The sequence below is a fragment of the Rhipicephalus microplus genome, chromosome 2, assembly GCF_043290135.1.
Source record: "Rhipicephalus microplus isolate Deutch F79 chromosome 2, USDA_Rmic, whole genome shotgun sequence".
Classification (NCBI taxonomy): domain Eukaryota; kingdom Metazoa; phylum Arthropoda; class Arachnida; order Ixodida; family Ixodidae; genus Rhipicephalus; species Rhipicephalus microplus.
The window spans coordinates 96,692,050-96,836,228 of record NC_134701.1 but is presented as its reverse complement, the minus strand read 5'-3'; the positions used below and the strand labels follow the sequence as shown (position 1 = coordinate 96,836,228).

General features: G+C 47.0%; 1 protein-coding gene across 5 annotated transcripts; it reads left to right on the top strand.

Moving 5' to 3' along the window:
* Positions 1 to 65,278: 65,278 nt before the first annotated feature.
* On the top strand, positions 65,279 to 117,373 carry LOC142796330 (R.appendiculatus Kunitz/BPTI-like protein). 5 transcript variants are annotated; one of them, XM_075886691.1, is made up of 5 exons: positions 65,279 to 65,388; positions 67,916 to 68,045; positions 111,380 to 111,439; positions 112,092 to 112,130; positions 117,070 to 117,373. In XM_075886691.1, exons 2-5 carry the CDS (start codon positions 67,925 to 67,927, stop codon positions 117,219 to 117,221), a joined length of 372 nt encoding a protein of 123 aa, XP_075742806.1. In that variant the 5' UTR covers positions 65,279 to 65,388; positions 67,916 to 67,924; the 3' UTR covers positions 117,222 to 117,373. The 5 variants fall into 5 exon arrangements, 4 of the variants coding, with proteins under 4 accessions (XP_075742806.1, XP_075742805.1, XP_075742804.1 ...); XM_075886690.1 differs by lacking the exon at positions 65,279 to 65,388 and adding an exon at positions 65,556 to 65,742; XM_075886689.1 differs by lacking the exon at positions 65,279 to 65,388 and adding an exon at positions 65,750 to 65,958.
* Positions 117,374 to 144,179: the final 26,806 nt, after the last annotated feature.

Genomic DNA, 144,179 nt, shown 5'->3' with positions numbered 1-144,179 from the left:
GGCCCTTGAGTCTTCTCATGCCGTCTCAGCACCGCCTGTTTCACCAGTACATTTTAACAGTGAATTTGCGGCTTTGTCACAGACGGTTAATGAACTGAGATTAAAAAGTGATGATCTTGAAAATCGCATTAGACGCAACAATTTAATCTTGCATGGTTTGAAAGAAGAGGACGACGAAAATAGTGACAGTCGCCGGGCTAGGGTATCACAAGTATTCAGTGATACCTTGCTCATAGACTGTCCTCCCATTGAACGTTGTCATAGGCTAGGGCGGTCCTGAGTCAACCATGTTCGGCCCGTCATTGTGAGGCTTCTAGACTTCAGCGATAAAATAAAAGTGATGAAGAACGTCTCAAAGTTCAAAGGATCCGACTGCTATGTTACGGAGGATTATTCCCAAAGTGTGCGCTCTGTCCGGAGAAAGCTCAGGGGTGCTTCTGCTTCATTTCGTGACAGCGGGTCTAAAGTACGTTTGCGCCTAAATAAACGTTTTATTGATGACATTCAGTACACCTTAGTTGCAACTTCTAACACGCTTGTTAAAGTACCTTCCCGTAGATCTTCACGTCACCCTGCTCCCACCGCTGAATCTACATCTCCTCCCCGACTACCCCAATATTCATGTAATGACCTAATAATTTTGAATGTCAATGCAAGAAGTCTACTGAATAAATTTCCTAGCTTTGTCTCTCTGGTATCCACGTTTTCCCCGCACATAGTAGGTGTAACTGAATCTTGGCTACATGAAGGCGTTTACGACTCCGAGATAACTCCACCCGCGTACGCCCTAGTTCGCTGTGATCGACGGAGCGGCAAAGGCGGGGGAGTTGCTTTGCTCTTACGGTCGGACTTGACGTTCTCTGTTTTGCCTGTGCCTCTAGATGTTGAATCAGTATGGTGCAAGCTTTACTTAAACAAGCATCATCTCATGGTTGGTGTCTGCTACCGCCCACCTGGCACCTCCGTCGATCATATACGCAATCTCAATAGTTATATTTATAACTACAATATTGGTTCATCTAATATTATCTGTATGGGTGGTTTCAATGCACCCGGAATTCATTGGCCTTCTCTGACACCTTTCGGTCGACAACCTGGCCTCGGCCGAGAGCTAATCAATTTTTCGTTGTCGCATGACTTGATGCAGTTGGTTAGTGATGCAAATCGACTGGACGCACTTCTCGACCAAATGTTTGTAAGCTCTAACATTGCGGAAGCTCGATTTATATGTGAAACTACCGAAGGTATATCGGATCGTAAGGTGGTCATCGTGACCCTGTCTTATCCTGTGTTTAAAACCTTGTATTTGTTCACAACATTCACGGATTTTAATCGTGCTAACGATACTTCGATCTTGGATGGCCTTGCTGATGCTTTTTCTTGTAAAACATTGTAAAATCGTGCATTCATCGCTTTGTTCCAAAAAATAACTAAAAAAACGAATAAGAAACTTCCTTGGATAAATAGAGATATTCTTCACCTATCTCGTCGTGTACGCAGGCTGAGGCGTAGAATGAACCTTGATATACCTAATAGCACGAATAGGTTCCTGAAAGCTAAAAAACAGCTCGCCGCAATGATGGCTTCTGCAAAGGATTTTTTCTTTGGCACACAATTACACTCTTTACACAAAAATAATCCTCGCAAATTCTGGACATCAGTTCTGCCTAGTAGCTGCCCTTCCTTCTCATTCTTGATTAACGGTGAAACTATTACTGATGACCAGAAAATCTCCCATGCGTTTAATACTTACTTCCACTCTGTATTTTTCGTCGATAATCATGTTGCCCCTGCCTTTAACTCCCTTTCCGATATAGGCTCAAATACTGATGTAACTATCAGTCATGCTGGTGTGTTGAATCTTATTCTGAATCTCGACGCAAAAAAGGGAGTCAGTCCCGATGGTATTCCAAACTCTTTTTTATTTCGGTATGCGTTATGGACATTTCGTTACCTTACCATCTTATTTCAGAAGTGTTTATTCTTGGGTGTTTTTCCTAGTGCCTGGAAACTGGCCAAGGTTCGGCCGATTTATAAGTCTGGTGATAAGCAGCTTTTGCCAAACTATCGTCCCATCTCACTGACACCACATTCCGGCAAGCTGTTGGAGCACATAATTTATAAACATATAATCGACTTTCTTGAGACTAACAACGTCTTACCTAATCTGCAGCATGGCTTTCGTAGGGGATTCAGCACTTTAACCCAATTGACAGAATTTACCCATGACATTTCTGCAAGTCTTGACTGCGGCCACCAGGTCGACGTAATATTCATTGATTTCGCAAAAGCTTTCGACACTGTTTCGCATTCTAAGTTGCTCAAAAAACTCGGTGCCATCCTAAAAAATTTCCGTCTAGTAGACCTAATTGCCAATTTTCTGTTTAATCGCTCTCAATACGTTAGCTTTAACTCTGGCAATTCATCTCAAATCAAAGTCGCATCAGGGGTACCACAAGGGTCCGTTCTTGGTCCTTTATTATTTTTGATTTTTATTAATGACTTACCTCAATCTATTACCTGTAAATTACGTCTCTACGCCGATGACTGCGTTCTATATAACACCATTAACTCCGTTCAAGATCACGATCTTCTCAATGATTCGTTTAGTGCATTTTGCTCTTGGTGTGACACATGGCAAATGAATATCAATTTCCGTAAAACTGCCTCGATGTCGTTTACTATCAAAACGCAGACTTCCGTTTTCAACTACTCTTTCAATGACCTAATGCTCCAAAGGGTTTCAGATTATAAATACCTTGGCGTGATTTTCACCACTAACCTCTCCTGGTCTAAACATATCAATTCAATCTGCACAAAATCTCTTTAAAAAACTAGGCTACCTAAGACGTACCCTCAGAACTTCCCCACATGAAACTAAACTACTATTGTACAAAACACTAATTCGTCCAGTTCTTTATTATGCCTCTATCGTTTGGTTTCCGTACAAAAAAAGAGAAATAAAACAAATTGAATCTGTGCAAAAAAAGCAATCCGTTTCATTTGTCGACGCTATGACCACCATTTTTCGCCTACATCCGCCATTACTACTTTAAATCTAACCTCACTCTCTACTCGACGCGATATCGAGTCGTTCAAATTCTTGCATGCCATCGTTCACTCAGTTAACCGTCTCTCCGATAACAGCTATCTTACGCATGCTATGCAAACCGTTACTCGAAGTAATCATGCCCTAAACCTCGCCCCTTTTCACGCACACACCAATCTATTCAAATTTAGCTTTTTTTCTAGAACAATAGATCAATGGAATTTACTGCCGGGCGAGATTAGGAGTGCATCGATAAATCAGTTCCTGCCTTCTCTTGGAATTCGTATCTAACCAATAGTTCCTTGCTTTGTCCTGTTAATATGTACGCCCCGCAGTGCCCATGCATTGGATGTTTATTGTTGTAATGAATGGAATTGCCATGTATATTGTATTTTGTTCGTGTGTTGTATTGTAGTGTGTTCCCAGAAGTGGTACTTTTGTAATTCACTGCTCTGTTTTTTTCCACTCCTGCTATAGCCCTTAATAGGCTGCAGTATGTGAATAAAAAAAAGATCTTGTTGTGATGGAGTTTATAGTAAAGTTGATTTTTTTAATGATCGTTTCAGTACCAGACACAGACTCATAGCCCTAAGGTTTTCCTGCATTTCGTCGCAAAAAAATTACGTGGATTTCAAGTTTTTTTCTAATTTAGCATAATTTGCAAACGAGCCAACTTTCCCGACTAAGCTAAACCTCGGAAACTTAATTTCAGAACTATTGAGAAGGTCGTCGCTATTTGTAGCACAATCCAAGATATCCACAAGGATATGCTTAAAGTGGAAATGGTAAATCTGTAATATATAGTCGATTTGGAGTTACCTCTAACAAATGTAGCAGCGTGTGAGTTCAAGCAGGAAAAGTTCTTATCAAGCGTCCATTCCCACAAACGTCTTCCACATACATCAGATCTGAAGCCCCAAGATAGAACCCAGGCAAGCCAAGTTCCCACAGCAGATGCAGATGATGACCACTCATGATGATGGACATGTGTGAAGAAAGTAGATGTGTTTAATGAATGCCCACAGTACATATACATATTTGAATATATATATATATATATATATATATATATATATATATATATATATATATATATATATATACTTTGGTTACTTTGACAAAGGCTGGTCGACCAGCCGAAACGTCGGTCAGAAAATACCGAACAAAACCAACGTGCATCGTACTTTATTTTCCCTTATATATATATATATATATATATATATATATATATATAAGGGATTATAGGAAGTATCACGCAGGCTCTGATAGTATAGAAAAAGGAGTAATTCACACACAACGAACGTTTCAGCACAGTTTAGTCCGACGTTTCGACCGTGGGACCGGCCTTCGTCTGGGAAATCCCAGACGAAGGCCGGTCCCACGGTCGAAACGTCGGACTAAACTGTGCTGAAACGTTCGTTGTGTGTGAATTACTCCTTTTTCTATACTATCAGAGCCTGCGTGATACTTCCTATAATCCCTTCTTATATATATATATATATATATATATATATATATGTGTGTGTGTGTGTGTGTGTGTGTGTGTGTGTGTGTGTGTGTGTGTGTGTGTGTGTGTGTGTGTGTGTGTGTGTGTGTGTGTGTGTGTGTGTGTGTGTGTGTGTGTGTGTAAGGCCTATATGCAGAAGAATAACTTCGGTCGCCGCAAGGTTATAAGTATAAAAGTAGATGCGCTTTCACATAACTTGTTTATTCAGCCGATGTTTCGACGGGAGTCCCGTCTTTTTCAAGGCATAATACTATTTACACATTTGCGTGCCTTATTATAGGTTCTCGAGACAGGAGGGAAAGGGACAGGGAAAAAATGTTAACGTAAAAAAGAAAACGAAAAAAAGAAAAAAGGAAGGCAGAAACGTTTGAAAGAAGCAAGAGGGGCATGGCAGGATTGGGAAGGAACAGGAACTCAACAAAGGCGAACGTAAACGAGCTATGCCATGTTTGTCAACAGCACCTCCCAAGCACCCACCCTTCCCCCAAGTGGACATTTTGACCACCGTTTCTCTTTCACCCTATGGTGCAATCCGCTGGCAACTTGCCCTCTTTTGAAGTTTACAAATTGGTGGGAGAGCTTAAGCGCTTCAAGTGCCACTTGGTGGAGTTGGAAGATATGAAAGAGCCGCTGATTGTGGCGCCGCTATCAATATTCATTATATGCATTGGCTCCTGTCAAAGGAAAGAAAAAAAGGCAAGAAGAAAGAAAAAGGAGAAAAAAGAAAAAGGTGGAACTTGTACAACATCCAGGACCACTTATCTGTGCGTTCCGGCATTGCTTGAAGTGGCAAACCATTTCTATATTGTCAGATGTATACGCTAAAGGATTTGTCAGGGGGTAATGTTAATGTTGTAATGGGAGGCCAGGGGCAAAGTACTGATCAAAGAGGGGCGTTTGCGTCTTTTAGTGATCGTAATGCTGACAGAGTACCTGGGTGTTCATTTATTCCGATTTTTATCATTTTGAATTTGTAGATAAAGTAACATTCCCGCTGTTCCCACTCTCTGATTGTTCGAAAATTGCTTTCAAATAGTGTAACTCTGATGTCATCAAAGCTGTGGTTTTTTTATTGTACTGTGTTTTGAAAGTGGAATGCCTGGCATGAAATGTACATATGCCCGATGGTTGTTTAATATAATTCTAAACGGTGTCGAGGCGGCGGAGGGCAAAAGAGAAGCGAGCGGCCCCGCAAACAACCGCTACCACTTCTACAGGCCAGCAGATCCTGTCGGGACCCCCATCACGGAGTACGTGACTGCCATCACGCGTACCTCAGCTGTCGACACCGCCTGCGAGGTACACCAAGAAAAAGGCGACAAAGGTTAGTCCGGGCCAACAACGACGGCCAGCTGTACCACAATCAACAGCAACCAGTGGCCAGAATCAACCATCCCCCAGCAGCAAAAATCAACAGTCGACATTAGTCAAGAGCAACCAGCAACCAGCAGCCACCAACAGCAGTCGCCTACAGGCCAGCTCGTCACGGGAGGCACTACGACTTGGAGCTCAAACCCAAACCAAGTACGACCTTTGGGTACCTTGCGGTTTTACTCGGCGCGTCTGTGCAAAGTGACATACTGGCTGTGCGAATGGGCAAACACCGTCCGCTTCAGAGAAACTATGCCACAAAGCCTAAATTATTGCAATCAATTATTGCGCATATCTGAGGCACCAAAATAACACGTAAATGTTCTGTATGTTCGTCTTTTACTAGAAAAACACATACATTAGTAATTCTAAGGACCGTAGCGTTAATCACGCTACACTGACTATGCAACGCTTGTTTTTCTTTGAAATATCTTGGTAAATATTTTACAACGTCATGTCATAGCTGCGGTGAGCTCCGGCGTAAGACACTATCATGTTAAAACAACAATATATATTGAGCGTGGCAGCTCGAGTCTATAGCCACCAGTGATGACGTTAAGCCTACGGGAGCGCTGTCTCTTATCGGACGCATTTTGTAACATGCGGCCGAGTCATGCCGGCTGCGGCAGTTTGTGCGCAGTGGAGATCTTCAATTTTCTACTTCTGGCTACCCGCGGTTGACCAGAGCGAGCCAGAGTGCACTCGACCACTTGGGCTGCTCTGTTCCCACTGCGGCGCACTTCCGGTTGGCGTTCGTTTTTCTCGGGTTGGACGTCCTGACGACCCGCGGGGAGCCCGAGGGTCACCAGACGCTTCCGGGACAATTTATTCGTCGAAGCTTTCTGGAAGGTTTTGAGCAGGTTTCGGGCTAGCAGGCGCCGAAAAGGTACGATGCGCGCTCGGTGCCATCTTTGTGAGGACTCGATGGATTGTAATGTGGGCGCTTGAGGACTGCGCCTTCGCTTGTCATTACGCGTGGCGTTATCTTCTAAAGCCTGTTACGCCTTGCGAGATGAGGCGATTACGAGTGGTGGCGAGTGTTTGAAGCTACTGTTCATCGCATTTGTTATGTTTCCCGTGAAGCTTCTTCCTGTGAACAACGCGGTGAACTGTTGCATGTTGACTGCGCCGTGCACATGCCTTAAAAGTAATGTACTACACGTTCGTACGCACACGTGGAGACAACGTTGGAGTTACGTTTTTTTGTAGTAGTCGTTCGTGGAGCCGCGCCTGTTTTCTGTGCAGTTAGCTAGGACGATTGTGGTCAAACTAGCACGCTCCGTCGTTTGTTTCCGCGAGTGAACCTCTCCGAACTTGGCTACTCGATCGATCTTTGATGGTGATGGAAGGTCATAGATCGTTACTGTTGTCTTCCAGTGTGTGACGCTCGCTGGTCGCGAACGACATGCTAGCGCACTTCGATATGAGCTACGATGCAAGAAAAAAAAACACAGATGGATTCAGAAATGTATACATCTTTTTCGTTGGCTACTTCATTGTCGCCTATGTCTTTTTTCACCTCTTCGTAACAATGCCGTACAGTATGTATGCTTATGACCAATCAGGTGGAATCAAAGCTAATATACATATAAGGTCCGCTAAGTACTGGAAAACAGGCCCAGGCTAGTCCCAAAACTGCTCCGAAACGTGTCCTGGAAACGTTTACTTTAGATACGATGGGCACTCGTGGTACCGATACCTATATGTATGTATAAACTTGAGGCAAAAACGTAGGTTGGGCGCGATAGCTGATCCTCAAGCTCTTTTAAATGCGAAGCATTTCTTTGTAAACTTCGACGACTTCTTTGACCGTATCTATATATCTTCTATATATCTATCTATCTAACTAAATATATATATATATATATATATATATATATATATCATCGCCCCGCCGCGGTGGTCTAGTGGCTAAGGTACTCGGCTGCTGACCCGCAGGTCGCGGGTTCAAATCCCGGCTGTGGCGGCTGCATTTCCGATGGAGGCGGAAATGTCGAGGCCCGTGTGCTCAGATTTGGGTGCACGTTAAAGAACCCCAGGTGGTATATATATATATATATATATATATATATATATATATATATATATATATATATATATATTGTAACCGGGTTTATTTGGAGCGCAGAACGCAGAAAGCGAAGCAGTCAGCAGCGTCCTGCCAAGCACAGCAAGCACGAGCTTATGCTGATGGCGATGCCCCCTGATGCGCCGAGAAATGCCGCTGAAGCTCCTCTTCTTCACTACTATATATGTATATATATATATATATATATATATATATATATCTGTCCATCTATCTATCTACGGCATTTAGCTTTCCTGGCCGTTTCGACAATGTTATCGATACGAAACTTGGTATGACATAACATGAAAAGCTTGATTGATTATTGGAGGTTAGTGAAGCAAGGACGAGTGCTGGCCAAAGAGCGCCATAGAAGACGTAATGAGCTGTTAGGTGGTGGATGATATTCTAGTGGTCGAAGTAGAGTGGCTGTAAAGCTGCCTTAAAAGCTTCGTTAAATGCACGTTGTGTATATGCAATAAGATCGTCGTGAAACATATCAAACAGTTATAAAAGGTATGAGAATGTGATGAAAACGTTAGTGTCGGGTTATCAGAAGCAGTCTGTTTCTGGCACTTTTGGGTTCAAGGGTCAGGAGGCGTCTGTTGTACGAGTTCTATATCACAGCACCAGTCTCTGGAAAGAGGCAGTGCTACAAATCTGAGCGCCAGATAAATTGCAACAGTCCAGTGCCAAGTATATACTGTGTAGCGAAGCCTCCAAACTCTGAAATGGGTCGAACTTTTGAGTACCTCCTAGTGGGGCTACCCAACAAGGACGGCGCTCGCGCGGAGAGCCCGTGCTTGGCTGTGACTGTCGCCATTGTATATTCTCGCTGGTTGCCGGCTGATAAACGCCTTAACAATTTGGTGGAGAGTGCTGCGATCCCCGTCTATGCCTTTGGAGCTACGATCACGTACCCTGCCATCTACTATGTACCACGACGCTTCTCAGCAAACGCCTCCTCCAATGCCACCCCCTTGATCCGGTGTCCCCAGAATCCGCGATCCACCCATCTTCACTGGCGCTGATGGCACTGACGTGGAGGACTGGCCCGCCATTTACGAGCGCGTGAGCGTCCCCAACAGATGGGACGAGGACTGCAAGCTCACCAACATGGTATTCCACCTTACGGGTGTTGCCAGTTTGTGGTACAACAACCACGCGTCCGATTTCGCCACCTGGTCTGATTTTAAGACCGCAATCATCAACGTCTTTGGCCGCCCTGCGGTTCGCAAGCTGCAAGCCGAGCAGCGCTTACGTGAACGTGCTCAGGTGGCTGGTGAGTCATTCACCAGCTGTATTGAAGACGTTCTGGACCTATGCAACAAATCTAATCCCACCATGTTTGAGTCTGACAAGATCCGAAACATCACGAAAGGCATTGACGATGATGCCTTCACAATGCTGCTCGCCAAAAACCCCGGCACAGTGGCTGAGGTCATCACACTGTGCCAGCGCTACGAGGAGCTCCGCCGGCAGCGTTCGATGACCCGATGCTCCCCACCACAAGCTGCAAAGCTTGCTGGCTTGGAGGGCAGTTGTGACCAAGTGGCGTTGATGGCAGACCTAAAGTCCTTCATCCGTGAGGAAATCGCACGTCAGTTCTCGCTCCTGCCCTTTGGCCACCAACCGACTGTTCAACAATCGCCTACCACCCTTCTCCCTCCCATTCGTCAAACTATTGATCAGAAAATAGCGGAGGTAATGCCTGCGTACCACCCCCCACAGCCTCCGGCTCCTGCGCCCCTGAGTTACGCGCAAGTGGTCGCCAGGCCGCCCCAAGTCGTTCCAGCACCCACCCCTCTGACTTACGCCGAAGCTGCCGCTCGACCTCTATCCTTTGCAGCGGGTCAAAGGGCGCACGTCCTTTGCAGCGGGTGTGCCCGCTGCGTATGTTGACGTAACCCCTCAGCGTCAGCTTCAGCCCACCATGCAGCCACCGTTCCGTCCATCGGCCTTTGCGACATGGGTGAGATCTACCCCAGTGAACAGATGGCGCACACCCACAACCGGCCCATCTGCTTTGCCTGCGGTTACACCGGTCACGTGGCCCGTTATTGCCATCGCGTACAACCGGCTCCGATTTCTTCACCTGTTGCTGGCCAACTCAGCCGTCCTTATCGCGAAGAACCACCGTCTATGCCACCTCGATCTCGCGCAGGTCCATCTCGAAGATCGCCGTCTCCACGACGTCGTTCCCTGTCCCCCATGCGGCCAAGTGCGGCTGCTCATGAGCGGGAAAACTAGTCGTCGCAGTCCCCGAGGCAAGGACTGCGACGCTATCGCAATGTGAAAGCCCTCATAGCAGCCCCTCGAATGTCATTGACGTGCTTGTGGACGGTATTTGTGCATCGGCTCTTATTGACACTGGACCTGCAGTATCAGTTATGGACGAAAACTTCTGCCGCTTACTTCAAAAAGTGACGACGCCACTTTCTAGGTTATCTCTCCGTACTGCAAGTTTCCACCGTACTCATCCTACAGCAGGGTGCACAGCTCGCGTTGTCATCCAGGACGTTCTGTATGTCGCCCAGTTTATCATCATTCCGGCATGCTCTCATGACGTCATCCTGGGATGGGACTTTCTCTCCCGCCATGACGCCGTCATCCATGGTGCCGTCGCCGAAATTGAGCTCTCACCCTTCTCGCATTTGACGCCAGAAGACAGTCCCTCGACACTGAGCAAGATTCTAACGAAAGACGATACAACAGTGCATCCGAAATCGATGACGGCTGTGTCTGTCTACTGCGCCTGTCTCTCCGACACCATTGCACTTGTTTCACCATCTGACCGCGCTTGCAGCAAGAAAAGGCTGCTAGTACCTTTCGCGACCGTGCAGGTCAACCAGGGCACCGCTGCTATTTTTGTAACCAACCCGTCCCCGTACGCTGTTACCTTGCTTCGAGGGGAATGTCTCGGCAGAGTGAAACCAGTAGACGACGCACAAGTCCTGGACATACCCGATGACACGCGCGGTCCCAGGTCGTGTACCATCCATGCTGTTTCCACTTCTGGTTCGTCATCTGCTGATGTATTTTGCCCCTCCATCGCTGACAACCTTACGGCAGTACAGCGTTCCCAACTTCTGGACCTGTTGCCTGAATATCGTTCTTCTTTCGATGTCGGGTGAAGTTCTCTCGGTCGCACGTCCGTTGTTACGCATCGCATCGACACTGCTGCCCATCCACCTTTACGGCAACGTCCATATCGCGTGTCGCCTGCTGAACGTCGAATAATTAATCATCAGGCTGACGATATGCTACGACGCGACGTTATTCGGCCCTCGGACAGTCCATGGGCGTCTCTTGTTGTTCTTGTTGCGAAGAAAGACGGTTATGTGCGGTTCTGTGTGGACTACAGATGGCTCAATCGGATCACTCGCAAGGATGTTTATCCACTGCCACGCATCGATGAGGTGATTGACAGCCTTCATGGAGCCGATTTTTTTTCTTCTCTCGATCTGCGCTCGGGGTACTGGCAAGTATCCATTGCTGACGACGCTCGACCAAAGACCGCCTTCGTCACGCCAGACGGCTTGTACGAGTTCAACGTCATGCCGTTTGGTCTATGTAGTGCAGCTGCGACCTCTGAGCGCATGATGGACGCCGTTCTGCGCAACTTTAAATGGTACTCGTGCTTGTGTTACCTCAGCGACGTTATTGTCTTTGCTCCGGATTTCTCCACGCATCTCCAACGTCTGAAAGAAGTTTTCACACGTGTGAGCAATGCCGGCTTGCAACTAAATCTCAAAAAGTGCCGTTTTGCGAAACGGCAACTCACCATACTGGGGTACGTCGTGTCCAAAGACGGCATTCTTCCTGATCCTGCCAAGCTTCAGGCCGTGGCCTAATTTCGCAAACGTGCATCTGTCAAAGAACTGCGTAGTTTCGTGGGCTTGTGCTTTGCCACAATCATATCACCGCTGACGAAGCTCCTTGGAAGTAACGGGCCCTTCAATTCGTGGTCATCCGAGTGCGACGGCGTGTTCGCGAAGCTCCGCCATTTGTTGACGTCGCCTCCAATTCTACGCCACTACGACCCTACAGCCCCAACGGAGGTGCACACGGACGCCAGCGGTGTAGGCCTCGGCACTGTCCTGGCGCAGCGAAAACCCGGATTCCTTGAATATGTCGTAGCATATGCAAGCCGTACGCTCACGAGAGCCGAGACAAACTACACTGTCACGGAGAAAGAGTGCAGGGCGATTGTCTGAGCTCTTACAAAGTTTCGACCTTATTTGTATGGTCGCCCATTCGATGTCGTCAACGACCATCATGCACTATGCTGTCTTTCATCATTGAAGGATCCCTCAGGCCGTCTCGCCCGTTGGGCTCTTCGCTTACAAGACTACGACATCCGTGTGCTGTACCGCAACGGACGCCAGAATGCTGACGCTGATGCCCTCTCACGCTCCCCTCTACCTCAAGACGTCGTGCCCTGCTCAGTAACCTCAATTGCTGTATCTGCCATCAATGTTGACATCCTCGCTACCGAACAGCGAAAGGATAATTGGATCACCCCACTGATCCACTTGCTCTCTGATCCGTCCGCAACACCGTCCCCCCGTGCCTTGCGTCGTCGAGCTCACCACTTGGCCATTCGTGACGGCCTCCTACACAGACGCAGTTACGACTCTGATGGCCGGCAGTGGTTACTCGTCATACCCCGCAGTCTGCGGTTGGAGATATGTGAATCTTTCCATTCTGATCCGCAATGTGCGCACTCTGGGGTATTCAAAACTTACCACCGCATTCGACAACGCTACTTCTGGCGCGGGATGTACCGCTATGTGCAGCAGTTCGTTCGCTCTTGCCTCACTTGCCAACGCCGGAAACCGTAAGCCCACATGTCGCACGCCGGTCTGCAACCGTTACCTTGCCCTAACCGTCCCTTTGGGCGCGTAAGTATTGATTTGTATGAACCACTTCCTCTGACATCGGCTGGTAACCGCTGGGTCTTCATTGCCGTTGACCATTTAACGCGATACGCCGAAACCGCTGCTCTCCCTGCAGCTACTGCGCGCGATGTTGCGTCCTTCCTGCTGCATCGATTCATACTGCGCCAAGGACCACCCCAAGAGCTTCTCAGTGATCGAGGCCGTGTCTTTTTGTCGGAAGTCGTGGAAGCCATTCTGACGGAGTGCCATTCTGTCCACTGCAAAACTACTGCTCACCACCCACAGACGAATGACCTCACCGAACGCTTCAACCGCACCCTCGGTGTCACACAGGTGCCGTTAATTAGGGAGGCGATCGCCGGGCTAATTCCAAGGGTCGATGTATCGGCCCCCCGAATCGCACCACGAAAGCGTGGACAACTAATAAGTGGTCCTTTTTGGCGCGCCAGCGGACGCCGCCTGTGGCCCAAAGAACAAGTCAGAGCCGAGAGTTGATAAACAACACAAAATTATATTCTCAATAATGGCAGATCAAAAAACAATACACGAGTATGCACACTCCACAATAGTTGCATACAATATGTCACCAATCAAACAACGTACTACACAGTACAATCGGCCACACTCGAAACAACGGACACAGACAAAAATACGCACTACAATGCAGTCGCACGCATTGCACAACCAAGACACTTAAAGACTAAAGAGATAGGAAACCTATTCAGTCCAAAGTTCTTGGAACAAAAGTCTGGATGATACTCTTCCGAGAATCACTCACTGAAAGTCCAGCGTTGTTGTCGTTCCGCGGCCCCCGAAGTTTCTCTTCCAGGAAACCTCACGTCTTCAATAGGCCACTCTCCAAGCTTCAAACTTCTTCGCCGGAAACACGTCGGCTTCACACACGCAGCTGTTGCCACGCGTCTTCGCTCGATAGCGCTAAACACACACTCTTGCCTGTAGCCCGAGTCGTCACCCCTCATGGGGAAATCATCTTCTTCTCCTGCTTTGTCTCCACGGACAAAACCTTCGCCGACTACACGGCGGAATCCCTACGCGCTCTGGCGCTAACTTCCATCTTCTCCTGATCTCTCACCTCGGCTGCTCGATTAAATACCCTCCGCGCGAGATTCCAGAAAATTTTCGTCATTTCGTCGGCGCGATACGCAGCGAAGGCTGGGGAGGGGGTGAGACGGTTCGAATGCTGTCCGCGACAGATGACTCAACCCGGCTTCAACCACGCCCCTTTCCATCTAGAAAATTCGAGTGCTTGCTCGGCCGCCGCGGTGGGGTGAGGAGGTTCGTCGGCGAGCCTACTCTTCCGAGAGGGGAGGGTCGCGTGCCCGGGGAATCTTTAGATGTTTGTTTTCTCTTTTTTTTTCTTTATCGTTGTCCTCGCGGCTCCACTCCGGCGTTTCGTCGCGAGAATTAGGCGGTGCGCCCTTTTGGAGCGCTCGTTCTGTGACACTGCCCCCCATTTTAGGAATATTATCTCATACTATTCAAAACCACACAAACGAGCGCGAACAGTCACCACACACTCCGAAAGACTGTAACATAGTCCGTCGCTCTTGGCACGTCACATTCACAATATATCAATCAATACAATTGTACATTGCAATTCAATTCCACAACACATGAAATATAGCCATAGGTACATGAATGCAACACTCCATCACATATTCCAAACAATACAAATGTGCAAAGTTCTCTCATTACAACAATTATACAATACTATACATCACATCACCGTAACAAACATTTTGACTCGCTCGACATACAGTTGTGACACAGGACAACAACAACATTACCTTAACATATAGCACTGTCACACACATTCCGGTTTGACCCCAGCACTTATCCTGTGTATTTCGACCAGCGCTTGCGCCCTTTCTTGCGGTGCTCGCTTGATCTCTTCCTATTGCTTTTGCTCGTTTTGTTCCGGCGAGCCCCTTCCAACGACGGTATCTGAGGCGACGTCTCGGCCATCGTTGTCACTTCCTACACTGCTAACGGGTCATGACGCTCAACCGATCGTGCTCGGTTATTCACCCGCTTGTTCACGTCCCGACATTTGGCCTGGCTGGCCAACTCCGTCACCTTTTTACTGTCGGTCGGTTGAGGTCATGCCGACGTAAGTCCAGCTGCCCGGCCCGTGAACTCATCCAACACGATAATCTTTTCATTCACTGTCTCTTGTACCGCGGCTTCACCTTGGGCTCTAGTGAGATCCGTCACGGGCTGCTCCTCCACTGTATCTCACTGTCGCGGGGTTGGCGAGGGCTCTATCTTCGGGTCTTCTCCCAAACATTCCGGATTATTCGGTCCTCGCGCCCCGTCGATGTTTCCGATGACAATGTCGTACAGGGGGGTCGTCATGCATAAAGCAGTAACCTTCGCGCTGAAGTACGGGGTTTCAACCTCAATTTCTGCTTCAGGAAGCATCCGAACCCTACGGTCAATGAGGCAAACCGGTTTCGTTGTGCCTGTTAACTCACTTTCCCATACCAAATTTCTCCGCACGATAACCGTGCAGCTACCGGTATCTCTTAGCACCGTAATTTTTTTGTCCGCAACTTTTCCAGGCAGCGTTGGCATTCCCTTCGAAACACCGGTTGGCTGTTTTGTCATTACAGCACCTACAATAGGGATTTTCTCCCCATTTTTCAACTCTACGAATCCATCTGTGACGGCATTATTTCCAGATTTTGGTGCCGCTTGCACACAGGATACCTGGTGAGTTTGACTCGCTCCGTTTCGACATGCTCCTGCTTTGTGCCCAGTCTGACCACACTTAAAACATTTTACTACCGCACGGCTCGTAAAGATCGTTCGACAGTTTTTCGCGCGATGACCCACTCGGTTACACAGAAAACAACGCGGAATGCTCTCCGGTGCACGCTGCTTTTCTTCGGGAGCCGATTTCCTCGAATCGTCGGGACAATCGTTCTTGACCTTGGCCGAATTAGTGCCACCATGCGCTTCCAAGAATTGATCAGCTAATTCAAGCATGTCCTCAAGTGACTTAGCTTTCCTCTCTTTCAAGTACAGCGACAGGCTTGGGTGGCAACTAGCAAGAAATTGTTCTCTAATTACGAGCTCTCTAAGCTCATCGTACTCCTGCGCTGTCCCTGAAAGTTCAATCCATCTGTCGAAATAATGGCAAAGTCGGGCGGCATACTGTGTAGCCGTCTCACCATCAGCTGGCTTTCCTGTCCGAAATCTGTCCCGTAATCCTTCCACAGTAAATCTAAATCGCTTCAGAAAAGCAGTTTTCACCTTTGCATAGTTGGCTGCATCGGTCGCCGTCAGCCTACCGTACACACTGAGCGCTTCACCACTCAAGCAAGTACTCAAAGCAGTGGCCCATTGATGTTCCGGCCAATTCTGGCTCCTCGCAATCATCTCAAATCTGTGAAGGTACGCGTCAAGGTCGTCCTTCCTTTCATCAAACGCTACGAGCAGCTTGCTTGGGTTCAAGCGGAAGCCATGATCTTCCCGTTTGCTGCTTTCAACTCTAGCTTGGATGGTAGTTTCACTTCGCTGTTGCAAACGGAGCCGCTCGAGTTCCATCTCGTGCTGCCGCTGCCGTTCCCTTTCCTCTCTTTCTTCTTTCAGCTGTCGCTCCTTTGCCTCGCTTTCTTCCTTCAGCTGTCGCTCCTTTGCTTCTCTTTCTTCTCTCGCCCTTTCAGCTGCCAACTTTTAGCTCTCAAGCTCCAACTTCAATTGCGGCTCTCTTTCTTCCTTCAGCTGTCGCTCCTTTGCTTCTCTCTCTTCCCTCGCCCTTTCAGCAGCCAGCCTCTCTCGTCCCAACTCAGCTGCTTTTTCTTCCTTGGCTCTCTCTTTTTCTCCTTTTTCCTTTTGGGTGACCAACTTCCGTAGTTCGGCGCCAGAAAGACCCATCTTCTCACCAAGAGCGACTAACTTTTCGAGATCCATTGTGCCTCGCAAATAAAACCTTGCCGCGTGCAAAAAGTATCTGCCTAAATCAGTCTATCGGAACACTCCACTGCACTCGTTGACGAGAACACAGAGCAACACACAAAATTGTTCCGATAGCATTATCAACAACTCGAGGCTCTTTCTCACTACTTTGGACACACTGTGCACTAAAAGGTCCTCGTCGCGGATGCCAGATTAATTGTCACACAGGTCCCGTTAATTGGGGAGGCGATCGCCGGGCTAATTCCAAGGGTCGATGTATCGGCCCCCCGAATCGCACCACGAAAGCGTGGACAACTAATAAGTGGTCCTTTTTGGCGCGCCAGCGGACGCCGCCGGTGGCCCAAAGAACAAGTCAGAGCCGAGAGTTGATAAACAACACAAAATTATATTCTCAATAATGGCAGATCAAAAAACAATGCACGAGTATGCACACTCCCCAATAGTTGCATACAATATGTCACCAATCAAACAACGTACTACACAGTACAATCAGCCACACTCGAAACAACGGACACAGACAACAATACGCACTACAATGCTGTCGCATGCATTCAACAACCAAGACACTTAAAGACTAAAGAGATAGGAAACCTATTCAGTCCAAAGTTCTTGGAACAAAAGTCTGGATGATACTCTTCCGAGAATCACTCACTCAAAGTCCAGCGTGGTTGTCGTTCCGTGGCCCCCGAAGTTTCTCTTCCAGGAAACCTCACGTCTTCAATAGGCCACTCTCCAAGCTTCAAACTTCTTCGCCGGAAACACGTCGGCTTCACACACGCAGCTGTTGCCACGCGTCTTCGCTCGATAGCGGTAAGCACACACTCTTGCCTGTAGCCCGAGTCGTCACCCCTCAGGTGGAAATCATCTTCTTCTGCTTTGTCTCTACGGACAAAACCTTCGCCGACTACACGGCGGAATCCCTACGCGCTCTGGCGCTAACTTCCGTCTTCTCCTGATCTCTCACCTCGGCTGCTCGATTAAATACCCTCCGCGCGTGATTCCAGAAAGTTCTCGTCATTTTGTCGGCACGATACGCAGCGAAGGCTGGGGAGGGGGTGAGACGGTTCGAATGCTGTCCGCGACAGATGACTCAACCCGGCTTCAACCACGCCCCTTTTCATCATGAAAATTTGAGTGCTTGCTCGGCCGCTGTGGTGGGGTGAGGAGGTTCGTCGGCGAGCCTACGCTTCCGAGAGGGGAGGGTCGCGCGCCCGGGGAATCTTTAGATGTTTGTTTTCTCTTTTTTATCGTTGTTCTGGCGGTTCCACTCCGGCGTTTCGTCGCGAGAATTTGGCGGCGCACCCTTTTGGAGTGCTCGTTCTGTGACACTCGGCGACATGCTTTCTATGTACGTCACTGCCAACCACACTTATTGGGATAATATACTGCACTTCGTCACCTACGCCTACAACACCGCCCCTCAGAGCACGACTGGTTTTTCACCTCTCTACTTGCTCTACGGAAGGCACCCGTCGCACACCATGGACACGATACTCCCGTACACTGCGCATCCATCTGAGTGTACACCTATTTTCGAGACAGCCAGGCTTGCTGAAGAGTGTCGCGAGCTTGCCAAGATTTTTACGACGCAATAGCAAGAGCGGCAGAAGAGTATTCGTGATGGCTCCACCTCTTCTGAGCACACGTTCCTTCCTGGTGCGCTTGTATGGCTCTCGATCCCGACCTTTGTAGCTGACCTCTCTTCCCAACTACGTCCCAAATACGAAGGCCCCTACCATGTCATCGAGCTCACCTCACCCATCAACTATCTGATCGAACCCGTTGAACAATCTTCCGACATGCGGCGCCGTGGGTGAGACATCGTCAACGTGGAGCGCCTGAAGGCTTATTATGACCCGCTCATAGTAACAAGCTGTTAGGTCGCCAGGCGGCTCCCTTATCGACCCCGGGGTAATTATAGTGAAGCCTCCGAACTCTGAAATGGGTCGAGAGTACCTCCTAGTGGAGCTGCCCCGCAAGGACGCCGCTCGCCCTGAGAGCCCGTGCTTGGCTGTGACTGTCGCCATTGTATATTCTCGCTCGCTGCCGGCTGATAAACGACTTAACAACTGCAATACTTGTTTGGCATTGAAAAGTGGTTCTATGCCAAGGAGCATTTGTGGATCAAGGGGAATGTGTTGTGTGTGAAGCGCAGGGAAGTGTTTCTTTCATAGAGCTTCCAGTTCATGGCATTCCATCAAGACATGAAATACCGTTAGGGGCTTGTCGCATTTATCGCAAATAGGCGATTCACTGTCGGTCAACAAAAAACAGTGTGTGCAGCACGTAGACCTATTCTAAGGTGACAAAAAATGACCTCAGTACGCCGTACTTTGCTTAATAGCGGCCACTTTTTGAGCTGGGGCTTTATGGCGTGGAGCTTATTGAACGTTTTACTGTCCCACAGGCGTTTCCAGTAGCCTCTAAGCTTTCTGCAGAAGAAATATCTCATGCCTAAGACTGGTACGGCTCCTAACGAAATCGTAGGTTTTTGATCCGCCGATACTGCACTTTGGTCTCCAGCCATGTTTCCCTTGATGCCTTCATGGCCGGGCAACCAACATTATGCTACATGCTGCTTAGATATAAGCACCAAACACAAGAAAAAATAGAACTCATTCAAGACAAGATTTTGTTTTGAAAAAATGTGAAAGAGATTGCACAACACCTAAAGAATCGGTAATTACAACGGCTTTCTGTACATTTCTGTGTTTTATATCTTTATTGGCTGATAGCACAGCGTATGCCTCAGCTGTAAATATACTCGTTTTAGTGTGGAGAACATCCGATTCAGAAAAGTACGGTCAAAGTGCTGTATAGGCTAATCCAGTATATGACTTCGATGCATCCGTGTAGTATTCCACGCATGAGTATTTAGCCTGAAGTTCTCGAAAGTACATTTGAATATGTACCTCTGGAGTATGCTTCAAGATTTTCATAAACGATGGGTCACAATCGACTAGTTGCCAATGCCATGGCGGTAGAATTCTTTCCGGTGGCATTGAACGATGTTCTAAAAGTAGGACATTCATTTCTTCAGCAAGGCCTAACACGTGTAGCGAGAACAGCTCTTTAACCGTGGGTAAGTTGTGGAAAAAATGAAAGCGATGATGTGTCAATTATGATGGAGTATTAGGGGTGTTCTGACATAGAGCTGACTTCCAGGAAGTATGTAAAACTGGTGTATTTCCTGTGTAGCTGATTGACAACTTATTTGAATTTGCATATAGGTTCTATGCTGGATTTGTTCTAAAAGCACCGGACGCTAGGCGAATACCCAGATGGTAAACAGGGTCTAACATCTTGAAGGCAGTTGGTGTGGCAGAATTGTAAACTATAGCTCTGTACAAGAAGCCTACATTCCTGGACAAGTAGCCTACATAACAGAAGACTGCGGCGCATCGTCCCTCAGTGTGGCAGCAGTGTTTGCGGCTTGTGTGCGCTCCACTCACCCCGTTCTTCCTACCCAGGTCACTGAGATTGGCAAGGCACGTGCGACCAGCTTCCAGTGGACGCAAGCCTATGGCGCATGACCGGCCCACTGCATCACCGTCGAATCATATCATCGCCGGCTGCCCTGCCCTTTCCTGGACAAGAAGCCTACATAACAGAAGACTGCGGCGCATCGTCCCTCAGTGTGGCAGCAGTGTTTGCGGCTTGTGTGCGCTCCACTCACCCCGTTCTTCCTACCCAGGTTGGTGAATTGAACTAGCATTCTGTTGAACTAGCTTCTTTTGCCATAAACACTGCTGCCCTCAGGTTGTTTGTGATAGTCCTTAGACATGACGAACGCTGAGCTGGCGAAAGAAATCGAAGTGTTTCGAGTTGAAATGGCCGAGATGCGCGAAAGTATGAAGTTACTGAATGAGATCTGTGAAGGCGCGAAGAAGGAAAACAAAAATTTGATCAAAGAAAACAAGTCCCTGAAGGTTAAAAACAAGGAGTTGGCTAAACGCCTCAGCGAACGTGAACAGTATTCACGCTCTAACAACGTTGAAATAAGAGGTGTACCCGTCCGAAAGGATGAGAACTGCCTTCAGATCGTGCAGAAAATCGGGAACAAAGCAAAATGCCCTGTCGCGGCAGCGGACATTTACATCGTTCATCGTGTCCCTGTCAAGAAAGGAATACCACACATAATTGCTCGATTCTGTACGAGAGCCAAGGGGGCCGAATTCTGTGAAAAAGCACGGAAGGCATGTTTAAACACTTCCAACATTGGATTTCAATCTCAAAAAGACAAGCCCATTTTTATCAACGACCACCTCACTCCAGAAAAAAAAAAACGACTGTTCGCGCAGGCTCTGACCCTAAAGAAAGAAAAAACTGGAAGTACCTCTGGACAGACAACGGTATTATCAAGGCTAGGAAAACCAACAACAGTAAAGTGCACCGCATCGCTGACACGGATGACCTAACAATCATATCGTAGGCATGCCGACTGATTAAGGAACACTTTTGGTTTCATTATGGCTTCTAATATGCTCTCTTGTGCTGAAGCAAAACATCTTCTTGAGCAAACACCCGCATTCTCGCACGTGCATTTTAACACTCGTAGCCTTCGAGGGCATTAGGACGACCTTGTAGCCTTCCTTTCTATTGTCGAACACTCATTTTTCGTAATTTGCCTATCATAAACGTGGCTGTCGGCATACGATGGACATCTGTATGGTTTGCCAGGCTATGAATCCGAATATAGTCACTGTGTCACAAATCGTGGTGGCGGATCTGCAGTCCTAATAACTTCATCAATACCATACAAACGCCGTCAGGATCTGTTTTTTGACAACATTATTTGTGGGTCTGTTTGGCTTGAAGTAGAATCTTCTGCTCTGCCATTGAAGAATCGTCATTCAGTCATTGCATCCATCTACCGTTCTCCCTCATCCTCTAATTCCGAGTTTTGCGTGCAGCTTGAAGGAATCTTTGCTACTCTAACCCTGGAAAACAAAAACATTATTATTTGCGGTAACGTAAACATAAATATCCAGGATACTAACACTCCAGTTTGCTTGAAATATGTTCGCTGTTTTCTTAGTTTTGGCCTACAATCTCTTATTCACTCCCCGACTAGATGTGATATGAATGGGTCTAACACATTAATCGACCATGTACTGTCGAATATCTTTGCTGATTCGAAGTCCGGGGTTATTGACTATTTATTCACCGACCACCATTCTGTATTTTTCAGTCTTGATGCCTGTATTCCCATAAAAAATAAGCATAATACCAAGACAGTATTCAACTCAGCGGAATTTGTTGAGATAGTGCGTAATGCTGACTGGGACTTTGTTGCACAAGAAGAATGTGGCGAGGAAGCGTTTAATGAATTTTCGGCAAAAATAAGTGCATTCATTGCAGAATGCACAACCACAAGTACCGTCATACATTGGTTTCGCACACCTCGAAACCCATGGATAACTTCTGGTCTCTTGCATTCCATATCTAAAAAGGAAAACATGCGAACAAAATTAAAATCTCAGCCTTCAAACAGCTCTCTAAAAACGCACTTAAAAAGATATTCAAATCTACTTTCCATGCTGCTCAAGAGGGCCAAACGCGAGTATTATGAAAAACAAATAGATAAGAACGGTAATGATACCAGGAAAAACTGGCAGTTAATAAAAAAATTTTTCAACAGCAGCGAGACCACATGCTTATCAAAAATAACGGTTGATGAACGTTCCCTTACCGAGCCACTCGATATCGCTAATGCTTTCAGTGATACTTTTGCATCAAATTCCCCCGATTTACTAGTTGACCTTCATTTTACCATTCTATCTCGTTCACCTCAGTCTTTTTACTTACGTCCTACATCTGCAGACGAAGTCTTTCAAATCATGTCATCTCTTAAAACCAAAGGGCCAGGCTTAGATTCCATTCACCCGTCTAAGATAAAGCTCGTGGCACGTGAACTGTCTCCTATTTTAGCTGAAATAATTAACAAATTGTTCAAAGCAGGTGCATTTCCTGATGCTTTAAAGGTAGGAAAGATAACACCTGTTTTCAAAAAGGGCGATCGTTTGTCAGCTAATAATTACCGTCCGATTTGTGTACTTCCTTTCTTTAGCAAACTAATCGAAAAGCTTTTTTACTTGCGTTTGATGTGTTATCTGCTTAAATTTAACCTACTCTCTCCCCACCAATTTGGTTTTCGACCTGGCTACTCGACAGAGCTCACCTTGCTCAGCTTTACTGACCGAATTAAAGAAGCCATACACGATGGATTACTTACTGGGGCAGTTTTTATTGACCTCACGAAGGCTTTCGACACAATTAACCACCGGATCCTTCTGTGTAACCTTGAATCTTTCGGAATTGTGGGTCCCGCTTTGCAGTTCATTCGCAATTACTTAACAAATCGCTCACAGGTAGTTTGGAAATCGCTCACAGGTAGTCAATGGCCTGGAATGCCTCTTAACAAGAAACCCCGAGGATGCCGTTTCCGTCGGCCGCTCGCTTCTGCGTCTGGCAACACCGGGCTACTACAAGTGAGGGGCGTCAACATCGCCTACAAATAGCGGCACCAGACTCGAGCGCCTTGGGGCACGCCACCGCAACGACAGTGGTCACGAAAATGCCCTTCTTAATGCAGGTTTTTGTCCTGTTGTTCGCACCATTGCTCCGTCTTGGCTTCCTGGGTAACCACCCGTTCCTAGACTATTACCAAAGTGCGCCCGTCACGATTCAGTCGCTGGCCTGGAATGCCTCTTCACAAGAAACCCCGAGGATGCCGTTTCCGTCGGTCGCTCGCTTCTGCGTCTGGAAACACCGGGCTACTACAAGTGAGGGGCGTCAACATCGCCTACAAATAGCGGCACCAGACTCGAGCGCCTTGGGGCACGCCACCGCAACGACAGTGGTCACGAAAATGCCCTTCTTAATGCAGGTCAGTTACCTTCCAAACGCGGCCTGCGTGCGTTCTGGAAATCGCTGTCTTCTTGCGGTGTCGTGCCCCACTTGTGTTATTGGTACATGTAGGTTACTGTGTGAAATGTTGTGGTCTTTTTGTAACAATGCTCAGGCGGTAAATATGCTCCTATTGTTGTCGGGTGACGTTGAACTAAACCCAGGACCTGTTTAACCACCGTCAATGGAAACCATTGCAAATGCAATATCCCGCATAGAAGCATCTCAAACCTCGGTCCTGACAGAACTTTCACTAATCCGAACATCCCAGTCTAGCATTGAGGCGCTCGTGACCACCCTCTCGACTCGTGTTGACACCCTAGAAAAAATTGTGCAGTCGACTCAGTCTAACAAAACAGGTCTGAAAGCAGACGTGAAGGACAGTTTTGCCAAACTTTCTGCGGAAATCAGGATTCTTACAGATAAGTGTGATGATGCTGAAAATCGCCTACGTCGTTCTAACCTGCTTTTTTGTGGTATCCCAGACACAAAAGGCGCGTCTTGGATTCAGTCCCAGGCAAAAGTGATAAAATTTTGCTCTGAAAATCTCGGTATCTCCATACCAGAGGACAACTTGGAGCGTGCAGATCGGCTTGGTCGATATCAGCAAAACAAAAGTAGACCTATCATAGTAAAATATGCAAGATTTAAAGATAAATCAAAAATTCTTGCAGTTGCGTCCAAGCTCAAGGGCACGACTTTTTCCATTCACGAAGACTACTCAGCTAGAGTTCGACAGGCACGAAGGAAACTATATGACCATGGCATGCTGAGCGGCAAACCCTTCAAGCTACGCTTTGACAAGTTACCACTTAAAATAAAGCAATTTTCGTACCATGCAGAATCGAATAGCGTTGTTGAATTGCAGTCGTAGCAGTCATTTCTATATCTCAGGCATGCGCGTCGCCCACTTCCCCCCCACCTTGCCTCGCCCCTATGAATGATCCCGTTTGTCAATGTATGGCAGTCTTAATCGCTAATGTGCGTAGTTACCTGCCTAAGATAGACGCTGTTGAATCCCTTCTGAATGACAACAACACTGACGTTGCAATATTTACGGAATCTTGGCTTCAGCACAGATTGCTGACCACGAGCTATTACAAGATGGCCAAGCGTACGCAGTTCACCGGCTTGACAGGGTGGGGCGGAGGGGGGGGCGGAATATTGATTCTTGTTAAAGAAAGTGTTCCTTCTTATGTCATCAAAATGAACTGTCAACACGAAATTTTTTGTGCGAACATCTCACTTGCTTCGAAAATGACTGTGATTATTGCTTGTTACCGCGCTCCTAATTGTGATGCCTCCTTCATTTATGAACTAAATACAGTCCAAGTACATCTTTACTCTCGTTTTCCTTTTGCTTATTTCATGCTCTGTGGTGATTTTAATTTTCCAGATATTAACTGCACAAATTTTGAGTCAGATAACCGCCAGTCCAAAGATTTTCTTGAAATGACCCTGACGTTTAACCTTACTCAGTTGGTAATACACCAACCCGTGGGGCAAATATCTTAGACCTCGCACTTGTTTCCAACCCTGATACAGTTAAATCGGTATCATCTGTTGAAGGTCTAAGTGACCACAATTTAGTGCTATTTAACCTAAGCATCCCACGTCCTGTACGACAGCGCTCAATAAAACACATCAGGGATTACAACAAAGCCAATTTCACAAAAATAAACTCAGAATTAAGTGAGTTCCTTGATTACTTCCGTCGGTCTGCTTCACTTCGTTCAGTAGACGATGATTGGCTGTTATTTAAGAATAAGTTAACATCGCTTGTAGAGTTACATGTACCCCTTGTACGCATTCGCGGTGACCTGGGAAAACCCTGGTTTTCGAACACACTAAAGAGGTTCTTAGAGAAAAAAAAGCGTCTTTACCGCGATGCGAAGCAATCGGTAATTTCCTCAAAGTGGGAAAAGTATTTTACGAGTCTGCGTCAATATACTTCTGCTTTGAGGCAATCCAAAAAGAAGTTCTTCCACCACGACTTGAAGACCATTATGCGTGTCAACCCTAAAAAATTCTGGAAAATCCTCACACCTAGTAAAAGCTCCAATAACATTTCTTTGAGTTACCCTGATGGTTCCAATGTGCCATTTGATGAGCGATGAGATGTAATCAACTCGTATTTTTCATCTGTTTTCACTAATGAACCCACGCTAAACGACTTTGATCCGCCCAACCTTTCTCTTTCCGATATGCCTCCTATAATCATTACTTCTCAAGGAATCTCGAAGCTCATTGAAAAAATGAAGACTTCTAGTGCCCCAGGACATTATGGTATTACAGCCAAAATACTAAAAGGCACGAAAGAGTTCACTAGTTCTATATTAGAAATGATTTTCACGCAGTCAATCACTGACAGTTCACTTCCGACGGACTGGAAAATTAATAGAGTAGTACCTGTATACAAGTCTGGCAGCCGCTCAGATCCCTCCAACTATCGTCCCATTTCGCTTCAAGCATTGCCTGCAAACTCCTAGAACATATAATATACTCACAAATAACATGTCATCTAGGTAATCATTCCTTCTTTTTCCCCAATCAACATGGTTTTCGGCCTAACCTATCATGTGATACTCAGCTCTTTGAATTTGTTACTGAGCTTCACTTAAACTTAGACTCATCCTTTCAGACTCACGTCATTTATCTTGATTTTGCGAAAGCTTTTGACTGTGTCCCCTTCCAGCGACTTCTGGCCAAGCTCTCATGCCTACAGCTGGACCCCCTAGCGTTGTCATGGATCCGATGCTTCCTGACCAATCGTCTCCAATACACGGTTGTCGGTAATCACTGTTCAGCCACTACTAACGTGATTTCTGGAGTACCACAGGGATCCGTTCTTGGTCCTCTGCTCTTTCTCATCTTCATAAATGACCTTCCTAATGGCATTTAATCTTCTATTCGACTTTTTGCAGATGACTGCGTTCTTTATCGTCGCATCGTACACCGAACTGACCATGAAATCTTTCAAAGCGACTTACATCAAATCGAATCCTGGTTTTCCAATTCATTAATGAAACTCAATATTTCGAAATGTAAACTTATGCAGATATCCCGTAAGCGCTCCAACAGTAATTACACGTATTCCTTAAACTCGATATCTTTGTCCCTCGTCGAATCTTATCGTTATCTTGGTGTCACAATAAACACAAAAATTGACATGGTCCGATCATATCACCAAATTAGCAGCCGACACTACTAAATCACTTGGTTACATCAGACGTTCCCTTTCCTTGTGTCCCTCATCCACGCGAAAACTGGCTTACGAAACATTTATTTTATTATTTATTTATTTACAATACTGCTAGCCCTTGCGGGCTGTAGCAAGGGTGGGAGGTGAACAGGTTAACAATACACAAACAATGTTAGGCAAAAAACAAGTCCAGCCGTCGTTGAAAATCCTGTGAGGATCTACATCCTGTAAGTACCTCGGGAGGAAGCGCATTCCAGTCAACAATAGATCGCACCAGAAACGAAAACCTAAATACATCCACCCGCGGTACATAAGCTTGGACAGAAAATGAGTGATTGGTACGAGCCGATACTCGTCCTGGGGGGTGCAGGTATACACTGGGATCCAGCTTGTAGTTTTTATGATACAGGTCATAAATAAATTTTAAGCGAGCTATTTTTCTACGTGTAGCTAACGATTGAATTCAGCCCTAGCAAGCAAAAGTGATACAGACTGTGTTCTCATGTAATTTGAATAAATAAACCTCGCGGCCAATCTTTGTACTCGTTCAAGTTTGTTAATTTCAGTTTTAGTATGCGGATCCCAGATGATAGCTGCGTACTCCAGCGTTGGTCTAACAATAGTCTTATACGCCAACAATTTAACAGAGGGCGGTGCATTACGGAGTTTCCTTCTCAGAAAACCCAGCTTTCGCTTCGCCAGTCGTGTAATATTGTCAATATGCTTGTCCCACTTTAAACTGCTGGATATAGTAACACCTAAGTATTTAAGCTCATTAGAACTCTTAATTTCTCTATTGTTTATTGTGTATTTATAGTTAAGGGGGGGTTTTTTATTTGAAATTGTCATGCACACAGTTTTATCAAAATTAATTTTCATGTCCCATTTTTCACACCAGTTGTCAATACATCGAAGAGCATCATTGAGGAGCATTTGATCAGAAACACTTTTCACATGACAAAACAAGAGACAATCATCTGCATATAACCTTACATCAACAAAAGGAGGCACAACCGTTGCAATATCATTCACATAAATTAAAAAGAGTAGAGGTCCCAACACGGAGCCTTGTGGCACACCTGAGGATACGCGTAAAAGAGAAGAACGTGCGCCACTTATTTCAACAAACTGCAACCTATTGCGCAAGTACGCTTCAACCCATCTTACAATTGCGGGATCAATACCAAGTATTAACATTTTTTGAATAAGTTTCTGATGACACACTCTGTCAAAGGCCTTAGAGAAATCAATTGCTATGACATCGACTTGTTCTTTTGAGTTTATCGCTGTAGCGAAAGCATGAACAGATTCAAAAAGCTGAGTGACGGTTGAAAGGCCTTTTCTAAAACCGTGTTGCTTATTATAAAACAGATTATTGTTTTCTATATATTGAAATATATATTTTGAAATTATATGTTCTATTACTTTGCATGCCGTGCATGTGATAGAAATTGGACGGTAATTACAAACACTAAGGCGGTCACCAGCTTTGAAAATGGGCACAACTCTTGCTAATAACCAATCAATCGGAACAGCGGCAGTACACAAAGATAAATTAAAAATTTCAACTAAGAAACTAGAAACCCAATCAGAGTAGCGCCTCAAAAATTCGTTGGGAATCATATCCGGACCAGGTGATTTTTTATGATCCAATTCAAGCAGTAAAGCCATTACGCCCTCTTTAGATACGGTAAGAAGATTGGAACCAGTATCATCGAACGTACAGCCTTTTTTTGAATGATCAATACTTGGAGAAAAAACGGTACTGAAGTAATGATTGAATGCTTCGGCAATCTGAATCGGTTCGCTATAGGAGGTCCCGTCTATAGAAAACCCAGTTATTTCAGACTGCGAACTCGACAGGTACCGCCAAAATTTCTGAGCAACTGCTTAAACGCAATAGGGTTTCGCTCAACGACAACACAGTCTGGCAAAGTGTTCCATTCTGCAATGGCTGTTGGCAAAAAAGATTGATTAAAAGAAGACGTAGAACCGTGCAAACGCTGGACTCTGCACGAGTTAAAACATTTATACGAAGTAAGCTTGAATATGCCTCAGCTATTTGGAGCCCTCATCAAGCATACCTCATTAACACTTTAGAATCTATACAGCACCGTGCGCCCAGATTCATCTCTTCTAGGTACGGCCATGATGAAAGCATCAGTACCATAAAGTCATCATTGGGACTCGAGTCATTGTCGTTCCGTCGGAAGATTGCAAGGCTGTGCTTGTTCCATAGGCTTTACTATAACTTTCCACATCTTCACGGTAAACTCTTTATCCCGCCAAGCCGTACATCTCGTCGCCTTTTTAACTCGTGCAGAGTCCAGCGTTTGCACGGTTCTACGTCTTCTTTTAATCAATCTTTTTTTGCCAACAGCCATTGCAGAATGGAACACTTTGCCAGACTGTGTTGTCGTTGAGCGAAACCCTATTGCGTTTAAGCAGTTGCTCACTGATCATCTTACGCTGTAAAATTCTTTTACACTGTTTCTTCTTTTCGCCTTTATATGCCTGATTCAAATTGTAACATTCTTTGTGCTTTTAAATAAATGTGCATTTCTATGTGTTATGTTTCAGTATTGTGATCCGATATGTTTTGTAACTCTTTATGTAACCTCCCCCCCCCCCTTATGTAATACCCCGAGAGGGGCCTTTAAGGGTAAAATAAATGATGATGATGATGATGAATAACATTGCGTCGTCTGCTAAGCCAGTTACCATGGGCATCCCTCAAGGTTCAATCTTAGGCCCTCTTCTATTCCTACTTTTTATTAACGACCTACCTAGTTCCCTTAACCATACTAACTGTCTTCTTTACGCCGATGACACTACTATTTTTACATCCCAGAAAACAACTGCTGAACTTGAAAGTAGCTTAAACTCCGTTCTCTGTAATATTTATCAATGGTGTGCTAACAATCATCTTTATATGAATCCCTCTAAAACTACATTTGTGGTGTTTTCATCCGCACAGAACACATTTCCCTCACCAGTTTCCGTATCTCTTAACAACCATATTATTTCCGTATCGGATCATGTGAAGTTCTTAGGCGTACCACTAGACAAGCATTTGAAATATAACTATCATGTACTCTCAATATTAAAAAAAGCTTTTTTTGGCATTCATGTTCTCATTAAAGCCCGCCCTTATTTTCAGTCACGCATTATTTTATCATTATACTATGCATATATTCATAGCCATCTTTCCTATTGCATTTCATCCTGGGGTAATACATATGCCAGTCACCTGGAGCCCCTTCTACATCTTCAGAAACGGGCACTACGTCTGATTGCCTTCGCTTCATTTCAATCGCCTTCTACGCCACTCTTTATTTATTTTTCCGTGCTTCCAATTATTCTTTTATTCACTCTAAAGTTAGCTATAGTGATGTACCACCTCATTTATCATGGTCTATGTGTTTCAGGGCTATCCACACAACATCTTGTCAATACTAATAACACCAGGTTTTCAGCCTGTCACAATTTCCTTCTCCCTAAAGTGCGTAGCAATTATGGAAAACTAACTCTTAAATTTACAGGTGTATCCGTATGGAACAACATACCACTTGAAATAAAGTTTAGTCCCACATTCTATTCGTTTCGCAAAATGTTTAAAGAGTACCTAATCACAAAACGTGTTTTCTAAACTCTGCCGTCGTGCCTTACTCCTAATTTTAGTATTTCTTTTACTCACTATACCACTTGCTGTTACACAGAACTTTTCTTGCCTTGTTGTTATGAAATTTTAACCATTTTTTGTTAAATTCGTACAAAGTGTTTTTCACTGCTTGCTGCATTGTTATCGCACTTGACTTATTCTCAAATGGAGGTCCCCCCGACAGTTTTCTAACTTCGAGACCTCCTCTGAACTGTAGAATTTTATTCATGTAAATGTATGCATTCCTGAAAATAAAGTTTGATTTGATTTGATTTGTAATCTAAACGTGAGAAAATAAGGCTTTTGTACAGGTTCATCAGATATTTCTTTCACTTCTCTTTGTTGTGTGTGCAAGAAGCTTTAGTATGCTCGTCGTCTTCAGAGACTTTGCTTTCAAGTGTTTCAAGTGAGAAATTAACGTGAGTTTTGTGTCAAGAATGATGCCAAGAAATTTGTGCTCAGAGTCTACTGGTATTGTACTTCTGCAGACCTCAATTGCAGGGTTCGCTACTAACCCTCTCTTATTTTTGAAGAGAACGCATGTGCTTTTCGGTGGGCTCAGCCTCAATTTATTTTGGTCTGCCCATTTAGCAACTCTATTTAGGCAAAGTTGAAAATGTCGTTCGCAGATAGCAAGATTGCACGACTTTAAACCTATTTGCACGTCATCTACATATAAAAAATAAAAACATGGCGGAGGAAGGACTGTGTTGAGAGAGTTCATCTTCACAATAAACAACGTATAGCTAATCACACCACTTTGCTGAACACCAGTCTCCTGGGTGAACGTTCTGGACTAGGCTGAACGAACCCTCACCTGAAAGGTGCGGTTAGTGAGGTAGCTTTCGATAGTGTTCAACATGTTGCGACCAATACCCATTGCAGACAGGTCCTGAAGAATATCATAACACCATGTCGTGTCATACCCTTTGGTTTTAGATCTAAGAATACCAACAGAAAAAATTGTGTACGAAGGCATCTCTGATGTTTTTCTCAATTCGAACAAAGTGATCAATCGTTGACTTGCTGTCCCTAAAGCCGCACTGAAAGGGGTCTAGTAATCTGTTGCATTCTAGAAAACTTATTAAACCCCAGGTAACCATTTTTTATACAACTTCCACAAACAGCTTGTAAAAGTGATTGGCCTATAACTGCTAGGTAGTGGTGGTTCTTTCCCTTGTTTAAGTACAGCGATGAGAAGGGATTCTTTCCATGAGGGTGGTATTGTACCAGCCGCCCACATGGTGGTATAAATGAACAAGAGGGATTTTAATGTTTCGGGGTGCAGACGCCTTATCATTTCGTACATGATGCGATGACCACTTGATGCCGACTTGTTACAAGCTCCGAGGGACGCCTTTAGTTCAGCTGAGGAAAAAGGAAGATTGTATGCTTTTTGTCGTACGCACTTCCTCCTAAGTTGCCGCCGTTCGGCAAGTTCTTTGTACTTCGGAAAGGTTTCGGTGTAGTGTGCCGTACTGGAGATGTGTTCAAAGTGTTTGCCCAGAAAATCGGCCTGATCCTCAAGGCTCTCACCTTGGTCATTTACTAAGGGTAGGGGATGTGACTGTCGTCCTTTGAGTCTGTTTACTCTCTTCCAAACTTTTGCCTCATCTGTATAGGAGTGTATATTGCAGATGTACCTTTGTCAGCTCTCTCTCTTAGCAAGTCTTTGTGTTCTTCTTCATGGCGACTTCACTATTTTGAAGTTTTCTGCGTTTTCAACCGTTGGGTGCTCACGTATCAGTACCCAAGCTTTGTTTTGATTGTTGCGTGTCTTTGCCATTCTTTATTCTACCATGAAATTTGGTGTTTATCACTAATTCTGGTACTTTGTGCAATACAACTAATAGCAGAATGAATAACAAAACTGTAAAATATGCCCCAACATCGCCCATGTTGAATAAAGGAACGTCTTTACGCAATAAATATATTGTGTCTTGAAATGGCTCCCAGTTGGACGATTCAATCTTCTATCGTGGAATATGATGGAGGCATTGGTCTTGTGTCGTCAGATTAAAAAGTATCAGAAAATGGTCTCTTCCGCAAAGGTTCTTAATAACGTGCCACTCAAGATATGGTAAATGTGGGCTATAAATAAGGCTTAAATCAATGGATGAGCATGTTTGGTGTGTGACAATGAAATAATTAGGCTCCTTTTTACTGAGTAGGCAGGCACCTGGGGGAAACAGAAAATTTTCCACGAGGCTGTCCTCTCGCATCAAATTAGAGTCTCCGCACAGTGGGTCGTGCGCATTGAAATCTCCAACGATCATATATGGCACACGAGGTTCTTTAATGAAGCTTTCGAGTTCCCTTTTATGGAATCGATAGGTAGGAGGGATGTATATTTAAGTGACAGTCAAATATTACTGCCTGAACCGCAACTGCTTCCAAAGGCGTTTGTAGATGCAACTGCTTACAGGCGATACCCTTATCAACTACTATGGCTACTCCTCCAGAGTAGGCAACAGCGTCATCACGATCTTTACAGAAAATTGCATATTGTTTGAAGAAGTTGGTCTGTGTGCTTTCTTCTGATGACTTTCTTCAACACACAGCACTTTCGGCCTAAATTGGTGAAGGAGTTCTTTCACATCATCAAGTTAGAGAGAAGACCTCTCACGTTCCAGTATAAAACCTGTGTGTCCATCTGAAAAGAAATGTTTATGCTGTGTGTTTTAGAAAGCAGCTTACCACACAGACACTTTCCCAGGGTCTGTGATTACAGCTCTTTCTTTTTTTAGAGCGGCCGATAGAGTCATGCCGCTCCTTTGGCGCAGACTGCGCCACCTGTCCAGGAGCTGTTTCCATCGCCTCAGCGGAGACGCTGGACACCCACTCTACGGAGCAGTCTGTTCAGCGGGGGAGCCTTGTCTCCAGAGACGAGGGCTGTTTTCTTAGACAGCACGTAGACAGTCCACGAAGACGGCTTAGAAGACCGCACCGAGCCCAAGCTGTCCGAGAATTGGAACACGTTTAGACAGCTTTCACGCAACAATGCGCCACCTCGCGTCGAGAAAAAAGCTAAAAGAAACAAACGTGACAGTTGTAATTTCTAGCTTACTTCGTGTTAAAATCATAAACAAAGAAACTTTACTCACATTGAGCGTCTGGGAAAGCGTGTGCTTGTGTGCAGACGGCCATTGTGGTGATATTTCATTATCTGAGCGATTCGCTCAGCCGCCATTTTGTTTAGACAGCAAAGTAGCCTGCATCGTATTTGTCTACGATGTGGTCTTCTCTGAGCTGTCTACTTTGCCGGCTACGTGAGAATTGGAATGGAATTTAAGATGGCCGCCGTCTATATAGCTGTCTATTTAGCTGTCTACGGTGAGTATTAGAACACAGCTGAGGCCTCTGGGCCCTCCTGCCCGGAGGCCGGGGGGTCCTTCTGGAATGGCGGTACAGCACTTACTGCTGCTGCCGCCATGGGGGCAAGCGGCATTGCCACCGGCTCTCCACTTGTGAGCGCAGCACCCGCCTAAGCCGGTTGTGACGGTGCCCCCTGACGCGTCACATCGGCATAGGAGTTCTTTGGCATGTAAGTAACACGCCTCCGTTCCTCTTTGAAGGAAAAGCTTTCTTTGACTTTGGTAGTAACAATTTTTTCCCTTCTTCCAGGAGGGACAAGACCGCGAGTACGCGGCATTCTCCCCGTTAAAGTTTTCAGAATTTGGCGTATTCGAGGAAGTCTCAGGGAAATATCCTTTGTCACTACATCTGGCGCTACTCATTCGACCTCAGCTCCTCGGTGAGTTGTGACCAAACCTGTGACATTTGTAGCATCAAAGAGGGTTGGGGATACATGGTCGCACTCGAATCTTTACATACCTCGTTTCGGTGGTCTCCGGCAGGACCTTGAGTTAAAGGTCAGAATTAGATGTTTTGTTTCGATCTCTTTGCCGTCGCGCCTCATATTAATACGCCTTACATTGATCACATTCTGGTCACTCCAGCCATCTAGTATCTCTTTCTCAGTGAGCTCTTTCAGGTGATCATCAAAAACAGCACCTCGAGAAGTGTTCATGCTGCTGTGTGGAGTCACTGTGACAGGGAAATCACCAAAAGAAGCAGCAAGGTTCTCTAATTTCTCATGTTGTTTCTTGTCTCGGTGTTACAAAAGGAGGTCTCCGTCGGTCAGCTTTGTAGCTTTGTAACCTGATCCTATGGTCTCTTTGAAACATTTCGTGACGTGAAAAGATGACAATCTGCGAACTTTCTTCTCCGCATTAACAGAATGAATTACATGATAGCGTGCAAAGTTTTCTGTCTGATGGCCCTGAAATATAAAAATGTCATTGGTGCGTGCCCCTTTCATCTAGGTGCGATCGTGCAGAGAAGGAAAAGAGCTGTCTATATAAGCATTCCTGTTTTCGGTAGCAATACCAGCAACCCACCATAGAGCCTAACAGGAGGACGCAGTGGAAGATGTAAAACAATTACCACTGACGCCAAATCTACGTTGCCACTATAACCGTATATGAAATAACCTAGGTTGATTACGTCATACAAACTTAACCCTTGCGCCAGGAGAAGTGAAGTAAGGGTGAAAGGAAGACAAAGTGAAGAATCATGGGGCGTGAGTTTCCTAGCGCTGCTGTTTTTTCCCCAATTTCGTAAGTTTTCTTACTCGTCTTCTGCATCTTACGGCCAAGATTCGGCCACCACTTTCGCGCTGCACCAGGCGCCACGTCTCCAAAGCGCCGAAGCCTTATGTTCGGCTGCCACTATGCCCGAAAGTTTCGGCTACTGGTGGCGACCATTCTTCTCGGCGCCCATCCGATGAAAACGAAGTGATGAATGCGTCCAAACAGCAAGATAATCCCGTGTTTCGCGGACCCGAGGAGGACTGTGATGGCCCATTGACGACACCTAACGCCGACGACGAGTGTGTTACTCCGAAGAAGGCGCGAACTGATAATCAAGAGGATTACAGCGATGCAACAATCATCAACTCCGCGGAAATCAACTGTGATGTAGAAGCAGAAGACGGTCCTTTCACAACAGTCACGTACAAGAAAGCCCGACCAGCGTGGATACCCGTAATTTTCAAGCTGACAGACCCTAGCGCCTCGTTCTGGAAAGTCTATACGAACAAACTGGCCAGTGAAGTAGTATCTGCTGCTAAAGAGAAAGTGGAGTCATTCCGTGTCAACAGAGATGGCAACTTCTACGTAAGTCTCTCTACAGTTACTGCATCCTCCAGACTTCTTGAGTTAACACATGTTGCTGGTCTTGAAGTGGCACCGTATATACCGCACCCGTACGTGAGTAACCTAGGAAAGATTAGACAAGTACCAGTACAATACAGGGAAGATCAACTGCTTGAATATTTAGGAGACAGTGGTGTAATCTCAGTCAGGAGACAGACTAAATGGCTCCGTCGTGAAGATGGTTCAGCATAGCCACATTTACTTAACTGTGTAATTCTTGAGTTTTCCCCCGACAAGCCACTGCAGCCTCGTATTCTCCTAGGCTTCACAAGTCATCTAGTGGAAGAGTACCTACAGCCGGCTACACGATGTTACAACTGTCAACGATATGGACATGTTGCCAAATCGTGCCATGAACACCTTCGCTGCAAAATCTGTGCAGGAGCACATGATTACAAAGAATGTACATCGAGAAATCGTCCCAAATGTGCTAATTGCAATGGAGACCACGTAGCGTCATATCCTGGTTGTCCGAAACATCAGGCAGCTACTTGACTAAAGCGACAAGAAATTTTGCTTGAAAGAGCTTCAAAAAAAGGATCACCTTGTCCGAATCCTGAAACTGTGCATCCACTCCCTGTGACTTCAAAATCACAAAAGAGTACATCACCACTGTCGTATGCGACGGTAGCCAAGCGTGCTTCAGCTCAGAAAAAGATAAGTACAGCCAAAACGAACCGTAGAGGACGATCACCAAGCGTTCAAAGGCAGACAAGCGACGGCAGGACACCGAAACCGTCAGCAACTCAGAATAACCAAGCGTCTACACCTTTCACCTCGCCAAAGCAAAAGGCACAAAAGCAACGTGCACCGAAAACAACTGATGTCGATATGGTTATGTCGATGCTCTTCCTTGCTTTGAAGGAAATCCTGCGTGTATTTTCACAAGCCAATGACCTACCAGAGGTGAGCGCAGTCTTTTCATTAGAGCCTCTAGCAGTACAACAAAAAATTGTTTATAGCAAAATGGCTCTACAAATGACCAACTGTTTCCGCAACACAGCTGTGTTTCTATTGAATGCCAATGGCCTTAGGTCCAAAAGCGCAGAATTGAGGAAGCTGGTTGCTCAGTATAGCTTCCCGTTCTGTGTCTAAATGAAACCAACGTTGGCCCTGACTTTAGGATTTCTAACTACGTCAGATATGCATCAAGAAGAAATCCAGGCTTAAGCAGGGCACTGTTATGCGTACGGCACGACATACTCTCTTTTGTTTTATACTCGTTGGACTCGGACGTGCCAGAGTTTGTAGGGTGCAAAATTCAATTCCACAAACTTACCATCACCGTAATTTGTGTTTATTTGCAACCATCGGCACGCATCTCTGAATCATCTCTGGTTCATTTATTGGGTAAAGCCCAGGGACCTGCCCTCATCTGTAGAGATTTCAATGCGCACAATACCACGTGGGGCAGTACTCATACCGATTCACGTGGGAGAACACTCGAAAAAGCAGTTGATCGATGTGGTCTTGTTGTACTGAATGATGTATCAGTAACGTTTTTGAGAGGTAATAATTATGCCAGCTGCCTAGATTTGGCTATAGCCTCTCCTGACATTGCACGAGATATGAACTGGTGTACAGACCTTGAAACACGAGGGAGTGATCATTACCCAGTTCTTATGCAACACCCAAGAATACAAGTGCAAACGACAACATTGATTTCAAAACTAACTGACTGCAAACTATTTCGTGAACATACTGGACATGACTTGATAGGAGTCAATGAATTGGATACATTTATGTCCTACATTAAAAGCAGTTACTCCTGTGCGACAAGGTTCACAGCTGTCCCAACAGGCCACTCCAGTGTAGATGCAGACTATGAGCGCCTACGAGCTATTAGTAGGCGAGCAGAACGTGGCTGTCGCCGCACTGGGAGGCTTGAAGATTATAAGAAGAATCAGGCCACACACATCCAATCTAACCGACACATGCAAAAGTTAGGTCGGAAAAAATGGCATGATTTCTGCAACTCATTGACCCCATTTACTTCACTTCTGAAAATCTGGCAAACAATCACTGCTCTAAGTCATCCAGTATCTCATCGAAACCCATTCAGAGCATCGGCCACATCTCTTGGATTATCCGAACGTGATGTTTCTAATGGGTTTTGCACAATGCTGACTGGAACTGGGCAATTGGTTCACAACACTACTGCACTGCCTAGTTCTGTAGAGCAGCAAATCGAAGATGCATACACTTTATCACATGCTCAACTGGATAACACGTATTCTCTACTAGAGCTGCGTACTGCTCTATCACTAACCCACGTAAAAACAGCAACTGGTCTCGACAACGTATCGTACAGTGTTCTGAAAAATCTAGGACCCAACGGCATGCCAGTTCTTCTACGGATATATAACAACATGTGGACGAAGGCATACGTTCCAATGTGTTAGAAGGTCGCGAGAATCGTCCCACTACTGAAGCCCGGTAAATCACCGCTTTCGCTTTACTAATTCCGACCAGTCAGCTTCACTAGCTGTGTATCTAAAGTAATGGAAAAAAATGGTTGACAGAAGATTACAGTGGTGGATTGAAGCTAACAACTTACCTCCAGAACAGATGGCTGGCTTCAGACGACGGCGATGCACCATGGACTAAGTCCTCGACCTCGTTACATTTGTAGAACATAAGATGAGCTGTGGAAATATGGCTGTTGCGGCGTTCATAGATATTAAAAAGGCGTTCGACTCTGTGAGCCGCCTTTCTGCGCTGCACGGGCTTACCTCACTATGGGTTCACGGTCGTATCCTTGAATGAATCGCCAACTTCCTATGTAACAGACAAATATACATTTCAACAAATCACGGAGACAGCGATCGCTTCAACATGAGTGTACCCCAAGAAAGCGTTCCAAGTACCCTTCTTTTCAATGATGCAATGGCAGGTCTTCCAGAAGTATTGCCCGAAGCCTTGAACATATCCATGTATGCAGATGACATATGCATATAGACGTCTCACAAATCACTGTAAGTGATCGAACATTGGCTTCAACAAGGACTAGACGCAATAAGTAATTACCTCAAAGAGCGAGGCATGCAGATTTCTCACGCCAAATCTGTAGTTCTGCCATTCACGAGAAAAAGAGTGAAAAACTTGAAGCGTTTTGTGGATGGCCAGAGAATAAAAATCGAACGAAAGCATCCCTTCCTTGGCGTTACCTTAGATAGCCAACTCAGATGGAGTCAGCATATTGCTGATCTAGAAAATCAAGTGAACAGCACCATAAATGTTATACGTCGCATCGCGGCAACAAAATGGGGCGGTACATCAGCGTCTCTCCTCCACGTCCATTGTGCACTAATCCGACAGAAAATTGCCTACTCTGCGCCAGTTTTCCACAACATCTCTCAGACGTCGCTACACCGACTTCAGCTGTTACAAGCACGAAGCTTACGCATATGTCTGGGGGTTCCACAGGCAACATCAAGTTCATTGACACTGGCGGAGGCAAGAGAATCCAACTTTATAGTAATTAGAAATGCGGAGACATGTCTGCACCTTATTCGTCTAGTCACGCAACACCCTTCCCATCCGCTCATATCCAACAGCGTGAACCGTGCTAGAGCGCAAATACCAACAGTACATTTCCCGGCTTCCTGTGTCGACACATTGGCCACTGGACCAAAACTACCCTCCATGGCTGCTTGAGCTACCAACTATTGAAACGTCAATAGAAGGACTTCGCAGCAAGCATGAAGTACCAACCCTTGCCACTCAGCAGCTGGCATCACATCATCTGTTTGACAGGTACCAAGGGTACACTTACGTGTATACTGACGGCTCCGTCACCAAAGAGACACCGACATCAGCATTCATAATTCTGGAATTGTGCGAAGAATATACATGTCGGTTGGACCACCTCTCTTCTTCAACAACGTCGGAGCTCGTAGCGATTTTGCTAGCCATAAGCTTTACTAAACTGTCAACGACACCAAGGAAATGGGTGATATTACAGACTCTCTGGCAGCACTAGCATGAGTGGAAAGTGCCACTTCAAGGCACATTGATATGCGTATAATATACACTATACTAAAAGAGCTCTCAGAAGCTACGAAGTCGAATCATCGAGTGGCACTTCAGTGGGCCCCGTGTCACTGTGGAATTAAGGGAAATGAAATGGCGGATGAGTTGGTGAAAACCGCTCATAATTCCACGCAAATGTGCCTCATTTCGGTATCTCAATATGATGCAAATAGAATTTTAAGAACAACAAAACGTGAATTGTGCCTGTCTACCTGGTTCACAGAAAAAACAAAGGAATAGATCCTATATTCTGTTGACCCTAATCTTGAATACCAATTAGACCGTGACCTCCTAAGACGTATCGACACACTCATTCATCGCCTACAACTCGGAACTGCTTACACAAAGCACTTCCTCTTTCGTATTCATCGTGCAACATCATCAGCATGTTCCTGCGGCCACGACGACGAGGATATCTGTCACATCTTGCTCGACTGTCCGAAACACGAGACACACCGAAGGTGACTAGAAAAAGAACTTCATAGGTTAGATCCTGAGCGACCACTCGGGTTCAATAAAATACTAGGTTCACGGCCATCCACAACAAACGCAAAGCAATGAAGGTGCTGCAACAGTTCTTCGAAGAAGTGAAGATTTGTGACGAATACTGAGCGGACAAAAGTCAAAAGTGAGCGTGTCGTCTACGTGTTTGTTCTGCCCATATAGGAGAACTTTTGCTCTCACCAATGTAGGACTCTTTATACGTATATATGCTATTGTTTTTTTTTCAATTTCATAATTTTATTTTTATCAATTAGGTGGAAATGGGTAGCTGTCACCAAGTAACAGTGACAAAAACTCCTTCGTTTATTTTCTATTTTAAATAAAAAATGAAGTAAGCAAAAGAGAGGAGAAGACAGGAAAGATTTAAAGTCAGAGAGAAAGACGACGATGAGGGGAGAGAGAAATAGGAAAATGAGACTGCCGATTTCTCTTGGGTGGGTCTGCCCAGGGGTGCCGTCTACTGGAAACCGGTGCCGAAGGGGTGTGTTGCCTGTGCCGGGGGGGGGGGGCATAAAGCTCCAATCACCCGGCGTCTGCTCAACCCTCCCGGATTCCCATGTTCCCGAACACAGCTCAGCCACGCACGGCTAGGCGTGTTAGGAGGTCTAGAGCCCCCCGTTCGCTAAGGGCCGAGGTGTCTAACATTAAAATCTTGACATGTATGTCATGTTGGGGGACCGTCCTATGTACGGCTGACGCAGAAGCCTATAGCTAATGTTTCAGCCGCACACAGTCGTTCCGTGCACGGTTAACGTCCCCCAACCGTAGCTTGCCTCATTGCAGCTACTACTACGGGTTCGGGCGAATAAGGCAACTGGCCAGATCAACAACAAACACTTTATTGCTAAGCGTTAGCAATCGCGCGTCACTGTCGCGGGGAGATACTACAGATAACAAAGGTGTTGACGCTTACACCTCGGTCGTGGACGTCCTCGGCTCGCAGGAGGGGTTGCGGGTTCGTCCTCCTGGGATGGTCGCTGGTGTCAGAGAGCGAGCGCCCGTTTGCCCGCTCGTTTTGTTCCCCGACCCGATTTCCCTTTCCCTGACGAGAATGGTACCTTTCCTCGCTGAGGGAGAGGGGAACCTGTTCCTGGCGCCGGGAAAGGGGGGGGAATCGCACGCGCCGGCCGTGGGGGAAGGGGTCCCCGCAACCAGGCGCGTGCGCTGCCCTAAAAGGGAAAGGGAGGCTGGGCGCACCTGCTCCCCACATCTCCTCCCCCCTTAAGAAGGCCCCCGAACGACAGAGACTGCAAAGAGGGAATAATTCGTTTTATTCGTCCTCTAGATAGGCCAGAAGGGCCTGGTCTACGTCCATGCCCTCGGACCGTTCGGTGTCTGCCGCGGGCACCGCCGGAGCCCCCACCGCTCTCTCACCCGCCTCCAAGGTCATTGACGCCACCTCCGGTGTCAATGCAGCCGCCACCAATGTCTCTCCCGGCCCCGCCGCCCCCCGCTCTACGGTAGCCGTTATTGATAGCGGCGCAGGCGGACTCTCGCTGGACGCGTGGCCTGAGGCAACTCTCAGCAGCCACTGCGCGAAGTCCGCCTCCTGGGCCGCCCGCGCCAGCATGGCCCGAACCGCGGCGCCGGAGCGCTCCTGGGATGATTCGCGGCTGGATGGTTGGGTAGCCTGGGTGCGGTGCCGGTGTAATTTCCCCAATTCGTGGGAGTTATGGATCACCACGGCGCCGCACTCGCAGAACCGCGTCCCTGCGGCACTGGAAGGCAAGCCCCGTTAGCCCTCCGGTCCGCGTCCTCTACCGTGCGCCCCTGAAAAGGGCGATACAGGTGCGCTGGGGCGACCCCAACTCGGGCCCTTTCCTGCCGGCGCCAGGGCCTCGAGGAGACGTAAGACACCGGAGGGTCGCCTCCATCCTGGCTGGTCCAGGTTGCCACGTCTCGGTGGTTGCGGCCGTGAGGCGATGCGGTCGGCTCGCCGCGTTGGGACCCTGGTCTCGTTCCCTGTGAACCGGCGGGTCGTGATGGTGACGGCGAAGCCGAGAGTTGGTGACCAGGCGGCAGCGCGCGCGGACCCCCTCGGTGGCGGCGGCTCGAGTGGCTCTGCCTCGGCGTTCGCGGCCGGGCCGCAGTGGGGTAGGGCTGCCATGTGGACGTTGGTGGGGGTGGGGGCTGGCCGTAAGGAGGTGGTCTCCTCTCCTTGCTGTTCCGGCGGTGCTGTTCCCAATGGCGCTCCATCTGTTCGGTGAGAGTGATACAGATAAAGAACGACAGGTTAACAATCGCACATGTGTTGCGCGCTAACCCTTGCACCCCGCGTCGAACATATCAAACGCGGCCTACCGTGCATAGTTGCCTCCGACTGTTACGCAGGAAGTAGCGCGGTTCTGGGCTCCTGACCCGGTGTCGAACCATCTCACCCGCCGCGCGCGGCTTGGAGGGGGACTGACCGTAGTCCTCATGCGCCTCCCGTGCTATGTAGCGTTTCAAGTCACATACATGCACCGGTCCGCCGCTCGGTTTGCCTTTCATGTTCGCGAGTCGATAAACGAGCGAAGAAACTTTCTCTCGCACTCGGTACGGCCCGGACCATTTCGGTGCCAGCGAGGCAGCAAACTGTTTGCTAGCATTACTGAGAACATGATGGCGCCGCATCACCAGATCGCCCACTTCGTAGTGTACGTTCCTACGCGTGCGGTCATACTGCGCCTTCTGCTGTGCCCTAGCAGTGCGGAGATTATGTCGAGCTTTATGTAAAGCTTCCGCTAGCTTCTCGCGCAGCTGCGTTGCGTATTCAGCGCGTGCTGATGTCGCCACTGGCACTCCACTGCGGTCCGCGAGTACGGTCTCCATCGGATTCGGCAGTTCTCTCCCCAAGTTCAGAGAAGAAGGCGCATACCCAGTCGATCGGTTTACGGTCGATCGTAATGCAAAACCGATCTCTGGAAGATAGGTATCCCAGTCCTTATGTCTTTCAGAGAACGCGACAAGCATGTGCTTGATGTTGCGATTGACTCGCTCCGTGGGGTTCGACTGAGCATGGTAGGTGGTTGTTTTCTTGTGCTTAATGCCCAACGCGGCGCACGTGTCAACAAACACCTTCGCAGTGAAATAAGACGCGTTGTCTGTAATCAACTGCTCGGGGAACCCGAACCTGGTAAAAACCTCCATCAACTTCTCTAAAATCACTCGAGCCGTCAGCTTCCTAAGGGGAAAAAGTTCTACCCATTTAGTGAAGTGATCCGTGATCACCAGCAAGAACTTATTTCTGCTAGGAGTTGAGGGGTACGGGCCCATTACGTCACACGCTGCGATTTGCCAGGGAGTCTGACTGTTAATCGGTTGCATGAGGCCGGGCGGACGTCCTCCTCGCGGCTTGACGCTTTGGCACACACGACATGAACGGGCGTAGCGAATCACATCCCGCTTCATACCTGGCCAGGTAGCGAGGCGACACAACTTAGCGTAAGTCTTAGGGCCGCTCGCATGCCCACCAATGCACGAGTCATGAAAGTAGCGAAGAAGCGCTCCTCTCAACGCGCGCGGTATCACGACTTTAAATGACTCACTTGTGTCATCGTCGGATGGAATGTACCTCAGCAGGACGCCGTCAGAATCTAGCAGATATGAATCCAGCGCGCTCACAGCACTACCAGCTGTTGCCGAGCGCTCCGCACCGACAGCAATACCAGCTGCCCCCTTGTGCGCGGTGGCCTCACTACCACCCGGCTCCCGGAGCCCGTCGAACACCTTTCGACAAAATGGATCTTTCTGCTGAGCTTCTAACAGCTCCCTTCTGCTGAAAACAATCCCTGCGCTAACGACAGCCTCTACGTGGTTCACGCTCTTAGCTCGAACTAACGTTTGCTCCGCTGTTTGCGTTAGCGCGAGTGTCTCGCTCTCAGTTCGTTCCGAATTAGTCGCGTGACTTGCCTCGTGTCGAACTGGAGCACGCGATAGTGCGTCGGCCGCGGCATTGTTCTTACCCTTGCGGTAGCGGACGGTGAAGTCATAACGCTGCAGCAACAATGCCCAACGCGCCAATCGGCCACTTGGTTCGTTCAAACGCCTCAACCACGTGAGCGCCATGTGGTCCGTTTCAATCACAAACGCAACTCCGTCTATGTAAAAGTCAAACTTACGGAGAGCAAAAACTATCGCCAGACACTCTTTCTCGGTTACTGAGTAGTTCCTCTCCGCCGGTGTCAACGTACGGCTCGCGAACGCAATCGGTCGGAGGGAACCTCCATGCTCCTGAAGCAAAATTGCTCCTAAGCCCAGGTCGCTTGCATCGGTGTGAATAACAAACTCCCTGTTCAAATCGGGTAGCTGCAGCTGAGCCGTGTTGGCCAGCAACTTCGTGAGGCGACGCAGTGCGGCCTCTTGCTCTTGGCTCCAAGCCCAACGCTCACCATTCCTCAAGAGCTTCGTTAAAGGCGCCTGCACTGCCGCGCAATCTGGAATGAATTGGCGATAAAAATTCACCATCCCCAAAAAGCGCCTCAGCTCACCGACATTGTTCGGCGATGGATAGCTCACTATCGCTTCAAGCTTACCCTTATCCGGCAAAATGCGACCCTTGTCAAGCGTAAATCCCAATAATGTTATTCGGGTCGCCGCTATCTGAGCTTTGTTTGGGTTCAAAGTGATGCCCGCAGACCTCAGCCGTTCTAGAACGTCTCTCAAGTGGCGCACGTGCTCTTCGAACGTTTTCGAGTAAACCACTATGTCGTCTAGATATGCGAGTGCGTGCTGCCACTTTGCATCTCCCAAAACACGGTCCATTAGCCTCTGATACGTAGCGGGAGCGCCCACCAAGCCAAACGACATTCTCCTGAATTGGAAAAGTCCTCTGTGGCACGTGAAAGCTGACTTCTCTTTATCCCGCTCGTCCATCTCAACCTGAAAATATCCGCGGCTAGCATCGAGCGTTGTGAAGTACTTCGCCCCGCCTAGATTGGATACTAACGATGAAATGGAGGGAAGAGGATACGCGTCCTTCTTCGTAATTTCATTCAGCCTGCGGTAGTCTACACAAAGGCGATACGTATCATCTTTCTTTGGAACTAGAACTACCGGGAAACCCCATGGGCTGTTTGACCTCTCAACTACGCCTGTTTCGATGAGTTCGTCCAAGGCGGCGTCTAGTGCTTTCCGCTTAGCTAAGCTGATTGGTCGGGGATTGCATTTCCAAGGGCGTGCATCACCCGTGTCAATTCTATGCTTAACCAGCGTAGTGCGGCCGGGACAGTCAGTAAACATCGCGTCATATTCGTACAACAGCGACGACAGCTGCGCTCGTTCCCCCTCTAGTAGGCTCTGTGCCTGTACCAAAAGCGGGTGCACTGCCCTTTCCTGCAGCGCAGCACATTGCTCCGGCGGGGCGTTTACTCGCTTTCTCGGCGCGCTTTCCTCCTCGCGTACTCGCGCCTCTCCCTGCGATTGGCATGCTTTTGCCAATGCGGAGGCCTTCGAGAAAAGCTTCAGCGCGTCTCCGTCGCGCTCTCGGTAACCACCGTTTGCAATGTCAATGACAATACCCGACTTAGCGAGGAAGTCTCGACCCAGGATTAGAGACATTGACAGCCCTGGAAGATGCACGAAACGTTGTCGCCTCACGCGTCTGTCCCAGCGGATCACTAGCCTAGCCGCGCCGCTCGATTGTGCTGTGCCCGTAGCTAGACGGAAGATGGTGTTGCTTTGCCTCAAGCGGATGTTGTTCTCGCGGAGATGGTGCAACACATCGTCACCGAATAAAGAAGCGCTTGCCCCAGTATCCAAAAGTGCTACGAACTTTTTCCGAGCTATCGTTAACTCGATTAGCGGCGCGGGCGAGTCTACGGCATCACCTGCGCGACAGACCGACGGTGCAAGTGATCCGAACGCATCGGTAGGATTACTAATCGCCGCGCGGGGTCCCATGTGGATCACCGGCGGCGCCGTCCGTTTCCCGAACCGCGCGTTTGCTCCTGACCCGGCGTGCGGTCGCATTCGCGAGCGATGTGCCCTGGCGCGCCGCACCGATAGCAAGGACCGCGGACACCACGCCGGTTCGCTCGTAACTCGCCTCGATCAGGTGGTCCTCGCTCTGGATTGCGCCGCTCGTTAGGCCTCGCGTCAACCACGTGCTCCTGCCTTGGAATGTCACGCGCAGGGGCGGCGTGTGCCGTACGGAGCGCGTAAGCGTAGGGGTCTAAAGCGCGGTTTGACAGCTCCCAACCGCGTGACACGTGCTCATCAGCGTACGATGCTGATGCGTTACCCCTAAACGCTTCTGAAGTCACTGCGCCGCCGTTCCATGCACAGCGAGGCTCGATTGACTGCGCGGCGGGCGGAGGGGGGCGATACGAACGCGCTGCGAGGATGTCCCCTTGTATGCGCTTCGCCTCGGTGGCGAGCTCTTCGAGGTCTGCGAACCTGCATCCCCTGAAGTGCGCCGCGAAAGTCGGGTGCGCCTGTCGGGTAACACGCTCGACCTTTTCCGCGTTGGTGGCGTGAGGGTTCGCGAGACGATACAATTCGTCCATCGCCCGTACGTATTCCAGCAAGGATTCGTCCGGATGCTGGGTGCGCAGCTCCAACTCCCTCCGCAAACGCCACTCATAATTAGCCGGTAGGAATTCGCCGCGAAAGCTTTCGCGGAACTCTTCTACCGTACGGGCGCGATGTCCGGTTAGTCGGAACCACCGAGCCGCTTGCTCCGTGAGCGACACCGGGACCACGCGCTCGAGAAGTTCGGCATCAGAAAGACCCGTCGCCTGCTGATAATGGAGCAACCGGTCGAGATACTCGTTGGCGCTCTTGCAGTCGTGGTAACCCGTGTAGGTCGGAACGTCTACCTTGACACGTGGTCGCACATTTTGCACGGGGGCCTGCGCTGTGTTCTGCAGGGCGCTCGCGAGGCTTTGCATAACTGACAGCGCATTCTGTAAGAGTACCTCGCTCGAGGGCAAACTGTTGCCCGAAGACTCGCCTATAGTTGAGGCGCGTGTCGTAACTTGTGGCGGCGCCTCTCTGTTCGCGTCGCGAGATGCCGGAGCGCCATGCGGGCCGCTCTCCGTCGTAGGCCTACTCTCTGCTAACGCGGTCTCTGCACCCTCCTGATCATCCCGCGTGAAACGACCAAGCTCTACGCTGTCGGAAAGTCCTAACAGTACCCCCGCGTTAGCCAAAGGATCGCCACTCTGCGACGCGACATCCGACAACATTGACAAATCTTGGAATTCCGACATGCCTATTATCTTACGTGTGGAAGAGCGCCCTGGCACTTGCTCGCGTCCACAGAACTAGCCGCGTTGCCAAATTCGTTACGTTGGGCGCCAGATGTTGGGGGACCGTCCTATGTACGGCTGACGCAGAAGCCTATAGCTAATGTTTCAGCCGCACACAGTCGTTCCGTGCACGGTTAACGTCCCCCAACCGTAGCTTGCCTCATTGCAGCTACTACTACGGGTTCGGGCGAATAAGGCAACTGGCCAGATCAACAACAAACACTTTATTGCTAAGCGTTAGCAATCGCGCGTCACTGTCGCGGGGAGATACTACAGATAACAAAGGTGTTGACGCTTACACCTCGGTCGTGGACGTCCTCGGCTCGCAGGAGGGGTTGCGGGTTCGTCCTCCTGGGATGGTCGCTGGTGTCAGAGAGCGAGCGCCCGTTTGCCCGCTCGTTTTGTTCCCCGACCCGATTTCCCTTTCCCTGACGAGAATGGTACCTTTCCTCGCTGAGGGAGAGGGGAACCTGTTCCTGGCGCCGGGAAAGGGGGGGGAATCGCACGCGCCGGCCGTGGGGGAAGGGGTCCCCGCAACCAGGCGCGTGCGCTGCCCTAAAAGGGAAAGGGAGGCTGGGCGCACCTGCTCCCCACAGTCATGAATGTCCTGATTTACATTTTAATGTCCTGCAGCTCTTGCGGTGTTTTTGTTCACATAGCATGTTGCAAAACTGGTATGGTATAGCATGATTGCATGCCGAACACAAGCAACAGATCCTAACATGAAAATCATGGCATGCGCGTCATGCAACAACGTGACTACATTTCACGCTCATGATGCGCTCGCGGTCGTTTCGCTAGCGTCACATACCTCAAGTTTGGCATTACGGTACGTGAATGGATGACGAAGGTATGTGACTGGTGCAAACTTCATAATCATGAAATGCGTCTCATGTGAGAACATGACTACATGCCACGCTCATGATGCAGCGGTGGCCGTTTCACTATCTTCGCATATGCCTAATTTGGTACTACTTGACGCCAATGGATGACGAAGGCATGTGTCTGGTGCGAACACAATAATCATGAGATGCGTGTCATGTGAGAACATGACTACATGCTACGCTAATGATGCGCTAACAGCCGTTTTGCGACCTTCACATGTACCAAACTCGGTATTGCGCGACGTGAACGGACGACATAGGTAACTGGCACATTCAAATATGACAATCACGACATGCGTGTCATGTAACAAAATGACTACATGCCACACTGATGATGCGCTCGCCGCCATTTCGGTAGCTTCACATATGCCCAATTTGGTAATACGTGACACCAATGGATGACGAAGATATATGACTGGTGCAAACATGACAATCATGAGCTACGTGTCACGTGAGAGCATGACTACATGCCACAGTCAAGGCGGCAATACATTTAGATGTGACGTGGTGCGCGTGCTCGCCGGCGTTCACTTTGTCACGTCACGCCAGCGTTCCAACGTCAGGCGGCGGTCCTGCGATATACTCGAAGGTGGGCGCCGCGCGGCGTTGCTTTGACGAATGAACATTTCAGCGCGTCTGGCGTCCCTCCGACCCAAAAAGAGGGAAACGCAGAGTTGTCTGGGTAACGCATCGGCGCGAAATGCTGCATGTCGCATTTCGCGCCGTTTGCTATCAGGCCGCGTCGATGGACGTTAGTCACACCTGGCGTCAGACTATAGAGTGCGAGCGTTTCGCTAACGTACAATGTCTCTGTGACCAGCGTGCGCACGCGTCAGCGCTACATTAGAGTATATTGGGCCCTTCATGATGCGCTTGCGGCCATTTTGCTAGCTCCACATATACCAAATTGGTTTTACGTGACGTGAATAGATGACGAAGTATATGACTGGTGCAGATATGATAATCCTGACACGTGTGTCATGTAAGAACAAGACAACACAGTACGCTCATAGCAAGCTCGTGGCCATTACGCTAACTTCACATATACTTAATTTGGTATCACGTGACGTGAATAGATAACGAAGGTAAACGACACATCCAAACGTGATAATTATAACATAGAAGTCACGTACGGCATAATTTAGCTCCACCTCGTAGAGTCATGCTGATTTTGAACTCACATATCAACATTTCTCATTCATGCTTCGCATATCATCGATTCCTGTACGTGGCATCTGTCATTTTTGGAGGACATGATCACTTTTGCGTGATTTTGCGTCGTGTTGTGCAGTGAATGTTACATGTACTAAAGAGACGGGAACTTGCTAAGCCGTCACCGTCACGGCAGCTCACCTTACATCTTTTTCGAAGATGCGAGCGCCAGCTGGCTGTTTCGTTCGCAGACGCGTTAAGTGATCGTGCGAGCGTAGGAAGTCGTACCCCAATCGCGTACGCTCGAGGATATTATTTAAGCTTTTTGCCGAGCTCAGCTACGTATTTCCAAGAGGGCAATGCAGAAAAAAAAGTGGCAGCATATCAACGGAGTGAATGATGGAGTGGGACGAACCATTCGTCCATCCATTCGTTCTTGCTTCCGTCTGTCCATGCGTCCGTCTGTGTGACCGTCCGTGCGTGCATCTATTCGGGCGTCCGCACGTCCATCTGTGCGTCCGTCCCTGCGTTCGTCCATGCATCCACCCCTACGTCCATCCGTCCGTGCAGCCATGCGTGTGTCCGTCCATGCAACTGTCTGTGTGTCCGTTCGTCCATCTCTTCAACACTACAAATACCACCATCTCGCATCTTTCCGTGATATATTTCGCATATAGAAGCACCGCCATCCAGCGGACATTCTAAGGACTAAACGAGAGGACTAAACACGCGCACTTTCTTACGGCTTGCGCTTCGTGCCTACTTCCCACCTTTAACCACCTCGAGTTCATGGTATATACTAGTTCACTGTATTCATGACACTGCGGCCCAACGCTCGCTAAACCTTTCTAAAACCAAGGAGGTTACGCCCAGCGAGTACAACGTAGCAACCCTTTCTTGTCAGATGTACATGCCAATGGCTGCTAATGGAGATGGAGAGACCGGAAAATTCGGCTCTCAGTTAACGCGCACGCTGCAAATTTTTTATTCTTCAACAACGCACAAGAGAAATCTCCCACCGGCACCACCTTGCAGGTCAAAACGTAAGACTGGTTACACACTACGACTACGAATACGACTAAGACTACTACGACGGACGAACGGGTGCCGCTTTAAGGAGCTTCGCCCCTAAAAACAACGCACACGCGGCGCATTGTTTCGTTTGCTGCCATGACGGTGGAATTCATTTACGTTTACGCTGGCTGTCCCAGCGTTTGATTTTGCGAGATTCGGGCAGCTTCGGGTTGTCTAGGGTTCCGCACACACGTGATCATGACGCTGTTTCCTGTCCAGATTTGAACTAGCTGACTGACCCTCTGGCTAGCTCTGGCTGCCAAAAAGCTGCCAGAGGCTTGAAAATCGAACAGCCCCACTGTGTTGCCACAAGGTCAAAGGAAATGAGCAAGGCAAGCACGGAAAAAGTAAAGTACCGCTTCGAGACCTTTCTGAGTAAGAGAAAACTCCGAGGGCATACTTTACCTTTTTAATGACTGCCGTGCAGCGTCGCTGCAAGAAATTGCGCTCAGGGCAATTTTTTTCTAGTTTTTACTTGAAGTTTCAAGTTAGTTTTTGTAGCAACACGTTTCATATGACGCAGGTTGTGAGAAACAAAGGAAGCAATTACAGCTCAAAGGTGCTTCTCTAAAAAATTAAAACTGAACAACTACAGCTCTGGTTCTGACCCGGGTCTTTCTTGTATAAAACAAGTATTCTACCTCGGCACTACTTTAAAGAAGCCTCGCACGACTCTTAAAGGAGCACTGACATCAAATTTCAAGATCGAGATGTGCCCATCACTCAATCGTTTGTTATGCATAGGTCTTTTTGGCCAAATTCGAACGACATCCTGCGCGTGGAAGTTATTTTAATTCGATGTAAAACAGCGTTGCAAAGCTAAGGAGAAAAAATGAAAAATAGACTGCCCTGCGACATCTACACTAGTGCTGGTGTTCAGTGTGATAACTTCCACAAATACCATCCTGAGTGACGATGTCCTAGTAATGATGACGTGTACGATCCGAGCGTTCTTATCGTAGCGCCGAAGCGCAGAAACGCACTCGCTCGTCACGTCTCATCTTCGTCAGACCAGTTTGAATGATTTCATGAATCATCAAGATAACATCCACCTTTAAAAGAACGGCGAAATAAAAGAGCATTATTCAACGTGTGCTTGTCGGCCAGCATGTCGGGGAATCATTGTGAGTTGCAAGAGAGTTGCAGTGGTCTAGTTCGAAGCAGGGAAAAGCGCAATGAGGGTGTCTTTTCATATCACGTATGTGTTACACATCAACACGACCAAAAGCTATCAAAAGTGGAACAGCGTAGAGTAAGATATCATCGCTAACAAGTAACACGCAGGTATTGTTGAATTATAGTTCATCTCTGGACTTTGTGCCCACGTAAAGGTGGTAATACCGTGTTAAGCACAAAAGGCTGGATAGGTGGCACCCTATGGAGGCGCAAAAAAAAAACAACCTGGCAAGCAGGAAACGTATTGTATTTCTCCGCTGAAGCTCATTCGCGATAGCGATATTTCATTGATTCCTCTGCGTATACCTGAATGCTTTGCATGCCGAAACACACCAATATAGCTAACTGAGACCCACGAGCGAACATGGCTGAAGCGTGCATCCTCGGGCACCTCTGCAGTGCTGCTTGGAACGGTCTTCAATTCGAAATCACTGCTCTGCAAAAGGTCAATCAAAGGAAAAATAATTCCCGACGACGCCAGTCTTGGCGATTCCAAGCACCAGACTATTTAATTGAGCCCGAGTCGACACTTCATACGGTGAAGAAAGCAGTGCAGGTGACAAGGCATGACTGAATGTGTCCGCCTAGCAGACGAAATGCTTGCGGAGCAGCTGAGCCTGACGTCACTGTTTTCTGTGAAAAAGTGACCAGATGTGGCATTATCTGAAGGTGACCGCGAGGTAGCGCCACTACTGGTGCTTCCAGCGCTAAAAATGGCGAGATTGCTGACAGTTTTGAATAGTGTTAGATACCAGTGATATAAATCAATAAAAGCGATAGTTATGCATCCCTCAGTTGCGTTTGATGTCGCGAATCGCTGCTACGGGGTCTATAGCTACTACCTGGCGGAAAAATCTTGGCATGAGTAAATTTGATGTCAGTGCCCTTTCAAAGCTATACATTGCAGACTACCGATCACGGTTCCTTAAGCGGCTTGACCTGTTTTGTGCTTCACTTTCTGTGCATTAGTGCTGCGGCCATTCCGAGCATTATCTTGTACACTGCTGTCACTGAAGGACAACCATGTTCTAAGCTACCTTTGCACTTTAGAGAATGAGGCTGCACACCCTTGTCTGCTGACATGGCATTGCAATCTAGGACGCAGTAGAGGATGGATGGATGGATGGATGAATGGATGGATGAAAATATTTTTGTAATCCTGAAAAACACGACTAGCGCGCAGGGTAGCTCCGTGAAATTTAAGAACCATGTTCTATTCATAAAGCATGTGACTTTTGCGTCGCGAAACTGTCGGTCACGTTACTTGTTACCGAATTAGGCTTCTCGGAAGCGCGCCAATCAAATTCTCTTTGTGGCTTTTCAACGTGCGCTTATTCATCTAACTACGTTAATATATTCTCCTTTTCTTTAATGTATTTTGAGTTAACAGCTTGTGCCAAGTCCTCGTTACTTTCTCCTTTGTAATTATTCTTTTGCGTACCACATCACTAAGATGTTGTTGCCTAATGTCAAAGTTCATCTTTCCTAAATAACATGCGTGATACGCAATGTTGCAAAGCAGCGAAAACTCGTTGAGATAAAATCACATGTGCAGAAGTGCATTATTGCAGCGAATTTTTTTCAGAATTTTCGAACAGAGCCTCTTTTGAAGCGTCATTTCAAAAGAACTCCGGTCAATCGATTTGGCGCTGGCTTATACAGAAGTTGGTGACATTTACTTTTGGTGCCTTTAATGATTATTTTCAGTTTTTGTATGACAATTTGGAGCCGTCCATGCACATGTACATCTCTCTGTTTGCGGATACGGAGAAACTATTTGCGGATACGAAGAAATAAATATTCTTAGAAACTGACGATAGTCTTCGCAGTGGGCAGTCTTCGTAGTCCAGAAAGCTATGGACTCTAACCATCTCTCTTCTCAAGTTGATCAAGCTGTGAGACAAGCCTCACGGATGGGCTTCGCTCTGTGGTCAAGTCAGCTGCTTTACCTATCGTATCGTTGCATGCCACCACGACTGTTTCAAGCTACCATACAATATGTCAAGAGAAGCTGGTAAATCGGACACTATAAAGTGCAAACCATTTTTACCTCTCTGGACTGGGCCCCCATCAAACACACGTACTTCTACGCCCTCGTCGACCCACAGCAGCTGCCGCGAATCGAGCCGTTTTCTGGAAGAGATAATGTTTTTTTTTATGCTGGAGCAGTACTTGATATGTCCATAAAGCGTCTTCTATTTGGTTTTCACCTGCACCTGCGTCGCCTGTGATCTAAATTTTAGGTCAGGCGAACAACAGCAAAGGCATGACAGAGCAGTCCAACGTCCCTGCTCAGCGGTATTTCAAGGCTCGACGGCGTTACATTGGCAGACTAGAATGATCACTGCCGACATCGGTGGGAGGGAGCTAAGCCCCTTTATTCTCCCCCCCCCCACCTTCTTCCGGAGGAATACGCCTATGAATTCCGGTCACTGGGATATCCTTCAAATAGCATACGACACCAGTGGGGCTTTCGAGCATGGTGTGCATCAATCGCCCAAAATTACCAGGCGCCGAAAACACGCCGAAAGGTAGCCGGTTCACGGCGAAGACACCTTTTTTGTGTTGATCACCCAAAGACGATGCGCCAGCTCTTCCAGCAATACCTCTTGATACAGGCCAGTTAAATTCGAATTTAGAAAGTTCTTCTCCTCCACAGAGTCCACCGAAAATTTCTGCAGAGCATGGTAGAAGGCAGTGATGAGTGTTTAGCATAGCTATAGGCTTCACAGTTGTGTTGTAGTCACCACACAGGTGGACGTTATCGTCTTTTTTTTTCCACCGGCACTAACAGCGTGAATCACTCGCACGTGGCTAATGGTGTGAGCACACCTATTGAGTGTATTTTATCAAGCTTTTTTTCAACTGCAGTAATTAGTGCTAAGGGCACACTACGTGCCTTCAAAAACTTTGGTCAAGCATCCGTTTTGAGAAAAAATTCAGCTTTCTCTTCTGTGATACATTCCCATTGGTTTTTCAAAAGTTTACTGTGCTTTTGCGAAAGCTTGCTCACCTCTACTTTTGCTTCCGTGTCCTTCACCTCCCGTGTCAAGCAACTCTTGTTGCAGGGAAATACTGTGTTCCATTAAAGCTGCACATGCTGTCCACTCTGAAAGCAGAATACCAGAAGTGGCGGTCCAACTTGCTCCTAGACCTTTACGGATATCAGAACACTTTGCCCATTATGTTAAACAACAACTTCAGCTACTCCTGCTGGTTCGACTAATGCACCTGACTGTGTAGACAAAATTTTGTCGAGCGCAACTTCGAAGAGGGTATCAACTGTTGCTGTTACCTGCGAGAAATTACGGATAACGCTGCCCACATATACAATCTCATTTCAAGCGGAGTCTTGTTCATCAGTAGGAGTTCCGTTATGGCATATTTTACCGAGCATGTCATGCCGCTTTTCCTCACTTGTGTGGCCCAATGAAAAACTTTCATGCTGCGCGCTCATACGTGAGATAACTGCATTTTTATCGGATTGTCATATACGCTGAATATGTTCTTTTTGGTACAGCCTAAAGAAGTTGCCCACGCATGTACGCAGATTTAGGGGCGAAGCTTCTTAGGCCGCGGGTCGTTCCCCCCTCTGTAGTAGTAGTGGTAGTAGTAGGTAGCCACCTCTAGTTTATGAGTTGGCCAATAGATGGCGTTGTGCGTATATTTCCTTGGAAATATTATAACTAGATGGCGTTAGTAGTTTTCACAGCATGTCTATGGAGTGAATGATGATGAGTGGGGCGAAGCCTTCTCCCGTCCTTCCTTGAGTCCAGCCATCCTTGCGCCCGTCCGTTATTCGGTCCATCCGTCTATCCGTACGTGTTTCTCTCCATCAGTCCGTCCATGCTTCTCTGCGTCTGTGAGTCCGTCCATTCGTCTACCATTTATCTGTGCGTTTGACCGTTCATTTGTCCGTCTACTGTCTGTGAGTCCGTCCACGCCTCTGTCCGTTTGTCTGTCTGTCCATCCGCGCGTCTGTCCGACCGTCATTCCTTCCGTACATATGTCTTTTCATACTTCAGTCTGTCCGTGCGTCCGTTCATTCGTTCATCCCGACGCACAAACGGACGCACAGGCACACGGACAGAGGCACGGATGGACGGACGTTCGACCCCACTCATCATGATTTAGTACGTGGATATCATGTGATTTTTTTTTTACTTACGCACTTAAGATAGCCTCACCGCCAACGCATCTTTGACGCTTTCATTCGCTGGCATGTTTTACTGCCACTCTTTTCGGCCCTTGCTTCTGTACGTTAAATGCGCTCAATACCTTATGTACTTCTGCGGCACTTTTGCCCTGAATTCATTGCTAAAGCCTTTTGAACTGCCTTTTAAAATGTTATCTTGTTGTCTTCAGCACATAGAACTCACTGAATGTATTGGCTTTGTAATCTACAAACAAATCTGTCCCTCAGTGCCTCGCCTAAAACTAATCAAGCTCGCACGCACTCGACAGAAAATGCACTTCCACGACAAATCCTCCAATGTACTCAGTCTCGCATTGAAACTGTCAATAAAACTTTGTTCTTTCACCAATTATTGAAGGCTTCGGCGCCAGATGGTCGCCAAGCAATTTCCTGGGGGTGTCATAAGACTTGTTTGATGGAAGGTCAGAGTGGTAAGTGACTTGAGTAGGGCTTACGCCTTCACACCTATTAGGCTCAGGAACGTGTGAACCTTGTCGGCCTCCGCTATTGTGTTGAACTGGAAAAAAAATCACAGATCCTACGTGCAGTGGGAATCGATGATATGCGAAGCATGAATGAGAAATGTTGATATGTCACTTTAAAATAGGCGCAACATTACGAGATAGTGGTAAATTATGCCGTACATGACTTCCGTGCCATGAATATCATGTTTGGATGTGTCGTTTACTTTCGTTATCTATTCACGTCATGTGATACCAAATTTAGTATATGTGGAGCTAGCGAAACTACTGCGAGCATGCTATGAGCGTGGTATGTTGTCACGTTCTTACATGACACGCTGTCAGAATTATCATACTTGCACCAGTCATTTTTTTGTCATTCATTGACGTCACGTAACAACAACTTTGGTATGTGTGGAGCTAGCCAAATGGCCGCAAGTGCATCATGAAGGGTCCGATATACTCCAATGGAGCGGTGACGCGCGCGCATGCTGGCCACAGCGACGCTAAGTTAGCAAAACGCGAGCAATCTATAATCTGACGCCAGGCGCGACCAGCTTCTATCGGCGCCGCCCGACGGCTAGTGGCGTGAAATGCGACATGCTGCATTTCGCGCCGATGCCATAGAATAATATTACTCTATGCCAGTCCGTTACACAGACAACACTGCATCTTCCTCTTTTCGTGACGAAGGGACGCCCGGACGCGCTGAAACGCGCATCAAAGTATATGGCAGGACCATCATCTGTGTGGCAACGTCGGCGTAACGCGACGAAATGAATGAAGGTGAGCACGCGCATCGATTGATGATTGATATGTAGGGTTTAACGTCCCAGAACCATCATATGATTATGAGAGACGCCGTAGTGGAGGGCTCTGGAAATTTCGACCACCTGGGGTCCTTTAACGTGCACCTAAATCTGAGCACACGGGCCTACAACATTTCCGCCTCCATCAGAAATGCAGCTACCGCAGCCGGGATTCGAACCCGCGACCTGCGGGTTAGCAACCGAGTACCTTAGCCACTAGACCACCACGGCGGGGCGAGCACGCGCATCGCGTCACGTCGAAATGTATTGGCGTCTTGACGTAAGAATGTGGTCATGTTCTCACATGACATGCATCTCATGATTATCATGCTTGGACCAGTCACTTGGCTTCGTCCTCCATAGGCGTCACGTATTACCAAGTTTGGCCCTTGTGAAGCAAGAGAAATGGCAGCGAGAGCATCATGAGTCATGTTGCATTCAGTCATGTTGTATTCAATAATGTTGCATTCAGACATTCAGGCATGTTGTTACATGACACTCATGTCGTGATTATCATGTTTGGATCTGTCATTCACCTATTTCGTCCGTTCGCGTCACGTTATACCGAGTTTGGCAATGTGAAGCTAGCGAAACGGCCGCGAGCTCATGATGAGCGTAGCATGTAGTTGTCAAGCTGTTGCATGACACGCATCTCATTTTTATCATGTTTGCACCAGTATCATAGCTTCGTCATCCATTCACGCCCTGTAATACCAAATTTGGTACTGGTGAAGCTAGCGAAACGGCTGCCATCGCATCATGACCATGACATGTAGTCATAATACACGACACGCATCTCATAATAATTATGTTTGCACCATTCACATACCTTCTTCATTCATTCATGCACCGTAATACTAAATTTGGTATATGTGACACTAGCGAAACGGCCGTGAGTGCATCATGAGCATGGCATGTAGCCATGTTGTTACATGACACGCATGTCATGATTTTGATGTTAGGGTCTGTCGCTTGTGTTTGTCATGCAATCATGTCATACCATACCAGTTTTGCCATGTTGTGAACGAAACCACCGGAAGAGCTGCAGGAACAGTGAAAGTAAATCATGACATACATGTCATGATTTTCACGGAATGACTCGTTCAATATGTTCTTCGTACAGGGATGTTATGTCATACGAAATTTGGTATAGATACCATTATTGAAGCGGCCAGGAGAGCTAAAAGTCGTAAGCGGGCTAGATAGATGCACTCAAAGTCGCCAAAGTTCACTAAGAAATGCTTCACATTTAAAACTATGTCAACTGCTCGTTGGATGAAGAATAGCCGCTAGAATAGTCGTCAAAAGGCTCCACGTGGCCAACTCTTTGCATCACTTGCGTCACTGCATCTGCGATTCCTTGCGTCACTGGCTCCACTTTCCTTGCTGTTACGGTAGCTCAAAACGTGGCGGCGGCAGCCCCAGGAACTTCAAACATGATGGACCTTTCTTTTATACATGCTAGCACCACTGCAGGTTCGAGTCACCTCGTCGCCCGATGCTAGTGTAGCGGCCGGAAATGTCGGCTGCCGGAGGCAGCGAGAAAGGAGACGTGAAGCAGGTTTGGAGTTGCAGGGCAAGACTGTTTATTTCCACTCCGTGCGAGTGACGGGAGCTCCCCTCGACGAGGGAGAGAATGAGGCACCCCCGCGTTCTTCTACAAGAAAGAGGAAAAGGGGGGCCACCGAGCGAGCAGACGTAGCATGCAGCCGGTCTAATCCCCAGAGCCAGCCCCGACAACACGTTGTTCCCCGAACACGGAGGAGGAGGAGCTGGCGCCGCGAGTAGGCGCGCTGTCGACGGCCGGCTGCAGACGGGATAGAAAAGAATGCGGTGGTGCTTAGCAGCTTCCGCTACATTTTCGTACCTGCCAGCCGCGCGCTGAAATCGTGAATGTGTGGCAGAGGATACTGGTCCGGCGTTGTCGATGCGTTCAAGGCTCTGTAATCACGTCCGGGTCACCAAATTTTGTAGCGGCCGGAAATGTCGGCTGCCGGAGGCAGCGAGAAAGGAGACGTGAAGCAGGTTTGGAGTTGCAGGGCAAGACTGTTTATTTCCACTCCGTGCGAGTGACGGGAGCTCCCCTCGACGAGGGAGAGAATGAGGCACCCCCGCGTTCTTCTACAAGAAAGAGGAAAAGGGGGGCCACCGAGCGAGCAGACGTAGCATGCAGCCGGTCTAATCCCCAGAGCCAGCCCCGACAACACGTTGTTCCCCGAACACGGAGGAGGAGGAGCTGGCGCCGCGAGTAGGCGCGCTGTCGACGGCCGGCTGCAGACGGGATAGAAAAGAATGCGGTGGTGCTTAGCAGCTTCCGCTACAAAGGCTCCCCCCCTAGATTGCGGAGCTTTTAAAGAAGGACAGCAGTTACGGGCTGAATAGTGAAAGGTCACAGTCCAATGGTTAGCACTGAAATCGTACGTGAGAGGCTGCTTGAATGGAAACTTCAATATGAGCAGGCTTGGCGCGGTCAACGGCGACGATTTCTCGTTTCCCCCGCACGTCGATTGCGATGGTTTTGTTAGTACGTCCCAAAACTTTGAATGGGCCATCGTACGGCGGAGTAAGGGGCGGCTTCGTTGCGTCGTGTCGCACGAACACATGGGTAGCAGAGTCCATGTCAGGAAAAGTGAAAACTTTCCTGTTGCGGGCGATGCGAGGTGCTGTTGGCCTGAGTTGCGCGAGCCATGCGCGCAGCTTCTCGATGTGATCGGAGGCTGTTGGGGCGGAAGGTGTCTGGTCGGAGAAGAATTCTCCCGGGAGGCGCACTGTTGAGCCGTAGACCATTTCCGCTGCGCTGAAGCCGAGGTCTTCCTTCACCGTTGAGCGTAGGCCAAGAAGAACGAGCGGGAGCTTCTGCACCCAGTGCTGGCGGTCGAGTTTCGCTGCCAGTGCGGCTTTGAGTTGCCGGTGGAAGCGCTCAACCATTCCGTTGCTGGCGGGGTGGTAGGCGGTTGTATGCTGCAGCTTCGTGCCGAGGAGCGTTGAAAGTGCGGAAAAGAGGTTGCTCTGGAATTGCCGTCCCCGGTCAGTTGTTATGCGGGCGGGGCAGCCAAAGCGGGACACCCATGTTTGAATGAAGGCCTGCGCGACGGTCTCAGCTGATATGTCCGCAATTGGTATAGCTTCGGGCCACCGGCTGTACCTGTCGATGCATGTGAGCAGGTACCTAAATCCTTGGCAGGGCGGTAGTGGTCCCACGAGGTCAAGGTGAACGTGGTCAAACCGCGACTCAGGAGTCCGAAATTCCTGTAGTGCAGCCCGATTGTGGCGAGTCACTTTCACTTGCTGACACGTTTCACATGTCCGAGCCCATCGTCGCACGTCCGCGTTGACTCCGGGCCAAACGAAGCGTTGCGTTATCAGCCGCTGGGTGGCACGGACACCTGGGTGGCTGATGGAGTGGAAAGTGTTGAATACCACTCGGCGAAAGTTCAGTGGGACAAAAGGTCGTGGTGCTGCCTGGGAGGTATCGCAGGTTATCGTGCTCTGGACGTAGGGAAGTGCAACCTCCGAGAGCACGAGTGAAGATCCCCCTCCCTTCAGTCTTGTCAACTCGGGGTCGTCCCGCTGAGCTGCGGCCATAGCTTCGAAGTCCAGGACTTCTGTGCTGGAAGCATTGACGCGAGACAAGGCGTCAGCTGCTTCGTTTTCGACGCCGGGAACGTGGCGGATGTCTGTAGAAAACTCGGAGATGAATGAGAGCTGACGGATCTCTCGTTCTGAGTAGGAGGAACTGTTGTTTTTGAATACGTAGGTGAGGGGCTTGTGGTCTGTCAAGATGTAGAACTCACGGCCTTCGAGGAAGTAGCGGAAATGCTTAATGGAACAATATATTGCGAGCATCTCCCTTCCAAAAGTGCTGTACCGTGCTTCTGCAGGCTTCAGACGTTTCGAAAAGAAGCCCAGTGGCTTCCACTGGGCGCCCTCCTGTTGCTGCAGCACTGCTCCGACCGATGTGGAGGAAGCGTCCACCATGAGGCGTGTAGGAGCTTCAGGCCGTGGATGAATGAGAAGGGTAGCCGCGGCTAGCTCGTCCTTAGCTTTCTGGAAAGCGTTCTGGTGTTCGTCAGACCAACTAAATTCTTGTGCCTTTTGGTCGTCTCGGCGCAGCAGGTCGGTCAATGGCTGGAGCACTCGAGCACAAGACGGAATGAAGCGCCGGTGGAAGTTTAAGAGCCCGAGGAACTCCCTCAGCTTGCGAAAAGATGTTGGAGCTGGAAACTTCTTGACGGATTCCACCCTCGATTCCAATGGCATAATGCCTTCAGCAGTGATGTGGTGGCCGAGGAAGTTGAGCGCCTCTACTCCAAACACGCACTTTTGAGGTTTCAACACCAGACCGTGCTCATCCAAACGCTGAAAGAGCTGGCGGAGGTGCTCTTCGTGCTCCGCAGGCGTTCTGCTGGCCACCAAAATGTCATCCAGGTAGACAAAGATGAAAGGAAGACCCCGGGTGACCTCATCCATGAACCTTTGAAAGGTCTGTGCGGCATTTTTCAAGCCGTAGGGCATGCGGACAAACTCAAACAGGCCGAATGGAGTTGTTATGGCTGTTTTTGGTATGTCCTGCGGTTCGACGGGGATTTGGTGGTATGCCGCTACAAGGTCGATCTTGCTGTATATTTTCGTACCTGCCAGCCGCGCGCTGAAATCGTGAATGTGTGGCAGAGGATACTGGTCCGGCGTTGTCGATGCGTTCAAGGCTCTGTAATCACCACACGGGCGCCAATCGTCGTCCTTAGGCACCATGTGTAGCGGCGATGAATAGTTGCTAGACGAAGGGCGAACAATTCCCAGCTGCAGCATATGCTCGAACTCCCTGCGTGCAGCTTGAAGCCTTTTGCTGGACAGCCGTCGTGGCCGGGCGGTGACTGGCGGCCCGGTGGTGACGATGTGGTGAGTCACGTTATGTTTCACCGGCTGTTCCGTGTTGCGGGGCTTGGTGAGCGAGGGGAATTCGGCCAGGACGTGGTGGTAGGCTGATACTGGCTGGAAGGCGCAGATGCCAGATGAGCAGATGTTTGACTCCAAACCACGTACTTTGAGGGATGTGTTGTTATCCTTGAGGCAACGGTCACGTACGCTCACATCCAGGTTGAAGTGGCTGAGAAAATCTGCTCCGAGTATGGCGAAATTAACATCCGCCACCACGAAGACCCAGCGAAACAGGCGCCTGAGTCCGACGTCTATTGTCAGCGAACGGAAGCCGTACGTAGCGATGGCAGTGTTGTTCACTGCCTGCAGCGACGATGTGTTCTTGCTACGTCGGCGATCCTCGGGGGTTGCCGGGACAATAGAGATTTCGGCTCCCGTGTCGACTAGCAGGCGCGAGTTGCTTACGCGGTCGACTACGAAAAACAGGCGGCTGGGTGGAGGGCCGATGTCGTAAGCCGCCGTTAACGACTGGCCGGAGCGTTTCCCGGAAACGAGCAAGGTTGAGTGCAGCGGCTAGCACCCGTGCCGAAACGACGGTGGTACCAGCAAACTCCGTCCTGTGTATCTCGTGCATGGCTTCTCTGGGAAGAGCTTGGGTGTCTTGAAGGAGATCGGTTGCGTCGTTGCTCGTCCTGTTGGGGAGCGCCAGATAGCACAAGTTTCTGCATGGTCTCGGTAAGGTGTTGCAGTTTCTCCTCAAGGCGCGACAGTCGATCTGGTTGCTCATGTGTTCTTGCAGCAGCTATGGGCGCAAAGGTTGGAGTTGAGTATTCCGTGATGCGATCGGCAAGTTGCGCTAGTCGATCAAGGGACGTCTCATTTGAACCCGCGAGAACCACGCGCACCGACTGGGGGAGCCGTTGCAGGAAAAGTTCACGAAGAAGTGGGAGCTGGCCGTCCTGACGCGCGTGCACACCGAGTAGTTGCCGCATACGGTGCAGCAGTTGGGAAGGTCGTTGGTCGCCCAGCTCTTCGCGACACAAGAGCTGCTGCAGTCTGCTTTCTTCAGGCGCCTCGAGGCGGTCCAGCACCGTCTTTTTGAGGGTGTCATATTCTTCTTGCGCGGGGGGTGAAACCAAAATGTCGTCGATAGCGTCGGCGATTTCGGGGGGCAGGGCTGCGACGACGTGAAGGTATTTTGTCAACTGCGAGGTGATGTGCCGGAGTTGAAAACGGGCCTCCACTTGGCTGAACCAAACTCTTGGATTTTTCGGCCAAAAATTTGGTAGCTTCAGTTCTGTGGCGATGACCGCAGGCGTGGAGGCAGCAGCGTTGTCGTTGGAGCTCATCGCGGCGTGTTCGTTGAAGCGTTCGGGTCACCAATTTTGTAGCGGCCGGAAATGTCGGCTGCCGGAGGCAGCGAGAAAGGAGACGTGAAGCAGGTTTGGAGTTGCAGGGCAAGACTGTTTATTTCCACTCCGTGCGAGTGACGGGAGCTCCCCTCGACGAGGGAGAGAATGAGGCACCCCCGCGTTCTTCTACAAGAAAGAGGAAAAGGGGGGCCACCGAGCGAGCAGACGTAGCATGCAGCCGGTCTAATCCCCAGAGCCAGCCCCGACAACACGTTGTTCCCCGAACACGGAGGAGGAGGAGCTGGCGCCGCGAGTAGGCGCGCTGTCGACGGCCGGCTGCAGACGGGATAGAAAAGAATGCGGTGGTGCTTAGCAGCTTCCGCTACACTAGGTTCAAAGCGCGGAGACGAACGCAGAAGAGCAACAATAACTTCACTGCTACATCGTGCCACAACTACGACGTCACAAAAGGAGGTCAAAAGCGAGCGTTGAGGTAGCACATAGATGTGCCCGCTTTATACTAATCGCAGTCGCGTCTCACCATTATGGGGCAGCTGTTATCAAAAACAAGTGTCGTTGTCACACACATGACAACAGTGGCGAGTAAGGCGTCATCACATTGCAGATGTGTTGCAAGAAGTAGTGTTTCAAATAAATGACTAACGTACAGACCCATTTTTGTGTGTCCGGTTACAAGCTAGAAGCACCTTAGTGATTTCGTCGAGGAACCTGACACCACTGCTGCGCCGAACTAAAGTTTCAGGCAGTGACGGCAAGCCTTTAGCTCATAATATGCATAATGTGAACAAGTGGTGAGCGATAGAGTTTACCAAATTTTTATAGTGCGTACACGTTTATTGTAGGCCATCGGGACGACTTGACGAGCCGAGACAGGGGTTCAGCTCTTCAAACAAATAAACAGTGAAAGTTACGTGAAACATACAAAGATGGCCGCAGAGCTGCGCGCTTCCTTCAGGCTTGACACGCCTAGTGCTAACCTGCCCTAATTTCTTTTCCATGCAAAAAATTGCTCAGATTCCCAAAGTCAATGCAGATGATGAAGAAAAGCTCCAGTGACGAATTGATGACTCATATAAATTTTTAACCATATGTGTGCTGTGTACGCTTTGTAGAGTGTTATTTGCGCACATGTTTCCCACCCACGCTTCGACTAAGAACGACGGCGAGCATCGACGACAACGATCCCACGTTATGAGGGTTTAAGGGAGTTCGCTCCTCGAACAAGTTTTTGTGCGACGGCGTCGACATATATTTAGAGCGCACCACCAGCCGATTTGCGCTCTTTGGGCCGACACCATGATCATTTTCGGGCTTTGACGTGTTGTGTCGGGGACATGCGCGACCTAACAGTTCTTCTAACAACGTCACAGCTCGCAAATTCCGAATAGTGTCGCCCTTCAATAATAAAACTGGCCGCTCGCATGCTCTACACAGGCCTGAGCGCGGATGTGTGTCCGGTGCGCAGTGCATGAACTATTCATGAGGCAGACGTGACTCGAGGAGTGGCACGAGAGGCATCGGGGAGGGAGTGGTGTTTCTCGATATAGCTTGTCTATGTATTACCCTGTGATTGCGCACATTGAAATAAAAAAAGGTTGATGTATGTCGCTTACGTTTTAACGTGCAGTAAATGTCATGACCAATATAATATATTTAGCATCCTTCTACGCTTCCACACTTGCTTTGCAGAATTGGCTACAGCTCACATGTATAAGTCATTTTCTATTTGAAGCGAATGTGCGTTATAATCAAATTTATATCATATCTGTAATCTACGCAACCCTTTCTTTACGAGAAGGTCAGACATAGAAACTTATGCGTTGTTTCAATATACCGCGGAACTGGTGCACGAAAGTATTTTTTCGCTGCACGTTTCAATGCGTGTCATATCATCACTACTTGTCAAACAGCGCTTTGGTCGTGGGTATCTATCTCATTGCTTCCAGTTAAAGATCTGCTGATTGTCTTTCGGCACAGAGTGTTCAGAGCGCAAGCATAATTTGAGTATGCGCATGCTCGTAAGGAAATGACGCCATATCCACGGAATGAATGATGCTAATTGTGCGAAGCTCAAGCGGGAAAAATCGAGAGGAAAAAACCGTAACTCTCCCGTGAAATTTATCTTAAGACATCGTTAGAAAGACGTAAGACTGTGCGTGTAAAATACAATTCAACTTTTATTTTGTTCTTGTTTGCAAAGGTCGGCGAGGTGGGGAATCATTGATGGGGCGCAGTGGGATATTTGCAAGGACGAAGTAGTAGCATTTTTCACAGGCGTTTACTAACCGGTCACAGAAGAAGGACGGACCCACGGCGTTAGGAGCTTCGCCCCTAGATCTACTAGGAGTTATACGCCTTGTGTAAGCAGGTGATTCCAACGTATCGCATGTACTTTCTGTGTAATTTATTTATTAGGCGTATAATATACCCGCCGGGGACGACCCTTCATATTTATAGCAGGGTAGCAAACCGGCTGCCCATCGGCCTGTTAACCTCCCTACCGTTCTTTTCATCCTATTTTCCTTCTTTCCATATTATTTATAGGTATTCATTGATTCAGAATATTCAAAACACTAATATAATAAAAACGTTTTACAAAATTTGGTGAGAAGATGAGATTGAGTTTGCGGGTGTAATGTGGCAGGAGCAAGCACAGGATCGGGTTTATTAGAAAAACATGGGAGAGGCATTTGCCCGGCAGTGGGTGTAGTTAGGAAGATGGTGATCGTGATCAAATTGGAGTAAAAGTTGAGGAAGCACGTTTAGCGAATTTAGGGATGTATTTGTTATGCTAAATCATGGGTAGAGAATTTATTGTATAAGTGCCTCGGTTTCGCTAATACGAAGCAATAGTCACGTGAGCGCGTTTACTTTTTTAATCACACGCATGCTGCAAAGCGAACGAATTTAACACTCAGCTGGCGCAACGTTGGTCTTACAACTGCTTATGTCACGCAGCAACGCCTCATTTCATTTATGTTTGTTCGTTTTTTTTAATCGCAAGCAAGGTGCAAAAGAAAGTGAGCTAGGTTAACGTGCAAGGCACGCAAGCTGTCACGCGGTCGCTTTTGATATCATATGTATTGTTTCCACCGTGGATACCTTAGGACGACCGAAATTCACACGTCATGGCCAGCCATGAGGCTTTAGCAAAGGCTTCAGAAGGCCTATTTAAAGACTGCCACAATGCAAAATCCAGTGAGTTCAAGTTATATCGCATAACCAAAGTTCTGTTGATCTCAAATGGCAGAGTAGATATATGCCGATGTATTATTCGACGCTCCGAGCGTGCATTTAGAACACATGCCACGCCACTGGAAAAGAAAGGAGGCATGGAGGAATGGGAGCATGAGGGAAGCGTAAGTGTCTGAGTTGCCCAGAAAATCTTGCGTGTAGTCCTTCCACTCGACTACCGAATTCTGTCAAATTTCCGCTCATACAGGGCCGTTTCGGGTACCTGTCAATCTCCGATGAATTGCTCGTGGAGGCACAGAAGTTTTTTTAGCTGCCTTTACCAAACAGCGGAAGCAATGCAAGACGATTCGCCCAGTCACCCGCATCGTCCGCCATTACTGTCAAAACACGTGACACAGGCGGCGGCTCCTAGTAAGCAAACATGCTGAACGAAGTACGTCGTGCCGAGCTCCGGTACTCTCCACTGATCACTATCCCTGCTCCACGAAGTGACTCCCTCGCTGAATTGACGGCGACTTACATCGGAACACTTTACTGCCATTTTGACTCTGCATTTGCAACGCACCAGCTTCAAAAAAAGCAGAAAAGCCTTCTCTGACTCCTCCATTGAAATTCAACATTAGGCTCGTAGTGGACGTAAAATATTTTGCGATTTCTTCTTTTCGAAAATTGAAAATTCAAATTTTAAATTTATTTCACAACTGGAACTTGCTACTGGGAATGCAGGTAAAAGTTGGGATCAGCTTCGGCAGTCCCCTGGTACAAAGTGTAGCACAGACGGCGTGCGGCTAACTACAACCAAATAAAAGCGCAGTATGTTTAATACTGTTTTTCTAAAAGATTGGAGTACAGGCATAAAATAAAAAAGGTAGCTACCATATCACATCATATAAACAAACACTAATCACAGTTGTTTTGGATATATGCTGGATATGTCAAAGTTGTGTTCCCTAGTTACGTAGTTTAGAAGTGCAGGTAATTGTAATTTTACCATTTCATTTTCCATAATTTGTTCTGCGTTTCAATATGCACTTCTTTTAAGGTGAACGTAGGTTAGTTAGTTAAGCTGAAGAATCGTATATCTGTTGACTAAGAAGAAAAGGTCTGTGAGACATCTTTCCTTTACGCAGAATTCCCAGATGAAGATTTCACACGGAAGCGTTTTTATGCGTGCGCCCACCATTATTATGCTGGCCCTTTGGTTGTTTCTTCCAAATAACTGTATAGCACTAAATATCGAGGCTAGAATCGATCCTGCAGGTAAGTATTTTCTTCCATTAACGTTTTTTTGTACTAAACCGAATGATACATTATTACATTTACGAAGGAGTCTTTAAAGGGTCCTTTAAACGGTTTTTTAACGTTCCGTTTTTCATTAAACCACCAGTGGAGCAAATCGTTTGCACCAGAGTTAAATCGAAACACCCAATATTAACGAAGCTACGAGTACTCAAAAAGTACCCTTCTTCTCTGCTCCGCTTTTCACCCTCAACTGCCCTCAACTCTTCCTTCCAGTGCTTGGGGCTAAGCTCCGCCTTCACGGCGCTTGCGTCACGATGTGGCGTGAGACCACATATGCGTAAATTCAGCCGCCGATTCGATAGCGGTATTCTGTGCTGCGCGTTCTACAGCCAATCAGGTCAGCTGGAAACTATGACGTCAGTGAGGCTGAGCGTGTCGCTTGGTGTATAGACGGTTGAAAATGGGTTTGGCCGAGACGCAGCGATCTGCAGCGATCTGGAGTGATTCGCAGCTTGAAAGCGTTGTAATAAACTTCAGAGTTTACGCAGAGAGCTCAAATGAGTCTCTAAATTACCCTTGAGACTTGGCCTACCAGCCCAATGTGTTTATTGAAAACCACCAAACAGTTTCAGGGTCCCTTTAATGTCATCACATGAGAGCTGCTTGTCCGGCATTTTGTAGTCTATATTGTGTCGTAACGCCAAGAAAAACGATCAACCAAGCAACTAGTAATAGCATAGTAACTCCGTCAAATGAGGTTTTACAAGAACCAAGTAAACAGGTTTCTCCAGGTCAGAAATTTCTTGGTGTCTCATGTTCCTATTCTGATGATTAAAAGCGGCATCGTGGCTATAGCGCGCGGACAGCTAGTGAAAAAGTTAGATTTCGACCGACATTTTTTATATGTTTTAGTTTCATTACATGAAGTATCCTGTCGCCTAGTTCTTGGCCCATACCTTTTTGTGAGATAGCGCCAGCCTACTGGATCATCATCATAATCAACGTAAGAACAGCTTGCCTCAAGAAAGGTGTAGTTTGTTTTCTCAATATTTTTAACGGCGCAGCCTGACAACTGAACCTTCCCACTGAAGCCATCAGCGTTCGCGGGTCATTGTCAGGAGGGCCTCTCCTTCTTAGGAACGCCGTTCACGCTTCCTTGCTTATGGACACAGAGACCCTACGACTGCCGGTAGGACGAATGTCAACCTTTGAGGACGGCGTTAGAGCGTCCTTGTTGGCTAGGAGAAAGGCCAACTCCACCACCTTCAAGACGGCGTACAGCCTCATATTGCCCGGAGACACTGTTTGTGCTTCCTGCAGCAACAACCTCCCGCTCAGGGCATTCTCGATACCTGAGCCGCTGAACGGTGCTGCCACAGCTCCGCCTGACAAGGGTCCCATTCAAGTGAGAACACGTGTAACACTCTGAGACGTGGTTCCGAAAACACAGCGTGGTTTATTCCACCATCATTTCAACAACATCTTCTTTCTTTTGTGGAGACTACACACTGCCAGCTTATTGTTCAAGTTTGTCGTGTCAGAAGAAAAATTGAAGTACGCCACAGATAGACTCCCCCTGCAGAAAAGTGGCCATGGGCACTTGGAAAAAAAATTTGATCAGACCGAGCTTGTCAGAGTGGGTGCTGACTTGATCCTTTCAATGCCGACTGTGTCTTCGTGCCCATTACGCCGGATTGTAAAATGATGTTCAGAACGTTTGATGACCGGCAAAAAACCTTCATAGCGAAGCTGATGAGCAAGGAGGGACGCATCAATACGAACAAAAACGTGTGAACATGTCTGTAGGTCTGCCGGCCGAAAAACATCGTTCTTAGTGTGCGGTAATTTAAGTGATGGGCGCGAGTATTGTATGAAGATCCGCAAACGCTGGAAGGAAGAAGATGGATCCGGAGCACTCTGCGTAGTAGCGGGGCTGGCGAGGTCACCAGGAAAACGGAGTGTGCAGCCATAAATCATCTCAACCTACAGAGCAGGCCAGTTCTGGCCGAAGTGTTACACAGTAGGCAAGTTCTGGTCAAAGTGTTCAACTAATGCCGAGAAGCACGATGGGGAGGTGTAATACACAATCTTGGCGTGAGGCTGTAAACCGAGTGCTGCTTTTAGGTGACGATTGAGTCTCTCTACAATGCCGTTTGGTGCTGGATGATACGCAGTTGTGCGAATGCGTGCAAACCCAGTAGATATGTGACAGAGGTTAAAAGCGCTTACTCAAACTGTCTGCCTGGATCAGTAGTCACCGTTAATGGTACACCAAAACGGCTAATCCAGGTAGCGAGAAAGTTGCGAGCAACTGTTTATGCCGTGATGTCGAGCATTGGGGCTGCTTCAGGTCACCTTGTGTGCCTGTCAATACACGTAAGCAAGTACGTATATCCCCGGCGTGGAAGTAAAGGTCCGACAATGTCCAAATGATTGCTGTCAAAGCGTACATCAGGGAGAGGAAATTTTTCCCAAGGAGGCTTGGTGTGCCATTGTACCTTCATATGCTGACGCGCTGTTTAAGTGCGAACCCAGTCACGAATGTTAGCACGTATGCACGGCCAGACATAGCGTTCAGTGACCAGGTGTTGCGTAGCTATTACGCCTGAATGGCAGATTGAGTGGAGGGTGTGAAAGACAGCACGACACAGTTGTGAAGGAACATAGATGCGAGTGCAGTTGTGTTAAACATCGCACCAGAGATTGACGTCGTCATCGGGAAAGTTGACTTGTTTAATCGGAAAGAGGCAGAAGATCGGAGTCGTAGAAGCTCATGGTCTAATGTCTGTGCCTCTGCAAGCGAAGACAACGAAAGGTCAGTGGTGCCGGTCGTTGAATTGATACGACTGAGAGCATCCGCTGCACTGTTAAAGCTACCCTTTACACAAAGTATGTCTGTTGTGAATTCGGCAATGAAAGCAAGATGTCGGAGCTCTCGAGGAGTGTGCGTGGCGCTGCAGGCGCGTAAAGCTGAAACAAGTGGTTTGTTGTCATTAGGAATGGCAAATAGTCGCCTTTCAAACAACTATCTGAAATGTTTCACCGTAAGGTAGACCGCGAGGAGCTCCCGCTCGAAAATACTGTATCCACGCTCAGTATCGCGTAACTTGTGGGAAAAGAAGGAAGTTGATCCCCATGCATCATTTATCCATTGATGAAGAGCAGCTCCAACTGCTTCTGAAGAAGCGTCTACCATGAGGCTAGTGGGAGCAGTTGGTGAAGGGTGGTGCAGGAGGGTGGCCTGGGTGAGTTCAGTTATACGGCGGAAAAAGCTTGATCCATGGCCATTTCCCAGGGAAGTACGGCTGACTCGGCTTTCAAAGTCAAGAGTAGTGCTTCCGTGGGCTGCAGCGGAGTAGGTCATGTAAGAATAAAGCGGCTATAAAAAGTGAAGAGTACGAGAAAACGTCGCCGACTACATGTGGACCTGAGAGGTGGATAGTCGATGATGGCTTGAACCTTGTCAGGTAGAAGAGTCATGCCATCTTTAGTAGTCTGATGTCCAAGGAACGCTATCACCGAGACTCCCAACGGACAATTTTAGACATTGATGACGTCGTCGTAATCACGCAGTCGAGTGAAAAGCTCACGGAGATCTGTCATGTGCACATCAACGTCTTTGCTGGCGACCGGAAGGCCATCTATGTAGTCAAAACAAAACGACAAGCTTCTTGTGACTTCAGCTATAGAACGCCGAAATGTCTGAGATGCGTTTCTGAAACCGAAGGGCATTTGCAAATATTCACGTAGCCCAAATGGGGATAATTGCAGTTTTCGGAATGTGGGAAAGCTCGACGGGAATCTGATGATAAGCTTTCACGAGACCAATCTTGGAGCATACTGCTGTGCCGGTTAAAAAGGCAATACCGTCCTGAATATTCGGTAACTGGTATTGATCTGGAACGGTCACTGCATTGAGAGCCCAATATTCACCACAGGGCCGCCATTCATTGTTCTTCTTGGGAACCGTGTGCGGTGCCGACGGCCGCGACCTTAATGACAAACGGATGATCTGCAGCTGGAACGTATGCTTGAATTCGTTGCGAGCAATTTGAAGTTTAACCGGGGCCAAGTCGGCGAGGGCAGCAGGGGACAGGTGGGGCTTTGGTAACGATGCAGTAGATCACAGTGTGCTTGGTGGTCTTATTCATTTGAAACTGCGAAGTAATCTCCGGAAACTCGTCGAGCAGAGCTCTATATGGTGACGTAGGTGGTTTCATAAAAGTGGGGTTTAGTGCCGAAGCGCGAGACAGAAAACCATCGACCCGCAAACCGGTATAGCTATCCACCGGGCGACAGCAGTTCATAGCCACGAGCAGATGAAAATGCCTTAAGAAACCGGCGCCTAAGGTTGCATAGCGTACGTCTGCTATCCAAAATAACCACAGTATTTTCTTCTTGAGACCTAGATCAAGGGTCAGAGACTTCTCTCATAAGTTGCATATGACAGAAGAATTGCTCGCTTGTAAAGAAGTGGACTTCTCGCGGAGACGCCCGTCGGTTTTGAAAGCTGGGATTATGCTGACTTCTCCTCCAGTGTCCACCACCAACCGAATACCTGTGATTCTGCCGGTTATGTGGAAGAGGCGGCTTGATTATTGGCCTTGATCGCCCGCCGCCATTATTGACGATTGGCCTGAGCATTTCTTATGCGCCATAAGCAGGGTGGCACACATTTGCGAGCCACGGCACGAAAATGCTGGTGATAGTTGCATGTCGTCTGCGATGAAAGGCGAAGCTCCGGCTGGTGGAGTAGCCATTGCTGAGCAGGCGGCTTGATAGATAGTTCGTGTGGAGGAGGCTGGTCAATTAAGTGGCGAATGCTAAACAATTGAAGACGCAAATTGGTGACTTCCACAGTGAGATCGTTTACCATTTTTTGAAGGGAATCTGCTTCGAGAATCGGAAAGTTGCGGGCGACGTTTATGACTGATGGAGCAACGTTCAATACGTCATCGGCCATTGCTGCCAGCTCCGACAGAGTCTTATCCTGAGCTGGGAAAGGAGCCATTCGCATCGTAGGTGGAAGACACAGTAGAAACAACGCACGTAGCATGGACGTTTCCGAGTAGGTGGGCTGGTTCCCAAGCAGGTGTTGCAGGTGACGTAGAAACTGTGGGGGATGGCGGTCCCCAAACTCTTCGTTGCACAGGAGTTGCTCAATGCGCCGTTGCTTAGGTGGAACGACTCGGTGAAGAAGAGTCTGTTTGACTGTCGTATAAGGAGTTTCCCCGGGCGGGCCCACGAGGATGTCGCATATTTTGGCCAGTGCCTGTGGCGACAACGCTTCGATCAGTAGCTCATGTTTGCGAACTTTTGATGTGATGCGATGAATGCAGAACTTGTTCTGGATTTGATTAAACCATAAAGAGGGATCGGCAAGCCACAGCTGCGATACCGTTAAGGTAGTAGTACCTCCAACAACACTGAAAGCGGGTACCTGCCCGGGTGAACTAGCAGGGACAACAGGGTTGAGGCTATGTAGATTCTTACGCTGCTCCATGGACTATTGCGTTTGTAGTCTGGGGTTCCCAGTAAATGTAACACTCTGAAACGCTGTTTCGAGAACACAGCGCGGTCTATGTAGATGTACATGTAGATTCCGCCATCGTTCCAGCAACCTCTTCTTTCTTTTCTGGAGACTACCCAGTCCCAAGTTTGTCGTTTCAGAAGAAGAGGAAAAGTACGACACACAAGGATTGTAATCAAAATGCCGGTGTAGGCATTGCCTCTGATTCGCTTGAATCATCCTTCTCAGTAAGACTGCCTGATTTTACACCATTTTTTGAAACGGAGCTCACGGCAATTATTTTAGCTATTTGAAAACTTCCATCAAATCAAAACAACGCAGTCATATAGACGGATTCTCTTTCAGTTTTTGCAGCTCTTACAGCTTCTGAGAACTCTCGAATTCTATTTTACATTTATTTTGCAGTATTTTTTTGCATTACCGCAGATACGCTATACTTAAAAAGGCTTCTTATTATTTCATTTTTGAAAATAGGCGTTACATTGACTGCGGAAATAGCACTAAGCTTTGGTGCCTCAGTTTTGGGACATTGCCACAGGGATGCTTTCAATGCCGTTTGCGATTATATTCAGGCATCCAAACGTATACCTTTGTGACCTTCATCTTTCTCTTTCTTACTTCGCTTAATTACTCCGCTTCTTTTCTATCTCGTTCCTTTCTATTATTCTCTCTTTCCCCCACCCCAAGTGTAGTGTAGCCAACCGAGCCAAGCTCGGTTAACCTCTCTGCTTTTCCTCTCTATTTATGTCTCTCTCTTTCTCGAATTCTAAGGATATTCAGAAGATTAGTACCACCAAAGTTGAGACTCCTGAGGTTACTATGTGTTCCGGGACACCATGGATTAAGATGAAATGAACTGGCCGATTCTTTAGCACGAGCCACACTTGATGGCCCAATTTTATTTATAGTGTGCCAGATGTTGAATATATAACAGTAATAAGATATCGAAAATCAGCAATCTGCACTGATATGATAGAAAAAGTAACTACATAGATAGAATATAACCACTTCAAGTTTCTATGGCGGCCCCACTGGAGCCACTTCAGAAAGCTCGAAGTTTTAATTACTAAATTCCTATGTCGTGTCCCCCCCCCCTTCTAAACCTGTATCTACACAAAGCTACTCAGACAATATCACCACTCTGCGCATTCTGCGGAGAAATGTAATTATTAGAGCATCATTTTTTGCATTGTCACAGATACGCTATACTTATAAAAAGGCTTCTGATTAATCCGTTTCTGAAAATAGGCGTTACATTGATGACGGAAACTGCACCAAGCTTTGGTGCATCAGTTTTGGGACATTGCCACGGAATGCTTTCCATGCCGTTCACAATTATTCAGGCATCCGAACGGATACCTTTGTGATCTTCAATCAAGTAATTAATATTTACTACCACGCCCCCCGAAAATTCTAAATGATGAGGTGAGGTAAAGGCAGCTGAGTGGTAATCACAACACCTGAAATTTTGAAATTTCACAACTTCACTTTTTTCTTTTTTCCCCTTTTTCGTTTGCTGTCTTTTATGCGGTTTTCCTTACATTAGTCATACTCTAGTACAAGTTTAATACACACGGTTATGATGCTCACAGAAAAACTGCACTACGCTTTCTTGGCCAATCACTCTGAGTGTGTGTGAGCCAAGAGTCCAGGTAAACAAACAAACGAACAAATTGTCTCTTCCTTAAGAAGATTCACCATCGTGTCGAACTCCGGTCGCTGCCGACGTGGCGACATTCGGCGAGCATCCTTCCTGGTTTGATTGGCTAAGTGCCGAGTATCTTCTTGTCCTAAAGAATATTTAGTGCCTTATTTGTCATTTAAAGCTGGATCAGCTTCCTTTTCTTGTTTCGTTTATTTGAAGGCGTACTGATTTCCAGGAATTCTCCTGGTCAGGACCGTTCCCCATGGACGGCCTCTCTGCGGCATAATGACCTTCTTCTTGACATGTTTCTCTGCAGTGGTGTTAGCAGCGTTCCCGCCGCGCTAGTACCTTTGGGTGTTCACTTCAATAAGTTGAATAAATCCAAGGCCATTCAAGAACATTTTTACACAGTGTCCCCTAACTACCGACCATAACCGACGTGCGGCAGTTTCGTCACGGTGCGATAGTATACAGATCGGCAGACCAGGATTGTGTAAGAGACTTTCTCAAATGTTCATCCTTCACGTCAATTCTGGTGAGTGCGTTTGTTCCACCTCATCTGGCTTGCACAAAAAGAATCGTACGAGGTGTAGACGTGCAGCTGAGTCCTGCTGAAACTCTAGAAAAGCTCTCTGTGGCAGGTGTGCTGGCAGTTTATCGATGCAATCGAGTTGTGCGCAACAAGGTCGTCGAAATCGAGTCCGTGATTGCGACTTTTGCTGGCACCTCATGTCCTTCTGAGATTAAAGCGTGGCCTCTGGTGTTTCGAGTAGACCGATTGGCATGTTATCTGTTACAATGCAGGAACTGCTGGAGGTACGGTCATAATTCCGGCGGCTGTAAATCAGATGGGGCGATACAGCAAATGTGGTGTAGTCCACGAAAATGGAGAATGTACGGCACAAGGAACATGTGTTGCTTGTGTGGTGGACAACATGCAGCTGACTATTCATATTGTCCGATTAGACAACAAGAAATCAAAGTTTTTAAGGTCATGGATGAAAGGAGATGCTCTAGAAGGGAGGCAATGGCTATTATTAACGAAAGGGAGTATGGGTATGCTGGCGTAACTGCAGGTCGAACACTCACGGAGACGAGCATTGCACAAGTACTCGAGGTAGCTGTTGGAAAAGCTATGGCTAGGGTGATGGAACAACTAGTTATCAGCTTCTCCGAATGTATTGCTCAAGTCGTAAGCAATCACATTGCTAAGCTATATTTCCGCAACCAAGTGGTCCTCTGGAGTCATATATACACCGTACCGTCAACGAGGAAAATCCGTGAAGTGATAATGTGGATGCCGCTGATAGCTTCAATGACTCTGATGCATGCTGATCTGCTAATAGTCAGAAACCCGTGCTGGCTTGAACGTATCTACTGATGTGGAAATTGATGCCCGTGCTCAAAAACGTGGCCGATTCCCACTGCACCATGCAAACCCTTCGTCCCCACAGGCGAAATCAAAAAGAAATCTGGCCAGTAAATTTTTGAAAGAGAGTATTTTAGAGAAAGTCGTCTCCGCAACAATTACTGCACCGAAATAGCATCTTTAAATGTTTTACAGTGTAATTGCCGTTTCATATTTGCTGCAATTGTTTATTTACACTGTCCTAGTTCTCAGCTAATTCCTGATTAATTTTGTTGCAAGAAACTTGGCCTAATCCAGACAACAGCTTTTTAGTCCAGAATCACCGTTCCTTTAGGCCAGACTGCTCTTCGAGAGGTGGTGCAATAATGACATTATTATCAAACAGCTTTTGCCATAAAGCTAAGGTAATGTTAAAGCTTCTGTTCCCATAATTTGAAATTTTAGCTATAAAGATAACTCTGCCTTCTCGTCAGACATTTACAATAGCCAATGTTTATTTTCTGTCCGGCGCACATGATGCCAGACAATTGGACACCCTAATTGGCCCATGTGGAAAAAATATTTCATTTGCAGGAGATTCTAATGCCCATCATGTGCCATGGGGTGTAAAAACTGATGCGTGCGCTAATCGTTTGTGGGACTGGTCCCAATATAATAACCTCACCTGTTTAAATTCAGCAAGCCCAACGTAATATAGACGTAACACATCTTCTTCATTGGATCTTACTTTTGCAGGCGTCTGCCTTCATGTTTCGGGTTGGCCCGTAGTTAACTGCGCAAGAAACAGTGATCATATACCGATTACTAATGAAATAAGAAGTCCGGTAGTACCCATAGCTTCTAATGTACATACGTTTATAAATTATACTAAATTTAAAAAGTGTTTGCTTTCTTCCCTACCTTATCTATCAGATACAAGCACGAAGTCAGAAGTTATGAACATTTGTACAGTTTTACAGAATTCCCGCGAAAAAATTGAATTTACGGTCACATCTATGAATCAGAACGGTTATTCACCGTGGTGGAATGCTGAGTGTTCCAGAGACTGTGGGCGTAGATAGGCAGCCGCCTGGAAAAAACTGTTATTCAGTCAATGCCTTCAAAACTGGAAGGATTATCAGTGATATGCTGGAGCTTTTAAAAGAACAGTTTCGCAAGTAAAAGAAAGTTGCGACATTCGGACGTTCGATAATCTACCTAAATCAAACAACAAGCGCACACTCTATAAATTTCTCCGTAAAGAGAAAATGATACCCTGAGCTATGAGCACACAGCCTAATATTATGTCTCCGCAGGAAATCAAAGATTCGTGAGATATCCTTAGTAGGGGGTAAGAGCAGCGTTTTTCGTCCTAGTTATCCTAACCACTATAGCATGCCCCAAGTGACAATGACTTCATTGAAATTTCCAGTTGTGAATTAACAGAGGTAGTAGATAGCATTTAATCAGTGGCTCCGGGCCCTGACGGAGTCACGTCAGCGATCTTAAAAATCCTAAATAAACAATATAGAGAGATATTATTGGAGGTTATGAACTACTAAATAAGAATGCCATGGCTCCCCCCGGCTTGGAAAATAGCTAAGATAATGCCACTGCTTAAAAATCTAGATAAAGATATGAACTTGACAACAAAAGGCCCATTGCACTGACCTCTAACTTTGTGAAATTGATTGAGCGAGTGTTAAACATCCGTATTATAAAGTTCCACAACAAGAAAAATAATCTGAATCTGTCTCGACTTGGCTTCAGACCAGGGTGCTCAATATGGCATGCACATATAGATAACGAGAGACGCATTCGGTTAGCTCGGCGTGAAAGAAAGTATACCGCATTAGTACCGTTGGACATCGCGAAAGCGTATGAAAGCATTTAGCAAGCAGTTTTAGTAAAGCAGTTGCACAACATGAAGCTCGCAAACTACATTATGGCATGAATTGAGGAATTTTTCTGTAATCGGACATTATTTTCTTCTCAAAGCAGTGCTTCCTCGTCTACGTACGCGCAAACACGAGGCGTTCCGCAAGGGTCAGTCTTTTCTCCTGTATTATTTATTATACTAATGAGTTCTATACCTCAACATCAAAACGTACACACACATGTTTAAGCAGATGACATCGCATTTTTTGCTGCAATCAACAATATTCACACTCTATATCAGGTACTACAGCCATACTTATCAGTTCCAAAAGGGTGACTGAAATACACTTGAATCTGAATGTGCGAAAATGCTCCATACTGCCATTTCCCTTGAAAGACCCCATTGATATTTCTCTTTATTATCATCTAGAGTGTATTCCGCAAGTTGAGCAAATAAAATACCTTGGTGTGGTATACGATCACTCCATGTCTTGGAAGGAACACATCCAATACATATCAGTAAAGGGTGTTCGGGAGATCAGTTTGTTGCGCAAGATTAGTCATAGTCGATTTGGCGTGCGAAGGCAAACGCTTTTGTCAATATACTGCATGTACGTTCAACCGGTGCTGGAATTCGAATGCATATTATGCGCTGGCGCTCCTGCTCGTAAGCTTAACCCGCTTGTAATGCTTGAGAGGCAAGCCTTGTGTCTATGTTTAGGTCTTGCTAAATTGGTAACCAATAAAGTCTTGTATATGAAAGCTAAACTCCCATCAATTATTCCACGTTTCAAATTATTGGTGGTACAATCATTTTTAAAACTCTATGAATCCCCAGCAAGGCGTTCTAGAACAGTTTTTATCTCTTAGCCTGAGTTGTTCTTTAGAGCATATTGGCCACGATTTCACACGTCTCAAGTTTTCCATACACAGAGCTTGCTTGACAACCTAAATGTCCGAATAAGTGTCGTGTCTCCAATCAGTGAAAGCAACAGCTCGATCTAAATACAGTTTGACGAAATTTTTCCAAAACAAGCGAAACTAATGTCGGACGGCACTTTACATTTCATTATGAGCGATTATCTGGTTCATTCATCAATAAGGACAGTCATTGCGACAGATGCTTCACAAAATTTTAAAAATTGTTGGACTGGGATATTCACCCTTATTTTAGATTTGTCATTTTCTCTATGCATTCCAGATTTTGTACCCATTATTGTAGCAGAGTTTTCTGCGATAACTTTGCCTCTTCACAAAGTAACTGCCCCGACTAGTTCGGCAATAATTTCAACTGATTCGCTGTTGGTGTGTCCTTCTCTCACTGCGAATAACTACTCCCACGTGCTGAGTACTTTTAAATGATCAGTTCCACCATATATACAGCAGGTTAAATTGGTTTGGGTACCAGGGCATAAGAAAATTTTCCTCAATGAAATGGCCGATGCATTAGCTAAGTGAACAATAATTGACCCAGTTATTCACATACTTTCAGCATCTAAATTCGTTATAGTGGCTAGATTTAGGAGCGAAGTTATGCTAGAAGAATTTTTTTTGCCATCCATAATAAACACATTACAATTTCACCACCTAAATCATCGTCGAAAGAGTAAAGTACGTGACACGCGTGCAGTTGAAGTCGCAATCACAAGGCTGAAGTTTCATACTCCATGTCTAAGGTTTTACTCACACAGAGCTGGTTTAGCTGCTTTCTCTAATTGTTGGTTTTGAGGAGTCCCTGAGACATCAGAACATTATCTGATATATTGTAAAAAATACTCTGCATTGCGCAAGATCCTATTATATGCCACCTTCCGTCGCGTAGGACTGGAGTTGACCACTCCATATGTAATTTCTTTGGGGGCTTTGTTCCTGGGGTTCACTGACGGAAAAGTGGCCGATGCCTCGCAGGTGTTTATTAAAGCATCAAAAAGATTAAGACATTTAGACTGTAGAGCCTATTATTATTCTGAAATAAGTTTTTAATTGCTTTATTCATTCATTTACTTATTGTTGTTGATGAAACCATCTGCTTCATTTTCTGTATTCGTTATTTCTAATTGTATATTTCTCAATTAATTTTGCCTTTTTTCTATAGTTCGAAAATTGTGAGCTGACAAATAAACAGTATTTATTTAGAACTACCCGGTTCTTGGCCAATCCCCCAGCGTAGGTGTGTGCCACAGTTTCCAGGCACTTCCTTCCTTCCTTCCTTCCTTCCTTCCTTCCTTCCTTCCTTCCTTCGTTCCTTCCTTCCTTCCTTCCTTCCTTCCTTCCTTCCTTCCTTCCTTCCTTCCTTCCTTCTTCTTACTCCTCAGGCACCACCACAGGCTCCACGTGCGAATCGCCGGAACGCGCCACGCAGCTGCGGCGTACCATAGCACGACTCCGCTCCGCGATGAACTCCTTAAAAGGGTCGAGCTACGGGCTCATTCCTGCCACCCTGCCGGCACTGAGCACCGCCGACGCTATCCTGAACGTACCATCTCACATGACCTGAGGTCCAGCCCGGCCGAACAACGCCGAGCCGGGATTCCCTCATGCAGCTCTCGGACCTGCTAAGCTGCTTCGCGTTGGCGCTCTCTGTCTTGTCAGCGATCTTACAATCTCAGACCGTCAGTGACATATTGGAGTTACACGGTGTGAAGAACGACATCAACGACTGGGTAGCAACTACCAACGCCTTCGAAGCTCGTGAGGGTTGGACGGACCAATAGAAACGAGGCTTGGCCATAGACCGCCTTCGAGATAGTGCCATGGCGTGGCACAGGTATGAAGGCTTGAGAGAGCACTCCTGGGCGGACTTAAGCACCAAGCTCATTGCTGCCTTCGACGAATTTGCTAAGACCTCCCTTCTACCACCCATTCCCACCTCACAGCTAACGAGGATTCAGATCTGGAGAGGCATCAATTTGAGGCTCGTACTGCGCAGTGCAACGTGTCGGCAGCGAGCTTGCCCCCCTGCCCTCATACCAACGCTAGACTCTGGCAGCACTCTTACACAGAGCCGGTGTCTGACAGAGTACCACCGCGACAAAGACCTGAGAGCACATTCCCTCCCGAGGTGTTGGTCTAGCGTAGCCCGAGCTCATCTTCCTTTGTCCTCCTGCATGTGCCGGATATACTCGAACTTGATGAGCAGTCACTCCAGACGCCGGAATAATACTCTACCATGTTAATCCGCGACAATATTATGGCAGATACAAGAACATGTATCTCCCTGTTGGGAAGAGCCGCCACTCAGATAGAAACAGAACCACATTACCTGAGTGCGGACCATCAGCGGGTGGACGGGATGCAGTACCACGTGTCGAACATGCAGGAGTTCAGCGATATTTCACGGAGCGAGCACAGGAAGGCTTCCCTGTCGCTATCGCCACAGTCTGCTGACGGACTAAAGCATGCGCTGGATTTCGCAACCAGGGTACCAGCAGAGCAATCTAGACTACTTCCACAACCGTCGGTCGTCACTGAAACTAAAGAGAGGGAGCGGGCCGTTGATAAGGCTTCAAACAAAAGTCTTAACTGTCTTCTCCGCGCTGAAAATCATGCGGGTGTCACCGAAAGGAAGTACCGAGAGGCCATGCCAACCACGGAAACTCTTTGGATACTGTTCCGCCATCCTTTCCTGGGCGTGCCGTGTTTCCCGATACCCCTGCGAGAAAGCCGAAGCCGACCGCCAAAAACATGTGGGTCATGTGACATCACAGTGTGGCCGAAGCAACCACAGCAATATAGCCAGGCTTGCCCACCAGACCCACTTACTGCAGACCCACCAGCCAAGTCGCAGTAACACGAGGACCCAACACTGCGAGGCAGCCAACATCGCCTATTGAATGCACTTCGACCATGTCTCCAGGACCGACCACTCTGGTGCAGCCAAAGCCACCCACCAGAGACGCTTCTCGAAGGTACCCAATCCACGTTGCAGGGTGGTCAGGACTAACCACCACGAAGCAGCCGACCCTGCCCATGCAAAATTTTAAAAAACTGCCAGTAGCTCCGCGCGCAGTCATGACCAAAATTCATGGCTAAAAGCGGCATCATGGCTCTAGCGCGCCGAGAGCCAGCATAAGAGGAAGATGAAGGCAGCATAAGAATATCTGCGAGGTTACCAGGAATGAAGTAAATGACTCAGATGAAAGGGAGACGGATCCCCGATCGCTAAAGCGCTCGAGATCCCCTTTATACAAAAAGGCACCGAACCTGTCAATTTAAAAACCACGAAGTACCAGCACATCCCGTCTAAAGTTGATTTTTATAAAGGAAATATTCTAAGCAAGGCTGTCCCTGACGCTATTTTAGAGCAATAATAGGGTCATCTAAATCCTTCATTGGAATTGCCAATCGGTTCACTCCGCAGCAACTGATCTGATATATTGGGCATCAAAATTTCAACCAGATATTATTTCACTACAAGAAACTTGGCTTTCAATGCATCAGTCTCTCCAATCAAGTCGATTCAGATCTTTCCGCCTAGACCAACCATCGAAAGGTGGAGATTTGGCATTTCTTATCAATCATAAGTCTTAAGGCAAAATTGCGTATAAGGTCACGTCACCTGAGAGTGACAATCACGCCTTAGAAATAACCTTACCAGGCTGCATGCCTTTTTTGGTAGTAAATGCATACTTTTCTAAGGGTGTAATAGATACTCGATGTTTAGACGCTGCAGTGACATCTCTTAATAAAAAAAAAATCTGATCTGCGTTTTCAATTCTTATCATACGTGCTGGGGTTTCCTAACTGATCAATGCGGTAAGAGATTGCGGGAGTGGACAGCGGATAACAACTTGTGTTGCCTGTATTCGATTGATTAGTGGGATTTTACGTCCCAAAACCACCATATTTGTTGCCTGAATTCAAGAACATTTATATACTTACATTAGTGATAGGTCTCATTCAGCCTTATATTTAGGTTTTGTGAGTTCATCACTCAGTAGTTTGTCGTGGAGTGCGTGTGATTGTGTAACTAACAGCGATCGTTTCCCTATATTATTCTAGATTGCTTGCCAAGTTATAATGTCAGGCTCTCAGACTCGAGCATTTATTACTTATACCAAATTTGAAAAACATTTAAAATCCGCTTTGACAACTCATTCTGGAGAGCAAAAAGATACAAATGCCATGAGATTTAGTGCACTGATCAAAAGAACGTATAAAAAAGCACAATTTGTTGTTGAATCCGCAAAGAGCCCAACCCAGAGTCTGTGGTGGAACTCGGACTGTGCCCGGGATTTCCGACGAAAAAAGGCAGCTTGGAAAAAAACAATGTATAACCAGTGCTTCAAAACTGGTCTGAAAAGGAGTATTACGCTGCAAATTTCAAACGCACACTCTCTTTAGATAAGGAACATTCTGATAGAAAACATTATGGTCTCCTTTCAAAGCCTAGCAACAAAAAGGCGCTGTTTAGGTTCTTGAGATCACGTAAAATGTTGCCATCTCCAAATAATATAGGATTTCAGATTATGTCCTCGGATGAAACTAATAATTTTTTACAAAACATAGCTAATGGCCTAGAGTGTAGCTTTACATCAACTAAGCCTTACGATCTACAAAAACCAGCGTTCACAATGGATGTTATTGAAGTTACAGAGGAAGAATTAGCGCAAGCGATACAAGATTTGCCCTCGTCAGCTCCTGGTCCGTATAAAATCACAGCTGCTATAATGAAAATAATATTCAAAATATCACGAGTTGACCTATTAAACACTGTAAATTATTTGTTAAAATATGCCTCGATTCCGTATGTGTGTAAATTACCTAAAATAGTGCCGATACAAAAAAGACAAGGATTAGGATATGTCATAGAAAACATTCGACCCATTTCTCTTTCAACTAATGTGGTGAAGATCATTGAGAAGGAGCTCCATTAAAGAAATATATTATGAATGGCAAAAAATTTGATATGAAACCACAATCAAATCGGGCTCACAACAGATTGTTCAATCTGGTGTGCACACGCAGATTTAGAAAGGCGCATTCAGCTTGCTCGCAAAAGAAGGCAACATGCGGCACTAGTGACATTGGATATAGCTGAGGCATATAATGGTGTAGAACACTTAGTTTTATTAGACATATTAGAGAGCCTTAATCTTCCAAAATGTATATTGGCGTGGGTAAGGAAATTTTTGAGGGGAATAGAGATTTATTGTTTTAAGGATGATTACGTATCGTCAAAGTGCAAAAAACTCGCGGTGTCACCCAGGGCCCTTTATTATCGCCAGTTCTATTTAACATATTAGTGAGCACAATCCCACATTGCCATGACGTGAAGGTGTCTGTATATGCTGATGATATTGCATTTTTTACGGCACATAGTGACATGTATTATTTATATCGAAATCTAAAGACATATGTGAATATGCTGGAGAGATGTCTAGATGAAATCTGCATGACCCTACATGTACATAGAGTGCAGTATTGATAACCTCGCTAGCATATCTCATCTCAATTTCAAAATGTTATAAGCAAGAGCCCATTCCGCAGGTATAATTTCTTAAATATTTGGGAATAATTTATAATGTCAACCTAAATTGGATTCCCCACATAGAGAGCATGGCATCTAAAGCACAACGCGCTTTAAGAATTCTTCGTAGACTAAGCAGCCGTCAACATGGTCTACGCAGAAGCACAATGGTGATGATATATAAAATGTATATGCGACCAATGCTAGAATTCAGGCGCGTATTGTTCTCAGGTGGCTCTACTTACAAAATAAAGCCTCTGGTTATGCTTGAACGAAAAACCTTGAGATTGTGTCTAGGACTTCCTAGGTTTGCAACAAACAATATTTTGTATCAGGAAGCACGATTACCTACATTGCCTTGTCGTTTTCGTATCCTAACGGTTCAGACGTTTCTGAACTTTTATAGCTATGCGACAAGACGATCTGAATATGCTTTTATAAATAACCCAGACATCTTTTTTCTTGCCCATTGGCCACAATTTTGAACACAGCAGATTACTTTTGTCCCGAAACAACTAGATGGAATAAATGTAAAAATTCGAGATGTGATATCGTCGCAGGTTACAAAGCAGAATCTTAAAATAGAATTCGATGAAGCCCGATTTATAATCCTCTAAGGTCTTAAATAGCCGGCTGCAGCATTATCTTGCACACGCAGAGAAGAATAATATTAAAGCTACAGATGCTTCAGTAATGGATTAAAAGACAGGTGTGCGTATATACTCTCAATCGCTTGACTGGTCTTCTTCATTAGGATTACCGGATTTCACCCCAGTTTTTGAAGCTGAACTGTTGGCAATAGTTCTAGCGCTGCGAAAGCTACCTTTGAATGCCGATAACGCGACCATATTCACGGATTCCCTGTCAATATGTACGTCGATTACGGCGTCAACAAAATCGATGGCCTTAAAGACGCTCTAAAGAAGAATGGTTATTTAGGCTAGCTGGTTAAATTACATGATAATGGGGGTTGCAGCACAAGCGCGAAGGTGCTAGAAGAAACGAGAAACGAAAGGCGAGCCAAGGAAAGCAAAGCGCCCGTGTTGTCCTCTTTGCTTTCTATGCCTCGCCTTTCGTTTCTTGTTTCTTCTAGCACCTTCGTGCTTGCGCTGCAACCCTCATCAAAGACGCTCCTTACGCTAGTTCCTCTTCAGCTGCAACTACTGAAATTAGTGTGCGTATCTGGTCATTGCGCCTTAGAAGTAAATGAAATCTCTGACTCTCCCGCACGAGCAGATTTTGAATGTCCAGTACTATCAGTTCTTCCCGAAATGGCCACTATAACTGTGACAAGATACATAAAACTTTCGCTTCGTGCAGACGCTATGGAAACAATAATGCCAACACCGCAATTTACTCCCTTAAGATTTCCCTGGAATATTCATTGGTGTCCTACAAGACGATTGGAAGCCACAATAACCAGATTTCGATGTCGTGTCCCCTCCCCCTTAAATTTTTATTCCCATAGGGTTGGTCTGGCAATATCACCGCTATGCAACTTTTCTTCTGAAGTAGAAACAATATAGAACTCTTTTTTATCACGTCGCTGTTACAAGTTGCTCAGAAAAAGACATTTAGTCATCCCATTCGCTAGCCTTGGGCTGAACTTCACAATAGAAAAAATACTCTCCTTCGGTGCTTCCGGTCTGGGCTTCAGCCACGAGAACGTTTTTGATGCTGTTTTCAAGTACCTTAACGAAAGTAAAAGAATAAAGCTTTTAATTGCGTGATTATTATACCTGCAGTAATATTCAAACATAAACAGTAACTTGGTTTAACCACGCTACTTCCCATTTACGGTAATGAATGCACTGTCTGATCTGAACGAGCGACAAACAATAATTGCACTCCTTTCATTCTACCTAGGGTGTGCTTTCTTTTTCTTTTTTTCTAATGGTTGGTTTTGAAATAGAAGAAAAAAATTCTCACTGAATTAAGTCATCGATTCTTGGCCGATCCCCCTGAACGGGTACGAGCCATGGCTGTGGAATCATCGTCATCATCCAAATCTGGCACCGAGAACGGATGTTGTCTCTACTCTGGCTAACTACCCTATATGCACTGTTTACCGATCTGCTTGCAGTTCTTTGAATAGCACCCTCTCTCCTTCTGGAAGATACATGAGTGGTTTGGCTGGCAGAGTCTCTGGTGGACGCACAGCTTAATTATTGTAGGAAAGCGCAAGAGTGGTTCGAACGGTTGCAACCCTTTCCTCTTTCAATTTTTCTACGAACCATTGCTGCGCTACCTTTTCAATATTAGGCTTTACGTATTGAATGATATGTGAGGTTCAACGTCGCAAAACCACCATAGGATTATGCGACACGCCGTAGTGGATAGCTCAGAAAATTTCGACCACCTGAGGTTGTTTAACGTGCACCCAAACCTCAGCACAGGGGCGTACGGCATTTTCACCTCCACCGAAAATGCAAACGCCAAAGCTGAAATTCAATCTCGCTACCTACGGGACAGCAGCTGAGTACCATAGCCACTAGACCACCGCGGTGGGGCTAAGTTTCACGTCCACCGAAGTCTCTGCTACCATCTCTCGCGCGAACCCTGGATCACCAAGAGCAGACGCAGTCAGTGTGTTAAAAAGGAGCCTGTTTGCCTTGTTTTCGTACGCGCGCTCTTTGCTTTCCCTCAACGTGTTCATTGCCACGGTGAGGAAAAAACACTTGTTGCGAACGATAGCAGCCTAATAACGGAGTGTAATGAAAGGAATAACGTAAAGTGCGTCGATTTTGTTTCTATCATTGAAGGTGTTTAACTCCGCTATTACCCTACCATTTCGAAATATCCTCAAGTTGACGTGTTCATTGTGGACTACTGCACAACTGCAACGTCATATTAGGTGTTGGTCTCTCGACCGCATGCATGGAATTGGTAAACTAAGCGTCGTGGTCATAAGGATTGTGAGTGTGTTGCACTTGTCGTATCCTAGCTCTTAGTGTGAACTCCTAGGTCAATTTGCGGTCGCGCTTCTTGGAATGGATCGATAGCATGCAACTAATGACGTCACAGTCAGTTTGTAGACGTTCATTGCACGATCAAGCCTTGTATAACTAATGTCGTCTTTGTATGAATTGTCTTGTATGCTTCACGAAAATACTGCGTTCACCAGAAATCGTTATTGTGAAGAGGGTAGCCTTCACAATAGGAACAAAAAATGACGCTTGGCGCCTTTAGAAATAAGTGAAATTGTCACCGCAAGGAACAGCCTTTGATTGCGATGTAAATATTGTAGGCGAAAAAAAAACACGTGAGCGTCCTGCGCTTTAGATACCGTTATGAATATCACCATGCGAAGGCGAGGTTGTAAAGATACAGGTTCCGTAGACTCACCGTCCTTACTGAAATTTAGTAGCTTGATGCTTGATTCAAGTTCAAGTAACTTAATTAGCTGGTGAGGTAGACACACCAAAAGAAATGCTAACACGTTACAATGGCGCAAAACCTTCACTATTTTTATTACTTTCGACATTTTCTATGAGACATGCAGTATATAGAGCGGCAAGTCAATGTGTTCTGTATTCTTATCAATGAAAACGAGAACACAGATGTAGCATAGAGCACTGATAGGTAACCCTATTCAGGGGCAAGAAAAGGGTAATATATTGTTCACCTGCAGGGCCCATAGTAGAAATTGTTTAAGTTGACGCTTGAGATAAACTGTTTATTAAAGAGATTTATTTCAAATAATTGACGGGGTCTTTTTGTACAATACGTCAAATTGTGACATAACCACTTGTGTTTGAACACCATTTTTATTATAATGGTTTTGTGATTCAGCCCTTATGGTTGTGACTCAACTCAGAAAGCTGCGTAGACTCAATAATTACTTGACCTGTTGTTCTTGAATTCATACAGTGAAATTTAGGACACATGAGCCAATAAACTGCAATAAAGAGCTACCAGGATGGTGACTCACGGGAAAGCGATAGCTCTGCGTACACAGAAAACGCAGTTATTTTGAACATTGCGACAACTTCCAGATGCTGACAACCATGTATCAGGAAAAAAAATCTGCAATGTATGAACAGAAACTAGGCAAGCACATAGAGCGCTACAAAGCTAGCGAAAATTCTGCTAGTGCAGCCAAAGCATAGCTGTTCATGAACAGCAAAGCCCCCTGCTGATGTGACTAAAGCACCGTTCGCCACGCCCGCGTCATTCGCACTCGAGGCTAATAGGCGAGCAGAGTTCTAGTGCGCCATGTTATCCGCAATGTCCCTAAACTGTCACGCCTAACGGAATTCGGGAGTGTCCTCTCGAGGATAATCAGTAGGCATACACTCTCTTGCTCGGCTGTACTAGCCTCAGTGTTAACGCATTCGTAATAAACGGGCACACATACCACTTTGTATGTTTCGGGCATCGGTGGATATACGGACCGTCCTCGACGCGGTAAATCTGATTCGTTTTTGCGAGATGCAAAGTTTTTGTGAAAAAACCTAGCAAATCGCGCATTCGAATATAGCCTGCTGAGTACACACACCGGCTTCGCTAGATTTTCTGCAATCACATTGGATAGTTAATGTAATCGTCTCGGCTTTGCAGTTAAAAGTCGCCCTGCTTTACGGGCGTATAGCATTCGTTAGTGCTTTTGTAGTGCATGCATCCCATAACACTCGCCGTACGTGGACAGTAGTGAAGCCTGGCGATTTGCTCTTCCAAACCTGCACCAGTGCTGTGCCGGTTATTTTCATGTTCGTTTATAGATAGCAGCACACTGCAAGCAATTCTCTTCTTGCCAAGTGCCAGAGCTAATTGTTGTCCACGCTCCAATAAACGTGCTGAGTGACGCCATGTTGGTGTTTTGCGTGGTGAGTGAAGCGCTGTTGGTGTTATGGAGGTAAATTAGGATAGAGAATTCTTCAGATATCTTTCAGCAGTGGTGTTCAAAGGAACCACATTGACGTCGATGATTTTTCACTCGACGTAGAACGCACCGAGATTGACAGCGGTGATGAACTATCAGCTGCTCACTCACGAGCAGTGAGTAGCACTTTGCCTCCCCTCGTGCGTTATTCGTTTTTTACACTCGTAAAACACAATGATTGTGTTTGTTGTATAGTATACATCAATGAGCTCAAAATAAAAGCATAGTTTTACAGCGAAAGCTGTTATGAGATCACTTTTAACTTCCCGCACAGTCGTTGTTGTCCGCCGCCACCGCCGCCACTGGTGTTCGTAACCACATCACGCGAAAATAGAAAAAATAACCTTGCACCAATGGCACAGTGGGGTTCGAAACCGGGTCCGCTGGGTGCTAGCTAATATTCTACCACTGATGCTTGTAACTTGTTGTCAAACTTGTCTTAGGCAGGCTAGATGTCGGGAAAACAATCGCGTTATTACGACTTATAAAGCGGTTTACAACAGCGAAAGAACAACCAGTAGTCACACAATGCCAAAGCATAATGAGTGAGCCATCCAATTCTGCAAACCATAAAAAATGCTTGTTCTTGTTCCTCTATTCACTGTGAGGCATACCCACTTCAGCGATATTTCCTCATCGTCATCAGCCACTGTATGGACAATTGACACAGAATTTCTTGCAAGTGTTTAACGGGTACCACTCTTCTTGGAAGAATGACGAAAGATAGCATAGTGAATCCTGGCCTAGTCCACAAAAGCCTATTATTAATGCCCTAGTGGGTACCAAGCAAGTGTGGTTCCAGTGGTTACCCAATGAGTGTTTTGAAAAGGCTCTGAAAGGCCGCTCTTCCAGCTTTCGCTGTGACTGTGCTGCGCCTACCACGCAGGCCTGGTGTTTTTTCGTCTCCATTGCATATAGCCCAATTACAGTGGATATCTAGAGCTCCACATGCCAAAAACACACTCGAGCTCAACAGGCAAAGAGAAATGGTTAAACCAATGAAACGTGCCGTTACTACTGCAGCCCACGCCTCTCTGCTAACTTCCCTTGAACTTCACCGTTACCGTCTGACCGACGTTGTTCGATGAATTTTCACCCTTTCAACGCTGCGAAAAACGTATGCGTGTGTTCGTTTCAATATTCTTGTTGTGATAGAGCCGATAAAACCTGCAACGTCCAAGTGCAAGGAATTGTGCACTGTTAGTCTGGTCATGGCTGTGACACAAGCGCTACTTATTGGGAAGTTAAATGCTTTTGTTTCATTGAAGAAGCAACTCCATGGTGCTTACAGAGCAAGTAATCACGATGGCGTATTTGTTTGCAAACCATCACTACATGAACCATTCGGTGCCGTGCAGCCGTGACAGCGCACTGCTCGCTAGTGGCCCACTACTGCGGCAAATCTGTAAGGCTGCATTTTCGATGGACGCGAAAATGCTGTAGACCCCTGTACTCAGATCTGGGTGCGCGTTAAAAAACCCCAGGTGGTCGAAATTTCCGGAGCCCTCCACTACGGCGTCTCTCCTAATCATATGGTGGTTTAAGGATGTTAAACCCCACATATCAATCAATCTATCCGTCAGACAGGCTCGGCACAACTTATCTCGGAGGGCCATTCAGTTCATACGTAAATTTGAGGTCGTGCAGTTTTCTGTAGCACGCGCAGGATTACTCAAAGCCTTGTTGATGCACGGTCGATCAGCTGACACCACCACCCTTCGCACTGCAGCAAGAAATGAAGTAGCGAACATTTAGCAGCTCTTATCAATTAGGAAAGCACTTCGGACCGATGTACATACACTCGACGATCAAGAGCTCAGCTGGTGAAAGCGGAACGGGGCGTACGCCCGTGTTTATAAACTTTTCCTATGCGAGCTCACAGGTTCATCATCCTCACCCCGCCACGGCGGTCTAGTCACTAAGGCACTCGGCTGCTGACCCGCAGGTCGCGGGATCGAATCCCGGCGGCAGTGGCTGAACTATCGACGTAGGCAAAAGTGCTGTAAGCCCGCGTGCTCAGATTAGGGTGATTGTTAAAAAATAACCCGTGTGGTCAAAATTTCTGGAGCCCTCCACTACGGCGTCTTCAATAGTTATACGGTGGTTTCAGGACTTGAAAACGCACATATTAATCATCAAAATCAATTGGGTTTTTCGTGCTCTCGCAGCCATCTTGGATTGCATGGCGCGCCACCTATATCCCATGGGCATTGCGAATAGGCCGGGTTTGTGACGGCAGCGGACACGTCTAGCGTAGCGTACGGTAGTTCCTCGTGATATTCTCGGCAAGTGAAAACCATCGCCTGCACCTGTCGTTGACACAGTGCGCTGTATATGTTAACAGGAACGGTTTTATCAATGAGACATGTAGTAAAAACATATCATCCTTACTTTAGGGTCGCCGAGCACATTGGACTCCTGACGCTGAGCGTACTCTTTTTTAGTCTTTCTTGCGATTTAGAGTCAAGCCCAAAATGTGTTTGTAAGGTCTATTAGAATTCATGAAATCGCAAGCATGGCCATAGTTTACCTCTAAAAATTGAATCTTAATTTTGCATGAGATATCATTTGCTTTGTGTATCTCTGGGAAATGAATCAACAGGCATAATTTACATTGTGGCAATGAAACTTTTTGAATCTTCAAGGTGGCTGCCAGCTGCCACTGGAAGTTTCAAATGTACTATTCAAGCAAAACCAGTATCTTGAAAGCTGGCACTACCCTGCTTTTCGCAGTTGAAATAAATATGTATTGCTTCAGGAATTCTGAGTATCACTTATAATATTTACGTATAGAGCATAAGGCAACTATACAACGCCAGTTTTGGGGTTTATGATGAAGATCCAAGTTAGCTAACCTTCTCGAAGTAAATTGTTCAGAAAACCATTAGTGGCCTAAAGAAATGCAGTTGTCTCAATGGGCTAACTTGCGAAAAGGGAATAAAAATGGTATTACTAGTAGTAGTAACTACTCAGATTTTACATTCTGAAGTGGCAGTGTGATTATAAGGAACGTCGTAATAGAGCGCTCCCACACCTGTGGCTCTTTAATGTGGACCTAAAACGAAATGCACGGGCCTGTGGCATCTGGCCTCCATATAAATGCCCTGGACATTCTACAACTGCATCGTATTCTGAAGACGTGGAACTGTATTTAGATAATAGAGATTCCGTGATGTCGACACGAATTATAAATGAATCCGTCAGGATATAATTAACATTTCAGTGGCGAAGCGCCATAACACCTTGCATTGTCCACTCTCACTGTCCGCTGTCACGGTATATAGTTAACCGTTGCTGTAGTCGAAACAAGTGTATGCTTCGATTACGATCATGATTATAAAGTCTGCAATGAAAGCCTTGTGCAGAACTCGTAACACTCCCTATATGTCTTAAAAAACAAATTGAGTAATAAATAAAGGCGCTATATTCACGAACTTATCCAAATCTGGTTTTCTTAATCCTCAAATATGCGCACAGAGAAATGTGAGTGAGATAACGTTCTACGATACACTTTATATGCCCGAAACAAGGATCAACCAAACGAGCAACATGCGTACACATAGTATTTTTCAAAGTTAGCGTATATTGACTCGAACAACTATTGCTATCCATTTTGCTAACCACGAAACAGTTATAATTAGCGAAAAACGAAAGGCAGAACTTAAGACGATGTATGAAATATATATATATATATATATATATATATATATATATATATATATATATATATATATATATATATATATATATATATATATATATATATATATATATATCTGTGTGTGTGTGTGTGTGTGTGTGTGACGAACCACACGAGAACAGTGTGGTGAAATGGTAGAGAAGGAGGAAGACGAAGACAAATAAATGGTTCATCGTACAGCCATCACGCCTCCTGCGTCACACTAGTCGACAGGATCTACCGTGCCCTTCATCATGGCCACATCCAAGAAAGTCATCAACATCCCGAAGTACTCGGGAGCATCTACGGACGTCCCCTTTGACAAGTGGCTCCGACTCTTTGAGGTGAAGACTGCGGCCGCAGCATGGACGGAGCGAGACAAGCTGTGCTACTTCTCCGATTACCTTGAAGGGGAGGCTTTCCGATGGTTTCTCACCGAGGTTTTTGACACAGACGCGTCTTGGGAGAGCTTATGTGAACGCATGAAGGGACGCTTTACGAGCGGCGTCGCGGATCCTTTTCGCCAATTCATTTATTGCCGGTTGCGAACATGCCAGAGCTTGCAGGAATACTATAATGAAAAAATGTCGCTCGGACGCCTCGCCGACTTAAAGGACACGCACCTTATATCAGGGCTCATCGACGGCCTTCCTGCGCATATGTAGATGGCGCTTGCTGGACTTACCTCGTCTACACCAGAGGCATGGCTTACAGCTGTACTTCGTGTAGAGTCAACCATGCAGATAATGAAGTTGCGTCGCTTTCCACCAGCTCGAAATACACAGATTAACGTAACAAGTGATAGAACTAGTCAGCGTCCACGTAATTCCCCGGTACCCGTGCGTGAGTGCAAACGCTGCGCGATGGATGGCTTACCCCGACAGATGCACTGGCATAATGAATGCCCACGACGCGCAAGCATTTCCGCCCTCTCCACCAACCAGGGAAACGAGGAGGGTGACCCAGAGTTCATGCAATTCAGTTTGATGTCCTCATTAACGGGTACCCTGTTAGCGCTACACTTGATACCGGAGCTACGATTACCTGTATCAACGAAGCAGTGCTGAAGGCACTTCACCTGCAAATAATCAGGAATTCATGCATCTCAGTTCAACAAGTCACATCATCTACCAAAACTTTGGGTCGCGTTAATCTAAAGTTACATATACGAAAAGTGACAAGAGAAATTCAGGCTCATGTTCTACAAGGCATGAAGAGCAACTTACTTCTTGGCTTGGATAGTGCTTGCCTCTTTAACTTGTCGCTGGACCTTGACACTATGACTCTACGCCAAGGGAAAGACATCCTTCATTCTCGTACACAGAACCAAACCACGGTTAACAAGGGCGCGTCTTTGCAAGGTGTTGAAGTTTGTGATGTACTACATCTAAATAAAACGCAACAGTTGGCAGTGAAGCAGCTTATCAAAAGTACGATGACATTTTTTCCAAGTCACAGACAGACATTGGATGCATCAACGGCGAAATGCATCGCATTCATCTCATCAACAATGTTCCCATTCGTAGAGCTCCCTATCGATGCTCAGAAACTGACAGCGTTGAAATGGACAGACAGATCAACGAGCTTCTCACGCAAGGTGTCATACGACTATCTACCTCCCCATACGCTGCGCCAGCACTTCTGGCAGAGAAAAAAGGTGAAGGACGCACGCGCTTCTGCATCGACTACCGCAAGCTGAACGAATTGACGGTGCCTGATTATCAGCCCATCCCTCGCATCGATGACGTTCTCGATTCTCTGGGGAAATCTACGTACTTCTCGACATTAGACATAACGTCAGGTTACTGGCACGTTAAGATTCACCCTGATGACATTCCGAAAACGGCGTTTGACACACGTACCGGTCACTACGAGTGGCTCGTCATGCCTTTTGGCCTTCGAACGGGCTGTCAAATTCGTATTGGCAAAACACCGTTTGCAGAACGTCACGAATTACTTTGATGACATTGTTGTCTACTCTGACACGTTTCCAGACCATCTGAGGCATCTGGAGGGCGTTTTGAAAGCTTTCAAAAGCGAAGGCGTCAAGTTTAAATTAAAGAAATGTCAATTCGCTCGAACCTCCATTGAGTACCTGAGACACAAAGTTTCGCATGGCACCGTCACACCAAAGCAAAGCAACGTGGACGCAATCTTACGGTTTTCGACACCATCACGCCCTAAAGAGTTGCAGCGTTTTCTCGGCACTGTCAGTGTTTACCGGCGATACATCAACCACTTCAGTCAAATCGCTCACCCACTGACGCGCCTACTAAGCAAAGACGCCACCTGGAACTGGGATGCGGAGTGTGAACTGGCTTTCACTCAGCTCAAGAAATGCGTGACGGAAGAGCAAATCCTTAACATCTACGATGCCACTAAGCCTTGTGTGCTATACTGCGATGCATCCAACAGAGGTATCGGCGCCGTCTTGAAGCAGGCTGATGGTGAAGGTAGAGAGCACCCAATCGCATACCATTGACGGAAGTTACTCAAACACGAAATTAATTACGCCATCACAGAACTCGAATGTTTGGCAATTATTGACGCCATCGATAAATGACACTGCTATCTACACGGGAAACCTTTCACTGTGATCACAGATCACGCAGCGTTGCAGTGGCTTAAAAGCATCAAGAATCCCCGAGGCCGACTTTTCCAGTGGTCCTTGAAACTCTCCATGTACGACGTGAACATCAAACACCAAAAGAGCATTGACAACATTGAAGCTGATGCACTATCTCGAAGCCCGGTAGTTCAACTCCTATCTGCTGAGCAACTGCGAGAGCATGACAACAACAAACCACCCGGAAAGCATACCATTGAGAACGGACTGAGTATAGTGACACGCAGGGGAATACGAAAAGTCTATGTGTCTTTTGCCCTCTGGTCTTCTCTTCTCCAAAAAGCTCATGACGCTTTCGGTCATGTCGGGGTAAAGAAGACGCTGCGGCTTCTCTCTCCACAGTACTATTGGCCCGACATCATCACCGACGTGAGCGAGTACATACGCCACTGCGATACCTGCCAGCGCTGCAAGAAACCGAAGAACAAACGATTTGGTTCCTTGGAGTCTTTGCCACCAGCGGAACAACCGTTTGATCTTCTGGGCATGGACACTATCGGAGGTTTTGGCAACTAGCGCTCATCCAAAAGATTCATTCACTTATTCGTTGATCATGCCACCCGTTATGTCTGGTCTTTCGCACACAAGAATGAGACTTGCGACGCGTACATCTCTTGCCTGAAGAGTATCTTCGCTGCTGGAAAGCCGCGGAAGTTCCTTTCTGACCGCGGCACAGGATTCACTGCCGGCAACTTCAAGCAGTTCCTCAAGCACAACAATATTCATCAGCTTTTAACAAGCTCACAACGCCCGCAGTGTAATGGCCTAAATGAGCGCACTAATCAGACGATCGTTACTCGCCTCCGATGCAAGATCAACGATGAACCCCGAAAACCGGGGCCGCGTCTCCTCTCGGACGTTGTCGACGAGTACAATAGAACGCCTCACGAAGTCACAGGCTACCCACCCTGCTTTCTTATGTATGGCACACCATCGTAACCCTATCTTCTTCCAGGCGTTACCGAAAATCTGCAGGAAGCTCGTACAAACGCAGTCCGCAATTCAGTAGCATATCACAAGAAAAACAAGATCATATATGACAAGAAGTTCCTTCCATTAGAGCTTCAAGTGGGAGACTTTGTTCTATATGAAACACCCTGGCACCCGAACCACGGCAAACTCAGCGCAATCATGGAAGGACCCTATTGATTGATTTGTGGGGTTTAACGTCCCAAAACCACCATATGATTATGAGAGACGCCGTAGTGGAGGGCTCCGGAAATTTTGACCACCTGGGGTTCTTTAAGGAAGGACCCTATACGATCATACGCAAGATTTCGGCAGTTAACTACAAGATCGACCGCAGCGTGGCTCCACTCGGTCGCCAGACTGACATCGTTCATGTCGGGAGACTTAAACGATATCATCCGCCCCTGCACCTACGTCTCTCTTGGGGGAGGGGGGAAGCGTGTGACGAACCACACGAGAACGGTGTGGTGGAATGGTAGAGAAGGAGGAAGACGAAGACAAATAAATGGTTCATCGTACAGCCATCACGCCTCCTGCGTGCGTCACATATATATACATATATATATATTATTAATATTATTATTATTACATGACTCATTCACGTACAGGGGCAAACTGGAAGGCTGAGGAACATCAGCAGTCCGAAATGCTAGCAAGCGCAAGCTCGGGTAGCGCGTGTAGATCACTCACGTTGTGGCTTGCCTTACTTGTTGCTTTGTCTTTGTCTCGCATTGTTCCCTACATTGGCCCCCGGTGAAGAGCGAAGGCATCCTGGTGACTTCAAGGGTAGTCACTATAGTGGGGTCATATTACGGCTTCAGGTTACTAACATTTACAATTACTCTGCCACGACGACGTAAGTCATCAGACGGTGTCAAATGCTCAATCTCGTTATTTACTGGTAGCGTACGGGCTAGAATGCGGTAGGGCCCGTGCCATCGCGCCAGTAATTTTGACGAAAGAATAGGAGTACTCGGTGGAATCCAGAGCCAAACGAGGGAACCAGTCATGAATGTAGGGAAAGGTCGGTCGGTGTCGTCCCGTAGCTTCCGGTGGCCTCAGTCCTCGGTTGTCACTGATCAGGCCAATTGTCTGCAATCTTCGGCGCATCTGGCAACATCACAAATCACGGTTTACTGAGATGAGTTGTGGCGTGTAGGGGAGGATAGTGTCTAGCCTGCATGATGGTTAGCATTCGTACAACAGAAAAAAGGGGAAAACCCTGTAGTTACGAGCGTAGCGGTATTGTAGGCATACGTGATGAATGGAAGGACGGTGTCCCAATCGATCTTGTCCGAAGTTGTTCACATTATCAACATATCACCGAGAGTGGGATTAAATCGTTCTGTGGGGCCATTCGTGTGCAGGTGATATGCTGTCGTCATGCGATGAACCATGTTGCACTGAACAAGCAAGGCTTGAATGACATCAGACAGGAAAACACGCCCCCTGTCACTCAAAAGTTTGCAGGGAGCCAACCGTGGCAAAGAACATAGGTGCGCAAGATGAAAAATGCAAGTTCTCTTGCGGTTGCTGTGGGTAGTGCTGCCGTATCCACGTAACGTGTCACGTGGTCCACGCCGACAATTATTCACCTAATTCCAAAAGATGACATGGGAAGTGGTTCGTATAGGTCAATACCGGCGCGGTCAAATGGACACGATGGACAAGACAGAGTCTGAAGTTTACTGCCGAGCGTTGAGGCGCTGACATGCAGTAGAAGCACGTACGTACTTGCAAACAAATTTGTGCATGCCGCACCGGTAGTACGACTGCCGCAGATAATAGCACGTTTTGAGGGCGCCGGCATGAGCGCTTTGAGGGTCGTTGTGAAAAGCAGTAGAGATTTCTGAACGCATGTGGTTGAGTATCACTAACAGCCACCTCTGACCTTGAGACGTGTAATTTCGCCAATAGAGAAGGTCATGTGTGGCTTGACGGTGGACAATTCTTCAGACCGGCTGAGCTAATGGATTAGTCAGAAAGGCGAGGATTTGGGAAATCCACACATATTTTCGTTGCTCCAATGCCATGTCTGCGAAGTCAATCGGAGTCATGACAGCTGAAGAAGGTGACGAAGAGGTTGGGTCAGCCAATAGCGGTGAGCGGACTAGCGCGTCAGCGTCGGAGTGCTTGCGGCCGGATTGGCATACAACACGAATGTCGTATTTCTGTAGACGAAGTGCCCAACGACCAAGGCGTCCCGACAGATCTTTGAGGGACGATAGCCAACATAGAGCGTGGTAGTCCGTGACGACTTCTAAAAAATGGCCATTAAGGTACGGGCGGAACTTCACCAAATCTGAGATAATTGCGAGGCACTCTTTCTCAATGACAAAATAATTACACTCAACATTCTTAAGGGTTCGACTCACCTATACGACCACGTAATCGGGGTATCCTGGTTTTCGTTGAGCCAATACTGCGCCAAGATCGACACCGCTGGCGTCAGTGTGGACCTCCGTAGGCGCATCAGGCTCAAAATGACGTAGTATTGGGGTGATGATGATAACCGCTGAAGCCTGGTAAAAGATTCGTCACACTATTTTGACAGAGCAGGAATGCCTTTGGAAGTTGTCAGCAGGTACGTAAGAGGCGCGATCATGGAAAAGAAGTCGCGCACAAGTCGACAAAAGTAAGAGCACAGCTTCTTAAAACTTAGAAGCACCTTGATGAAATTGGGCTTCAGATATTTGGCCACGGCACGAAGTTTCACAGCATCCAGGAAAATATTCTCTTTGCAGACGACGTGGCCCAGGATAGGGAGCCGGTGTGCGGCAAAATGGCACTTCTTGATGTTAAGTTGAAGGCCAGCAGAGGTGAGACGTGTGAGAGCAGCACGAACACGAGCAAGGACCCGAAAAGTCGCGAGAAAAAAACGACGATGTCGTCAACGTAGCAAAGGCACGTGTTCTACTTGAAGCCAAAATGGATGGTGTCCATCATCCGCTCGAAGGTAGCCGGGGCGTTACAGAGTCCAAACGGCATGACGTTAAACTCGTACAGCCCATCAGGTGTGGCAAATGCACTCTTCGATTGGTCGGGTCAGCCATTGGAACTTGCGAATAGCCTGAGCGTAAATCCAAATAGGAGAAATACTCTGCTCCTTGCAAGCAATCAAGATCATCGTCGATGCATAGCAATGGGTACACGTCCTTTTATGTTATCTTATTAAGCCGGTGGTAGTCGACGCAGAATCGTATAGATCCAACCTTTTCGCGCAAAACCACAATAGAAGACGACCAAGGGCTCTGCGATGGCTGGTTGACATCACGGTTGAGCATAACATCTACTCGCTCGTTGATAATACGCCACTCCCGCTGAAACTCGATAAGGTCTTTGGCATAAGGGAGCATGAGAAACGGTGTCAATGTGGTGCATGATGTTCGCTGTGCGACCCTCAGATGGTTAAGCGCAATTGAAGGAAGAGCAAAACTTTCGAAGAAGGAACAAGAGTTCGCATCGATGTGCCAGCGATGATAGCTCAGCGGCGACAGAAGAGTAGAAAGAGTCTGGGGTGGCCAGTGCGGCCACAGGTGGTGTCATGGCATTGAGCTGGAGGGGCGGTTGGCTTTCGGCCAATTCCAGAGGGTGCAGGAGGTCAACGTCTTGTATGCTGCCCAAACATTCTCCGCGAAGTAAGTGAATGGCGACACTAGAGAATTTGCAACAAGCACGCTGGTAGCACCACATTCCACGTTGAGTACGGCAAAGGGCAGGTGTAGGCTACAGCGGCGGAAAAATACGTCAGACGGAGTAAACAGTTCCGCCAGGGGTGGCATTACAGGTCAGCGCTACAAGGCTGGAGGTGTTCGGCGCTCTGTCCTGTCTGCGGCAACGACAAGTTTGCAAGATTCAGAAAGGCAATCTGCCAAACGAGAAGCTGACAGCACTGTGACGGCAACTTCTGCACGTGAGCAATCTATGATGCCTCGATGATGCGAAAGAAATCCCCATCTAAAAATGACTTCATGGGAGCATGACGCCAGCACAGAAAGTTCAATGGCATACTGTTCACCTTGAATAGTGATGCGTGCAGTGCACACAGCTGAAGAGTCTATGCACTGTGAGTTGGTCATGCGGAGCATCAGGCCTTAGAGAGACGTCATCACCTTCTTCAACTTGCGGCATAAGGTCTCGCAGATTATGGAAACGGAGGCCCTTGTGTCAATAAGCGTTTAAGCGGCAGCCCCCTCAATATTGATGTGGATAACGTTTTGCGGTGAAAGAGATGGAGGCCTTTAGCAGTTCTAATTGTACGCAGTTGTTGCCTCCGGAGCTGCAGTGATCAGTTTCCCTCTTCTGTAGCAGGTCAGTGGCGCATAGGTGACGAGGTGCGTTGTTGGGGAGATGACGACTGATGGTTCGCGTAGTGTCGTTGAACGTCAGGGAGTACCTTGGTGGCGTACTTTACGATGGCGCCACCTTTCTGCTCAAGGTGCCATATGGAGGAGCTTGGCAACAGTGGCGGCTGACGTGTCCAGCGATACCACAGGCGAAACAGATGGGCCTATCATCCAGCGTTCTCCAAGCACTTGAGCGACGATAAAACGAAGCTGAAGATCGCGTGCAGGGATACGGTGCAAAAATTGAGGTGGTAAGCACGACATGAAGTGGCATTGCAGGTTGAGCGTAAGGCATACGCTGTTGCGGAGGCGTAGCAACAACGGCAGCGTACGTGAAAGGCGCAGTGGCAGGTGGTTGCTGATGCATCGGTGGTAGGGCGTCAGCGACTTGAATCGGAATGACGGGTTGGTGGTCCGGAGCGAAAGCATGCGTGGGTTTATGTGTCAGTCCAGCAGTGACAGCTGGCGCGCAACCACTTCGTGGACGAACTCGTTGATTGTTGAAAGCAGCCGCTGCTGATTAGCAGGACTGGTTGGTAGGTGCAAGCTTGCGAGCCTGTCTGGCATCGTGAGGGCTCCACAAGCAATTGCGCGCTGCCTACGCAACTTGTCGAAGCTCTGACAGAGGAAGACGAGCAAAGCTATTGTGGGGGCATTTCTCGCGAGCAACATCTGAAAAGCGCCGTCCTGGATACCTTTCAAAATGTGCCTGAGTTTTCCTTCTCAGGCATGGCAGAGTTGACGTGGTTGCATAGATGCAACACATCTTCAATGTACACCGTGTAGTTCTCGCCTGGTTGCTACGCACGTTGACGTAAACGCTGCTCCGCTTGAAGCTTGCGTGCCGCAGGTCGTCCACAGACGTCCGTAATAGAATTCTTGAATGCAGACGACGTAGGAATGTCAGCTGGGTGGTTATTAAACCACATTTGCGTGCTGCCCGCGAGGTAGAACGTGATGTAGCCCAGCTTACTTGGTTTGTCCCATGTGTTACTTGCGCCGACTTTGTCGTACCTCGCCAACCAATCTTCGACGCCTGATTCAAGGGAGCCGGTGAAAATAGGGGGATCTCGCTGAGGATACACTCGCCGCAAGTGACATGGACGGCCGATGGTCCCACATGGAGAGGCACCTCGGTGGCCATGTTGGTGTCGCGAAGAGGGCGAAACTTACGGGAGCGAAGTTCCAGGTTCGTATGAGAGTCCACGCACCTCCACCATGTGTCACGTGATTTATTCACGTACAGAAGAAGGCCGAGGAGCATCAAAAATTAGAAATACAAGCTATCGCAAGCCTTGGTCACACATACAGATTGCCAACGCTGTGGCTTGCCTTGCTCGCTGCTTCATCGTCGTCTCGCATTGTCATATATATATATATATATATATATATATATATATATATATATATATATATATATATATTAGGGCATCTATTCTGCACTTCATCAATCATCATCAACAATTCAGGCTGACAGTGATCATCGTACTTTTTACATGCGCTTCGTCTTCGGATCCATAGCACTTGTTCGCTCCCGAGTTCGCGGCCAACAAACCTTGTTACAATCGAGCCGGCATAAGTGGTGGAGGTACATTGGTGATCCCTGGTCCTCTCCAGCAATGTCTCCTCGCTGGAGCTCCGTTTGGCCTGCCGCTTGCACCCTTTGTCCTCCAGCATGTCGCAGGACAAGCTGGCCGACGCCCATGCCGCTCCCATCCCGGCTCCACAAGCCCAGTCTTTGTATGTCGTCAACCATTAACATGATCCCCCCCCCGTCTAGATATTGAACAGGAAAAAGGTCGCACTAAATCACGCAATTATTTCTTAGCCGATCATACTGAGTGGGTATGGGCCATGGCTCTAGATTCATTATCAGTATCATAAAAAGCTAGCCCAGAATTGGGTGCTGTCTCTGAGCTTTATTCCTTACAAAGGTGCAGCCTGACGATTAAAACGTATGGCTGAAGCCACCGGTACAGCAGTAAGGGCGCCTCCTTTCCGGCACGCCGTTCCTGCTCCCACGGCGATGAAGTCATCAACCCTACCGTTCCTTTAGCTGTCCATATGACCATCAAGAGATGGCGTCCATGCCTCCCCTGCGGTACCAGGACACAACCTAACGGACACCATGTTACAGCTTCAAGGCAGGAATACTGGATACTGACCTTCGGGAATGCCTTTCATGCATCCCCTGGCCTGAATTCTACTACTCTTCCGGCATACCAGCCGCCACGGAACGTCGCCCAGGCTTTCTTGCACGTGGATCTCAGCAGAGGTAGCGCGGGAAGCACTGCAGACTTGACGAACGTGACCCCTGCCACTTGAGGCTTGACTCCCGACAGCGCCGTAGACGTGCGGCGTGCCATCGCGTGACTCCACACCACGATCAGCGCTGTGATGGGGACGAGCACCACGCCGTTCTTTTGCATCTTACCAGGCCTGAGCGCAAGCAACACCATGTTTGATGCAGCCACCTCATAAGACCTTGAGGCCTGCTCATCTGAGCAATGCAAAGAGCAGAGGGGCACCCTCCTGCAGCTCTCAGACAAACTCGGCTGCTTCGCCTCAGTGTGTCGGCATTATTACGTGCCACCCTACCATCACCGTCCATCTTCGAACTGCCGGAACTCGACGGGTTCCGGAACGACGCCGACAGCTGGGTGACAACCGTCAGCGCGCAAGGCATGCGCGCGGCCTGGAAAGATCATCAGAATTGGTCCGTGGCCATAGACTGCCTTCGGAAAGTGCAGCGGCGTAGCTCCAGTATGCAGGCTTGAAAGAGCAATCCTAGGCGCAATGGAGCTCCAAGCTCATAGCTGCTTTTGGTTCAATCCCCTGTGCTACCTCCCCGTGCATCTCGACCTCCCTCGAGGAAGCAGCTGAGAAAGGCCACTAATTCACTACTGCATCTGTGGAGTGAAAGCCAACAAAGATCTTGCCCTCCTGTCGTACAACTAATGGACTCATGTAGTGTTCTTACACTATGCCTGTGTCCAACGGCATAACCATACGTACCACGAGAAACCGAGATTTGTCTCTACCCACAGAAGTTGGTAACGCTGGCTCTACTATCACTTCTCGTTCGAGACATTGGCGTGACGGCTCACCTCGTGCTTCACACGTTACCACTTGGGAAAGTTGTAGAGTCCTTGACCATCAGCAACGTCTTCTCTGATTCATCTTAACCTAATTCACGATTTCAAGCACAATCAATGGCCGCATGCGCTGATAGCTACCCCATGCTGGACAAGCAGAAAAATGTAGCAATGAAAGCCGGCAAAACCGAGAAGCAGCCTCAAACGATGAGTGCTTAGCTGATAAAAGAACAGGACCCACCACACATCATGGAGGACTTGGAGGATATCGAGGGAATAGAGCTCAACGAGCACAACAAGCTGATGTTCGGCGAGAAAGTTTTCCGGAGCCCGCACAGGAGTGTTGCTAACTTGGTAATCCCGCCGCGTGTTGATGTGCTATCAAGTTTTCTCGAGCCTCCCGTGCTTCACCCCTCAATGAAGGTGCGAGTGGACCTGCTTCCGAGCCGGCAGACGCTGATGTAACACACTGTATGCGTCTCTTTACTGACGCAGAAAGAGTCGGAAAGAAAGCGCTTCTCAGTTTCGCTGAGAATGCGAGGGAGTATTTTTGTTGGAAAATGTCCTGGCCATTTTACCAGTGATCGTAGTCATGCGGATGTCTGCCGCAATACGCGGCGCCCCTCTTTCTACGACGAAATGTTGACGGGGCACCGAGTAGTGAAAGGCTTAAAACTTCCTAAAAAAGCTCTTGTTTGCCCCACACTGAACCGCCAGAACCAGGAGGCGCCGTCTGGTCAGGAAGAATGCGTTAGTGAAAGGAAGCATGCACAAACCACTGACATCACCAAGGTGAAGGGGGGAAATGGGAGAGAGATGAAGGGGGAAGTGGAAGGAAGAGTGGAAGGGGGGCGCCCCAGGGGAGTCTACCTTATACTCTTTTTCTCTTTTTTCCCTTCTTTTTCTTTTCTTCTTTTTTATTTTTGTCTGTCTTTTTCCTCTTTCCTTTCCATCTGATTTGAGACTGTAGAAAGCTGAGCACCCACACACTGTACCTTTAATCCTGATGAAGGCAAGACTCTAGGCCGAAACGTCGAAATACACCACGTTGTGACCGCTCACGGAGGATCCACTGGACTATATGCAACGCTACGGCCACTCAACCACCATGCCTGCCTATATATATATATATATATATATATATATATATATATATATATATATATATATATATATATATATATATATATATATATATATATATATATATATATATATATATATATATATCATAATGAGGCGTTTTAGAGTTGCACTCTTTTATAAAACAGGAGAGCGGTCACGACACGTTAAGTGGTAATGGCGGAACCAGCCTGAGTCGTCAGCCAACCAAACGTCGTCTTCTTCACCGACTGAGTCATACCCCCTGCCCTTCTGAGTAGCATTCATCTTCTTCACTACATTTTCCTCCCCTCCGGAAAAGAGCCATCCTGGCGACTCATGGGCAGGAGACAATAGAGGGATCGTAATATGGTTTTAGGCGGTCTATGTGGACGGTCTCACGTCCACGGCGTCGTTGATCATGGGGCTGTTCAAGCGGCTCCACGATGTAATTGACGGGTGAAGTTTGTTTAACCACACGGTAAGGTCCGTCATACTTGTACATCAGTTTCGTTGAGAGACCAGGGCTGGTTGAAGGGATGCGAAGCCAGACAAGGTCATCCGATGCATAAGAAGCCGGAGGCGTCGGGCTATCGCGGTGGTGTTTCTGGCGTTGCTGTTCAGCACTTGTGAAGGAGCGGGCAAGCTGACGACACTCTTCCGCGTATTTAGCAGCTTGTGACATCGTCGTCGACTCAGCAACATCCGGGTGGTAAGGAAGGATGGTGTCTAGCGTGCAAGAGGGCTCGCGACCATAAAGGAGGAAATATGGCGAGAAACCAGTGATTGTCTGGACAGCAGTATTATGCGCGTAGGTTACAAAAGGGAGAATACTGTCCCAATTGGTGTGATGGGTTGCGACGTACATCGACAGCATATCTCCTAATGTACGGTTGAATCTTTCTGTAATGCCATTTGTTTGAGGATGATACGCGGTGGTGGTGCGATGAATGACTTGGCATTCCTTGAGAAGCGATTCGACAGCGTCCGACAAAAACACACGCCCTCGGTCACTCAGGAGTTCACGTGGTGCACCGTGACGTAAAATGATCTGATGCAGTATGAAACGACCGACGTCGCTGGCTGACGCAGAAGAAAGTGGTGAAGTTTCTGCGTAGCGCGTAAGGTGATCGATAGCGACGATTACCCAGCGATTTCCAGCCGGTGTAGTCGGAAGAGGTCCATACAGATCAATACCAACACGGTCAAACGGTCGGGCAGGACAAGGTAAGGGTTGTAGTGGAGCTGGAGAAGTTGGAGTGGGATTCTTCCGGCGTTGACAAGCGAGACAGGAACGTACGTAGCGACGGACGAAGCGATACATTCCACGCCAGTAGTAGCGGTGGGACAGGCGGGTGTAGGTTTTTAACACTCCAGCATGGGCGCATTGTGGGTCGGCGTGAAAGGAGGCGCATATGTCTGAGCGGAGACTTCTGGGAATGACTAGAAGCCATTGGCGTCCTTCGGAGAGATAATTACGTCTGTATAGCAAACCATCTCTGATAACGAAGTGCTGTATTTGACGGCGCATACCTCTAGGGATATTTTGCGAGGGAGTTCGATTCAACAAGTTGATAAGTGAAGCGATCCCTGGATCTTTTCGTTGCTCCTGTCGCATGTCACTGACACTAAGTGCAGATACGTCGGGGGCAGGCGAAGACGGCGGCTTGTCACTACATCGTAGAGGTGATCGGGACAACGCGTCTGCGTCGGAATGTTTTCGGCCAGATCGGTAAACGACGTGGATGTCGTACTCTTGTAGCCGAAGCGCCCAACGCGCAAGCCGGCTGGTGGGATCTTTTAACGAGGAGAGCCAACATAATGCATGATGATCTGTGACCACGCTGAATGGGCGCCCGTAAAGATATGGTCGAAACTTGCCTATGGCCCATATGATGGCTAGACACTCTTTTGCGGTGACTGAATAGTTGGCTTCTGCTTTTGTGAGTGCACGGCTGGCGTAAGAGACGACGTACTCATCAAATTTAGGTTTAAGCTGGGCGAGAACAGCACCGAGGCCAACTCCGCTAGCATCCGTGTGTATTTCCGTCGGGGCAAGAGGATCAAAACTTCGCAGTATAGGAGGTGACGTAAGAAGGTGGCGGAGTGTGGCAAATGCATCATCACAAGCTGACGACCAACTAGAAAGGTCTTTGTTGCCGGCAAGAAGGTCAGTCAAGGGCGATATGATGGAGGCGAAGTTGCGAATAAAACGACGAAAATATGAACATAAACCGAGGAAGCTGCGAAGTTCTTTTAAGGTCTTCGGCTTGGGAAATTCGGCAACGGCACGAAGTTTCGTCGGATCCGGAAGAATGCCATCTCTAGATACAACATGGCCCAAAATTAGGAGTTGTCGAGCGCCGAAGCAGCACTTCTTCAAGTTGAGCTGTAGACCGGCGGCGGTGAGGCAAGTAAGCACTGTCTCGAGCCGCTGAAGATGCGTTGAAAAGTCGCTTGAAAATATTACAACATCGTCTAAATAGCACAGACATGTCTGCCATTTCAGGCCACGGAGGATGTTGTCAATCATGCGCTCGAAAGTGGCAGGCGCATTGCAGAGCCCAAATGGCATGACGTTAAATTCATATAAGCCATCAGGGGTAACAAAAGCCGTCTTGGGGCGATCAGCCTCAGCCATGGGAACCTGCCAATAACCTGAACGCAGATCTAGTGACGAGAAGAACTCCGCGCCTTGTAAGCAGTCAAGGGCATCGTCTATGCGAGGTAGCGGGTAAACATCTTTGCGCGTGATCTTATTCAACCGGTGGTAGTCGACGCAGAATCTTATTGAGCCATCCTTTTTCTTGACTAGAACAACTGGGGAGGCCCACGGGCTGTTAGAGGGCTCAATAACACCTCGCTTCAACATGTCGTCAACTTGTTCCGCGATTATGCGATGCTCAGATGCCGATACCCGATACGGACGCTGACGTAAAGGAGCGTGAAGGCCAGTGTCGATTTCGTGAGATACAGTGGAAGCACGGCCCAAAGTCAGTTGCTGGTGGTCGAAGCTGGCACGGAAGCGCTCGAGGAGGGCGATGATGTCGGTGCGCTGCTAGGCCGTAAGGTTGGGGTCGATGCAGCGCGAAATTGCGTCGGTGAATGACGGGGAAGAGGATGACGCGCAGCAATCAACAGCATCAATAGGTAGCGTAGTCGAGTGGTCAGGAGCTACACGTGCACTCGAGGGATCAATGTCATCGGCAAAGCCCAGGCACTCTCCGCACAGTAACTTGGAAGGCGAGGGAAACGGATTTGATACATAAATTGCACTTGATCCATCGTGAATATTCAGAACGGCGAAAGGAATCAGGAAGCACTTGCGGCGAACAGCGGTTTCAGAAGGCGTAAAAAGAACAGTTGAGCCACTATAGACGTCACAGGAAAGCGGAACTAGGGCGGACGAGAACGGGGGTATCGAAGTGTCGGCGGCAACGAAAACTTTTGCAGGTGAAAGGGACGAGTCGAGTGAAGCAGCGTCGCATAACGGCGCGAACTCCACTTCCGCGCGAGCACAGTCGATGACGGCATGATGAGTGCAGAGAAAGTCCCAGCCTAATATAATGTCATGGGAACACTGCGGGAGCACTACGAACTCGACGACATATATATTGTCAGCAATAACGACACGTGCTGTGCATGCAGCAAAAGGGCGAATTCGTTGCTCGCTCGCAGTGCTTAAAACGAAGTTGTGTAGAGGCATTGTGACTTTTTTTTAGTCGACGGCAAAGTTTTTCAGTCATTACAGACACTGCGGCGCCAGTATCGACCAATGCAAAAACAGGTATACCTTCAACGGAGACAGCAACGACGTTGGACGGCGAAAAACAAGGTCTTGTGGAGTTCGAAAGATCCGCAGGTCTTGCCCCCGGAACCGCGGCTCCTAGTTTTCCTCAGGGACAGGGCGAGGTCGACGGAGCATAGGGGAAAGGGAACGGCGTTGAGGTGAAGGCGACCGGTTTCTGTTGAAGTTCCGGCGAGGTGAAAATGTGTCCATGGTGGTAGTCTCGCCATATACAGCCGGCTCCGGTCGTGGGGGTAAATCATAATTGTTGGGCCTGACGTCGTCACGCAGGAAAAACTCACGCCGTCGACAAAATCGTGCCACGTGACCCGCAATTCCACAGGCGAAGCATATGGGACGGTTGTCTTGAGTGCGCCAAGGGTTCTGAAAGCGTCGAGGTGGTGGTCGGGAGAAAGGACGGGCAGCCTGGTACATAGGCTCAGTCGATACGACAAAGGGACGCGTGGACGTAGGCGTTCGCGACAAAGAAACGTGGCCGTTCGCGACAGGTGGACGTCGGGTTCCATTCAGTGCTTCGGCATAAGTCAATGGAGCAGCCACAGGTGGTGCGTGAGCTGTTGGTAGCGCCTCGGACACTTGCTCCTGGACTACTCATTGTATTGATGGCGCTAAAGTAGATGGGGCACTTTCGGTGGTATAAGGCACGAGGGACAACTGGCGTGCGACCTCCTCTCGTAAAAATTGCTTGATCTCGAGAAGCAAAGTGGTGTGATCTATAGAGCCTGCCGACGTTAAAGCGGAGATGGTTGCACATGGCGCGGTAGCACGACGAGTGGTGTCACGCTGTTTCCAGAGCTCATCATAGCTCTGACACAGTTGGATCACTTCCGCTACCGTTTGCGGGCTTTTGGCGACAAGCATCTGAAATGCGTCGTCAGTCACGTCTTTCAAGATGTGTTTGATCTTCTCGGCTTCTGGCATGGCCGAGTTGACACGCCGGCAAAGGTCGACCACATCTTCGATATAACTGGTGTAATGCTCACCCTTCTGCTGAGCCCTGGTACGCAAGCGCTGTTCGGCCCGTAGTTTGCGAAGTGCTGGACGGCCAAACAAGTCCGAAAACGCCGTTCGGAAGGCCAACCAGGTGGGGAGGTCTCTCTCGTGATTACGGTACCACAGACTGGCGACGTCGGTCAAATAAAATTGGACTACAGTAAGCTTGTGTGAATCGTCCCACTTGTTGTGCTTGCTCACCCGGTCGTATTCGTCGAGCCAGTCTTCCGCGTCTTTGTCATCGGTTCCACTGAAGGTAGGTGGATCGCGTTGCCGAAAGGAGCCAAGACAGACAGGAGCTGCAGTAGTTGGAGCCGAGGCGGCCGCCTGCTGATCATCGTCCGTGGACATCGTAGCAACTGGAGGCAACGTACGGTTTCGCAGTTCCAGGATTAGGCGTTACCCAGCACTCTCCACCAATTATAATGAGGCGTTTTAGAGTTGCACTCTTTTATAAAACAGGAGAGCGGTCACGACACGTTAAGTGGTAATGGCGGAACCAGCCTGAGTCGTCAGCCAACCAAACGTCGTCTTCTTCACCGACTGAGTCATACCCCCTGCCCTTCTGAGTAGCATTCATCTTCTTCACTACACTATATATATATATATATATATATATATATATATATATATATATATATATATATATATATATATATATATATATATATATAGATGAAATAGATGATCAGAGTTTCTTCCGGCTACCGTAATAAAAGTTATAAACTTCGAGAATAGTGCAGTATAGGAAACAAAACAATAAAATATTTATTTTATCCTAACAGTTAGGAATAAATAAATATTATATATATATATATATATATATATATATATATATATATATATATATATATATATATGAGTACATAGTAAATATATAAATATATGAGAGTATATATACATGAGCATGAGCCTGACGAGTTGGTACTTCCGATGCTGTCCTGCTTGTGACTTCTCGCTGCTCAAATCATACCATCAACCAGGATATATCTCGAGAAACAATACTACTCGGGAGGAATTCGTCTACCTACCAGAAGCCCACGGCAAGTTATCTTTTCACCCACTTTTCTTTCCTCACATTTACATTACAATTGGTCTAATAACTTCTCCTACACTTTACTTGGCATTGTTGTCTGTTAGATCTCCTTATTATTGAGTTAAAACACAGAAAAACGAGCCCTTAAATATACACTCCTTCCCTGATATACATATATATATATATATATATATATATATATATATATATATGTGTGTGTGTGTGTGTGTGTGTGTGTGTGTGTGTGTGTGTGTGTGTGTGTGTGTGTGTGTGTGTGTGTGTGTGTGTGTGTGTGTGTGTGTGTGTGTGTGTGTGTGTGTGTGTGTGTGTGTGTGTGTGTGTGTGTGTGTGTGTGTGTGTGTCAGTGAATTAGCATTCGCACTGGCAACGCGTGAGTGGCGTACGGTAACATACCGGTATGCCGTCCAGTGCTTCGCCGCTCGTCTTGATTCACATTCGTCGACATGTGATGAGTTTCTTTATTGCTCTCCATCCGCGCTATAATGGGGTCGGAACTCACGCGTGCATGCTTGTGACCTCGTACCTGTCGTTTGACCACCCACCCATGATGAACCTGTTAACACCTAATAAATGTTATTCTCATGTATTCGCACACACAGGTGTCCTTAGATACTAATTTGCACTTCTTTATTTTTCAGACTGCAACAGGCTGTCTCGCAGATGCTGGTATCCAGATGGTATGTGTATATCCTTTGTATTTGCCTATACGCTACTTCTTGCTGCACTAATCTTGCATATCTCTCTACATCCCAGTGGAGAATATACTCAATTGTGTGGCATCCATCAGCATATCTGATGTTTATCGAGCTGATAAAACCACTTGACTAGCAACTGTTTATCGAGCATGATCCCAGCTCCCGTGCATCTCAAGATATTTATGGTAATGCGATGCACCCTGGAACTTTCATACAGTATAGTTTTAAGAGTATGTATTTCAAACCCATACAGTATTCAAGCCACATAGCAGCCGCTATTGATTACAGATTCCCTATTTCATTGTTAATCACACTTCTTTCTAATGAAGAAAGATACTACTTATATGACATGAAGCTCACCATATTTCGCAGCCATTGTATTAGTGCAAAAATGACCTCCCCGATCTTTTTTTCGCTAACACCCACTTCAATGGCATTTTACATGTGGCACACCAAAGGAGTATGGGGAGCTTCCAAGATCCGTGTTTTACTAGATAAGCATGAGCTAAGAATGCTCCGTTCCGAATTACATCTGCCATGTGATCCCTAATGAAAACCTGCAGATAATATCACCAAAGAAGTTATGGAAGGCGTTAATTGTACTCTTATCAGCGTAATGTATCAATCGTAAAGATGTGAGGAAAGCGAAATAGACGAAAATACAGTCTGCTGCCTGCAGGGACCACGCGATGCAGGTATGGTCCCTGTGGCTGGCAAGCTTTCTTTACGTACATTTTGTCCTCTTCCAGTCTACAGCATTATAAGTACACTACACCCACAACAATACAATTAACCGTCTTCTAAACCTTCCTTCTCATCATTATCGGAAGGTTCTTATCAAAGCTGTGTCAAGCAATGAAACAAGTGCTTCGAATTTTCTTTCATCTCCGATGTCAGTGCCAGAAATCAAAGTTTTCGGCGGTTGCTTCACTCGAAAATTATATCCTCTACTTAAATAACACACACATACATGTTCAAGGTGGTGTGCACGCTTCTGAAGGCTTGGTATGATTCGTGAAACATTCCACTGAATTATTGTCAAGTCCGAAGCATTTTTTAACAAACTACAGCCCCATTCGTGAAAGACTACGACGGCATATGTACAACAATGCTCATGCTGCGAAACGAAAGGGTCCATGTGCAGTCAAGGCCGATTACGTAGAAGTAACTGCCAGAAAGCACAAGCCCTCCGGCTGCTGACGTTGAGAGCACTGCAGGGAGCGCGGGCCTCGACGAAGGGACGCTGTTGGCTATAGCGAGCGAGACCAGGAGCGTGAAAATCAATATTGGGCCGACGAATATCACTGTGCTACACAACAAAACTTCACAAACGTAGGTTTCTGTAGTGCTCGTGGTTGTGGAGCGTAGTGCGCCGACGCCCTGTAGCTTTAGGCGTATGTAGGCGTCGCTGGGAGTGGGAACGTCCCCGTGGTAGGCGTGCGGCATAGGTGGCGTGCCTATGGTGCAGACAACTGCGGCACTCGCACATCATCATTTGTGGCTGCGCCATTGCCTGCCGCATATAGTGCCGACGAACCGCTAGTTTTGCGCTGTAGATGAACGTGGCGCAATCAGTTCTCGGGTTCAAGCTGCTTGGCTGGTGGATTGACAGGTGGCGCCACTCTGCACAGAGATATAGGTTAGCGTTTCTTGAAAATAAAAAAAAATGTTGAAGTTAGCGCATTCTGTTGTACTCTCTCTCATGTCCCCGTCTCTTAGCGCTTAATATGACGTCAAATAATAATAAAGGTATTTGTCTGCCTGCCTGCTTGGAAAGTATGCACCTTTCTGTGGATTGCACTATGCTGCAGGAACGTCCTCAAACTTATCGAGCTGGCAAGTGGGAGCAAGAATCAATGCGCTGCTGGCAGGGCGTGAGGTAAAATGTGTAATAGCCGGGGCAGTGAATTCTTGTTCGAAGAAGGGCTGCGGAACGGTTGGTATACGTACCACTCGCTGCGACCTCCAGAGGAAGCCTGAAACCCGTGGCTTCACCAAAGCGGGGAGTAAGTGTGGCCGAATATGGCGAGCACAGCGGCAGAGAGCACATCGTTAGGCTGCGGACAAGTTATCGAGGTGGTTCAAAAATGGCGTAGCCATACTCGCTGGCCGTTGAGCAAGACGCTTCCACCAGTGCCTGCACCGCGACGCCACTCAGCGCCAGAAAGGCATCGAGCACAGTACCCACGCTCGGTGGTAGGCCGGGTTGAAAAGTTTCACTGGCAGGCGGAGTCGCGAAAGCATTGTAGTGGGCTACATGGAGCTCACTGCAATTCAGCGAGCCCCGCCGTGGTGGTCTAGTGGTTAAGGTACTCGGCTGCTGACCCGGAGGTCGTGGGTTCGGATCCCGGCTGCGGCGGCTGCATTTCCGATGGAGGCGGAAATGTTGTAGACCCGTGTGCTCACATTTGGGTGCACGTTAAAGAACCCCAGGTGGTCGAAATTTTCGGAGCCCTCCACTACGGCGTCTCTCATAATCATATGGTGGTTTTGGGACGTTAAACCCCACACATCAACTAATCAATGCAATACAGCGAAAAACGTGAAGAAGGCTGATCAAACCGTGCTGTTACCTCGCCACTATTACACGGCCTAAATGTTTGCTGCATCGAGAGCATGTTGCTTTGTGATGTGTTGAGCTTAGGTAGGACAAGGGCAAACTTTGGCATTCCTATCTATAACGCGATGCGATTTTCTGAAATGTAAACAAAAGAATAAGAATCTCTGTGGGGAATCTCTCGGGCGACATGGCCCCCTCATGATATATAAAACCTCCTACATGGCTGTGCGCTATTTTAATGGGGTTCAGGCAACCCGGTAATTGGTCTGGACGCATCTGAGCTTGGAAGCGGGCGATGACGTGAGTAACGCCTGAGAGCGCAAGCCGGCTGGTTGGCCTGCTAGTTAGACCATGTGGTTTAGTATTACGCAGCCAAAGCCATGAAGCGGGAGCCCAATTCTCTTTCCCGTGGCGGGAAAGCCGGTCTCGCACCTATTTTTGCACGATGGCCTTGTGGCGTGGATTTCTGGACGCTTGGGCGGTGAAACGAGCCAGTTTTTGCCGGCGGATCTTGCTGCTGCCAAATAGTGTTCGGTGCCCTTTTAGCGGCCAGAACGCTCAGTGTTAAAGCGCCAATATTCACACTTATAGCGCATTCACACTTGAGAAGTGAAGAGAAACGAAAATGCCAGAGCAGCCAGAAAATTACGGCCGCGCGCGTCGTAGATGTTCACATTTTTTTTTACCCCATCCCGCCGCCGGTGTCATCAATACCTTGACAATAAATTTGATTATGCCTTCTTTCTGAGAAATAAAGTTCCTACGGAACTTTAGTTATTCACGCGAAGTAGCAAAAAGAAACATCTCGCACCTATTCAAACGTTGTTTCGGGAGATAAGCCATCAGAAACTACACGAGTGAACGCACCGGCAGCGGCGGCGGCACATTCAGCTGACTGTACACAAACGCGAGACAAGTTGGGGATAATGACTCGCTGCCGCTGCACCGTCCAGTTCCAGAGTTCTAGGCGATCGTAATCCAAGTCAGGCTCTCGATGAACGCGTCCTTGTTGAAGCCATCAAACTTCGTCGTGCTGCACGGGTAGTTTGGTATTTCAGCCGATGCGAGCCACTGCTAACGCCTGTGCCGCCGTGTTGAATCTGTGGCCACCTGGTTAGGTCCCGTGGTTTTATATAGTGCAGCCAACGCTGTCATGCGGAAACTGGATCCGCTTTCGCGTGGCGGGAAAATTGGTCTCGGGGCGATTCTTGCGCGCCGGCTACGTGGCGTGGCTTTTCAGCCGCTAAGGCGGCGAAACGAGCCAGTTTCGAAGAGTTTCACCGGTTTCGCTCTCTTCGAGGCCAAGTGTGAACGCGCCATTAAGAAGTGAAGCCAAAACAAAATCACCAGAGCGGTTGGAAAACCATGACCGCGTCCGTCGAGATGTTCACATTTGTTTTGCTCCTGACGCCGCCGCTGCCGTCGTTAGCTTGAGATAAATTTCGATTTTACATCCATATCGAACCGAATTCTAGTTATTTACGCAAACTACTGAAAACAAACAGCTCGGACCTTTCGGACGTTGTTTCGGGAGATAAGCCGGCAGAAACTTTACGAGTGAACGCAGTGGCCGCGGCGATAGCGTATTTAGCTGGCTGTACACAAGCGCGAGACACGTTGGGGCATGCCGACTCACTGCTGCTGCAACGTGTCACTCCACAGTTCTCTGAGATCGTAATCTTAACGATGCTCTCGATGAACGCGTTCTCGTTGAGGCCGTAAAGTTTCAACGAGCTGCAAGAGCAGTTTGCGATTTGAGCCGATGCGAGCCATCGCAGATCTCTTTGTCGCCATGTTTGTTCTGCGACCGGCTGGTTAAATCACATGGTTTGGTCTACCGCAGCCAAAGCCATGAAGCCGGAAACCAATCCACTTTTACGTGACGAGAAAACCGGTCTCGCACCGATTTCTGTGCGCAGGCCACGCGACGTGGTTTTCCGGTTTCTTGGGGCTGAAAGGAGCCAGTTTCCGGAGAGTTTCGCCGCTTTCGCTCTCTTTGATGCCATGTCTGAACGCGCCCTTCAAAAGTACATAGACGCCGTGTATGTATCAGACGCAGAGCTTGGGTTTTTAGGAATCTGTGCTGCAGGAATCTGTGGTGGAAAGCTGGTTAAAAAATATTGACGGGAGGGGAGGGTGAGGCGCTTGGCTAGTCATTGGTGCATATGTAAAATTACCCGCAAAGGGACAGGAGGCGCTTGCTCGAAATGTTACGGCACAAAAAAAACGAGAGAACAATTGTACCTATTGCTGTGTATATTGCACCGATTGCAGTATAGCACTTTTGTGATTCCCAAGCTATATGTATACGTGTTGAATAAGTTCCAAAAAAGGCATTTTCACACCGCTCTTATCTTGCAGCCTGTATATGCCGCAAAAGATTACGATTTGGAACATGGATTCGAGGAATGTGGCACTTCAATCCTATAGCAAACCGGTGTCACCGCGGCGGAGAGGCATTTAACTGCAATGCATTCCTTTCGAGGTTGCAGTGCGAGAGAGCCTGCAGATGAGTCACTGGGCCTATTAGTCTTATTTCAGGGAAAGTTCCTTCGAAATAAAGTGATTCATTACACAGACTGATGTCAACTGCTACTCTTGTTCACGGGAATGCGAGACACCATCATAAGCCATATCCTGAAATAAACTCAGTGGCTTGAAGGTATTCTCTTTTTTGATGTGGATTTCTTTCATTAGATTTACTGGCGTCTGGCTTCTTTGACGCATTTACTCAATGACATTCATGAACTGTGATCATTTGTTATGTGCATGAGATGGTGTTCCTCTTCTTCTGCTGCTGCTGTCATTGATTAGTGCCACTGTGCACAAGACATGGTGTCGGCACTCTGCGCCCACAGTGATAAAGAACACGTCTATATAATATTCGCGTATAGCACATACGCCAGCCGCAGGTGGTCGAGGGACGCTGCGACGCGGATGCCTATGGAGTTACGGTATGTCTTCCCTACGGGAGCGGGGTTGCGCATAGGTCCGGATAGCAACAAAAGCTATTAACAGAAAGCCACACTTCTTTTTTAGGGGCGAAGCTCTTGAGGTCCACACTTCGCCATCACCGTCGAAGCTCTCTATGCCGGGCAAGCACGGCGAACAAACAAACAGGAGCGTGCCCATAACAGAAGGCTGGCGCTGTGTCACGTGTGCTGCACCCTTCTTGCTCTGTTGTTCCTGTCTTCGAGAACAGCAGATGCTTCCCCTCCCCCAACACCTCCAAAAAATTCTAAAAAAGTATATTTTGTTAGTGCGCAGTCCGTATCGGAAAAGAATTCACATGGGAGTGCACTTTGTCTTATCTGATTTATTTTTCGAAACGTTCTGCGCGCTAAGAAAGTAGATATAATTCTTGCACAATGCAATATCATCCAGTCAGAGTAGCTACACTTCTGCAATATACCCTAATAAAATCCAGCAGCGAGATCAGGCATATAGTCCTACACGTCCCATTTCTAAGGAGCATCGCTCATCAGTTGTATTCGTGCACGGAACTGGTAGTTTTTGTAGGTGACATCAAGTGTTGTGCAAGAGCTGCACGGAACTTCTGCTCTGATTTACCGGTTGCCGAAAATTCCAACGGCCAAAGACTCATGAAATTTCACGGAGCTCTCATTTGGAATCTCATACTGACTGATGTTAAATAAGACAAAAATATTTACTATGAAGGGCTTTATGTACAGTTTAAAGAGATTCGATGGCACAGGTGGTTTTTCGCCTGTTAATATTCTCTGTTTATTAGAGTGTTGTGTTTTCCTAATACATGTATCTAATTTCCTGTACTTTGTCACCGTTATTATGCAGGCATGTCAATATTTCGTTCCGCTTTTAGACAACCAGGCAATGGGACCAAACAAAAGTATGCGAAATTTTATAATATGGGTATCGCAAAATTACAAATAAATAAATTCTTCACATCACACGTATCTTCGAAATCAATATTATGCGAGACGTGCGGATGAAAGCGACTGTGTTGTAATTCTTACAGAGCGAAACATTACGTAGACAAGCTAAAGATATGTACGAATGTTGTACGCACAGACATAATAAACAATCGCATGTTTACTGTTGCGTAACGATGTCAACAGAAACATGGGTATTAACAGCACTGGAAGCGGTAAGCTGATATGTAGCGTTTTACCAGCGAGTACGGTGGCCCTGGACACTGCTAGTTAATGAGCTTCATTGGATGGTGTTTCACTACAATTGTCGTTAACCCGACGTGACGGCTGTATGACAGGAGTACGTATGTACTGTTTGTAAGATTGGATAGCCAGGCCTAAAACCACAATTGACGTTTCACGAACATATTATCTACTTGAAAAGCCGTTCCGATATCTGGCGTGGCTCTGTGGTAAAATACCTGATTGCCACACAAAATGCTGGGCTCGATTCTTGCTAGACCGTGATATTTATTTTATGCATTCGTTGGGTCAGCGCTCCCGATGCCAGCTTTTAGGGGTGAAGGACCTTAGGGCTGACCTAATTGGCGTTCATCATGCCCCGCAAAACCCAAACACAAACTGTGCACCTCTACAATAGACAAACGAAAACGTGTGTGTAAACTAGAGACCTTGTGTCAACTATAAGACCACTCAAAAGATGGTCACCCGAATCCTCCGTCCATGCATACGTCTGTCTATGCGTCCATTTGCTCATCTGTGTGCTCTTTGTACTAATCGGCAACTTCAACGCAGATATTACGGACGTTAGAACCTATAGCTTCCTCTGCTCGTCATTTTCACTTCGTGGAGATGATTTTCACTTCATGGAGATGACTTGATGCTCTCTAAATAAATTTACCAATATTGTCTGCGTCGTTCCTTAAGTATAGTGTTTATAAACTACCAATCACCTTCAATGCATTGCACTTAACTACAGTCGACGTTAACCAGACGGGACGGCTGTATCGTACAAGTGCATACGTAATATTGATGAAATTCGATCGCCATCACTGCATCTCAAATTGACTCATCACCGAACATTACGGTCTATTTGGAAATCAGTCGCGAGGCCTTGTGCGGTTCTGTGGTAGAATACTTGGTTCATACGCATAATACTGGGCTTCAATTACTTCTGGGACTCAGACACTTTTCCTTGACATTCGTCGAATCAACGTAGCCAATGTCAGCTTTTTCTTACCCGTGCGTGTTTTCGCCTTTCCTAGGTAAATAGGAGGAGTGAACCACCTCTGGCACATATCTGCACACCTCTGGCACATACCCAACCGCGGGTATGTGCCACTGTGTGGCAGAATGCGTTCGACGGCCTACGCGACAGCGTTGTGACATTATTCATGTCGCCAGAGAATCGTATTCGTCAAACCATCTTACTATCCTATACTACTTTTGGTTTACACCAACCTAATGGGTGATCACGAGAGAACCTGGACGTCGACGGCTAGATAGATAGATAGATAGATAGATAGATAGATAGATAGATAGATAGATAGATAGATAGATAGATAGATAGATAGATAGATAGATAGATAGATAGATAGATAGATAGATAGATAGATAGATAGATAGATAGATAGATAGATAGATAGATAGATAGATAGATAGATAGATAGATAGATAGATAGATAGATAGATAGATAGATAGATAGATAGATAGATAGATAGATAGATAGATAGATAGATAGATAGATAGATAGATAGATAGATAGATAGATAGATAGATAGATAGATAGATAGATAGATAGATAGATAGATAGATAGATAGATAGATAGATAGATAGATAGATAGATAGATAGATAGACGGATGGACGGACGGAAGCCGAGAGTGTTTGCAGTACGGAAAAATTTCTTCCCATTTAATAAATGCCCGTCGCCGATCGATATCCTAGCCTGTTTACGGCCGGCAATGAAACTCCTTTCGGGACTGTGTCTGGGTACTGGAAAAGCTGACTCCCATCCTCGACAGTAAATTTTTTCGGAGTTCTGCCTATTAATGGGGTAATGGTAGCCCTGAGGAAGCCTTCATGTTAAACAGGTTTACTGCACCAGTGGCGGGGAGTTTAATGACTGACTTGCGCATCAGCATTTCGGCCGCACATGGTTGCTATTGGTGTTTGGAAAGAAGATGCGCGAAAATACTGCCTAAAAGTAGCATACACACAAGCCGTAAGGACCTATAGGGAAATCAAACGCCGCGGAGCAAAGACACATTTTTTTTTGTTCTTTTAGATGCAAAACCACTTGTGGTTCGGGATCGTCTCTTGTCTGTCGTCGTAGCCACGCTAGTACTAGGAGACCCTACTAGATGGCTCTGCGGCAGAGTACTCACTGTACATTCATACATAAAAGTATGGGTTGGCGAAAAGTCAAGCAGGGATGCATGGAACATTTATGGTTAAGAGGGAAAGTAGCTGGGCAGATGACACTCCTTGGTTTGGTGTACTTGTGGACGGGAGCAAAGGCCAGGTAGGAAATCCAGGCAATGGTGGAATGTATATCAAAGGACATTGAGGAATTAGGAGGAGAGTGCGAGATAATTATATTAGGAGACACTAATACGCACATAGAAGATATAGATAGGTATACTGGCATTTCCGATGGAGGCGGAAATGTTGTAGGCCCGTGTACTCAGATTTGGGTGCACGTTAAAGAACCCCATGTGGTCAAAATTTCCGGAGTCCTCCACTACGGCGTCTCTCATAATCAAATGGTGGTTTTGGGACGTTAAACCCCACAAATCAATCAATAGGTATACTGACCCAACACGCATAATGATCATGAATATGTGTGAAAGGCATGATTTGTGCGACAGTACGGAGAAGTGTGAAGGAAAAATAACATGGGAGGTAGGAAGGCTGCACTCAACAATAGATTATGCACTAATTTCAGATAGGATGTATGATAGGCTCAGGGGAATGCACATAGATGAATGTGGCTCCAGAAGTTTGGGTAGTGATCACAAGCGTATCAAGCTAAGTTTTGGATGAGCAGAGAAAGTGGGAAGGAGAAAAGATGAGCAATTAAAGAAAATTTTTTATTCAGAAAGGCAAATAGAAATAGCTATTAAACAAATGGAGGAAGTAATCACTGAGGATAACAAAACAGTGTGGACATACAGGAATCTAGTTAGACTGTTTGAGCTAGAGCTTGCTAAGGCATGTGACAAGTCACCCCGGAAAAGAAGACACAAACCCAAAAGTTGGTGGGATGAGGAAGTTAAGAGAGCCATAGCAAAACGTCAGGAAGCCTCTAGGGAACACAGACATGCTAAGCAGCGGGGTGAACCAACAGATGATGTTGAAAGAAAATGGGAAACCTTTCTAAGCTGTAGAAAAGATGCATCCATTCTGATCAATGAAAAGATTAAAAGAAAGGGAGCTCAGTGGCTGGCAGAAGTACATAAAAAAGATAGAAAAGCAGCTGCGAAATTTTGGAACCATCAAAACTCCCTAAGAATTGAGACAAGCCTAGAGCAGAAGTTTATAACCGCAGCTCAAGGTGCTGGGCTAGAAGGGGACGAAGCTATTGAATATTTGAATATATAAAGGGTGACAGAAAAATTTCAAGAAAAAAACATTGACTTGATTTTCAAAACGAGAGTGGGAAAGGGCTGAGAAGAGGGTTCCTAGTAGTACATCAACAGGCCCAGATGGCATTGCAATTATGCTGATAAAGACATTGGGTCCGAAGTCTAAGCATACTTTGAGAGAGGCAGTGAGCAAAACAATAATTGATGATGAAGTCTTCGATGGATGGAAGCTTAGCAGGATGAGCATGATCTATAAAGAAAGGGGGGACAAAATTGACATAAACAACTACTGTCCTATAACAGTGACATCAGTGGTCTACAGGCTCGCGATGCAGATTATAAAGGAAAGACTGCAGGCATGGATAGAGGATGAGAGGGCGCTGGGGGAACTGCAAAATGGATTTTGGAAACACAGGAGGTGGGAAGACAATATGTTCTCACTGCCGCAGTGCGTCGAAATAGCTGAAAAGGAACAAAGGCCCGTGTGGCTAGTATTTTCGGACATCAAGGAAGCGTACGATAGCGCGGTTCCAGAGGAATTGTGGGGAATACTGGAAAACTAGGTGTGGATGATGGAGTCACTAATCTTTTAATGCATATCTATGAAAGTAACAAGGTAGTATAAAGTGGGAAAAACGGGTATCCAAGCCCACAGAGGTAAACGGGGGCTTAGGCAGGGTTGTCCTCTGTTTCCCTTGTTATTCATGATGTACCTACAAGGATTAGAGGCCAAATTAGAGGGAAGTAAGCTTGGCTTGAACCTCTCTTTCGTCAAACAAGGAAAACTCATTGAACAGACACTACCAGCATTGATGTACGCAGAGGGTATAGTGCTAATGACCGACAATAAGGAAGGTTTGCAGAGATTGATGAACATTTGCGGTAATGAGGGAGATAGGTAAAATTTCAGCTTCAGTTAGAAAAAATGAGCAGTCATGATCTTTAGTTATAATAACGGTAGTGAGCTTAGAATACGGGAGGACACGCTAGAGATAACAGATAAATATAAATATCTTGGCGTATGGATAAGCAATCGGACCGAGTACCTAAGGGAACACAATATATACATGACGACTAAAGGTAACAGGCATGCAGCGGTGATGAAAAATGGGGCACTGTGGAATTACAATAGGTATGACGTTGTGAGAAGAATATGTAAAGGTGTCATGGTTCCTGGTCTGACGTTCGGCAACGCGGTCTTGTGCATGATATCAGAAGTTCAAGCAAGATTAGAAATTAAGCAACGTGGAATAGGCAGGCGTGCCTTAGGTGCTCACGGGAATACACCAAATCAGGGAGTACAAGGTGATATGGGACGGACATCATTTGACGGCAGAGAAGCTAGCAGCAAGATAAAATTTGAGAAGCGATTGAGAGATATGAGGGAGGATCGTTGAGCTAGGAAGATTTTCAGCTACTTGTACATAAAGAATGTCGATACAAAATGGAGGAAGCGAACCAAGAAATTGACTGGCAAATACTTAGAAAGCAGCTGGTGGCCAAACCAAAAAGAATTATCGCTTAAGAAGAAAGTGAAGGAAACGGAGACTGACTGACATGTGGAGAATCGGCATGATTAAGAAGTCCGAACTAGAGATCTATCAAACGTTTAAGCAGGAAATTGCCAAAGAAAGGATCTGTGATAATACTAGGGGTAGTTCTCCAGTGTTTGAGGCCAGGACGGGAGTATTGCGAACCAAGGCATATCGGGCCAAATACGAAGGGATAGACACAGTATGCAGTGCGTGTAAAGAGGAAGAAGAAACTGCGGAACACTTGATAATGTTCTGTAAAGGGCTTCACCCTAGAGTTTAGGGTGATGGTGCAAAGTTTTTCAAAGCACTGGGGTTTAGGGACAGGGAGGGCAAAATAGACTTTAAGCGGGCAGATTTAACTAGAAGGAGGTTATCTGATTGGCGGCTAAAGTCAAGGCACGAGTGAAAATTAAACCTACCACTGCAAAGTACGAATCCTCAACCTCACTATTTAAAGAAAAAAAATAAATCTAATAATTAGTTCACTAAATATTACGGCTAGCTGGCGTTAGCCGCCGCCTGATTTAAAGGGTACAGCCATATCAATCCATCTATCTATCCATCTACTCGACGCCGGCGCGCGCTCTGGTTTGAGTGGAGACCAATGTTGCGGAGTTGCCCCTCTAGAATTTGATTGACTTCAGTATAATTCCACATTTCCGCGACCCTGGGATGGGATAATAGAATGGAATGGCAACAATGCTTTAAAGAATTAAGTGGAAATGAAATTAGCACATGTCGCGCGGTACCTAATAGAAATAGAGTTTTTCGGCAAATAAGGTACGTTTTTGTCAACGCAGTTTCTCAAACTTCAAACATTAGTAGGTCTTAGCCAAGAATTTAGGAATAAAGCAGTGTTTTTGAAATGGCTTGGCACGCTACATTTGTAAGCGACACGCAATTATTTATACCGTGTTTCTCCGAAGTTTGATTGATTGATTTGTGGGGTTTAACGCCCCGAAACCAGCGTATGATTATGAGAGACGCAGTAGTGGAGGGCTCCGGAAATTTAGACCACCTGGGGTTCTTTAACGTGCACAGAAATCTGAATACACGCGCCTACAACATTTCTGCCTCCATCGGAAACGCAGCCGTCACCGCTGGGATTTGATCCCGCGACCTGCGGGTCAGCAGCCGAGTACCTTAGCCACTAAACCACCTTGGTGGGGCAGCTCCGAAGTTTGTCTCTATTCTTTATGTAACCACGGCACTGCGGTGTTGGCATCCGTCGTGCGCGCGGAACTACGGTGATGGCATAGCCCTCCTTACGTCTTGCTTCTTTTTTTTTGCATGGCAGCGCCCTAGCAGCCTGCTGTCTCCCCAGCCTTCACTTTGTTTTTGCTTTTGTCGCCGTCGTCGACTCAGACGCATTTTCGAAAAAGCGCTTCACTAAATTCGCTGTGTTTGATGCTGGTGCGATTCTTGTCTTTGCTGCAAGCTTTTTTATACCAGCTTGCGCACCGTTTCATCTCATACCCAACCCTCCCTCCACCCTCTTGCAGTACTGTCACCCCTGCCTGGACATATGGGCACCTTTTCCCTCCCAAAACACTGTCAGTGAATGTCTGTAGGTCAGTGCAGCAAACTGTCGTATACGAAGAACTCTGTGCCCCCCCCCCCTTTGTACAAGTTCAGAGAGAGAGAAAAAAAAAGAAGCTTTCGAGAGCATTGTTTCGGAAAGCCAGCCGAAGCAGGAGAGCCCACATCAACACATCCGAAACGGCGCCTACCCGAGTCTCAACGCGCCGAAGTAACCCTCGTTCGCTCTGTTTTAGGTGGGATGGGGGGGGGGGGGGGGGGGAAGCCCATGTGGCACCTGTTTGTGGTAGGCAAGTGCTACCACATCGCACTACTACATGCCATCCCTCGCCCAGCGGCCGGCATGGCACATCGGACACACATTTTTTAACTCAGCTGCGAAGAAAACAAACAAGCCACACAATGCAAACTTTGCTCTGAAACTACACATGTTGTAGTCAGAGTTTCCCGTAATTTGATTCGGCACCTAAAAGATAGCACGATACCAAGTGGGCATACGAAAAAAGAGAAAAGGCTCAAAAGCCAGCCGGAGATAACATCCACCGTCACCACTGAGTGCAGCTCTGTGCCTGATCATTAAAATGCTGCTCTTTACGAAGCCACAATCAACATTATTTGCACTGACATGGAGCCCTTCCGTGTTGTCGAAAGTTTGTCGATTCCTACAATTCATCAAGGTAAGTTTGACAATAGCATAAACCACCTTTTATCAAATTAACTCCACGAGATATGTCACTAAGCTAGTACCTTCGACTTCAAAAGCTGCAAAACGTTTTTTATTTTCTCTCAGCAAGGAGAAATGGGGGTGCGAGAAAAACATGCCTTACTGCAGCTTGAATGAGCCTGGCCCCTTTTTGTTAGAGTTCCACAGTGTACAGTACTAACTATAGCTGAATGGCATGCTAACAATAAGCCAAGGCACTTTGCACAAGTATAAGTGCAACGGCGTAGAGATGCTTGAAGTGAGTTCTTTTTTTCATAAATGTAAGAACGCTACGCTACGACATCAATAAGATCTTCACTAAATAATTTAGAAAACATTACGTGGCAATGAATACTCGCAACCAAATAAAAGAAACAAAACGTAATGGCCCCAACAAACTCTATATAAACAGGTAAACGCATATGCACAATCGGTATATGCACACATATTGATTTTCTGCTTGGATTACATGGCTGGATCAAGCAAAATGATACGAGTAAATAATGAGCGTGGAGACATGTTGTCCAGGTTTATTTTATGTACATTTAAAGTATTTAGGATTCAGCGATACGATAAGATACCAATTGCTGCCCTTAGTTATTACTACAAAATGTGCTCACTGTAGAGAACAATGCAAGACGACGATAAGCAGCCAGCAAGGCAAGCCAGCGCGTTGATGATATACGCACGCGACGCGAGCTCGCGCTTGCTTGGATTTTGTCCTGCTGACGTTCCCCGGTCTGCTGAAGTTTCTCGACCTCCCAGTACGTCTCTGCGTCAATAAATACGCAACATTACCAACAATCTGCATGTCTTGTGCGATATGGCACTTCACGACGATGTAGTTTAAAAAATTGATATAACTAGCATTTATTCTTTCGCAAAACATTTCGGTACCTACAGGCCAGACGAAATGAGTAAATGAAATCAACTGGCATTATTTTGTATTCCTAAAAATATTTAGACGTGTTCTTTGGAAGCGAGATTTTCTACAGCCCTAATGGCTCGTTATTGACATAAGTTTAGCTAGGTAATATTTTGCTTTGGTGTTGTGCCCCAATTCAGGTGGCGCTAGTTTATAGTAAAAAAAAATAGAGAGTTATAGACAGTACGTTTCACAATGGTGCGTCAAACCAGTCCGTGTCTATGTAATAATCACGTTATGTTGCTTAGCTTTGCGCGAAGACAGTCGACCTGTTTGTTCCAAAGCAAATGTTCACAAAATATACCTCCAAGTGTGTTTACCCTGTTTGAAGCTTTAATTTCTTCATTCTTTAAATACAAACTTCATGTCAAATTTAGGGCCTTATGCTTTGCGCGCAACATAATCGCGTGTTTTTCTTTAGCATTACTTGTTAAATACTTTCTATCACACCAATTTTCAATGTCCTGAAGTACGCTGTTTGCACAACTTGTGAGAGTCTCCAAATTAGTGCCCCTAAAGAAAACAGCAGTGTCATTTCTATAAGCAATCTACTTATTACTTCTGGCAGCCAAAAAAGGTCATTATTGTTGCTCCTTTGTGATACACCATGTTTTGTTTTTGAGTTTGAGTGGTTGTGGCTAGCGTACTGAGACCGTTTCTGAAGATACGAAGACAAGAACTTGATTACGTGACCGCGTATACACTATGTTGTTCATGCTTAACTAAAAGTGAGATACGATGAACGATATCAAATGCTTTGGAGAGGTCTAAAAATATACCCAAGGCTTGTTCTTTTCAAGTGAAGTACTTATAAACTTCTTTTGCGTCAATAAAGCCAATTTCGTCATCTGCCTTTGAGAAAGCGCCATTGTGCTGTCATGATGAGCGAGTGTTTTTTTTTAAGAAACTGCATAACTCCTAGTGCGTAATTTTTCCCAAGCCTTTTGAAAAAAAAAACTAAAATGAAAATAGGCCCTAAACTGTTAAGGTCATTCTTGTTTTCATTGTTGTAGATTGCAACTACCTTCGCAATGTGCATTTTCTTTGGAAAGCAGGTCTGACCTGTGCATAATTTATATATTTCTGCTAAATCGGCGTCAGTATGTCATTATCAAATTCTATTAAGCTAACTTGCACATCATCAGCATCACTGGACTTTGAATTCTTTAGGCTGCAAAACAATATTTCAACTTGATTTTCTGTTGCGAGAAAGAATGTCATGCTGTCAGTACAGGTCGCTGTATTATGAATCACGGAAATGCTTAGTGTGTTGCAATTTCTCGGCTCACCAACAGCTATAAAATATTCATTTAGAATACTTGAAACAGCTGCCACGTGCACAATGTGGTCGTTCAAAATCATGCTGTCAACATTATTTACATCAGTTTGTCTTGTAAGGTTGTTCAGCCATTTCTAAAACAAAGTAGGGTTGTTTATAAATCGTCAAAATAGACTTGATAATACTGTTCTAAATGACTAGCAATGTTTCCAAGTTTCTCATCTTTTACTTAGGTTTGTTTTCCGGCTGAAATACTCTTCCTTTGCGGTTTTTATTAGTTTCGCTTTGAGGCTATTTTTAAACACCTTGAAAGGCCTAAACTTGTCGATATCTCTAGTTTTCACAAATTCTCAGTACATGCAGTTTTCAAAGTTTATCGGCTTGTGAAGGTAAGCGGTTACCCAAGGCTTTCGAGATTTTTTAGAGTTCGCGACTATAAATTCGGGAAAATGTTTTCAATAGATCAATTTAAAATCTATAATAAACACTGGAAACATGCTATCTGCGACAGTACACGATAGAATGTGACTCCTCTCATGGTTGTAAGCCTTCCTTTGATAAAATTGTAGCGAACTATCTGTAATATTTTACACACGCACAAGACTGGTATGCCTGCACCTTCCTTTATTTCCCGCAGAAATAAAAGCGAAGACAGGAAGATGGTCAATAATACCGCACAGAAGTGCTCCATTTGATACAACTTGACATGGAGCATTAGTATTGAAAAGTATTAGGTCACATCCGTGTTTTTTTTTTTCAGTAATACTAGTTGACTCAAAAATAACATTGATAAAACCACCAGATGTTATGATTGGCCAAAAATCATTACTAGCAGTGAACATAGACAACGTGTCTATGCTCAAGTCACCACTGAAGAACAATACACATTTATTTGGGAGGTAAATTGTAACGTTCTCTGAAAATATAAAGAAATAGTTGACACTGAGCATTTGGAGGCTGGCAGACCACAGCTATAATATTGGAGCCGTTTGGTACCGTCGGTATCTCGTAATTATCTGTAGAAATAGCGGATTCCTCTGCAACTTGCACTTCGTGAGTGCGACTAACCAGCAGTAACACGTCACCACCCTGCTGTAGCGTACGGTTGAGTACGAAAGTTTCCCAACCAGTACACGTAAATGGAACGTTATGTTGTGTGTACCAAGTTTCCAAGATTATTACTGCGTCAAAGTGAACACCAATGTAATCAATGAGAATATCTAAATCATCATGTTTATTGTCTAAGGATTGTGCATTTAGATGAAGGTAGGCTAAGCAGGTTTTATTACTTTGTATTCTTAGGTTTTTTGTTGCAACAGCCACCTTGGCACATAATGAAAATGCGATTTATGGTTATGATTGCAAAAAGCAGCACGCTGAAAATTTGATCAAGGCTCTTCGCTATTGTTTGTCATGAGCTCTACATCATCGGCAATAAAGAGCCGAAGCTCAGGGGAGTTTTCGTCTTGACGGGCGAAAACGTTGCCCTCCTTACTCAACACCCCAGTTGCCTTTTTTGTCGCTGACGCAACACCAAGTATCCGCTTTTTTTTAGGGGCGAAGCTCTTGAAGCCGTGGGTCGTGCGTCCGTGATGTATGTGTTAGTAGTACTAGTTGTAGTAGTAGTAACAGTAGTAGTAGCCGTCGTCGTTGTAGTAGTAGGTAGCCACCTCACTTGAAGAACGGCATGCGCGTACTCTTTTGAATTGGGGAGGAAACCCGCGGACGTCAATCATAAATAAAAGATACCCCACTGTCATATGTGAAGCATGCAGGCACAGAGCAACGCTGAGCCACATGCTCTGGGAATGTGCCGGTGACGACATTCGTGAAAACGCCACCAATTGCGACGCGCCTATAGCGGCCGTCCATACCAAATCACAGGGAGTCTCGAGCTCAATCGTTCCTGCCGGCGTCCCGGCGGCGGGAGCCGCGGGGGACCTTCTTCGTCGGCGTCGCCGCCGCTGGGAGGCGGCCCTCCAAAGCCCAGAGCTGAACGACCAACTCTGGGCCGTCCGGCGGGCCGAGGATGCCACTAGTGTCCAGGGACTACGAGCCGCCACCTAAAGCCACCGAGACCAAATTGCCGGCTCATTGTGTCCAATGAAGTCTTTTCTCTCTCTCTGTTTCTGATGAAACAATCTACAGAGACGAGTATCGGTCACTTGATATCCAATGAAATCTGCCTTGAATTTAATTCTTACAAAAAAAATGACCGCAGTTTCCCGAGTGGGAACACTGGTTAGCATGCGGAGCATATATGTTGAAATCCGATAAAAGTGGTTTGTAATTTGGGACTTGCTTGTGTGTTATGAGTGAACACGCACACGTATGCTGCGAAAGACGATGTTTATTGATGAGACGCTTTGGGTATTTTGAGCAAGATGGCTTTATGGCCCAAAAAGTGAATGGGGAGTGGGTCTGGTTGCAGCGGCCGAAGGTCAAAATTTGCAAAGACGTGGTCGATGCACGTCCCGCGAACCGTGGTCGGATGATGTTTGCCGTCGTGCGTTGCTCGTTTCAGCGAGTGTTGCGACTCCATGTAGTCGACCACCCAATCGTCCTTGATGTCGTCAACGTTGAAGTTGCCAACTAACACGAAGGGTCGTCGTTGCGGTCGTTGTTTTAGGCATTCTTCCACGGCTTCGTCAACGTACTTCTTCGTGGTGGCATGTGATAGGTTGGGCACGAGGTACATCGTAATGACGTTGACTCCGCAGACGCTAGCGACGCAACGCTCGCCGTTGGAGCGTTGTTGAGCGCTGAGCCGCAGTGGAGGTCTTCGACGGAGTCGGTATCGTCACGCTTGACGTAATTTTCCACGCCGCCCGCAGGTCGTTGGAACCCGTGCGTGCACGCGGCCGGAGCGTATCCCGCAACGTCGACGCCATCAGTGGAAGCGTATCTTGCAACGTCGACGTTCTCGGAGCTGGAAATCTTCCGCTCGACGCCGACCTTTGCGTTCCGCATCGCGAGCTCTTTTTAGCGTGGCCTTGTCCATGGACGAAGTTTCTTCATGATTGCTTGCGGTTCCGCCAACATATTGGCTGACGCTATTGGAAGGGACGTCAGTAAGTGTGTTTGCGGATTTGTTAGCATACATTTTCACCAGCAAAATCGGACGTGGAGCTACCACATAAACCAACCGACGAAGGGCAGCACGCCCCGACTTTCGGTTATTTATAGCAAGCGCCGGCCCCGGCCTGCGCATGCACGCGTTAGCATACAGCTGGCGCACGCAAAGCTAAAGGTCGTGTGGCGCGCTGAGGAGTGAAGCGAGTGCAGCGCGCGCTGTGTTGAGAGGAAGAAGGAATGCACAGATGGCTGGCGGAGGAGGAGGGGAGGCTGCGGACGGTGACGGTGCACGACTATCCCCTAGTATAACATGCTCCGCATGTAAAATCACAGCATATCCACAGAGTGAATGTTGATGAGTAGGGCGAAGCGTTCATCAGTTCATTCATGCGTCCATCCGTCTGCTCGTTGTTGCTTACGTCCATCCGTGCGTCCGTACCTGGAAACTTCCGTGCGTCCATCCGTTCGTCCGTGTATCCATCTGCCTGTCTGTACATCCATGCGTTCGTTTGTCTGCCTGTCTGTTTCCCTGTTCGACCGTCCGTCATCTGTCTGTCTGTATGTCTGTCTGCCAGTCTCTCCACCAGCCCATCTATCCGTCGTCTGCCTGTCTGTCCGTACGTCTGTTCGTCTGTCTGTACGTCTGTCGGTCTATTCATCAATCCGGTGAACACTCCAAGTACCGCCATCTGGGAGCTTTTCAGATTTATTCGTCATATACAAGTACCGTCATCCAGCGAATTTGCAAGGAGTAAAGGAGAAGTGACTACCTACTACTACTACTACTACTACTACTACTACTACCACAACTAATACTAATACTACTACATACATAAATCGGGCACCCACAACCTACGCTCAAGGAGCTTCACCCCTAAAAATTCCGCAGGTACACGAGTGAAGAAAAAAATCACAGCATATCCACGGAGCGCAGATGATGAGTGGGGCGAAGCGTCCATCCGTCCGTTCGTTCTTGCTTCCGTTCATCTTTGCGTCTGTCTGTACGACGATCCGTGCGTCCATCCACCCATCCGTGCGTCTGTCCATGCATCCGTCCATGTGTCCGTTCGTCTGTGCATATATCAATGCGTCCGTTCCTGCGTTCATCCGTGCGTCCGCCCTGCGTCCGTCCACCCTTGCGTCAGTCCGCGCATCTCTCTGTCTGTCCGTCTGTGCAACCATCTGTCCATCTAGTGAACATTTTAAGTACTGTCATCTATAATCTTTTCATCTTTTCATCTTATATTCAGCATATAGAAGTACCGCTATCCAGCGGACACTCCAAAGACTAAACGAGAGGTGGCACTCGCGCACTTTCTTAAGGCCTGCTCTTCGTGTCTATTTCCCACCTTTCACCGCCTCTAGTTCGTGGCTATAAACTAGTTCACTATATTGATGGCGCTGCGGCACAACCCTCACTCAGGTCCTCTCAGTTGACCGTACCAATCATTAGCCTTCTATGGTCGTTAGAAGTGTCATATGTGTATAAGAGGCGCAGGGGACCGCCTAGTGCGCTAACCTCTGCTGAAACCAAGGAGGTTATGCCCAGCGAGCTTAACGTGGCAACCTTTTCTGGTCAGATAGAATTCAAAGTGCGTCATTCTGATACTTGTTTTTTTTTAAGTAAGCATCAAATTCCAGGGAAATTTTATTAAAAATTTAGTCACCAAGACACGTCTCTGTAAGTTTTTTCATCAGAAACAACTATCTTTTTATCATGATTAACGAGCGCAGGTTTCGTCTGCAATCGAAACGGGCGCGCGCGTGCCAATCCTCTAGTCTGGCCGAGTAGGCGACTACCGACTATTACGACTACTACTACATACATCGCGGACGCACGCCCCATGGCATAGGAAGCTTCGCTCCCAAAATCTAATAACAGAAGGCCACACTTTCAACACTATCCAGCCAGAAATAGTTGCCACATTAAACTCGCAGGGCGTAAACTCTTTCGTTTCAGCAAGGTTTAGCGAGAGTTGGGCCGTGCTGCCATGAACTAGCGGCGGTGTAAGATGGGAACAGGAGACAAAGCGCAGACCGCGAGGAAGTGCACGCGTGCTGCTCCTCTAGTGCGGCCATGCCATCTCTTGTTAAGTCCTTGGAAGGTCCGCTGGATGGCGGTACTTCTATATTATGAATATATGAAGAAAAGATGCAAGATGGCGGTACTTGGAGGGCTCACTAAACGGACGGGTGCATGGACAGACGCACAGACGCACACACAGACGGACGCCCGACCGGATGAACGGGCGAGCGAACAAAGTGACGCAGGGATGGACGGATGGACAAACGCACGGACGGATGGTCGCACAGGCAGACGCGTGGACGGGCGAAAGCACGGACGGACAGATGGACGCGTCGGCCCACTAATCAAAATACACTCCGTGGATATTCGGTGTTTTTTTTTTAGGGTGAGATGCTTTCTTGATGTACAGGGCACTCGCTTTCTTGTGTCTTAGCGCAGCTGTCGTGATCTGCGTTTTCTTTCCTTTCGTAAGAAAAGAATTTCACCTTTCTTGCCCAGATTTGGGCGCACGTTAAAGAACCCCAGGTGGTCGAAATTTCCGGAGCCCTCCACTACGGCGTCTCTCATAATCATATGGTGGTTTTGGGACGTTAAACCCCACAAATCATCATCATCACCTTTCTTGCCTCACAAAGTGTACGACTATGTTTTCTTTATTGCGATATACCAACTATATGGACGCTCTCGGCTGAATTTTCCCTTCGGCGTTGCCGTCACTCACCGTATATGTATACAAGTCTATATATATATCCCCTACGTCCCCTACGCATATAATACCGCCCCTCAGAGCACTACTGGCTTTTCACATTTCTTTTTATTGTATGGAAGGCACCTGTCACACACCATTGACACGATACTTTCGTACAGGCCAGATCCGTCAATATATATATATATATATATATATATATATATATATATATATATATATATATATATATATATATATGGAAGAAAGAAAAAAAAGCAACATAACACTCCGACGTGCGGAATCGAACGTGGGACTTCTGCATTGTGAAAGCGAGGTGTTAATCACTGAGCCACCCCGGAGTACATCCTGTGACGTTCAAACGGCAAGATATTTATATCTATCACTTACCGCTGCTGACGATCATTTCGGGGAAATTGTGTTTTCAGCATTACCAGCAAGCTGGCGCAGTAAGCGTGCGTCACCACATTGCGCGGTGGCGCTCGCTCTAATCTCCAACTCGTGCTTTGCCTTGCTTAAAGAAAGAGATGCATGTTAAAAATTCCCAGGTGGTCAAAATTTCCGAAGCCATTCACTACGGCGTCTCTCTTAGTCATGTGGTGGTTTTAAGAGGTTAAACCGCACATATCTATCTATCTTAGAGAACGAAAGCGACGCTTCTCGCGCGCCCTTATTTCGCGGTGGAGAGGAGGGAAAGATCTTACGTCTTGGATGCCCTCGGGCTTTACCTGGAACGATTCTGCTAAAGTTACCGGGCACACAAAGATCACTGCAATTATTGCAGTCTCAGTTTGCGAAAAGCGCGCACTTTTCAGACACAGTGAAGTAACAAATGAGACGCTTATTCGCGTGCATCCGCACCAGTGACTATGTTTCGCGCGTCAATTGTGCGTGAGAAACGAGGGGTACGCTGCGATCTGCTTTTAATTCTGCGCGTGACTTTTCAATTTGTTGCTATCGCGTTCATTGTTTCACCTTTGCGGCAGAGCTGTTATTTTTTATGCGAACTCAGCGATCTTCAGCGACTTTGACCGTATCTATCTATCTATCTATCTATCTATCTATCTATCTATCTATCTATCTATCTACCTATCTATCTATTGTCACGATGAGTCACAAGTACTGCGGGACTTATTAAACCACCGGGGAGCTAGCCCTAGGACGATGCGTAAGTCGTGGCTGGCTTGCTGGCTTGCTTGCTTGTTCCTTTCTTTTGTTGCTCTCACCCACTAAGGGGGATCAGCCAAGAAGCCCGTGGTTAATGCAAGTGAATACCTTTAGATTTTCTAGACTAGGGGAATATGATTACTGTGTTTTGACTGCGAAATGCTGGCTCTCGAGCAGAGAAGCAGCACACGATCTTTTTTCCTCCAGATTGAGAGCCGCTCTTGCTGTCGACCCACTACGTGCTGGTGGCATTATCCCCCCTTCCGAAAGAAAAAAAAACAAGTCCTTAAAAAGAGGAAAGAAAAGCACATAGCAGCACCGCGATGCTACTACATAGGCAGGTGAAAAAAAAATTGGTAATTCGGATAAAGTAAGTAAAAGTAGAAATTGAAGAGCGTGCCAATATAGGAAACGTCAATGAACGAGAAAGCAAGTTCACAAAAATAAACAAAAACACAAAGAATGCTGTACGGTAAAGGAAAAGTTATGAACAAAGCGCAGCAACTGGTTTCATGCGCAACACATGAACGACGTCCAGACTCAGTCGTCTCCTGCTCCGTGCATAGGGTATTCAGTCCGGAACCACTTCGTAGTTCACGTCACTGACGCGGCGTAACACTTTATATGGGCCAAAGTACCAGCTCAGTAACTTTTCACTAAGGCCGCGCCGACGGACGGGCGTCAACACCCAAACTTATTCTCCGGGGCTGTAAAACACTTCTCTGTGGCGGGTGTTATAGCGTCGTGCGTCTGCCTGCTGTTGCTTGCCGATGTGCAGTCGCGCGAGCTGCCGGGCTTCCTCAGCAGGCTCTGCGAATTCTTCGGTGTCAGTTGCCAACTCGTCTTCGTCTTGACACGGTAGCATAGAGTCTAGCATGGTCTGCACTTCACGGCCGTAGAGAAGCCGAAATGGCGTCAATCACGTGTTCTCTTCCACGGCGGTATTATACGCGAAGGTCACGTAAGGTAAGATCTGGTCCCATGTTTTGTGCTGTACGTTGATGTACATTGAAATCATGTCGGCGAGGGTCTTATTCATTCGCTCGGTAAGCCCGTTGGTTTGCGGGTGGTACGCAGCTGTCCTTCGGTGTCTGGTGTTGCTCAGTTTGAAAACTTCGTCCTTAAGCTGTGCTGTGAATGCCATCCCTCTGTCCTTTATTATACTGGAAGGAGCACCGTATCGTAACACGATGTGGCGCATGAAAAATTGTGCTACCTCAGAAGCCATGGCTCGTGGGATCGCCTGCGTCACAGCGTAGCGTGTCAAATAGTCGGTCGCGACAATCAACTATTTGTTGCTGTCCGCAGACAGGGGAAATGGCCCGAGAATGCCCATGCCGACTAGGTCGAACGGCGTTCAGGGTGCTTCAATTGGCTGAAGCAAACCACCTGGCTTAACAGATGGTTGCTTTCGGCGCTGGCATTCACAACAGCTCTTCACGTACTTGTTGAAGCTTGCTGAAAGTACTGGCGAATAGTACATCTCGCTCACTCTGGTAAGTTTCCTTGAGTAGCCCAGATAACCAGATGTGGGTTCGTCATGGCAAGCGAAGAGGACGTTGTCTCGCATGTCTTGAGGAACCACCAGGAGGCAAGCACGGTTGTTCGAACGAGCGTTCTTGTTGTACAGCACACCGTTTCGCAGGCAGAACGACGTCAACGACCGGGATAAATGACGTGGTATGATTGCGCCCTGGCCCTCTAAATGATTGGACGAATATCTGCGTCATCTTGCTACCGTTTGCTCAAGTCTGATGCACTAACGGTGCCCAGGAAGCCTTCGTCTTCCTCTGCTTCCTGACTGACGACATAAACGGGTGCGCGTGACAGTGTGTCAGCGTCTTCATGCTTACGGCCGGACTTATGGATGATGGTGGCATCAAATTCCTGCCGCCGCAAGCTCCACAGTGCTAGCCGTCCTGAAGGGTTGCGTAGGCTTGCCAACCAACAGAGAGCGTGATGGTTCGTCACTGTCCTGAAGGGACGACCATTAATGTATGGGCGAAACTTGGTGATTACCCACACGACTGTGAGGTACTCTTTCTCCGTAGTGGAATAATTCGCCTCGGCACGGGATAGAGAGCGGCTGGCGTAGGCTATCACTCTTTCAATGTCCTCTGGACGCTGAACGAGCACTGCACCAAGCCCAACGTTACTAGTGTCAGCATTGACCTCCGTGTCAGTATCATCGTCGAAATGAGCGAGAACGGGCGCTGATTGCATGCGCTGTCGCAGCTCATCAAAAGCTCCTTGTTGCTCGTTTTCCCAGACAAACGGCGTGTCTTCCCTTGTGAGACGAGTCATAGGTTTGCTATCTGTGAAAAGCCATGAATTAACCGGCGATAGTAGGCGCACAAACCAAGGAAGCGCCGGACGGCTTTCTTATCGACAGGAGCTGGCAATTCGGCAACAGCGGCAAGCTTGTCCGGGTCGGGTCAAATTCCTTCGGTGCTAACTGCATGTCCAAGAAATTTTAGTTCTTTATAGCCGAAGTGGCACTTCTGTGGCTTTAGTGTGAGGTTCGCCGATCGGATAGCCTCCAGCACGCTGCGCAGGTGGTGAAGGTGCTGCTCGAATGTGGTAGAGAAGGCCACCACATCATCAAGGTAGTAGACAAGACAAGTCTGCCACTTGAGCCCTGTGAGGACAGTGTCCATCATTCTCTGGAAAGTTGCCGGCGCTGAACACAAGCCATAAGTGAGCACTCGAAATTGGTATAGGCCATCTGGGGTCACGAAGGTTGTTTTCTCACGGTCTCGCTTATCTACCTCGATTTGCCAATACCCGCTTTGGAGATCAAGAGAAGGGAAATGATGGGCACGACGAAGTCTATACAGCTAATCGTCGATACACGGCAGCGGATACACATCCTTTTTGGTCACGTTGTTGAGCTTTCGGTAGCCGACGCAGAAGCGTAGCAGCCTGGCCTTTCTTTTTGACAAGCACGACTGGAGATGACCACGGGTTGTTAGATGGTTCAATAACGCCATCGTCAAGCATCTCGCTGACTTGCGTACGTATCGCTTCACGTTCTTTAGAAGACACGCGGTAGGGGATCTGGTGTACCGGGCGTGCGTCCTCGTACGTGATGATCCTGTGTTGAGTGATGGACGTCTGGTGGATCTTTGAGCAACTTGCGAAGCAAGACCAGAACTCGAACAAGAGCGCTCGTAGCGCAGTCTGGTTATCGGTGGACAGATCAGGATTGATGTCAATATTACTCATTGACGTGTCGGCGGTATCCACTAGTTCCGACGTGAGCCAGTTGGTGACGTTCGCTACTTCGTGGGCAAACGCTATCGAAGCGTTTGCCCACGAAGTAATAGTATATTATTCCAGTTATAATAATTCATTTATAATATTCCCAAGGACATATGCGCACAGCACCACCTATTGACCAACTCATAAACTAGAAGTGGCTGCATACTACTGCTATTACAGCGGAGAGAACGACCTATGGCCTAAATAGGTTGGCTCATAAACGTTCGCAGATATCACTTTGCAGCAGGAAACGCAAGTCCGGGTTTATTAACGGATCATGGGAGAGACCTTTGTTCTGCAGTGGGCATAGTCAGGCCGGCGATGATGCTACACCCCGGCAGCCTGTCCTTCTATGTGAACTCACACTGCTCAAAACCGTATTAACCAGCGCTGCCGTCAGCAAATATCCATGGTGCAGGAAGGTTGAAACCCCTTGATATTGGGAAAGTACCGCCATCCACTGTACCCTCTGCCGCGCGCTCGACATCCTCTCTCCCTCCTAGCCACCCTTGGCATCCTCTCGGTCTTCGACACTTTTCCTGCACGATGATTGGTCTCCTTCGCAGTTGCCCTTGGAGACGCGTGGATCTTGCGCTTTGCTTGCTTTTCTTTTAGGGGCGAAGCTCCTTCCAGCGGCCCCCGTTCATCCCTCGCAGCCGTTGTAGCATGTAACAAGTATAACCTTTTGACCTTCAAGGTGGTGCCGGTGAGAGATTTCTTCTGTGCGGTGTTAAACAATAAAAAATAGTGCTCAATGTTCATGCCAATGGCTGCTAATGCGGAATGAGAGACAGGAGCATTTGGCTTTTAGGTAACGCGCACGCGGCTATCCCCATTAGCAGCCATTGGCATGTACAATGAGTGCTATCTGACAAGAAAGGTTTGCTACGTTATACTCGCTTCAGATCGATCGAGCCAGATCAAGCCAGATCGATCCTTGGCACGCATATTTGCACGAACTAATGCTTATAAATACTGTTATTTTCCTAGAACAGTAGATGAATGCAATTCACTGCCTTTTATGAATTCGTTTCGGCTGACAGTTTTGCTATATTGCTGGAACGTTACCTAATGGTGATTATAGTGGTGAAATGTGTTATAAATTTTGTCACTGTTTCACAGACATGTGACCTCTGTTAGCGTAGGAATACATGTTTTCATTTCTCTTTTTTTTTTTGCTGTTACAAATCACTTGATGTTTCTTATGCCCCTACACTCTAAGCCAAAACGGAGCAACAGGGGTATAGGGGTTGCTCCTTTCAGGGAGCAATTGCATTGCCACTCCCATTACTCTCCTAAAAGGAGTAACTGCAGAGGGAGGAACCGTTGCTCTCCTTTCAGTTCCTCCTTCGGGGGATGAACAGTTACTCCCTCCAGTTCCTCCCTGCAGACCAACAGTTACTCCCACCAGTTGCTCCCTGCCGACCAACCATTACTCCCACCAGTTGCTCTTCTAAGAGCAACAGTTACTCTTTACCGTTCCTCCCACGTGTTCGCAGTTACTCTCTGAAAACCAACTGCACATGCTTCCAGTTACTCCTTGGGGAAATGAGTATTTATCTCGAGTATGCTTGTCACACGCTTAACACATGGCGAGAGCTCCTTGGAAGAGCACTGCTTGGGTGCTTCTAACACAAAAAGTGGACAATATTGAAAGGAAAATAAATGCTTTATTGTTCTTTTTATGAGGCGACGTTTGACCACACGTAAAAGTAGACTTCGCCACACCACAGCCAGCACTAAACAAACACCATAATACATCAAAGGTTTTCTGCGTCATCCGTGGAAAAACAATCTTGAATTTCTAGCATAGGGCAGTCTGTGTCATCATTGGTGAGAGAGGGGCAACTTCTCCAATTCTGAAGAACTCAAGTTTCGCAGCTGGTGTTTCCATCAGGCTAGCGCAGCAGAACGTCACCGCAGGCATATGTGAAGCATCTCATTGCTGCAAGAAAAAAAATAGAAGTGTGAGGTTAAACATGCCAGAATCAATTCATAACAATGAGTCACACACACTGCAGCAGCGCTTACATTCTAGGATGTCTACTGCAAAACGAAATGTGAAAAAAAGGAAGGTTCGGCCAAACGTTACTTGGCAAGCCATATAAATGCTGATGTGGTAGACGCTCTTCACATGATGTCTCAGACAGCAATATTCTGGAAGAAAATGTGCAGCACCTCAACAAGGCATATTTGTAGTAGCTAAAGATACCCTTAGGTTCAGTTAACTTGTTTCCTATACACAGCTGAGTGACATTTCTATGAGCCCATTCACCAATGGGCATTCTAAATGAGGTCATGTGTGTGGCAAATAACACGTACTGTCCGCTCATGTTAAAATACTTATTTAGCTCGTGCACATAGTTGCTCTCGATTCTACTGTTCTATCATACGCTGCTGCGTCTTGAATTGTGCAATACCTGTAGGCACAAGCCAAGCATGCAAAGCCTGCTTGAAAGCAACCATTTGCAGAGGCAACATGATAATCTTCAGTATATTTCTTTGTACCTGACGCAAACGGCTGGACAAAACTATAGACAAATAAATGTAGGCCGTGCTACCTTAAAAAATGCTTTAAATTTAGAAAACTAGGGTGCATTTGTTCACTCGGTTGACGAGTCACAGCCACGAGATATGTAAACGAAGCAATATATCTTAAGGCACGCAAAGATATTCTGATTCTTTGTTTGACAGTGTCACAGATAGCTTGCCAATACATATATATTTGAGAGCAACAAGATGTGAAGCTTTTATTAGTTCGTCTTGTTGGTTCACAGCCAAACAGGTTACTGCTTGTTAGACAAATTGGAATAAGCACACCACGGTTTCCAAAAAAAAAAGCATTATTAGAAGTTAGCTCCCGGTGTGAATGTCTGCCTATTTATTTTGTACTGCCTTCTACATGTGCCACAAAGAGATTTGTTGAGGATGTGCTACCAGTCAAGCCAAGATCGCATACTTGGTTAATGTGATGGAAATACAAACATTAGAAACACTGCCACCTCTAGTAAGAGCATAAAACTTCAGTATCTTGGACTAGCAAAGAGGTGCAAGGGAAAATTAAGCCCACTCTTGCGGAACTTTGAACGCGAATATTTCAGAGTGGGGGAGGTAAACATGCTGTGGCACTTTTAAACCCACGAAACATCTGCAGAAAACAGGGTAAAGGCAAGTCAAGAAACACTGTTATGAAGGCCTGCGCATGGACAGCTTTTTGAATCTAGGCCCAAGTGTTATGCTTTGTGCAAGCCAAAATCCATGTAAATAGGGAAAGCATACTTTTAGGAGTACCAGCGTAAAGAAATCTTGGCAGTTGGCTTTTTAGTACAAACAGCAATCCCTGCAATGAAAACATAAACATTTTATCTTAACGGTAACAGTGTGAGCACACACACGGGCCAGCGGAGCCATGTCGAATTGTCAGTGCCAGTGTAACCATGTGGCATAATGAACTATTCTCTGGCCAACACATGCACAGTTTGCCCCTAAAAAGCGATGCTTTCATATACGTAGTACAAAAAGTCTGCACTTACCAAAATTCACTTGCTTTCTGTACTTTAGCATCGTTGGGAGCATCTTTATCTGCAGTATAACCAAATTTGTGTCATATCCCTGAAAAAAAAGTAAAAGACATGCATCAAATATTGTTTAATTTGGTAGCAGTGAAGTCAGGTTAAGAACAGCCAAGTGGGAATCAGCCTAATTATGTGCATGCGGCAAATCCCAAACGGCGTTATTGAGGTTGTCGAAATTTTCGTCGATTGGTATTAACGTCGATATGTGACTTCAACGGCATGCCAAGTTTTCACAGCGCATAAAGATTTCATGATGCAGAATAATGACTGCGCTAACGAGAACATACCGCATTTATGATTGTCTTTTACAATATTCAGTTTTGCTAAGGTTTTGCATCACTAAAGAAATCTGAAAGATTTGGGTCATTCCTCCTCCAATTGTTCTGTCAATATGTAAACTGATCGCTTGATGGTGCGCTTATAAAATAGTACGTTCAGCGCAGAGGTGAAGCAAGTGACGCAGTGATGTGGGCAGATTTTTTTTTTTTAGGCGTGTGGGGAGGGGGGGGGGGGGGTCCGCTTATCTGAATAGGCCGGGCAAGCGAATATGGTCGTCGATTTGGGCTCCCTACGCCCGGCCTAAAAAAATTTTGTGCGCAACCGCCTGGCTATGCCAGTGAAGTGATGCGACAATGATTTGTTCACTTACTGATTTACATACACTTTACATCTCTAAAAAATGCGGCCCAAGGCCCCAACACTCAGCCGTTAACAGTACATAAAGCCAATGGTAGAAAAGTGCCAGTATGAATGCAGCTACAACCCCGCCCCAATGTTTTTTCAAGCGAGGTAGTGTTGCGGAAATGAACTTTTAACTGCAAAAGTACACTGGCACTGCAGTGGTGACAGGGGAAGCAAGAGGATATGCAGGCGGTAATAGAGGTAATTTAGTCCGATACGGCTAGCAATGGATACGGTGAATAAGAGCAAATCATTTCTCTTTCAATAGCGCAACCACTCAACAATGAGTGGTAAGAGCATTAAATGTTGCTGGAAATGCCACTCACCTGCACGCTGATGCATGCACAGTCCTTTGTCCGACGAGCGAACAGGCTTGCAGATAGCTGAAGACGTGTTTACGATGTGTTTGTTCCACCCAGCAGCAAAATCCACAACTACTTCGCGCTCCATAAAGATAAATATACACTAACCTTCATCACGAATAAGTAGAAACGCAAATCTGCGACACACACACACGATCAAAACATAGCTCACAAGCCCGCACGTCCATGTGCTCGCCAACCACAGACCACATGAAAATGAGTAAGTAGTGCGAACGTGAACTTAGTTGCGCCGAAAAAAAAAACGTCGAGCAGTGGCAGCCCAGGCGTCAGCGCAATAATTTCAGTGTGTTCTCCTAATACAATTATAAAAAAAACTGAGGTACACTAAAACTCATAAATAGATATAAAAAGTTGAGTGTAATTTTTATTTAGAGCTAGTCAACATAAACACTGATTAAAAATTACTTTGTAATTTACATCGTTTGCTACACTAGCGCCACACTTGTCGTGCGGGCGCAGATGGCGCAGATTTGTCATTCTGCCCTCAAACTACACGGTGAAGCGTGCTACTAAGTGTATGGCTGATGAGAAGCGCGTCTGGGTCCGCTTTTTTTTTTTTCTCCGATATATCAGGGCGGGGGGGGGGGGGGGGGGCTTCTTATGCACGTGTTTCGGTGCTTGATCGACTTTGACGCCCTTACTTCGCGGACGAACGGCGTGTCTAGGCTTTTTTTATCGTTGTTTTGCACGTGTTTCGGCGTTCGGTCCGCTTTGACGTGCCAACTCTCCATTCTGCTGCTGCGTGTGTTAGGTATTTGCCGTACTGTATTCTCAGGCCTTCTGTGTTCAGCCAGCGCTGCTATCTTATTATCTACGGATGCTAAAATAAATCACTGTTTTGGTTTGGTGAAGTTTGGCACACAGAACAAACAATAATCTGGCCCATGAATATCAATGTGGGCGGCATGCATATTTGTGTGTGGTGTCCTGCCGGGGAGTAACCGTTGCGTGACGAGAGCATTTACAGCGGTTCCTCCTTCCGTTGCTCCCTTACAAACTTAAGATGAATACAGTTACTCCCCCATTCTCGAACAAGTCGGCCATCTTGTTCCGCTTGGTCTTTTCGGAGAGTAACAGTCGGTCTGAAGGAGTAAAAACAGCCGTTGCTCCCATTTTGG

What these genes read in the sequence shown, in the direction of transcription:
- LOC142796330 (XM_075886691.1), top strand. Translation starts at nt 67,925, where the DNA reads ATGAAGATTTCACACGGAAGCGTTTTTATGCGTGCGCCCACCATTATT. An exon ending in GGCTAGAATCGATCCTGCAG is followed by an intron (nt 68,046 to 111,379) that starts GTAAGTATTTTC and finishes ACCATCAACCAG; the next exon opens with GATATATCTCGAGAAACAAT. An exon ending in CTACCTACCAGAAGCCCACG is followed by an intron (nt 111,440 to 112,091) that starts GCAAGTTATCTT and finishes TTTATTTTTCAG; the next exon opens with ACTGCAACAGGCTGTCTCGC.